Below are 115,268 nucleotides of genomic sequence, written 5' to 3' on the forward strand. Positions count from 1 at the left end.
GAGATCACATTTGTCCTGTGCTAGTTTCTCTTCATTGGCCCATTGGAGTGAAATTCAGCACAGAATTCAAAATCCCTTTTCCTAATGTACAAAGCTCTTAATGGCCATGCTCCATCATATCTCATGGTTCCACTCGAATCTCCAAGAAGAAACTGGGAAGCGCAAACGAACGGCACACAACTTCGACTCGTGTTTCATCGTTCAGTTAAAAGAGTCGTTCAATAAATTCGACTCGTTGTCATACGTCACTTCTCTACTCAGCACTGTGTCCCTGCAGCTCCGTCAGTCAGTGTCGGCAACCTCCACTGACGTAGTAATCGACACGAGAACTCCCGCGGATTAATTGTCACAAACACCGACGATTTTTATTCTACGACGGGAATCGACGCAGTTTCTTCTATCCAACTAATCGCCCTTCTCCCAGGAGATGTGTTGCTGGAAGTAGCAGCTGAAAGTGCTGCAAAGGAAGCCGGGATGAGTGGAAGCTACGGGGCGTCCGGCCCGGCGGCCTGCCACTTCGCTCACTATTTTGTTATTTGTGGGATAGACACAGAAAGTGGACTGGAATCGGACGAGTTGGCAGGTAGGGGCTTTTCATTATTTGGTGTTTAACCCTATCACTAAACGCCGACCCGAACTGAACCACACAGTCCTCTGAAAAAACTATACCAGCACCAACAGATAGCTGCAGCAGTGTATAACACCCCAAAGGCTGCCAGGTCAACTGCTGTCATGTTGCGTGTTACAGAGAAAAGCAGACGGGCCCTGCGATCTGCAGCTCTGAAGCTGAAATCGCTGCAGGTGATATTCTGTGGTGACGTGATTATACAAAACAAGATAAATTAAAAGCAAGCTCCCTCTCAGTGATTGGTCATGTGTTGCATTCAAGGTAGAGTAGATAAAAGTTGGTTACCAGACCACAGACCTTTGGAACCTGTGTATTTGATTAAAAAATACTGTTGTTTCTTCCTCTGTTCTCATCCTCTGTGATGGATTTTTCACTGGTTAAGTTTACTTTGTCTACGACATTTAAGTGCGTGTGTGGTGGTAAAGGGGGGGCGGCAGCGTCCTCTTGTTGCATATCACAGTGATGTTGTGGTGGCTCGTGTGTGCGTGTGAGAGAGAGATAGAGAGCGAGAGTGTGTATAAATGAAGCTCTGGACCAAAGTTCAAAGCAGTAAAGTCCATGTGTCTGTAGAAAGATGAAAATTTACAAAGCTATGACTCTGAAAGATAGTTTTCCCCAGTGTTCCCGCACATAAACAGTTGTGTGTTCCCGTTGTTTTGCATCTTTTCACATGTCACTTGTTGTCTATATTCTCTTTGAATTAGTTTGTATTATCCAGAAATAGCCTTTTCTCAAAATGTCTTAACACCATTAATTCTTCATTATTTCAGTATCAATCCATATTTTTTTTGTATTGAAGATGAAAATAGGATGACATAATCCTGTGTCATCCTATTTTCACATGAAATTAAGGCCCAAGAACAAGCACATGTTCTTGGGCCTTAATTTCTTAATTTCTTAAATAGAGTGAGCCTAGAGGTAAATGATTAAAGGACATAAAGCTTCATAACTAGACAGAGAGGGTGAGAAGAGGCTGAAGATTCATGGCGCAGCTACAGTTGATTAACTGATTATTCTGTTAAAGTGACCCACATTAAATGGTGTTCTATACTTTCTCTTTTTGTTGGCTGAGGTTCCCTCCCTCTGCCTTCCTTTCCCTGAGCCCATTGTTCTCTTGAGAGGGCCAGACTTCCTGTAGACCAGCAAAGCCTTCATCAGGGTTTACAGTGTCTTCTCTTTCTGTGTCTGCTATCAAGAACACTGGCTCCCAACCTGTTTTGAGAGCAAAGGGAGATCTTACCCAGTATTTGATGGAGTTCCTAATGAAGAATAAAGTAGTCACTCAATGTAGTTAATGAGCTCTTTGGTCCAGACTAGAATGCTAATTACACAGTTTAATAACTACCATAAATAGCTGCTTAGTCAGGCAGAAACTTAGTTGTGCACTAAGTTTCTGACTGATGCCACATAGTCTCAGAGATATAAATACTCCCTGGCTCACAGCAGAGCCTGAAATACCACTGGCATTCTAACACCAAATGTATTTTGGGGCAGCATTGTGGGGCTGAAAGATGAGAGGACTGAAGAGCTAATATGGGCAGGGAGATGGTTGACATGTTAGCGATAGATAAAGACATGAGGTCAGTTCAAATAAGGTGTGTAGCACCTGCTACAGAGGTTCAGTCTATGATAGCAACCCAGGCTGAAAAAATTAGCCTGCACAGAGGTGCCAAAACCTGCAGTTGTGTACAATCTGGCTCCACCAGAGTGTTAGCTTGTTGTACTCCAGATCACCGCGCGGGATACTCATTTGTTTAGAGTTTATTAAGGTTCAATTCATGCATTATTGAAGGAGGGGCAACTTTTAGTGATGGTACACAATAGACATGCACCAAAGTCTGTTCCTGTCCTTTTTGCCCAATTTTGATTTTATTGTAAATTACATGTTTGGACTATGGGAACTGCAGTATCTGTGTTTTGGAACCCATGCCAGGGAGTGAAATTCAAGTTGACTTTACTCCTTCTTTTTCTATTGCCCCATCACAAGTTCAACAACATCAAAGGGCAACAATATACAATGTGACAATGCCATGGAGCTACTTCTGCTGAATAACAATTAATCAGAATAACAAAATAGTATAAATACATGAACAGGTGGTGCATGCTCATTAAGGGACAGTCACAGTTACATCTCAGTAATAAATCACACACACTCTTGCACTGCTGTACATATAACTTCACATACCCTGAAACATCAGCTGTCAGATAATCCACTGTGTCAGGTGTTCAACCCTCCAATCTTTATCTGCCAATTAAAATTCATTACATCCAGCAAGCTCCCATGCCAGAATTGGAAGATTCCAATTGTAGTTTTGTGAAGCTCAGAGGTGTGGGAGTGGCCTCAGGCTACAGTAAGACAAGACAAGACAAAGGGATTTGAGCAGGATTGAGTCAATCAACACAAAGACACCATGCTAATACTGCCCAGTGATAACATAGACCCAACAATGCAGACTGAAGCTCTTGTTGACTTGGCTAACACTAATGTGCCTGGGTAATGAGGCCTCCAAGGCTTTTATTGTCAAGTGTGATCTAATAACATCATCTACTATCTATCTGGAAAATATGTGCTCTTATTTTTTGAGATGCTACTTTCTTATTCTTCACTCTTTTCCAGCTCAGCACTCTGACCCCCTCGCAGTGATTTCATGCATCGTTGAACACTGTCCTCTGCTTGTTGCCTGTGAGTCCGACCAGGCTGCTGTTAAACCTGTTAGAGTAATCCATGGCAATAGTTCCGTCAGGCTAGAGTGAACACATCGCTGTGATGGAGCACATCAACAGATCCTATCTTGCGCTTTCTTTGGGAAATGTCTTTATGTCTTCTCTCTCCCCTCACACTAACATCAACCACTGCAGCCGTCATCATCATCTACGTTGTCACTGTTATCTTCTCGTCATCATTTTCTTCCTGGTGTCATTATTGTCTTCTTTGTTGTTATTCATTGACTTCTTCTTGTTATGAGAGTTTGGACAAAGACTAGAGCATGGTGGAACTTTACAAACACTGACACTAAATCCTGTAAATGCCCGAGGCCACATGGTCAGATTAGTTTAAATAGTCCTGGAATGTAAAGATCAAAACTTAATTTTAGTCTTCTTGTCATTCCAAGGCTCATCATCTTCGTACTATTCATCTGGACACACACCTGATTTAGATGAACTAGTCAAACAGTGTTGGTTTGCCACTGACCTTGGCACTTATTTCAGTGCTGAACTAAACCAACTGTGTCACATTTCTTCAGTAAGCTGTGTGTGTGTGTGTGTGTGTGTGTTTAATTGAAATTTGATCTCCCTCTGATTGAGTTCCAGCTCATCCTGACCTCTGATCCGTGTGATAAGTCAAAGTAAATAAAAATCTCCCTGCTCTCACATGAACTAGTCACCAATACGGGATAGAACAGTGTCCTAAACCCTTCTCTTTAACCTTCACTTTCCTTCTTGTTTACCTTCTAGTTTCCTACTCTTTGCTTTTTCTTTACATCCTCCCCATCTCCTCTCTGCACACATACCATGAAATTGAAACCATTCTGAATAGCACAGTGGAGACCAATGAGGCATTTAATGATGGTGTGTAATTGTGAACTCTCACTGCTGCTGACAGTTCCAGCCTTGAGATGTTCTCTAGTCCTGGCCTGGAACAGGGCCATTTTAATAAAAGAGTTGCGGCTTGTTCTTCTGGAATGGTAGAATTAAAATAGTGCTCTCTCTCTTTTATATAACTGGCAAGCAGTTTTCCAGCTTTATATCCTGACTCAAAGTAAGTTTTCCTAGCCCTAAATAAGTTAAATTCAACTTTTTTGGGATAAAGTATTATTATGCTGATATTTTAGTTGAGTCAGTTTCCTTAAGCCATCCTGTATCCTTCGTTGCTTCGTTGTCTTCTCTCCGTTTGAGGTAATAATGAGACAATTCCAAAAAGGTGTGGTCAGAAACTACAATATTCCCTATTTCACATCCCAAAGCAGAGGAAGTGAGTACTTTGGATAATAATAAAAAAAAAAATCTAGCCAACTATAAATTATGTGTAATCTCTTCCTCAGGGGTTCCTGATCCTCTAAATGTCCACCAGACCCAAAGATTTGCAAAATCTAGTGTCATAAAGGACCTTTGCTCCTTAAGTAGTGCTGCGCCACTGTGGTCGAGAACTGGGTCCATTAAGAGATTGAAATCTCCTCCTAAAATGTTTGCATGATTTCCAGCAGTTTGTCGCTTCCGTTCAACGTCTATAAAGAAATTATGATCATCCACATTAGGAACATATATACTGGCCAAAGTTAATTTCTGGGACTGTATTTCAGCCAACACAATAACCCTACCTAAGTTATCTTTAATTTGTTTAAGGCATTTAAATTGTAAGTGTTTGCTACCTAAAATTATAACGCCTTTACTTTTACTGGAGCCCATCCCACCCATCCTCCACAGAGCTTTTTAGACTCCTCTAGTGAAATATGTGTTTTTTGGAGAAAGACATATTTTTTCCTCTTTAGCATAGTCATAACCTTTTTCCACTAGCAAAGATTCCAAGTGGACAGACACGCTAAAATTATTTGTGCCGGCTTACACATTAATGCAACACAGCTACATATTGAGAACATTTCAGTTAATTTATGTTGATGACAAAACCCAAACCACCCCATAACAATGGCAAAATAAAGAGTGTGCAACTGAATCTGAACTTTGTACATATCAACCGCTGAAAAAGTCCCTCTGACAGAAGTCCGGAATGTTGACGGTCCATGTCTGGTCCATGAGGGTACACTCGTGCCCCTCGTGCGCTGCTACCACAGAGATGAGTCAAAACCAGAATCTAAGATTTTCACTTTGGGTGCGTAAAAAAGGATGAAAACCACCACAGCTCACAACAACCGATACATAGCCACTGCCTTGCTAGTTTATTGCATAGCGTCTATAAAAGCCATGCCCTTTTTGGGACAGTCAAATGTCTTCTCATCCTTGGTGGTCTTGAGTCTCCATTTAGCTGGATACAGCAGCCTGAAGCTCACCTCCCGTTCGTGAAATTGTTGCTTACATTTCTTGAATTTGTCATATTTTATCTGGGTGGCTCTAGCATAGTCCAGGAAGAGCATTATGGGTGTTATTTTCACTGCTCAGCCTGCCTTTGATTCAGTATTGGTCTGGGTCTATTACCTGGTGAAGGGTGCTGGCTTGCGACTCTGTGAGCCCGCTCAATCTCGTAACTCCCCTCTATGTTCAGGAGCTCCGACATCAATTCCTCAAAAAAACTTCACCATGCCTCCCTTCTTTGCCCTCGGAAATGCCGACAAAACGAACATTGTTGTGCTGTGAGCGATTCTCCATGCCTCCATATCATTCCCACATCTGTCTTGCTAGCTGGTGGGTTAGCTTGCCATTCCAAGTACTCCACTCATTTTTCCACATCATCCATTCTTGTGATTAGAGAGGTGAGTTTGGCCTCCACCAATGTTGTGGCATGATGTATTTATGCCAGCTTCTCCGTATCTTCAGTGATCTTCGTTAGTGCTGCAAAAATGTTGCTAATATCCTGAGCATTGCCATGCTCCCGTTGCTGCTCAGTATCGGCAGTGCCATCTTGGCTTACCGCTTAAGCATCCGCGGCGGACCTCAGATGTTTTTTAATATTTCCACAGGCCGAGGACTTGGAATGTTTCAACATTTCTGCACCCATTTTAGTTACACAATGAATGGAGTACTAATATTTTTCTCCATAAATATATTTCTAAAGGTGCTAGGACATGAAATTTTCACCAGTTGTCGATAACAACCCATGCAAAGAAATCAAACCTTAGGTTTCCATAAATTATGTGTGATAAAACGGAATAACACATGGAAAAAGTATAGAACACACTCACTTAAATTTATTTAATATGTCATACAAAAGTCTTTGTTGGTAATAACAGCTTCAAGATGCCTCCTGTATGGAGAAACTAGTTGCATGCATTGCTCAGGTGTGATTTTGGCACTTTTGAAAATATATTTTCTGAGAAAAATGGTGACGTGTTTATTTTACCCGCTGTATTTTGTTTTAAAGAATAAACGTAGCAATGCAACTTGGAACTCCCTACTCTGTGGCTCTTTCTCGCATCTTGTCATTCCAGATGATTGTGTCACTGACCGATTATATGGATGCATTGTAGACTGAAGAAATTTATTTAAAATCATTCAAACATTAAGAATTTATACCTGACAGTGGTTAAATCAGTGTCATCAGGCTAAAAAGTTTTTCTCTGCTTCAATTGCAGCACATTTCCTCTCCAGTGGCAACAGCTCACACCGTCATATCATGGGTAAAAATGCTGGATTCAAGGTTCAGCTTAACAGGGAGAAAATGGGTTATTTTTCCTCCAAAGTCCCTTGTGCACAGAGATGATCGTGCCTTTTCACATTTGTCCCTACCCAAAAAAACACTCTGGCTACCTGGTCTTCAAGGCTGATGCCTCTCGTCTTACTGCCTGTATCCACTTCTCTAGTCTTAAATGCTATTTTTTTCTGTTCCGCAGCTTATAAAAACTTAGATCAGGGTTCTTTACCCTGTTAGTAGATCACCCTACCAGACAGCAGCTTTTGGGCATTTGTTTGTGTTTTCTGGCACACAGAGTGACAAGAGACACCTGTAGTCCGGGCAAAATACCATGCTCTGTAAAAATTAAATGATTCCTCGAGGCAGAGGAAATTCCTCAATCATTTTTTGCACTCAAGGTTCTCGAATTACTCGAGGAATTGTTTCAGCCTTAATCTGCTGTAATGGTAACGTGCAGTGATTCAAGGCCTGTCGTCTTGCTATGATGATGATGGGTACAGATGTGAAATATGTGGAGGTTACATGGTGGAGCGACATATTTTGTTGGTGTCTCTTAAGAGAAGTTGCTTGTTTATTCTGAGTTCATATTTTTGTGAGTAAGTGTAATTGTGTTTTCTCTTTTTCTCTGGAATAAATTGACTAAAATTACTGAATGTCCTCAGTAGATACACAGGATGCAAACAGTTCTGACACACAGGACTATACTTAAGGTGAAGCTCAGAAAGCCCGCCTTTGTTTAGCTGCTCAAAGACACACAGTAATGTGAATCTGCAGGGTAGACAAAACTTTTCAGTCAGTCACACTCCCTGTCTGGGTTACACACACATAGAGAGCTTTTAATAACCCAGTGGAGCAGGACAATAGAATCTACATGCATAATGCATCGCTATCTAGGGACAGCATATGGCGAGGCCCTTTTGTGTTTTATTCGCATATCAGCATATGTGTCTTTGTGCATGCTTGTGTTGGGTATTTTCCTCCAGTGTGAAATGATGACCAGCCCCATAGTCAGTCTCCTCATTGTCAATCTATCTCTCTATCTCACTATTTACTTATTTAGTGTGTGCGTATGTATGTATATACTATGGTCACTTATTGGGGGAGGAATGTTTGTACTTCATTTGTCAGTAACTGAAAAATTCATCCATCCATCCGTTTTCAAGGCCAAGCTGGAACCAATCCCAGATAATGTTCTGGCCAAAGACAAGTATAGCCTGGACAGGTTGCCAGTCTATTGAGGAATCTTCATTTATAAATAAAATTGTAATTAAGGATCAATTACAATGTCGAGAGGAGATGTAGGACCATAACCTGTCATGTGGTCTTTGTGTGAAAAACCCTATGGACTTTTCCTGTGATGCAAATGTGCCATCTGTTTGTTGCTAAGCAAACACTCCTGCTTGGTTTGACCGAATCTGTCTTGTCACTAACCCTGAACCCTTAGCTCCTGACAGTTTAACCAAGACTGAAAAAACCTGAACACTGAAATCATTTCACCTCCTTCACTTGTCTGTCCTGAGACATGACCAATCTCAGTGACCAGTAAACTGTTTCAGTGGTCTGCCTCCTGTCTTCCTCTGTCGTATTTTGACATTGTCATGCTTGTGCACAGCTCATCCACTAATTTGTGTTTCTGTGCCTGAGTTTTTAACTTATTGTGTCTGTTCTACTCTGTCTTTCTGCATGCTGTTTGTCTGTAGCTTTGTATCAGTGGCTGGAAGCAGACCGCCAAGGCAAGGATCCAGGGGCTGCAGCCACAGGTAAAGAGAGCAACACCTTACTTTCGCTTTCTGCTTCTATCACTTGCTCCACACACACATCAGAAACCAGTGTAATCTCTAGACTAATATTTCAGCCTTCCACAGTTCAACCGTTTCAACCATAATTTTCTGAATCTTCACATTTAATGGTTATAACTAGTTTTCTTAGTATCTGTGAGCCCAATTCAAACCTCCTAGGCCAAGGATAAGACTTTCAGTTAGGTTAGAGCTACAGCAATTACATTTTAGAAATCTTTCAGACTACAACTTTTCTTAAAGTGAGACCGAAAGGCAACCTATCACCCATGAAGGTCGCTGAGATAATTTCAATAGATAACACATCACTGAATTATTAGCGCTAAAATGAAAACAAAAACACAACTTAAAACAAAGTTGCTCCTCCCATTTTAAGTGATAGTAATCTATGCTTGATGCAGTATTTCACTATGATGTAGCCCATGAGATCAACTGTCTTATTCACTTTTATAAATTTTGATCTCCTGATAAATCTAAATCCTGGATGTAACTATGTAGGGCAGAGCTGTTCAATTAATTTGGAATTTGTCACACCAAAAACACGGTGAAGTGCGTTGCAGGGTGAGGCCCTAATTGCAGGAGCCAGAAACCAGGTAGGTGACAAGAAAAGAGAGAGAGGGGGGGAAAAAAAAAAAAAAAAAAAAAAACTTTAATCTAAACTAAATTTACGACAAACTGAACAAAAAACATGGACAAAACGGCAAGGCATGGACAAATCTAACAGGGCATGGGCAAAACAACAAGACAGCACATGGCCAAGTAACAAGCAACAAGGATCTGATAAGGACTAGACTGAAAACAGGCTTAAATATGCAGTGCTAGACAAGACACAGGTGAGCCACATTAGGGCAGGGAAGGTAATCAACATGGGACACAACCAGGAAGGCTCAGGAGGCGGCGGCCCAGCCAGAACAGGAACACAAGACGGCTGCAGCCCAGCCGGGACAGGAGCAGGGTCAGGAGCGGGAGGTGGCTGCATGGGTGGGTTGGAGGTCCGCTGCAGGTGTCCCTGCAGTTCCCGCAGCAGGGACGACAGCCGACCAACCTCTGCCATCCACGCTTCCTGAATATCCTCCTGGCGGGAGGTCTGGAGACCCACAAAACCGAGTCCCGGGGGCTGGCGAAAAGCAGGCGGAACGGGTAGCCGCACGGTCCCCAGAGCAAGCACAGACTCCGTTGGGTCCATTACTGGTTGGATCCTTCTGTCACGCTGAAAACACGGTGAAGTGCATTGTAGGGTGAGGACCCAATTGCAGGAGCCAGAAACCAGGTAGGTGACGAAAAAAAAAGGATTTTAATCTAAACTAAATTTACAACATAAACTGAACAAGAAAACATGGACAGGGCACAGACAAAACAACAAGGCAGCGCGTGGACAAGCAACAAGGATCCGACAAGGACTAGACTGAAAACAGGACTTAAATATACAGTGCTAGACAAGACACAGGTGATCCACATTAGGGCAGGGAAGGCAATCAACATGGGACACAACCAGGAAGTAAAGTAACGGGGAACACGAAAGAACCAGGACTACAAAATAAAACAGGACAGAATTAACTCAAAACCTGACAGAATTGGGGCCAGTTCATTAAACTGAGGCAAAATAAGGGGCCTGAGAATATGAGTAATTATTGCAACGAATAAAGAAATGACATCAACATACTGAAGGAGTCAATATATTTTATTTTGTAAATGCAGAACAACATATGCACAATGTGATGCACTAAGACACATAGGCCCAAGGCATTGCTAAATTCAAATGGGAATACAAAGTTGAAAAATCAGAGACACAGACAATTAGAGAAATGCAATTAACTAATAGAAACATCCACTTAATTGCACATAACTGTACCAACACAACTTTACAGCTCGTTATCCTCAGTTGACAATGAGAAGATAAATTTCAGTGTTACAAGTAAAAAGGGAAATACTTGACATGAAGTTTCTAATTGTAAATTGAGCTTGGCACACAGGAGGCTTTGGTGGATGAGGCAATCCAGAGATCTCAACTGTGGAGCTGCGGCTGCCATCCTCCCAACCCCTCCATCTGTCACCAACATGTTGATGCGCATTAAATTCAAGTTGTTCTCCTCAAAGAATGAAGCAATTTTGGTGAAAAGAATCTCACCAGTAGTGTGTCCCTCCATGGGAATTAGTCGAAGCAGATCCTCACAAAAACATTCTCCATCAAAAAATCAAACATGGAGACACAGCTGTGCAGCTCAGCTTATCCAAAAGCATCTCGAAAAAGTCAGATGCAAGGGACTCTCCTCATATTCAACGTGTCAAAAATTTGAATTTGCTTGACCTATTCGATAATACTATTTCACATTTTTTCATCTGTTACCACCTCCTTAATGGATGCCAGCATACGCTTCTTGACCGTCTCTGATTCTGTTAACGGCTTTTTCTTTTTGCCCAATATCCATGCCACTCTTAACAATGCTGCGGTTGCTCTCTCTTGATCCATACAGGCCCCGATAGCCCTGTTATCTTCTGCCTCTGAACAGCAGAGCCCAGAGGCAATGTAGCATCGAAGCTAGCATGCGTTGTATTGAAATACCTTCTTAAATGCATCTGCCTCATCTTTGGAGCAGTGCTTGGTCAGTGATTATTTTACCTTCTTATGTAATTTATTTGTTTGGATACAATACCAACAGACACCGTTTATAATTGTAAACTGGGGTGACATATGTCTTCATAACCCATTTATATTGTATTCATTTAAGATGAATATTTATAGATTTTAAATGAGAATCAGCACAAGCTGTTTTCAAAGCCTTATCTAAAAGTGCACATGCAAACTTTCTTTCAGCAGTCAGTGTGGGGGCCGTGTACAAAAATGGTTCACTTGAAAAAAGAGAGAAATTGTCAAAAATTTATCAGTTGAAGCTGTGCAGTCCAGTAGTACCACACTAAATTTGGGCATTTTAGATCTCCCAAATCAAAACGTTAATAGAATAGAGGGAGGCAAAGTCTTGTCCTCTATCATTCCTCAGAGAAACTTACAAATGTTTCGGGTTTTTTTTTTTTTCCATTTTAACCACAAATATGAGGGTGGTTGCAGGGGAATGGCTTGAAAAACATAAAGTTAAAGTTTTGGTATTACATTCAGCCTTAGTGGCACCCCTCAACAATTTTTAATGGTTTGGGAATATTTCTATTATGATTTCAGCTGGACAAATTTTATGTATTACCTGAACAAATTTTTTACCTTAACTCCACACCCAAAACTCTTTAATAATTTAATCAGAACACAAAACAACACAGCGGAATATAATGATGCCAAACACAGGCCAGTAGAAAGACTTTTGACACAACATTTTGCCCTCCTTTCCTTCTGGCCAGCAAATTTCTAAATGCCTGTATTTTTGAAGATGGTTACCTTCAAAAATACAAGTACAAGTCTGTTTTCCATTGAGAGCATGGCCAGTGTGTTCAGTCTTCCCTGGAACAAGGTGTTTCTGAGAAAGGTTTTAACTATTTTTAAGGTTGAAAACACTTTGCAGTTTCTGCTGTGGTGATGGGTGTAGGATCTTTAGGAGAGCGACAGTCCCTGCAAAGGTTTTTCAAGATTGTTTAATAACTGGAACAGGTCCACAGCACCATGACAGGCTTTCAGCTCAACCTTGCTGTAAATTAGACTAAGCTTTGTCCTCAGTTTGTTTTCTCTGAGCATTGAGTAGACCTTTGGTGTTGCAAAGTGCATCTTCAGGAAATGCCATGTTGTACGGTTTATCACGGCCCTAGCTAGAAAAACCACACAAACTGCATTTAAATGCACAACTCATGCACAGGCAATGACTTAAAAGTCTTTACTGGTAAAAGTTTGGTTTCCAAGCAGTCAGTCCAAAACCAGGCCAATGTGGACAGTTGGAGTAAAAAACTCTGGTCAGTAATACAGGAGAACGATACAAGGAAAGAATGCTGGAATGCTTTACATGGAGGACAAAGATGGTGATAAACCAGCACACACACTAAATACTACAGGGAAAGAGGACAATTGAACACAGGTGAGATACATTAGGGGAGGCGTGAAAGAGACAGGACCTATAATGAGATGAGAGGTAGGTCTACAAAATAAAATAGGAAGTTACAAACAAACATGTGCCGCCCAGGCCAATTGCATTTATTCTCAACTGATTTACTGGCCCTCAGAATTACAGTAATAAAACTATTTAATTAGGTGTTGTTTCAAATGAGAGTCAATAAATTAAAGGTTTTGTTGAGCTTCAGTAGGGCTCCTGAAAAGCTGTCTTCTTATGTGACCATGATAACTGGATCGTTCAGAAGCATTTAATACAATTGTGGGAGCCTTTCTATTGTCTGTGGGTTTCAGCTGCCTTCCTTAGTTCAGAGGAGACCTGCAGTCCTGATGCGTGCCAATAAAACAATCACTGTCCCATTTGGGTCGAATAGAAATTTGATTATATTCTCAATAGTGCAATGTCCACAACAAAATAAGCACAATTCGGCCTATACTGTAGTATGTAAAGTCGAAAAAGAGCGGCCCAAAAACAATACAGCCCTCCCCTATCTTATCAGCTGTCTCATTCCCAACACCTGTCCTTCGCTCCTCTACATGTCATTTCCTGGGAGGAGGACCTCATCATATAAACATTTATGATTAAAAAGAAATATTAACTTAGAGACATCAATTACTTTACGTGTCCAAAACACAATATGATTAAAATAACAATAATCAAACAGGATATGTAGAAATGACTCTAATAACAATGATCACACTACAAATTGCTGGACACCCAAACAGGCCATACAACATACTGCCAAAACATGCTAATGTCTAGCATTCAAAAATTTCTGGCCATTTTGCACATTTCAAGAAAAGTCATATATCAGACCAATGATTCATCAAGTAAATAGTCAGCTGCTTAAACAAGAATTATTTTTCACCCTTTGCACTGTATAATGTGGATTTCATTAGAGAAATATGTGTTATATGCTTAAATGCTCTGTCTCATGGTGATGGATCTGTAGGTTTTGTCTTTGTCACCATTAACAGCTCTTCACTCCCCTTCCTCTTCATTATTGTATTAACACAAATTTTTCATCTTCAAATGATGAACACCCTGTGTGACAAGTTAAGGGGTGAAACTGAAAGATTCAAATGTATGTGAAACTGAAAGAGGTAAATAAAATTTCCCTTAGAAGAGAGATGGTAGTGACCAAGTGGGGACTTGGATTCAGTGTGACAAATAATATTTTTGTTTCTGCTCACCTTTATCTTTAAATGTATTTCGTTTCATTGTTGCTCAATCATTTGGTATCAAGACTACGCTTCTATATTTATACATTGTCTACAATAGTGGCACATCCCTGTGGCTGTTTTTGGCTGTTTTTGGAAGTTCTTTGGGAAAAATTGATGTTTAGCAAATACTATATCTCGTCACCATGTTCATTAGGATTAAGGCCAAATAGCACTCACCATGAAGTAAAACTGAGGCAGATTGACATTGTCACTAGTTTTGCAGGTAAAATTAAAATTTTGACATAGATTGATCAGATTGATCAACAGAAGTTGTAATTCATCATGAAGGGAAGCTGTCACTCAGAGGAGGAAGAAAGTGCCTCAGTGCTATGTCCCTAATAAAGTGATCCCAAACAATGGCTGGGTCCTTCACCTGGAAACAGTTGGAACATCTCACAAACACTGCATTTCTCCATTCACCATTCATTCATTCATATCTTGTACCGCTTATCCCTTTCCAGTTCATGGGGCATGGTGGAGCCAATTCCAGCTCACATTGGGCGAGGGCGGGGTACACACTCGACAGGTTGCCAGTCCATGGCAGGGCTAACATACGGAGACAGACAAGAACGAACAACCATTCACAATGACACTCAGGCAATTTAGTAACAGGCAATTTAGTAACCAATTAACCTATACATGTGTGCCTTTGGACGGTGGGAAGAAAACCACGCATGGGGAGAACAGGCCCAGGGACCAAATCTTTGACCCTCTTGTTGTCAGGCAACAGCGCTAACCATTATGTTGCCTGCTGCCTCAGTTCCCCATGTCTTAGATTTTCCATATGCCAAAATTTCCTGACATTCAACTACATATTCAAGCTGCCAATGCCCTGTTCTAAAACGTGCCAAAGGTGGTCTACTGATCCAGGTCTGGGGATTTCAGAAACCACAGGAGTTCACTGAAATCACTGTTTACTTTAGCTTTTTGAAATTAAACATTGTCCTGCAGGAAGCAGCCACAAGAAAACAGTAAGCTGTGGCTGTAAACCAATGAAACAGCAACAATATTCAGATAGATTGTCTTCAGATCGTGATTCATTAGTTGATGAATATATTAATCTGGTTTTCTGTAATGTGCAACACTAATGTACTTTGTATCCAACGCTTCCCTGAAAATCACAAAAACACTCAACCACAGAAATTCATCATCATCACCACCAATCACTGATTCTTGTCTCCCCAGGTGAAAACTTTGAGCAAAGTCCCCTGAAGAGGACATTCAAGTCCAAAGTTCTAGCACATTACCCCGAGAATGTGGAGTGGAATCCCTTTGACCAGGATGCTGTCAACATGGTAGGTGGAGATGGATCCTGGGATTATAGTGGGATTATAAATACAAAGCAAGACCGTAGAACAATTGTCCACCACATTAATAGCTATTTGGCCATCTTGGCCAGAAGAAACCATATTTGGAGGAGAATGTGGAATTGAGAATGAGTGAGAGGACTTGGTCTGTCCTCTATCCTTCTTTTTGGGCAGGTCACCATGTGAAGTACAGTCTTTCAATCACATGGTATGAATGCATATTTTACTGAATTGTCCCTGATGCTTATGAGATAGAATTTGGCTTTAAGGTGTAGATTCAGAACCTAAATCCATTTTTTTATACAGGCTGGGAAAAACCTTACTGCCGCTACCGCTACTACCGCTGTAGAAATCAAGACATCTTAAATTGTAGTTTACAGTGCAAACCCCTAAACAAGCAAAGCAATCAGCCTTTCCCAATACCTGTAAATACCTCAGTGTGAAAGCGAAGAGGTGAATCAGTGCAATTACCTCTAATCACTGTAGTTGGCCTTGGATTAAAACAGAAACTTTCTCAAGAGTTCCTGTGCAAAGAAATTGAAGCGCCTCCAATCTGTCCCAAACTGATTTGAACAAATGAAAATGGTGTTAGGTTGAGCTGTCACATATTTGACATAATCTGTCTTAGAAATGTTGGAATCAGAAACACACATATCAGACACAGACTCTTAACTCAGAGGCATCGACCTGACCCCTACTCCTCCATTATTGGAAAGAATTTAATTAAATTTTTGGAGCTTTATTAACAAGTCATTGAGAGTGGACAGTGTGACAGTGTTTGTTTAAAGTGACTGCTTCTTCCTCTTACTCCTCTTCCTGGTGTCAGCAATGTTTAATTATTCAGTTGGTTCTCAGCTTCCATAAGGATAGAAGCAGACACCTGACGACCGATCCCCTGCAGCTCCTCCACCCACCATCATCCTCTCTCCCCTGGGACACCCATAAACTTGTCCATTCACTGGCTTAGACACCACCACCATCTTGGTGAAAATATAAAATGTGTGACAATTCAGTGATAAATTTAGGGAGTGAGTTTACATTGTGTCTTTCAGGCATTAGGAAACTTTTACTGTGGTCGTGGTGATGACTGATGTCAGATATGTGTTGGTTGTGGACACATGACTCGCATGCGTGTGTGTGTATGTTTTTTCAGTTATTTATTACTATTCAACACAATTAATGTGTGATTCTTATGGAATAACATAATTTTCTGCATCTTTATTATTCAGTTCTCTGATCTTAGAAACATAGAAATATGGTTATGGTTCAAGCATCTCTGACTTTCCTGAAAAGCAGCAACTAAATACAATGTATCATTATTAGTAGTAGTAGTAGTATTACTGTTATTTTTAGGTTGATTGGCGGCACTAAATTGTCCGTAGGTCTGAGTGTGAGTGGGAGTGGTTGTTCATCTCTGTCTGTCTCTATGTGTTGGCCTTGCGATGGACTGGCAACCTGTCCAGTGTATACCCTGCCCTCACCCAATGTGAACTGGGATAGGTTCCAGCACCACCCAAGACCCAGAAGCAGAGAGCACTAGAAAAGGAATGAATTATTGTTATGTGTAGTTTTCTGTTGTACCTGCCCCCTCCAGTCTACAACCCGTAGATCTGAGACAAACATGCTCAATCAAAGAAGAGATAATCGATTAAAAAATAATTTTGTTTTTAATTAGCATAGTAAATTTTCTCTGGCAGTGTCTGATTCTGCTCCTTCCCCCTGCAGCTGTGTATGCCTAAAGGCCTGTCATTCCGGACACAAGCAGACCAGCGTCTTCCTCAGTTCCACTCCTTCATCATTACCAAGGAAGATGGCTCTCGGACCTACGGCTTTGTCCACACCTTCTACGAGGAGGTGACAAGCCCTCAAATCTGCTCGGCCATGCAGACCCTCTACCAGATGCATAACGCAGAGCATGCCACCCCCCAGCCCACTTCCTCCTCCTCCTCCTCCTCCAGCATGGACTCTCTTGCCAGCAGTTTAGATGAGGCTGATCCCTCTTCCTCCTCTGCCTCATTCTCATCCCCTGCAGTTGGTGGCTATGACTTGTCGCGGGACACCCTCTACGTGACCAAAGCCTTATGTCTTATCACTCCTATGCCATTCATGCATGCCTGCCGTCAATTCCTATCACAGCTGCACAGGGCTGTTACTGTAGTCCCTGCCCCGCCGCTACCGCTGGAGAGCTACGTTTACAACATCCTGTATGAGGTGCCTCTTCCTGCCCCAGGCCGCACGCTCAAGTTCCACGGTGTGTTCGAGCCCATTGTGTGCCAGAGGCCTGGGCTGGGTGAGCTGCAGCTGGCTGACTTCCCCTTGTCAGAAGCCTTCAGCCTTTTGGGGGTGGAAAATTTGGTCCAGGTGTTCACCTGCACCCTGCTGGAAATGCAGATTCTCCTGTTCTCACAGGGTAATGCCTCTTTACACAGAACATTAGAGTTAGACTTTTAGTCACTGTTAAATGTTTGTAGTTTATTTGTGCTTATTAGATGCGATGAGACATCTGCATCTACAAAGCTTAATTTGAATGTGATCAAGTTCTCCACCTCATCGATTGCTGTAACTGATCCTCCTCTACACTGTAACTTTCTCTACAGCCTGTTTCCTTCTGATTCACGTTTGTCACACACACAGACCCACAACCAGGTGTCGTGACAAATAATCTTAGAGTTGCTACTCACACTAATCTGAAAACACTGTGTGAAACAGGACCAATACTGTCATCATTAACTGTATAAATGTTTCCCACAGAACAAGGTGTGTGGATATTATCTCATCACACTAACACACTGACTTACACATACACTCCAAGTGAAAACAACAGCAGCAGAGATGTCTTTAATTATAGCCCATCCCAGCAGACTAGGTGAGGGCAGTTTATACACTGAACAGGGCCAACATAAAGATGTAAACAAACTCCTCAAACTAACTTCATATCTACAGGCAAGTTAGCATCACCTACTTATCTAACCTGCATGCCTTTGGCTGTGGGATGAAGGTCGACAACTTGCAAGCGAACCTTCAAAGTCTAAGAGAATGGCACAGAATCTTCTTGTCACTGTATTGCAGTATATTTGGGGTCCACAGTCAAAGTTAATCTTTAAACACATTTCATACCCTCGCTATAGGCTTTGTAAAGTCAAAGGAAACATGTAGAAAGTTCTGCTAGTGTATACACTTCAGAATACTGGGGTCAGTGTTAGAGACATTAAGAACCAGAACCACAATCAGAACCATGGCATAGTTTGACCCTGCATCCAGATTTGAGGTTTTATCAGGTGAGGAGTTGGTCTGTGGGGCTGACCTGAAACTCACATCATCACCTATACCTGTCTGAGTGTATTCAATGAGTTCAAGCCTACACAATGTTGTGTTGTGCTGTGTTGCATTGGTGTCATACTGTATGATCAGAAGTTTACGCACTACATTACTGACAAAGCTTGTTCCTTGTTGCATGATGTGATGAGCTATTTCCTTAAGCCTCATTCTTCCTTTCAGATGTCTTCAAAATCATTATCTGATCTATGATTGCACGGCATCATCATAGTATATTTGCTTGATACTGAAGATCAGCTTCTGTCAGCTGTTCACCACGGGCTGAGTGTGAGCTGCCAGTGTTAATCAGTTCCAGATAAAGTGTTTCATAATGAGTCAACATGTCCTGTCCTGCTGCAGTGTCTTTGAACACTGCCTCTTCTGTGGCTTTCTGTAGCAGCAGGTTTTGTGATATCAGATCAGTTTTTTAAACGTTTGCATGTTTGATCTCTTGTCATGTTTCATGGGAGTTTCTCCGGCAACAGAAAAATGTTGTGAAAGATCAAGATGAATCAGCCATGTATCAGTTTCTATCTATAATGAAACTGATGAATTAGTTTGAAAGAGGATAAAATCATGCACACTTCTCTTGCATACTTGGTTATTACCCATGAGCAGAGAGGCAAGAGGAGCCACTGAGAGGCAGCCTTTTTTAGACCTGGTCATATGTGAACTCAGGTGAGCTTGATGTTCAAAGTGAACAGGTTTGGTGGGATGTGATGCAACATGAAAAAAGAAACAGCAGTGTTTGAGTCAGTCTTTCAGTATGTTTTGCACAGAAGAGTGTTTGGGAGAAACCTCAGCCTGTTCAGACCTGACCTGTCATCTTTAGCTTAATGCCAACATGTGACTAGTCAGTATGTTTCAGTTTATTGTGGTCAACAGACAACTCGTATGCTATGCAGGTATTACATAAAAAATTAGATATGATTGAGGTTTTAGATGTAAAAGTTTTAAAATGTCAAAAATGTTATGTGAAGATCTAATGTTTTAGTTTTTACATTAATAAGGATTTCTGTAAAAAAAAAAAAATATTAAATTAAAAATGAAATAAAATTGAGGCTCATTCACTTTTGATTTAAAAACAACAGAAACTCAGATGTTTAATGTAGCCGTTGTGAAATTTAAATCTGAACCATTTCATCCTGTGACTATGACTATATCTGACTGCTATCTCAGACATCAGGTTCAAATGTCCTGAACCTTGATAAAGAAACCCTGCATCAGTGGCACCTCCAGAAATTTTTCACAGGGGTGGCCAAACAGGGCCACTGAAAATCATGGGATGGCACAGCAAAACCAAAAGCCATACTGAATTTCAGGATAAATGTAACATATAATGTTAGAACCAGAATTTATCATGTAAAAAAGCAAATAGCATGTGGCGTTAGCTAACATTAGCTAAATAATTGGATTTTTCATGACAAAGAGCTTGTTAAATTGCAAATAGCTTCAGTTAATGTTACCAAGATAATTAAATTCGGCACTTAAAAACACATCATTCCAGCCGCTAAAGTTTACCGAATCTATACACTTTCCACTTGGTTAGAAGTTAAGACTTATTCACTCACTGGTAGTCCTCTTTCTTCACTCCCGACCAGCGTTTCTTGACTGATGATATTAACGTTACTGTACTGAGACACATACCAACCTGCTGATTTCTGTAAGCCTCCTGCCAGGGGGCGTGGTCACACTATGTGTGACTGAAGGTAAAGAGCACTTTGCTGACTTCATTTTTTGAAACACAAGGCTGACAAGAAGGGCACAGGGGGGCAGCAAATTTATCAGGGTGGCCATGACCCCCCCCAGCTATGACCTGATGGTGCCACTGCTCTGCATGTTCTTCCTTTTGATGGTTGTTGGATTGTTTTTCTCCTTCAACTTAAGGTGTATATCTTCATCTTTTTTTCTATATCCCTTTCAGACTACCAGCGACTGATGACAGTGGCAGAGGGCATCACCACTCTGCTGTTTCCCTTTCAGTGGCAGCATGTCTATGTTCCCATCCTGCCAGCCTCCCTTTTCCACTTCTTGGATGCTCCTGTTCCCTACCTCATGGGCTTGCAGTCCAAAGAGGACACTGACTGCTCCAAACTGGAGCTTCCTCAGGAGGTATGGAGCAATCTCACCTGTTTTAGACAGTTCAAAATGTCCAGGCATGCTGCACAAATGTCTGTGTGAATAATTTTCCATTTATTTTGATTAGCGATGGTATCTGACCATTAATTTAGTCATGATTCAAACAGCTGTTAACTCCAGTACATTTCAGTTTGGTAAAATCTCTGTATACGGTTATTTATATGACAAGAATGATTTGCATCTTAATGCTAAGCTAATGTAACACATGGGCACTATGCCTGCAGTAAAGGAAGTGACAAATTTTATTTCTTTTTCATCTTATTTATAGTCTTAAATTGTTTGTCTTTAATCTGGGCTGTTGGTGAGCTCTAAGACTCAATACAGTTGTAAAATGAGGAGCTTATATGGGGGGGCTAACTGCCACCCCTAGAGTAGTGATGTTAAACTCGATTCAGTAAAAAAAATCAAGTCAATGAGTTACTCACCAAAGTGGATCAAGTTGATGTCAGTTACCCAGTAGGTCCATACTCCTAAACTTGGGTTGAGTCGTTCATACAGATCAGTGCCAGCAGGCTACATACTACGAGCTGCCGTGATTCAGCTTGCAAGGAGGGATGGGGTGTGTCAGTGAGTGATATGTTCATCTTTATGGCTCAAGTATATCGCGAGCTGCAGCCATTTGTAGCTCACCTGGAGGGAGGGGTGAGTTAACGACTCATGCGTGCTGTCGCTACATACTGTGAGCTTAGTGAGTCTTGTGTTTTGAGTGGAGCTAGGTTGACGTCAGCTTTTTAGTGAGTGTTTTTCTTTCATTAACAGCTCATAGCAGGGAAGGAAATAGTGACGGTTTGCCGGGGGAAATGGGGAGTTCAGTTAAAAAACATGAACTGTTGCTTTCGCCACAATTACAATGATTAGCCTGATATGTTTCTACAAATGCCGATAGAATAGCAGTTACACAGTAATGATATATTGATTGGTGTCCTCAGATAGCTGTGCAACTAATTAGCAGTAGCAGGGATGAGTCAGTGAATGAGTCAGAGGGAACCAAGAATCGTAAAGTAAAGTGATTCTCAAGTATTGAACGATTTGTTCATGACTCGCACAACACTACCCTAGAGTGTCATTCATTCATTGGACAGAAAACTGTGGAGTCTTATCATGAATGAACTCTTGTAGGGCTTTTCACAAATGCAAACAATCTGTTTCGCAAATACACACAAAATGCAAATGTAATTTGTTTGCAAACCTGTAATTTAAATTCGGAAATACATGTGCTCTGCTTCACAAATGTAATTTTGAGGCACAATTATAATATAAATTCATATAAAATTCACGGAGCATACGAATTACTGAATGTGTATTTACGACATCTGTACGTTGAATTTTGAGACTGATCTGACGTTACATGTCAAGCAACGCCAACATTGGCCGATAAAGCTGTCAATCAAATGCATGTTTCTGATTTCATCAAATATATTCGCTTTCGGGCAATCGCATGGAGAGACTTAATCAACCTCAACCTGTCAATAACATTTATCTGACTATCCCCTCATTGTAAATTATGCAATGTCATTTAGCTGAAGTGTCCGGCTTTGCAAAGTTAAATGCAAAGCTTAAAGTATTTTTTTTTTTTTTTTTTATACTTTATTTTTATTTTTTTCCTTCATAACACAAACAGGAGGTCATATACAGACATTCAGACATATTGGGTGATTTACGCGAGTGTTCACCACAGGATAATAAGCTTTTGTTCAAAATCAACAGCAGTTTCAACTGTCACACTCAGCATCAACTAGGTATGTAACCCATTTGGCCCAATAATCTTTCCCCTTTTCCTTCTGTAGCCTCAAAGAGAAAGTTAAGCTTTCCATGTTGTATATGTCATTCATTATATTTTTCCATAGGTGCAGGGTGGGAGGTTCTCTCAGAAGCCAGCGTCTGGTTATTGCTTTCTTACTTGCTACCATAAGTATCTTTAATAAATATCTGTCTCTGTTATGCAGATCCTTTGATACATTCCCCAAATAAAATGAGAGACAAGTAAAGTCAATGTCGAATCCCAGAATCTTCCTTGTTGTTGCTTGAACTTGGGTCCAGAAAGGTTGCAAAGCGGGGCAGGTCCAGAAAATATGAGTATGGTCTGCCATTAGTTGGCCACATTGTCTCCAGCATCGGGCCTGATGGCCTGGTTGTTTTGATTTTATTTTGGGGGTTATGAAAAACCTCACCAGGTTCTTCCAACAAAAAGTTCTCCAACACTGTGAGTTTGTGGTCGACATCTGGGTGTGTATTGTGGCAGTCCATTCCTCTGGGGAGATTGCAATTTCCAACTCTCTTTCCCATTTTTGTTTAATATAGTCTGTTGAGTGAGTCTTCATATGTGAGATACTTGAGTACAGATTCCCAATAATTCGTTGAGAGGACTTTGAGTTATAAGCTCTCATGAACATTTGTGTAACCCCAGATTGTTCCTCTATACCATGACCTTTCACCTCGTTTTGATAGTAGTGACATATTTGTGTATGTCTATACAAATCTTGTCTTCCTAGACCATATTTTCTAGACATAGACTGAAAGTCCATTAATTTCCCATCCTTCACTAATAGAGAGTATGATGTAATTCCATATCTTATCCACTGTCTATATTTTAAATCTAGGGATGCTGGCTTAAAATCTGGGTCGTATGCTGGCCACCTCAATATTTTTACTTCTTTTTGGATCTGATACTTCTTTACAAAGTCTAGCCACACATTCAAAGAAAAACAAACCCATTGATTTTGAAGATCAGGAAGGTCCTTGATAACAGAAGGGCAGCCCAACAAAGATTGCACAGGTCTATTTGATATTGATAATTCGATATCTTTCCAGTTGGCTTCATACTCGGGGTCACACCAAAGAATCAAGGGTCTTAATTGTGCTGCTACATAGAAATCCCTCAGGCATGGTAGGGCCAACCCCCCCTCCTCCCTCGGCAACCGCAATGTATTATATCTTATTCGTGGTTTTTTCCCTTCCCATATGAATCTTGAAATTTGCTTGTCCCATACTTTAAACTGTGAGTCAGGAATTTTGACTGGTAGTGACTGAAATAAATATAACAAGCGAGGTAAGATATTCATTTTGATGGTCATTATTCGGCTGCCTAAGTCGAGAGGGAGTGAGCCCCACCTGTTAAAATCGTCACCTATCTTCTTGTTAACTACTACATAATTCTCATTGTAGAGGTGAGTTGTGTCCTTTGTCAATATCACTCCCAAATATTTTATACTTGTAGCGTTCCATTTAAAATTGTACCTGTTAACAAGATCCTGCGGGGGGATGAAATTAAAAACCAGAGCTTGGGTTTTCTCTATATTGAGGGTATAACCTGAGAAAGTGCCATACATTGTTAAGAGATCCATGAGTAAGGGTACACTTAATGGTGGTGCTTTCAAAGCTACCAGGACATCGTCCGCGTACAAGCATATTTTATGTTCTGAACCTCCTATTGTGATGCCTTCAAGGGCTGTCTCTTGCCTTATGAGTTGGGCTAATGGTTCAATAAACAAGTTAAAGAGTCCTGGGCTAGCAGGACAGCCCTGACGACATCCTCGTTGTAAATGTATGGTCTTCGACATATGGCCATTAATCTTAATTCTAGCGGTTGGTAGCGTATATAGTGTTTTAATGGACTGTATAAATTTTTTACAGAAACCAAATTTCCCCATTACCTGGTAGAGGAACTCCCACCCCACCGAGTCGAACGCCTTTTCAGCATCGAGACTCACCAGGACAGCACTAATCCTTTCGTGTTTTATTTGTTCTATTATATGGAGAGACCTCCTTATGTTATCCTGGGTTCGTCTGTCACTAATAAAGCCGGTTTGGTCTTCATTTATTATTAATGGTAACACCTTCTCCATCCTTTTAGTCAATATGGAAGCATATAATTTGTAATCTTGATTCAGCACGCTGATTGGCCTGTATCCGCTGCATTTTTTCCTGTCTTTGCCTTCTTTTGGGATTACAGAGATAAAGGCTTCCCTCCAAGATGGAGGCAGAACTCCCTCTTTTAGGACATAATTAAAACACTCGCAAAGTAGAGGGGTTATTTGTTCCCTAAAAGACCTATACCACTCACCAGGAAACCCGTCGGTGCCCGGTGATTTCCCTGCTTTCAGACCAGAGATTGCTTTATCAACTTCCTCAGTTGTTATTTCTTTTATGAGATCATCGTTGTGTAACTTCCCTATAGAAGGAAGATCTAGTTGATTTAAGAACCGTTCTACAATATCTGACTCTGGTCTGTCTGGCTGTGTGTACAGGCGTTCATAATATTTCTCAAATGCTTTTTGAATGCCATCCAGTGTGCGGGTTGTTTTATTAGAATTAGGATCTCTTATTTCGTGAATAGTATTTTCAGCTTGTTGTTTTCGCAGTCTCCACGCTAACAGTTTTGTTGCTTTCGAACCTGTCTCATAAAATTTTTGCCTCATAAACCGAAGCTTTTTCTCTAACTCTTCACTGTGAATTTTATCTATTTCCTGCTTAATTGGTCTAATTTGTTGCAGTAGAAGGGGATTTTTGTGTTTACTATGCAACTGCTCTAATTGTAGCAAATTATTTTGCAGATCAATTAGTCTTTGGGCTTTTGTCTTCTTCATAAAGGCAGTAATTGATATAATTTTACCTCTGAGGACAGCTTTTGCGGCGTCCCATAGTGTCACTGCATTTACCTGTCCGTTATTATTATTTTCCAGATATGTTTGTAATTCTCCTTTAATAGTTGTTTTAAATCCTGGGTCATTTAACAAGTTAGTGTTCAACCTCCACAGTGTATTTTTGCGTTTGCTGTCCACGTGCAGTTTTAAGTGTAAACTAGAATGGTCAGACAGGTCTCTTGTGCCCATCCTACATTCCTTTACTCTGTGTTTTTCAGAGTTGTACATAAAAAAGTAATCTATTCTGGAGTGTACATCGTGGCGTGCAGAATAAAAAGTGTATTGTCTATCTTGCTTATGGAAATCTCGCCATATATCTATCAAACCTAAATCCTGTAATCTTTTCTTTACCCATTTTTCTAAGTTATTTATTTTCCTTTTTTGGTTAGTTGTATCTAGTTTGGGGTTAATTATCATGTTTAAGTCCCCCGCACAAATAAGAACACCAAGAGTTTCACAGGAAATTAGATCAAAGATTTTCTTGAAAAGAACCTTATTGCTTCCAGGAGGGGCATATATGTTAAGTAGGGTCACCTCTTTGTGATCCAATTTACCCTTGACCAATATAAATCTTCCCTCCTTGTCCTTAATCTCTGATATAAATTCAAAGTTAACCGAGTTTGAGATCAAAATTGCAACCCCACGTTTGCGACCTCTTTTATAAGAGGAGTAAAATGTATTTCTGAATCCCATCTTTTTTAGCTTTTCATGTTCAGACGACTGTAAGTGTGTTTCTTGCCAGAATACGATTTGTGATTTCTCCTTCTTAGCCTTAGCTATCATCTTTGCCCTCTTAGTAGGGCTACTGAGACCATTTACATTGAGTGTGACAACATGAAATTCTCTTTCACCCATAATCTGCAATTGTAAAGCATCTCAGTTCCTGTGGTGATACCCTCTTAGACCTCAAAACATAATAACAATATAACACGACGGAACAGTATAAACAAACATAACTATAATACAAATAAAATGAGTGGGCTTCCAACTTGGAGGTTCAGGCTAATCCAACCTCTGGGGTGGGGATATGTTCCAGCCACTAGGTGGGGCCCCTGACTAGTTACAACTAGTAGTTCACTGGTGGCTTACTCTATATATGCCGGTATTTTATCAGACTAAGTTTATAACATTAGGGTCCGTTGCTATTACGTCCCGAAAATCAGAACTTAGTGAAGTAAATTCCAGCTGCAAGTGAGCAGCGCAAACGCTGTGATTCAAAGCTTACAAGTCTCCACAGGACCGAGCCTGTATATTACCAACCTGATCAGTCATTTATTTTAAGGCTTTAACTTGGTTTGCAGACAGAGAACAAAAACCAAAGACCGATGTGGGCCAAAGAGGGGATAAAGCAACCAGACTCTCTCTCTCTCAGTCGCCGGCGGGTGTAGTTTCCTCCTCTCCTGTGCGCCGCTGAAATCCCCTCAGTTTCTCGCGTACGCTTCGTTGGAATTTTGCCGGGTCTCTATGGCGGGGGCCTTTGACATTCTCCCACAGTGGCTGAAGGTTGTCCAGCGTCCTCTTAGTCGGGCGGGTGGGGGGCACTGCAACACCCCTGGCACGTAGATCGTCTGCTGCTTGCTCAGCGCTGTGATATGTGACAGGTCCATCTTTGAGGAATACGCGCATCCTTGTTAACGGAGTTTGAAACCGGATGCCCTTTTCTTTAAGTGTCTTCTTTATTATCGTGTATTCCTTTCGTTTTGACAACACTTCAGTTGCGTAGTCGTGGTCAAAGGACAGCCTTTTGCCCTCAAAAGTGATAGGCTTCTTCCAGGCGGCCCGAATAACTTTTTCCTTCGTTGTGAATTTAAGGAATTTTATGACAATGGATCTTGGAGTCGCGTTGTCCGGGGGCCTCGTGCCCAGGGCTCTGTGTGCCCGCTCGATGCCCAGATTCGTGTCGGGGGGGATGTCCTCACCCAGTTCAGTCTTGATAAGTTTCTCCACAAAGTCAGCCACGGAGGTGCCCTCTGCTGTTTCTCTTACGCCGTACAGCCTGATGTTATTCCTGCGCGAGTGCCCTTCTAACTCCGTAACTTTAGCTTGTAGAGCGTGTTGTGTTTTCAGAAGGGAATTCACTGCATCTTTCGCGTCCGTACTCCATGTCTCCATATCCCCGATGCGTTGCTCGGCTTCCTCGAGTCTTTCGTTTGTGAGGGCGATTTTCCCTGTTGCCTCCTCCATTTCTTGATGTACGTCAGCTCTCAGTTCGTTCAGCTGTTTCTTAATATCTGCCTGGAAGCTAGTTTGAAAGTCAGTTAGTCGGTTTGCAATATCAGTTTTGATTTCCGTCATCAGTTCTCTTATGGTGGTCAATATTGCGGACTCTTCTCCTGACATTGGCTTCGTAGCTGATGCTTCCTCGCCGCCATCTTCTACGGTGTTTACGCTTTCAATGGTGTCGTCCTCTCGATCAAAATCGTCCTTCTTAGCTCTTCTTTGTGACTTACCACGGCCCTTTTCCTTCCCCCCTTCCATCTTCAGATATATTTAGGTCGATTTTAGTATCAAAAACTTTTGAATTGGGGGGGGTTTAGCTAACCGGCAGAGAGCAATTTTTTACACGACCATCCTCGAGCTCGCGCCACCGGAAGTCCCAAAGCTTAAAGTATTTTGACACCATGCCGGATCTCCGGCGAATGTTGTTGGACTGCAATTGAAAAAAAGAGAACAACATAAAAAAAAGAAACGTGTTGATGCAGGATATTGTCAGGTTTGCGCAGTCATTTGAGTTCGCCTACCAAAGGAATGAGAGTAACGCAGCTTCCCCTCTCAATCAACCAAACAAACATCACAAGCCAATCAGAAGTAGGGTGGGAGTGGGTCTTGGAAACTTGGTTGAGATCCAGCTGTAGTGTACCTGATCGAACACTCGAACACGCTCGACTGAGTTAGATTGAGGTACTGAGTGTGGTGTTGGTTCTGGAGTCGTAAATGTGGTTGTAGCTTGTTCCGGCACTAAAGAGAGCCCATGGAAATCCAGCCTCCTCCGTGTCTGTTATTCAGTATAACAGTTGAGACCCACGATTCACACAGTACACGGTATAAAACCACAACACCAGCAGCGGTTGATGCTGCATTCCAAACAACTTGGGAAAAATGAACTCTGGGTTGTCAAATTCGGAAATTACTGCTTCCAAAATAAATATAAATGGCTGCTGCACACATTTTATCGTTCAGCAATATGCGAAAATATGCCAATCAAATTAACCTGTAGCGTGAACGCTATGATATCGGAAGTTGGAAATATCCGAGTTGGAATTTCATGAAGGCAGCATCTAGGCAGGCATTTCTTTTTATTGAAGTCACTGTTCAGAAATGATGGAGAGGATGAAGCAAGGCAAAGATATCCTAACAACAGACAAAAGACTTAGAGGATGTGGACAGAAGAAAGGTGCAATGTTTCCTATTTTTTATGTAGAAGCAGAATAAAATAGTTTACTGTTGCACTGAAACTGTTTACAAGTTGTTTTTGCATAAATTGTCCTTCACTGAATGAAAAGGTTGCTAATTGAATAATATCTCAAATTAATTTGCTTTTGCTTGACTGAGTTTCACATTTAAAATTATTCTCTTTAACTTCTAAATATTTTTTCCACCACCCCGGAAATAAGATCAGGCTTGGGATTTTTTCTTACTTTAAGCCCTGTAAATGTTGAATGAAGATAAACTATGTGACCGCATGTTACATGCCGCCTTTGCGAAATGTGTTGTTTATTGTTGCCGTAACGACGATGGTCGCCAACGGTTTAAGTGTGGAGAAATGTAAGCCCATGTTGTGAGGTCCGGAAAGGTGGGGTGGGGGTTGGAGATTCCCATCTCCTACACCCCTCAGGTTTCAAAGAAACTCCAACAGAGATTTAACAGATCGCTGCTAAGTGCAATCCTGGACCTTTATCTGAACCTGGTATCGAAAGACCCTGCTCTCCCAAAACAATAAATTGCAGTCCGTGCATCAAATCAGCATAAACATGCCCAACCCCGCAGAGAGGTACCCCTTCTCTGACCCTCCACTTGGGTTGGCCTGATAACATTATCAGGCAACAGTAAATTGTAAATTGCCGCTCTGGAATGCATCCAGGCCAACAAGGACACAAGGATTGATATAATAAGTAATTGGGTATTCCGATCAAATAAAAGACTGCAAACATGCCGAACTGATTCCCCCGCGACTTCACACCTGGTTGAACCATTTTTCTACAAGATAATTTGGCAGAGATAGAATTTACACCGGACAATGAACTATTCCAATTATGTAACAACAGCGCCACCTGAATGACGAACCGCCGGAACCGATGGCATATTGTCTGAGCACTGTAATCTATGTGCTCGATAGTTGCTTATAACTATTCTGTAAAAAGAAAAAGAAACTTCATACACAGTTTGTAGTCATACATTTCTGACTTTCCACAGCCAGTCAAGATATGCATGAAAATATTATTTTCTTAGTTCATTTGTTTGTGTGCCTCTGTGATGTTAACCAGACCATACCCGTGGGTCAGCCCCCAAATAAAGTAGTCAAAATGAAACTTTTTTTAGTCTTCAATTGGTGGAGTTCTGGGGAAGTTCTGAAGAAGAGAGCTTCCTCAGGAGACCTGATGAAGCAATAACAACAACAACAACAAAAAAAAAGAAACTCAGAAGTTAGCCGTTAAACTACAAGGGCTAAGTTCCAACTTGCAGCCAAGGCTGCTTACAACCGGAACAAGTTTGGCTGCAGGGCACTCAGCCTTCTGCATCTCGAGTTGCTGTGGTAACCAGGGCCGCTTGTGCTGGGCTAGGCGCCAGTCTGTTGTCATCACAAAAGAGGAGAATAATTCGGACATTAACTTAATAACCAAGCCAATCGCACGAAAGACAACACTCCGCTGAAGAAGGACGAGCAAGACCGACAGCCACTTCAGCCGAGGACCAGTCTAGTTTGTGAGGCCGCGACGAAGGACCTCGACGCGGCTGCTCTCGCCGGACATATCCTAGCCCTTTTTGGGGCCAGCTGCATCCAAAGTAAGGTTACGTTTATCTGCTCCCCCAGCTGGCTGCTCTGAGTGATGCGAGGCATGGCTATTAGACAATGCTAACCCACATTTCAGTTACAAAAGCTCTCCTTCTTCAGATAAATCCGCCCTGTATTTCATAAATAACCTTCCGTTCAATCGCCCAAGTTCCCAAATTAGTCATCAGCTGCTGAATCATCGTTATCACATAATGTATTGCATTATTCCATTCACATATATACAAGCTCACCTGTTTGACCTAGTTTATGCTTTGATCTGCACCTGTATATAATGAACACATTTTGATTTACCCCTTTTTAATTATTAAAACTCCCCATAAATTAAGCCATTATTACATTCCTTCCTTCAGCAATTTTTCTTAAATCAATCCACAGTAAAGAACATCCCTTCTAGATTGAGACTTGATAAGAGGCAATAATATATACAATCCGAGGAACAACACCAATAAGAAGTGAACAGGCAACAACCAAAATGATCTGCTCTAGGATGTAATTGCCTGTTTGAAATGTGCTACATCAGAGGTTCCTAAACTCGTCAGACCACATGCCACTTTGTATTGCATAGATGATTTTTTCATAAAATAAAAATTAACTGATATACCCATGCAAATTTATTAATTCTATCATATGTCTCCAATATTTCATATTAGAACTGTACAAATGAAAACCAAAGATGAAACAGAAGCTCTTTCCAGATGCTGTGCATGCTTTCTAATAGCAATGTCAGCTCCTTAGTTTAACTGGCTACAGTAATAACTTTGAGTTTTGAGTCTGCACGCAACAATTTTTTTCCTCCCCCATTCAAATCAGAGACATTTTCGGGGGAACTGGGAACAGGTTGCCCTGAAAGGGTTGACTGTCCCCGAAAATTGATGACGGTCATGCTATCATATCAGGTCTTGTTTTGTCTGTGTTTAAAGACACGTGTCCTGTCCTGTCCAAACTTCCTACTTCCAATAATGTGCAAGGAAGTAGTTTCCAGACTCATGATAGTTTTTTTCCCAACAGATATTTAAAGAGATTAAATTAATATCTTTTCCAGGCTAATCTGTGTTTCGTGGACATTGATAACCGCTACATCGAGCTTCCAGAGGACTTCCCCCAGTTCCCCAATAAGACCGAATTCATCCAGGAGCTAAGTGAAGTCCTGCTCAGTTTTGGAATCTCTTCCAACATGGGGGCCCCACCTAGGACCCACAGGAGTCCCGTCAGCAACCCTTGCACACTGAGCAGGGAGCGTAAGGCCATGGCCCTCCAACAGCTGGAGGACGATGGACGTAACGGCAACCTGGCAGGTGAGGAGCTTGCTGTCCTGGAGCTACTGCAAGGAAATACCACTCTGGAGAGGCTGCAAGCACTCACCAAGCGCACTGGGGTAACCGTGGCCTGTGTGGATGCCCTGAGGGCTCGAGTCAAGTCTCAGCTGACCGATAAGCCAGGGGCCCAGACAGTGGCTGAAGACGAGGAGCTAAGGAATGCCAAGCTAAATGTGCAGCTAAGGGAGGTGTTTGCTAGCCGCTTCATCACCATGTTTGCTGACTATGAGGCCTTTGTGATCCAGAGTGCCCCAGACCTGGAGACCTGGCTCACCAACAGGGAGCAGATGCATAACTTTGACAAGGTGATGAAAGATTACAATCATTATTAGGTTCCAGTGAAAACATGTTCAGTGTGATGTGATTTTCCTGTTTGGTGCAATGAATAAAAAGTAGGGATTGTAAGTATTTAAATGTTCTGTAAAAGTGGGACCAGCTCTTCTTCACCCCCCTTTCTCTCCTCCAGGCCTCATTCCTTTCAGATCAGCCTGAGCCTTACCTGCCCTTCCTCTCACACTTCATCGAGACGCAGATGTTCGCTACCTTCATTGACAATAAAATCATGTCTCAGTGGGAGGAGAAGGAGCCGCTGCTCCGTGTCTTTGATGCCCGCATTGACAAGGCCCATCTTTATAACGTTCGTGCACCCAGCCTCAGATCTTCCAGCTATCAGAGGTGCTCTGTCCTCAAAGAGTCTGGTAAGTCCAATCTTAATGCTAACAGGAAGGCTTTTCCTCAGGAAGGAGGAGCAATCAAATGGTTGTTACTGGCAGCAGGGTCTTGTTGATAAGTATGTCTGACTGAGCTCAATGTGCAGTTGGAAAACACAAATGTGCCTTATCATGGATGCCTTATCATGCTGCACATACACATAAAAACATGGCCCTACTGAATCGTTTGGTCAAGACAATTCTCTTCATCACAGCTGCTGAGGTTTTTGCTCTGTTATTGGTGATGTACATGCAGAGTGAACAGGAAGTAGGACTCGGGGCTAACACCAGAATTCTTGCTCACTCTGCACATTTGGCACCAATTACTGTAGAGAGAAACCTCAGTGACACTCTGCAACTCTGACAGAAAGGTAGCACAGCCATGGATTAATATATTTATATGTATATAATTGGTTTATAATCATGAAGTACTATAACTCTAATCTGACTGGATTTTTTTTCTGACCTTGGAGTTGTTTTCTGAGTGCGCTAAAGTTCTGTTGACTGCAGCTCTGGCCATTGAACAGCGGCTGATGAAGGTTGACCACACGGCCATTCACCCTCACCTGTTGGACATGAAGATTGGTCAGGGCAAATATGAACAGGGTTTCTTCCCCAAACTGCAGGCTGACGTCCTCAACACAGGGACAGCTAACAACAAGTGAGTGGTCTTTCCTCTGCCACCATGTGATGATGCTTCTGTCAAACCATTGACTGATGAATGAATGCAGTACCACCGCAAATCTGACAGTGCTTTGGTCTGCAGGTGGTTTCAAAGGACAGCAACAACTCAACGAAAGCAAGACCAACACAGGCAACAGACAGCGCACCTGAGCCTAGACAATAATCTAAAAGAGGTAGAAGAGCCTGCCATCCCCCCATGTTTCTTTTGTTCTTTGTTCCATGCCTGAACTTTGTTGATTGCTGTTATTTTTCTTTCTACATATGCATGCTGCCTTCTTTGCTTTTCCCCCCTCCATTCTTTTCTTTTATTCTCCTCTTATCTGTGTGTGCACCCTGTTCTGGTCATGCTGGTCATGCCCCTCCTCCTAAAGCAGGTGGAGGGCTGTCTGGTCCTGCAGAACTCCATGGCATTCTGGGAGTGGGACAATGGTTCCCCTCATCTTGTCAAACGACCTAAAAAATCTGCCTCTGCATCTTGTCTGGTATGTGGAGGAGCTATATGCTGTAGGAGCTATAGGATATACAAATCACACATTCATCAGCCACACATCAGATAATGGCAGAGATTCAGTTGAGGTAATCTGAAACTTCACTGAGGCTCATTTCATTTCAGCTGAGAAATAAAAAAACATTAAAAAGAAGTTTTCTCTCTCTCTCTCTATATATATATATATATATATATATATATATATATAAATATTGGGACATCGACACAATTCTCATCTTTTTGGCTCTATACACCAACACAATGGGTTTGAAATGAAACTAACAAGATGTGCTTCTTTCTCTATCTGCTTTGATTTTTCAGCCTAATGATGGCTTTCTTCACTGATAGTGACAGCTCTTTGTTTCTCATATTGAGAGTTGACAGCAACAGATTCCAAATGCAAATAGCACACTTGAAATTAACTCTAGATCTTTTATCTGCTCCTTGTAAATGAGTTAATGAGGGAATGAGGGAATAGCACACACCTGGCCATGGAACAGCTGAGCAGCCAATTGTCCCATTACTTTTTGTCCCTTAAAAAATGGGAGGCACATACAGAAACTGTTGTAATTCCTACACCATTCACCTGATTTGGCTGTAAATACCCTCAAATAAAAGCTGAAAGTCTGCAGTTAAAGCACATCTTGTTTGTTTCATTTCAAATCCATTGTGGTGGTGTGTATATATATATAAATTTCCTAAATGTCCAAAATGGCATAATATATAGCTTCACTGGGAGCCATAATGTCTTGTTAACACACACAGACTCCTGTCACTTCTTGTCTGTATACTGTAGTGAAATCAAATTTATTAACATAACACTAAATCATTAGCATTACATCAAGGCTCTATACAAATAAAGCAGGTCTAGACCAAACAGAGGCCAAAAAAATCCCTCCACGAGCAAGTACTTGGTGACAGTGGAAGGAGACACTTCCTTTAAAAGGAAGAAACCTTGGAGCCACGTCCCTCTGTTGGATGGGAGAGAGACTGGGGATGGGTGCAGAGAAAATGAAAGCAGGAGGAGAGAAAATGCAATAAAAATGCAAATGAAAACATACAGTTGTCGAGAGGGATTAATGTCTGCTTTAATGTCTGCTATCACTACATCGGCATTAGTAAATATTAGCAGTAAGTAAAAATATTAAATGAAATTCTGATAGGAATCATTACTAGTGTTTAATGATAAATAATAGTATTTATTGCAGCAGCAGGTATTGAGCAGAAAATGGAGCAGAGATGATTGAGCACCAGCAGGAGGAGGACAGGAGGGAAAAAAACAGCCTACATAAAGAAACAAAATTAGTGACATATAATGGTGTGATGTATGCAGGTGCATAAATTAGAATATACAAAAGTCAAACAAGTGAAAATGATATATTAGTGTTTATTTATAGTGTAAAAGTTCAATATTGGAGACTATTATTGGCACCTTGCACAAGGAGTGTAAGAAACAACAGGTCTTTTCTGAAGAAGCTAGCTGTTCGCAGTCTTGTAACCAAGCACATTCGTGGAAAGCTGAATGGAAGGAAAAAATAAAGTTGAAAAAGGTGCACATGCAACCCAGATCACCAAAGCCTTAGGAGAATTATGAATTCACTTTTGGAATTGAATTACTTAAATAAATAAACTTTTTGATGATATTGCGTTAAATGCAATAAATTAAATTAATGGTAAAAAATAAATTAAATTAAATTAAATCCATGAACAAAATACGGGCGTATGTATTTGTAGAGCCCAGGTGGTTCAGTGCGTGGTGGATTGCTATTGGTTCTGCGTGTGAATTGGTAGTGATCCATGAAGGGAGAAGTAACATTTTTCAGGTGCTTTAGTTTAATGTGCTCAAATGATTTCTTGGCTGCAGATGTGCAAGGCAATGTGTCTGTAGTCATTTGGGCTGGAGATATTCTTGATTTTGTGAACCAGGATGATAATAGACTCTTAAAAACACTGAGAAAGAAGAATTTGCATTGTGGCACCAGGACCTTCCTGACACACTGTGCTGGTTAGTGGTCGGCGCTGCGTCAGGGCTAGTCGGCGGCTTGCTTCAAAGCAGTGCTGTCATGGAACCATGGCACCAGGACGACTGCATCGCCACTGTGTGAGGTACTCCCTGGACAGCTCACCAGCTGTCCCGGTGCAATTAGTCTTTGTTGACTGGGCTCACCGAGTCCCTACTCCTCTGTTATGTTGTGGAATATCACGCTGTGCCTTTTATTCCACCTCTGGCCAACAACCGTGCCGCCATTGGCCAGCGATATCCACCGCCTCCACCGAGAAAAACCCCTCATCTCCAGCATGCCACTGAAATTCTCTGCTTCACATCTTCTGGTCCTCTACAAACATTCCATCCCATCGCTCTGAACATTCAATCGCTCCGCCCCCGCTGACATCACACGTCATTACAACAACAATCTACACACACACTCTGTCTATGTACGACCGCTCAGCAATGCCCCCCTTCCATCCAATTTCACCCAGCTCTCAAATTTGCCTTTTTCAATACACGGTCACTTAATAAAAAAGGCTCAATACTCAGTGACTTTGTAACGGACAATAACACTTTTTCTGTATAACCAAAACCAGGCAAAAACCACAAGAATACATTTTACTAAATAAAGCTACTCCTCCTGGATACTGCCTACATGGACAAACCACGTGCCGGTCATGCTGGTAGTATAGCCACAATATACCACCAACACTTCAAAGCCACTCCTATAACCATCTCCACCCCCTGGGTGACTCCCTGGCCCCAAACCGCTGGTTACTGCAGTCATCTATCGCCCCCCCAAGCCCAACCCTGCATTCCTTTCCGACCTTTATGAATTCCTCACTCAACTCTGTGCCATATCGCCATTTGTACTATTACTGGGCGACTTCAATCTTCACATCAAAAACTCCTGCAAAAATGCCGCTGAATTCCTGGACATCCTGAACTACTTCAACATCACTCAACACATAGCTTTCCCCACCAAAGAAAAAGGTCACACCCTGGACCTGATCTGCACCACTGTAATAACTATCAATAACCTCACCAGCTTCAACTTCACCAATGCCATCTCTGACCACCTGGCCCTCACCCTGGACATTGACATCTCCACCCCCCTCATCAAGCAACAGCGCTCCATAAATTTCCAGAACATGAAATCCATCCACCCCTCGTCTTTCCCCACCTTACTGAATGACAACATCCCCAATTACACCCCCCCCCTCAGGACCCCTCCCTCACTGAACTGGTAAGCAGCTTCAACTTCACACTATCCTCCTGCATTAACCAGCTTGCCCCCATAAAAACCAAATCCGTCTTCTACACCCACTCTGCCCCCTGCTAAACTGACCACCTCCACCACCTCAAAGCCAAGGGCTGGCCGCTTGAACGGCTCACAAAGAAAACCGGTCTCACTATTCACTCAGATATCTACAAATCACACCAACAACAATACAGAGATGCCCTCAATAGCGCACGCATTGCCCACTACTCCTCCGTCTCTCCTCCCGTTTAGATTACTGCAACAGCTTACTCCGTGGTATCACCTCCAAAACTCTCAGCAAACTCCAATAAAAACTCTGCCATCCGGCTCCTCACCAGCACCCACTCCAGAGACCACATCACCACAGTCCTCCATAACCTCCACTGGCTACCTATCAAACAATGAATCCACTTCAAAATACTCTTCATCACCTACAAAGCACTGCACAACCTGGTGCCCCCCTTACTCTCCGACCTCCTAGGCTGCAAAGGCCAATCGCTGAACCTGGAGTGACACGGCCTTCTCTGTGGCCGCCCCCACCCTCTGGAACAAATTCCCCAAATGCATCAAAGAAGCCCCCTCCCTCCCGACCTTCAAGACATCAATGAAAACCCATCTGTTTACAGTAGTATTTCTTAGCTGACCTTGTATCAATTCTTGTTTTTATTGTTTTTATTGATTTTGTCTTATTGTACTTTTCCATTTTCAATGTTCTCCTAATAAAGTTGTTGCTTTTTCTTACCTTAGACCCCTAGGCCCCCCCCCCACCTGCACCTTTAAAGCGTCTTTAAGTACTCAGAAAAGCACTATATAAATCCCAGATATTATTATTATTAGAGAGTTATGGGAGTCTAGGCCTATAGTAACATAGCTGAAGACTAAATAAGTTTTAACTATAAGCTCTGTCTTAAAGGTTTTAAGCCTGGTCTTGAAAATTGCTAGTGTCCGCTCCCAGGACCAATACTGGAAGTTGGTTCCTTAGAAGAGGAGCCTGATAACTGAAAGATCTGCCTCCTGATTTACTCTTGGAGACTCTAGGAATCACAAGTAAATCCCCATTTAGAGAGCAGAGTGGCCTACTAGGACAGTAAGGAACTATGATCTCTCTGAGATATGATGGAGCTTGGTCATTAAGATCTTCATATGTTAACAGAAGGATTTTTAATTTTATTCAGAATTTTACCTGCAGGATTGGTCAAAGTACCAAACCCTTTGGGACCCCATAATTAGCAATAGTACGTGAGGACGCGCTACTGTACAAACTACTGTACTGTACATGTACAAAATGATATCTATCCGAGAAATGACCACCTATCCTCGTACAGATCCAACTCGCCCAAACAAGTTTCTGAAAAGGCAAGAACACAAGTGTCTTTGATGCCAGGTCTCCCCTTAACCCATGCCTCCAGTTCATCCGTTTTGTGTCTGAGAGACTGGATGGTTGACAGCAGGATAGTAGGAAGGGGTGCAGCCTGCTGCAGTCGTCAAGCCTACAATTTCTACAAAGTCTGCAGTGTGCTCCTCCTGTATAATTGTTACAGCTTTCTTTGTAGTAGTTCAGTAATTCAATTGAGTAGACCATCTGGCATTACTGAGAGCTTTTTTTTTATACAATTTTCATCCTGATGACAACAAACTGTTTCAGTTGAAATATTTCTAATTCTACTCAAAAGGGTTCAATTTAAAGTTTCAGGAGGTGAATGAGGTCTGTAAGGGTTTTGTCATACTCATCACAGTTTAATGACTCAATATCAACGGCAAAACACATCGACAACCAATAGGTCTCTGGCTCAAGGTCAGTGTGTCATATCTTTATCAGTGCAAGGTTCAGGTTCAGGTATCTTTGATGTTAAGGCCTGGTCAAAGTATGTTTTCTCTCTGTCTTTGTTTGTGAAATTCAGAGGTACATGCAGGAGGCCCGCAGCCTGGGGAAGAACCTGAGACAACCTAAACTGTCCGATCTGTCTCCAGCTGTCATTGCACAAACCAACTGGAAGTTTGTTGAGGGCTTGCTCAAGGAGTGTCGCATGAAGGTAAAATAGACATTACTTTTGGCTCTAGTATTAAATTACTATTATATTTACTTGACTGCCTTGTACATATTTGTATATAAACAAAACAGTCCCACTTATGTGTGTGTTTATGTACAGACTAAGCGTATGTTGGTTGAGAAGATGGGCCATGAGGCTGTGGAACTGGGTCATGGGGAAGCCAACATAACTGGCTTAGAAGAGAACACTCTAATTGCCAGTCTGTGTGACCTACTGGAGAGGATCTGGAGCCACGGGCTACAGGTCAAACAGGTCAGTATACACACGCACTCACAGAGTTTCTCCAAATTGCACAAGGTGTCCCTCAAGGCTCTGTCCTTTGTTCCTGTTCCTGATATAGTCACTTCATACAATTTATTACTACAGTGTGTTGTATTTCACTATATACACTGTACTGCCTCATGAAACTCTGTTTTACTCCTTTATATTTACTCAGCATCATTGTAAATGAGTACTTTAACGTCAGCAAATGTCAAGTGTCAATATGTTGATGCTGAGGTCACCACCTAATAACTGATGGCACGCACTCTCATCTTCTGTCAATATTTCTTGTTGTCCTGTGTTCTGTGTATTCTGATCTCCCAGGGGAAGTCAGCCCTGTGGTCCCATCTTCTGCTCTATCAGGCCCGGGAGGAGAAGGCGGAACAGCAGTCGCATGCCGAGTCACCAAGTAATACACACATCCACACTGACACTGTGTTTCTGTCTTACACATATTGCTGAGAATACATGCATCATGTATATTTCCTCAGCAGCACCACATGTTGCTGAGAGAAGGAAGTCTGACTGCTGCTTATCAATGCCAGGCCTCTGTGTCACTCTCATTCAAGATATGAGGTACATACTGTTGTTGACATTGCAAATACACAACTCCCTCTTAGATAATGTGGTATGGTATCCAGTAGCTGGCAGGTAAGGGCCAAAACTGGTCCTCTAGATTGTTTTGATAATCTGGCTCTCTCATTTTATTCCTGAACCATCCAACTGACTTTCCCACATTTAGTCATAATGTCCAAACAGCGAACTCACACAAGTTTATTCCACTTTTACCATGTGACAAAATAGATCTCTGTGATAGGAGCAGTTCCTCTTGTACTTTTGCTTAAAAATGAAAGCATGTTTAAGTTTTTTTTTAGCTATACATTTTCTTCTGACCTTCCAACTGTTTTGTTGCAAGTATGGTAAAATAGCAGCCTAACCCTATGAAGGAAGGACTGATTCAGTATAAAATTTAGAAATTGGCTAATGTTAACAAGGACAATTTGACCTTTTGAGAGAAAACTGCTGTGTACCAGAAGAAAAAAAGAGTAGAAGGGGAAAAAGGTGGTAGCAGGGGGAAGAAATTATATAAGGAAAAAAGAGGAGAGACAGTAGTTCTTTTTCATGTTCACCACTGTGATTGCCCTTTGTTGTACTGTTTTGACCTATGATTATATTGTTTTATAAACAAAATTCTCTGTGAATATATGCATTAAATGTAGAATGTATGTAAATGTAGAAAAAAAAAAATCCTCCTTAAGTCTCAGAAAAAAAACAATGAACAGTGAAGACTGGTGACTGACTGACTTCACTGACTGGTGAAGATGGATGTTTTTGGTGTCTTCAACCAGCCCTGTCTCTTCAGGCATATCCAGAGCATGTCTGAGATCAAAACAGATGTGGGCCGAGCTCGGGCTTGGATCCGTCTGTCCCTGGAGAAGAAGTTACTCTCTCAACACCTCAAACGGCTACTGTCCCAACAAGCCTTAACCAAGTGGGTTACCACATACATACAAAACCAATGTAAACCAATAATAACAGACAGAAACTCAGCATTATATTTTGAAAAGAAAGCGTCAGATTTATATGATTACACTTGATCTACAGCTGACATCAAAGCTCACTTGATCACAGTGGAGGTGACTGTAACTGTTAAATGGCTGTGGCCTCTTTTCTCACTGTTGTTCACCTGCCCAGTGTCGGTGTAGTGGTTGTATTTTACTTGGTCAGGCCCAGGGGCAGCAATGAGCACCTTTAAAATGGATAGACTCCACTTTAGGTGAGAATGGCCAGAGGATGTTCAGCAGTGCCATGGGTGAGGGTCTTGTTCATCTTCCTAATACCAATGAAAAGTACTATGAACTCTTCAATGCAACAAAAATCTTTCCAGCTGAGTTGCTATAGACATAACCTAGTGCTGCATTGAGAGAATTAGAAACTGACTCAGAACATCTCCAGTGTCCTTTTGAACAACTGAGGATGCCTTCAGAACACTTTGAGCTGCTTCAGAATATTTGGAATTGGTAGATTAACCTGTTGGTTTTTCTTATGTTACCAAAGCTGATAGTAATTAAAACATGACTTTACCACCAAAACCAACCCATCCTGACTGACCAGAGTTCCTGCACATGGAACAGGGAGTGTGACAGAATTGAGTGCTATGGATGCAGACTGTGTAGAGAAGGACAAGAGAAGATTAATTTATTGTGCAGTTGAGTCTGAAATTGAAGTCTTGCATCTTAAGTTATCAATGCTGCAACCATATGACCTGGCTGCATTGAAGAGATAATCAACTGATAGAACATTAAATGGCTCTGTTTTTCAACATGGCCTGTACTCCATCCACAGAAATCTGTACAAGCGTTATGCTTTCCTGCGCTGTGAGGAGGAGAAAGAGCAGTTCCTCTTCCACCTGCTATCACTCAATGCCGTTGACTACTTCTGCTTCACTAGTGTCTTCACCACCATCAGTGAGTTTACCTCTGAGTCACACCACACTCTGACGTAACATACTGATGTAAAATTCCAAAAATCACCAGAGGAAAAGTCATCCAGATGTTCATGTTGAAAGACTGCAATAGTTTTTCCATCCACTTTGTCGAACATTATAATCAATCGAGTATATTCTACATAAAAACATCGGTTTTTGCACATAGAACACCTGAGCATCATAAAATGAACACAATTTACAACTGTGTCCTATATACACTTACAAATTTGTCCCTGCAGTGATCCCATACCGAGTTGTCATCATCCCCATCAAGAAGCTGAGCAATGCTATGACCACATCCAACCCCTGGGTGTGTGTGTCAGGAGAGCTGGGAGACTCAGGCATCATGCAGATCCCAAAGAATGTTCTGGAGATGACTTTTGATGTAAGTAGCATGTGTTCATGTAGCTATAATTTGGTGTGGAATTTTGTGTCAGTTGTGTGCTTTTGTGCACCTCACAGCTCACTGTGCAGAATCAAATCGTGATTAATATGATTCAGATGTGCAGAATCATGTCACACGTCATCTGAAAAATTTACAATATTCATATGCATTCATTCATCTTCAACCACTTCCTTCCATTCCATCCATCCATTTCTGGGTTGCGGGGGCTTGCTGCAGCCAATCCCAGCTCATACTGGGCGAGAGCGGGGTACACCTTGGACCGATCCCCTTTCCATCGCAAACAAGACAAAGACAAAGACAAAGAGAAATAGACATTCTGGAGCAACAGCGCTAACCACTATTTTGGCGTGCTGCCCAAAATTTACAATATATAAGATATAAAAATACACCCTCTTATGAAATTTTGAATGGAAAAGAATAGTTATATATAGGGCTGTCATGAACATGAAATATTTGTTGACAATTAATTACCATAAAAATAATTGCAATTAACAATTTAATTCCCTTTGTCTGATCATTATATACCACTGTTATAGTATGAGCCCAGTGGTGGACAAAGTACACAGCTCAAGTATTTGTACAGAGCCCCCTGGTCAAATGTTACTCCCATACAAGTGAAAGTAGCTAAGTTAAACTATGACTTGAGTAAAAGTACAGGAGTGCTTGCTTTTAAAAATAGTTGAGTATTCAATTTACTTTTCATTGCAATGTAAGGTGTCCTGAAACAGTACATTCAAATAATCATCATCGTCATCATCTTCATCTTCATCCGCTTATCCGGGGCCGGGTCACGGGGGTAACAGCTCCAGCAGATAACCCCAAACTTCCTTTTCCCCGGCCACATCAGCCAGCTCTGACGGGGGATCCCAAGGCGCTCCCAGGCCAGTGTGGAGATATAATCTCCCCACCTGGTCCTCGCCCTCCCCCGTGGCCTCCTCCCAGCTGGATATGCCAGAAAAACCTCCCTTGGGAGGCATCCCGGAGGCATTCTTATCAGATGCCCAAACCACCTCAACTGGCTCCTTTCCACGCTAAGGAGCAGCGGCTCTACTCTGAGTCCCTCCTGGATGGCCGAACTTCTCACCCTATCTCTAAGGTAGACTCTAGCCACCCTGCTGAGGAAACCCATTTTGGCCGCTTCTACCCGCGATCTCTTTCTTTCAGTCATGACCCATCGCTCATGACCAAAGGTGAGGGTAGGAACAAAGACTGACCAGTAACTAGAGAGCTTTGCCTTCTGGCTCAGCTCCCTCTTCATCACAACAGTGTGGTAGAGTGAACGCAACACCGCCTCTGCTGCTCCGATTAGCCGGCCAATCTCATGCTCCATCTTACCCTCACTCGTGAACAAGACCCCGAGATACTTAAACTCCTTCACTTAGGGTAAGGACTCATTTCTTACCTGGAGTACGCATGCCACTGGTTTCCTGCTAAGAACCATGGCCTCCGATTTAGGGGTGCTGATCCTCATCCCAGCCGCTTCACACTTGGCTGCAAACCTGTCCAGTGAGCACTGGAAGTCACAGACCGAAGGAGCCAATAGGACCACATCATCCACAAAAAGCAGGGATGTAACCCTCAGCTCCCCGAACTGCAGCCCTCCTCCCCTACGACTACACCTCAATATCCTGTCCATGAAAATCACAAACAGGATTTGTGACAAAGTGCAGTCCTGGCGGAGGCCAACCCCCTCCTGAAACAAGTTCGACTTATTGCTGAGAACCCGGACACAGCTCTCGCTTTAGGAATACAGAGATTGGATGGCCCTCAGCAGAGACCCCTTCACCCCATACTCCTGCAGCACCTCCCACAATATATCCCGGGGAACCCAGTTGTACACCTTCTTCAAGTCCACAAAACATGAGAGTAAAGATCTGGTCCATTCAAAGAGTCTGACTCTAAAATAATGCAGTGAATGAATTGATTAGAACTGAATTGAAATATTCAATGAAAAGCAGCAGGACCAACACTGTAAATCAAATCAAATCAGATTTATTTGCAAAGCGCCAAATCATAACAAAGTTACATCAAGACACTTTACATATAGAGCAGGTCTAGACCAAACCCTTTATAAAATGATTTAAAGAGACCCAAAAGATTCCCCAACTGTAATGATCTTGTTTTTATTAAAAGAAAACCACCCCTGTTCAAAATCAAAATGCTAAATAAAAGAAGTTGCAATAAACTTCTGAGCTCAGTGACAAAACCTCTAAATCCATGATGCAAATGTCAATAGATTCTCATTTAAATGTGGCCATTGAATATATATTTAATAATTAAGCGCCTCAAGATGGTGCTAATTTTCCGCTCATGTGCCATTAAACCATACCAGAAGCACAGGGTGCAATGAGCGAGAATGTGACATTCACATTCGTGTTCCCTGTCTGTCTATTTGCACTGTTGGTGATATTTCGTGTTTCTTTGCATGATGGATGATTTTCTTTAGTTTTGTCATGTTTTTTCTTTGTTTATTTGTTTGTTTTTTTGGTCTATCATTAATGTTTCATCTCCCTCAGTCTGCTCTTAGGCCTCACACACACATATCTGCCTTGTTCAGAGACCCCGCTCAACACCCCTGACTCAATATTACTTTTTGTTTAGCTGTAATGAAGCACACTGCCATGAGCCCTTGTGCAGTTCATCCTGCTATAGAATTTTTGAAAAGGAGCTCGTTGAACTTTGTCTCATGTCTGTTTCCATTAAATCAACAGGATAATAAAATCTAAATAATAAAATTAGACAAAACCTACTGAAATGTCTAAAAACTTTAGTCATTTTAGTATCGACAGGTTTAGGCAAACTTTTTATATCGTCACAGTCTATAAAGTTAATACTATAACTTGTATTTGTAAGGTCTTTACAATCAAATCAAATCAAATCAGATTTATTTGTATAGGGCCAAATCATAACAAAGTTAGCACTTTACCCCGATGAGTAAGCACTTGGCAACAGTGGCAAGGAAAAACTTCCTTTAAGAGGCAGAAACCTCAGGCTGGGGGGGGGGGTTTAGGCAAGAACATGTTGCTGCATGAAGTTCATGGAGTTGAGCTGTAGTACAGAATTCATGAAATATAGGACCAGCAGGTGTTGCAGGAACATGGGATGGCGATGAGTCACCACCTGCAGGATGAGGACAGGGAGAGAGAGAAGAGGAACTGGGAGAGACAGAGACTTTGGCAGAACATGGTTAGTAAATACAGTATAAATACGTAGAACTGGGTGAAACTGTTTTTTAAGAAGGATGGTTCTTATCAGCGCATGCAAGGGGGGAGGAAGGGAGAGCGAGCAAGAGGGAGGGAGAGAGAAAGAGGGAGAGGGGGAGAGAGGGTGACACGGAGAGACAGACAGAGAGAGAGAGAGAGAGAGAGAGAGAGAAGCTCAGTCCTTCCCCCAGTAGCCTAGGCCGAAAGCAGCATAGCTAAAGAGTAGAGGACTTTAACTTTTTAACTATAAACTCTGTCATACAGGAAAGTTTTAAGCCTGGTCTTGAAAATTGCTAAAGAGTCCACCCCCCGGACCGATACTGGAAGTTGGTTCCATAGAAGAGGAGCCTGATAACTGAAAGATCTGCCTCCAGATTTATTCTTGGAGACGCTAGGAACCACAAGTAAACCTCCATCTAGAGAGCGGAGTGGCCTGCTAGGACAGTAAGGAACTATGAGCTCTCTGTGATATGATGGAGCTTGGCCATTGAGAACTTTATATGTTAACAGAAGGATTTTAAATTCTACTCTATATTTTACTGGCAGCCAATGAAGAGCAGCTAACACAGGAGAGATATGATCTCTTTTCCTAGTTCCTGTTAATATTCGTGCAGCAGTGTTCTGAATTAACTGAAGGCCTTTTAGAGATTTGTTTGGACATCCAGATAGTAATGAGTTACAGTAGTCCAGCCTAGAAGTTACAAATGCATGGAGCAGTTTTTCTGCATCATCCTGAGAAAGGATGTTTCTGATTTCCCTCATGTTTCTCAGGTGGAAGAAAGCTGCCCGACTAACTTGTTTTATGTGAGGGACAAAGGACATGTCCTGGTCAAAAATTGCTCCAAGGTTTCTTACAGTGGAGCTGGAAGCCAAAGTAATGCCGTCCAGACTGATGAGATGATTTGATAGTATTTTTCTGAGGTGCTTAGGGCCGAGTACAATAACTTCTGTTTTGCCAGAGTTGAGAAGTAAAATCTTTTCAGTCATCCAGACTTTTATGTCTTCAAGACATGTCCACAGTGTGACTATCTGAGTGACTTCATTTGGCTTCATTGATAGGTACAACCAAGTGTTGTCTGCATAGCTGTAATGTTGCCTAGAGGAAACAGATAAAGCGTAAAGAAGATTGGTCCAAGTACCAAACTCCATGACTGACTACAGTACATGAGGAGGAGCTGTTGTTAACATGAACAAACTGATGTCTATCTGATAAGTAGGATTTGAACCACCTTAGTGCAGTTCCTTTAATTCCAATTTCATGTTCCAGTCTCTGTAGTAAAATATTATGATCTATGGTGTTGAATGCAGCACTAAGATCTAGAAGGAGAAGTATGGAGGCTGATCCATTGTCTGAGGCCATTAGAATGTCATTGGAGACTTTAACCAGCGCTGTTTCAGTATGTAGAGTTAACAGTGTGCACTGTCTTGCCAAAATATACATTCATGCAGTCGATATAATTTATATAACTACACCATCTAGGCATTCTGTATTCCTAAAGTTTATGTAATTAGTGCATCCATACAGTCTATAAAGTATTTACAGTTTTTATACACTATGGTCTTTACATTCATTACATCCATACAGTCTAAAATTTATACAGTCTGTAGTCTTTACAGTCTACAATCTATGCATTTATGGAAAGCATTAATTTCCAGAGTGTAATAGTAGTGTAATAGACTGCAATAGTAAAACAGCGTGAGCAGTAGAAGTGCTGTAAAGGAGCTGTTTGGAGCAGGATTTAATATTGCTGTTGGAATTTTGTTTAAAATACCTTTCTCTCCCCTGTGTGTGTTTTTTTTTTTTTTCTGTTTTTTGTGTAGTGTCAGAACCTAGGGAAGCTGACCACAGTGCAGCTGGGTCACGATAATGCTGGTCTCCTGGCTAAATGGCTGGTGGACTGTGTCATGGTGCGTAATGAAATCACAGGACATACATACAGGTGAGTGGAGGCCATAGGTTTTCAGTCCACAGTTTCTCACCTGTAATCACTCTTTACAATGACTGACGTTAGTGTGAAGTCTTTCAACAGGACAAGAAGAACAACACAACATACTTTCTTTTTTCTCCAGGTTCCCATGCGGTCGGTGGCTTGGGAAGGGTGTGGATGATGGCAGCCTGGAGAGGGTACTTATTGGTGAGCTGGTGGTGCCCTGTGGAGAGGAGGATCCTCGGAGAGGCTGCTATACACCCCCACTGCAGCGTTCACCATCTCAAATCAGACGCATCAGTATCACATCCATGTCTGGGCGAGGATCCAGTCAGTATCTGGCTCTCATCAGATTAAGGGGGAACTCTTGGGGAGAAATGTAACTTAAGCATTTGATGCAGGCCTGAAAGTGTCACCACTGTATTTTAATAATAAAAAAAGTATTATTATTGAATCATTTCATACATTTAAGAAGAAACTATAAGAAAATAATTAAATTCTGCTGTAATTAATTAAAATGGCCACAAATGCACTGAAATTATGGGGCAGAATTAAATAATTAAATAAAACTTAAATCAGACTATAAAACACTGTTTAACCTGCCCAAAATCCTCTTAAAACCTGGTTAAAACCCTGCTATCTAAATATTAAACAACTATCCAGTGAAAAGTTGTTGTAGTGAAAATCATGCAATTTTGTGTTTCTCTCCCCAGAACCAAATTCGGCCCAAATTCAGGAGGCTGTTGGGGAGGCAGTGAGCAACATCATCAAACACTTCCACAAGCCAGAGAAAGAGGTCAGTGAACTATCCGATTCACTTGAAGAATCGCTGAGGCTTGGTTCCAATCCTAAGACTGACTGCTCATTGCGGTTCAGTTCATGGCTGCTCCACTGCCGCAGATGCAGAAACAGATGTTTAAGTAATGGCTGAGGCTACTTCAATTGGGAACATTTCAAAGTCTTGTGTGCTGGAGGAGGCTTTTAACTAGACTACAATGAATTCACACTGCAGTTTTTTTCCGCTCACATTTAATGTGAGGTTCAATACTGACGCTCTCCAAAAATTATGTGCTAAATTGCCTCCACCATGGTTGCCCCAGTTTAATAGCAGTGCATCAATCTCAGAGCTGCTGAAATAAAATTATCTGATGAATTGTGAGTCACATGTTGTCCCTTTGTCATCCAATAATAGTGCTATCAAAACCTCTTCTAACAATGCGATTAGCAGCACACAGGCAATCACACTTTTGCTCCTACACCACTACTGAACACACATCTCTTTGCTGCTATACTTGTTTCCATCTTCACTGAAGAGGTGATGGCCCTTGCCCACTAATTTTTGAGCTTGGGCTGTACTTGGGGTTGTCCTCCATCTTTTGTTCAGTCATGTATAGACTGCATTTATTTCAGTATTTTGGACGCTTTTTTGGAAAGAATTATGAGTCATCTCTAATCCCACCCTCTTTTATTTGTCTGTTTGACGTGATTATATTTCACTTCAGCCTTGTCTGATGTTAAACATGCTGATGTGTGTCCCCTGATTTTGTCGGTGCAGAGGGGTAGCCTAACAGTGCTATTGTGTGGAGAAAACAGTTTGGTAGCGGCACTGGAGCAATTCTTTCATCACGGTTTCAAGTCTGCTCGCCTCTTCCAGAAGACAATGTTCATTTGGGACTTTGTGGGTGAGTGTGGCGTTTCAGCACAAAACTTAACTATTTGATTTGGTTCTTGATGAGTGTAACAGGATTCAAAAACCATGGTCTAAGGCTTTCTGTATTTCTGTCTCCTCTATAAAACACTCTCCTCCTTATGTAGAGAAGGCTGGTGCCTCCATGGAGTCTGCTGACCAGATGGGGGACTTCCAGGGGCCTCTTGGGATGACCTGTCAGTCACTGTGTCACTACATCAATGCCATAAACTCTACCTCCAGGAGTATTGGCAAAGATGGGAAGTTCCAGCTGTTGGTCTGCCTTGGAACCAGGTCAGCTGGCTTTTTCATATATTTTTGTGGTGGCTTATAGGTGCATTACTCCCACCGTCTGGAGGAAGAGGCATGTGACCTATATTAGTTGCTAGTGAAACAGAGAGGAACACACACATATCAGGCAAAAACGTATGACCACTGACAGGTAAAAATATATAACATTGATTATCTGGATGAGCACCTCTTAGTTTCACATTGGCAGCAAGTGAACATCTTGTCCCGATGTGGATGTGGCAAAGCTGATAAAATGGTGTGATATGAGTGATCAATACCTATCAAAAAAGATCCAAGGAAGGACTGATGAATCAAGGCTGGGGCCATGGGTGGCCAAGGGTCATTGAAAGTTGTGGTGAAAAAAGGCTGGCTTGTGAGACAAAATCCAACACTAGATCTGTAGTAACTCAAACTGCTGAATAAGCGCATGCTGATTCCAAGAGAAAGGTCTCAGAACACAAGGAGCATTATAGTTTGTTGTGTAAGGGGTTGTGTAGCTTCAGACCAGTTAGGTTGTCCATGGTAACTCCTGTTGTGCACTAGTATGGGCAATTTGGTTATTGGTGATCAATATTAATAATTAAGGGGACTAATTATTAATAATCAGAAATATCTACTACAAATAGTACATCTCAGGACACCAGCCTGTCATCAGGGACCAATTACCAAATCAGCAAACTGAAAGGAGAGCGTCCCTTGAGTTTTACGTGTTACCAAGGCAACCTCTGTGTATTGCCTGGTTGATGGTCATGTGTTAAATCAACACTGTGCCTACATTGTAGGGTAGGGAGGCTCGCTGTAGCCTCCAGCAGAACCTGATGTGCGCAACTTCAGGCAGAACCAGGCTCAAGGGGGGCGGCCATCTGCCTTGACCGGTTGGGATGAGAGTGAGAGAGAGAGAGAGAGAGAGAGAGAGCGAGAGAGAGAGAGGGAGAGAGGGGCACAGGGGAGTGAAGTGTAGGGTGAGAATGAGAGCAGGAGAGGGGGATATTCAAACAGGTGTAGGCAGGAACATGATGCTGCAGGAAGTTCATGGAGATGATGCTGTCATACAGAATTCATGAATTAATGATTGAAACAATATTGTATAATGGCAGTGGTCTCTTTCAGCAGGAAAATGCAACTGGTCCGAGGAATGGTTTGCGGAACAACACTGAGATGTTGACTTAATGTGCAGGTGTTGGCAGTATGTGCTGGACAAACATGTCCGATTCACTGAACGCCCCCCTCCCTCCCACACACACACACACACACACACACACACACACACACACACACACACACACACACACATACGCGCACACCTTTGAGGACTTTAAGGATCTTGTGCTGTCATCCTAGTGTCAGATACCATAGCTCACCTTCAGAATCTAAAAGACCTAGACCTAGTCTGGAGGAATAAAGGGGGACCATAGGCCAGTGATCATAATGGTATAGGTGGTCTGTGTATTTTTCTTTAGACAAGATAATTGATAAATAAAAGCTTGTCCAGTAGATTTCATGTACACATATGTGCATATTGTTCTATATATTGTTATTGTTAATATATTGTTATTTTCAAAACATAGCTTTTCGTATTTATCTTTTTTATATTTCCTATTGTGGTCAGTGACAGTGAAGATGAATCAAAATTTTAATCATAGTTCAAAGATCATCCACTGTTTTTTTTTTTTTTGTTTTTTTGTTTTTTTTGTGTAGGGACTACCTCCTGCCTAAGTGGCTCCCTCTGCTGGTGGAGTGCCCAGTAGTACAACAGATGTATGAAGACACTGCACTCCTCAGAGACAGCAGCACTGTCAGTGCCCTCATCAGAAACCTGGAAACACTGCGCGACTTCCCCATCACACTGGAATCTTCACTGGTCAAAGGCATTGACCTTTAATCCGAGGGTGGGTGGGGGTTCACCTCCACCTGCTGCATATTTCCAATCTAATCTAATATTTATTAATGAACAACCAAAGAAAAATGTTTCACTGTTTCATGTGAAAATTCAGGATCACCCTGCAACTATGGCTCTGAAAGACTGTTCAATTTCTATTTCACAATTTCATTATAAACCCCAGACACTTTACACTGGTCTCTCCAATTTTCCAATCATATCAACAGTTGTCAGATTGCCTTCCCAATTTCCAGGTCAACTGGTTTTATATCACACTGTCTGATTTCTGAATATTTTGAAAGATAACTCTGAAAGCTCAACCTGTTTCTTTTTTCTCCAAATATATAATTGCTGCTGCTCTTTTCAAACAAACAGGAAGGAGTAGGGTTAGTATATCTGTGTGTGTGTGTGGAGAGGTCAGAAGGATCAGATCTGTCCTGCTTTGAAAGAGATACACCTGTCAGAATGAGCTGAGCAGCAAAAAGACAGAAAAATTAATTAATACAAATGTTTGGTTTTTTTTCTAGTATGCTTATATTCTGGGTGGCATTAACATACAATAGCACTGTGATTTCCAAACAACACATTGACTTTGATAATGTTCATATGAACTGCCAAGGATGGAGGTAAAAAGATATGAAAAGTTCTTTAAACATGCTGTGAAACCTTTTTCCTGGTGCGATGTCTTTGGCCCCACAGACATAAATCAACTATTGCCATGCAAATTAGGATTTTAATTTGTGTCCATGCGCATGTGATGGGGACTAGAAAAAAATTAACCACAGGAAGAAAGTGAGTGATCACTGACCTGATACGATGATATTAAAGGTTATGTTGGTGGAGTTCTGGACCATACCTGGCTCCTTGCAGAAAATTATAAAGGTGACTGTGGAGATGATGAATCTCTGCTACTCAAGGCAGTGGAGCCTTCATCTTTCTAATCCTCCAGACTTGGGCTTCAGCTTGCAGCCTGTGGATTAACATTCATTCATTCATCTTCGACAGTTTATGTATTTCCAGGTCGCAGGGGATGCTGGAGCCAATCCCTGCTCACACTAGTTGAGGACAGGTCCATTGCAGGGTGAGAGAGAGAAAGAGACAAACAACCACTCAGAATCAGAACTGCGGGCAATTTAGATTCACCAATCAACCTAAACGTGCATATCTTTGGACAATGGGAGGAAACCGGAGTGCCCAGAGGAAATCCTCGAAGACACAGGAACAACATGCAACCTCCGCACATAAAGGCCTCTTAGTGTGAGGAAACAGCGTTAATCACTATGCCACTATGCCGCCTCTGGATAAACAGAAACACTGAATTAGTTAGTAGGTCAACCTGTGGAAGCACAGACTGTGTGTGTCCGTAGGGTGTTTGCAGAGCTTTCAACATATCTCATGTTCTTCATTGGGATACTAAATTTGCTGCTTTCACATGACTTCAGGAATCTAGTGGTTTAAAACACTGGGACAAGCAGTAAATTAATTTAGCTAAGATTTTATTCTCATTTATTCATATTATGGTGAAATATTTACTTTGATGTAAACACATTTAGAAATGATCAGTGTGGTGAATGAGCTAACAGAAGTTTAAATTGCACTGAGTGAATTAGTGCTGTAATTGGGACATAAAAACAAACTGGCACAAGAAGTCTCAATTTATGGATTAGCTGCTTCACCAGAACAATGGCATCAGTTGTCCCTTTAAATTGGGATTCTGTAAACTCCATCCTTTGTGTGTGACCATGTGACATCAGGATAAACAAATGTATAAAGCCTACCCAACTTCTTCTGAACAATATTCTGTCATACACTTCATTTTATGTTCAGGGTGAACAATTAAATCCAAACAGAGCAGCGTTGCTGTTATTGGTTGGGTTTTTGTCTATTTTACAGGGGATATACAGGGGAATTTCTAGGGCACTGTTTTCCAAAAGTAATTAATCGGCAGGTAATCAAAACATTTACTGACATTTAATGCACTAAGCACCTATCATTGTTTGTGGGATCAATACATTGTTGGTCTGTGTTGTGGACAAAAAAGGTTTTTATGAATATTTTTTGTGATGTTTCAAAAAAGCTGCTAGTTTGCACATGAATGAATGGAGCATGGCCTCAGGATGGAATAGGGTCTTTTTTTCCTTATCAGCTGCACTGGAATAGTTCCTGTACAAACTGAGGAATTGTGCTATGGACTTCTGAGAGTTTTCCTTGGGCCGAATCTGGGTGGCTTTAACTATGAACATATAGGGCATGGAGTGTGTGGAGTGGTGTTAACCCTGAGTGGAGATGCCCCAGCACGAAATGTCAGCATCAGCATCAGGCAGACAGTTTCATGTCTATGTTGGAATGACAACTCTTTTCTGATATTTATTTTAAGTGTTTCAATAAAAGCACACAGTGTAGAAGGTGTTTGTGAGTGTCTACACTGTAAATGGTTGCTGTTATTTTACAGCAGGATTTCAACAGTATTTTTAAATACAACCCTTTCTGGTAATACAAACAAAACTCAGTCAATTTATTGCTTTGTTTTTGTTGATGTTGTTTTGAACTTCGCCAGTCGGAAGTTACAAAAATTAATGTGGAATCGGTGTGTACTTTTGCTAAAATGAAGTCGGACACTGTACAGCCGCATGTCGTCATTTAACCGCTGGCTGATCCCCATCCATCCCACTGTGGACGGGGCCGCTCTCATTTCTAGGAATATGGCCGATTTTATTAGAAATCCAAAACCCTGACAATCCCGGGTCGAGACCAGGAGGCAGAGCCGCAGTTTAACACGCTCCTCTGCGCCTCAGTCAGAGCGGTCAACTGCCGAGAATAGAATAGAGTCTCTGTCTATGTTTAGGTCTATAGAAACTGTGTCTGTCCCCCGACCACCTAAATTTAGAAAAGTTAAAAAACCCAAATTAAACAGAACAGGAGCTAAAAACAAAAACCTAACTGTAATTAAAACAGCCACAAATTTAGTCTCAAATAACACTGCGATCAAATGTGGACTGTTGAACATTCGATCATTATCATCAAAATCTCTACTAGTTAACGATCTCATAGCTGATCACCATATTGATTTATTTTGTATAACGGAAACGTGGCTGCAGCAGGATGAGTATGTTAGCATTAATGAAGCTACACCCCCAACTCATGTTAACTTTCATATCCCTCGTACCACAGGTCGAGGAGGTGGGGTGGCTGCAATATTTCAGTCAAGCCTATTAATCAACCCCAGACCAAAATCTGGCTGCAGGTCTTTTGAAAGCCTCACTCTTAGTCTCTCCCACTCGGACTGGAAAGGTGAAAAACCAGTTCTGTTAGTTACAGTATACCGTCCACCTGGTCCGTACTCAGAATTCCTATCAGAGTTTTCTGAGTTTATATCAGAGTTAGTACTTAGTACAGATAAAATCATTATTCTGTGAGATTTCAATATACATGTTGATGTAGAAAGCGACAGCCTTAGTTCTGGGTTTCTTTCCCTACTAGACTCAATTGGCTTTTCCCAGCATGTGAATGAACCCACTCACTTTTACAATCATATCCTTGATCTTGTTCTAACTTATGGCATTGAAATTGACAAGCTAACAATTCTTCCCCAAAATTCTCTCCTGTCTGACCATTACCTTATTACATTTGAGTTTACTTTAATGGGCTCCACAGCATTGAGGAATAAATTCAGCTATAGAAGATGTTTATCTGAAGCTGCTGTGGCTAAATTTAAAGAGAACATTTGGTCATCATTCCCAACAATGCCATATCTAAATCTAAATTTAAATGAGGATTTCTCCCATACGCAGGTTGATGACCTTGTGACTAGCACTATGGCCACACTGCGTTCGAATCTTGATAATGCTGCCCCTCTCAAAAAGAAAGTATTCAATCTGAGGAGGATGGCTCCCTGGTATAGTTACCAAATCCGTACCTTGAAGCAGACATCAAGGAAATTAGAAAGAAACTGGCGTTCCAGTAAGTCAGAAGAGTCTCACAGAGCCTGGAAAGACAGCCTAAAAACGTATAAAAAAGCTCTCCGCAGTGCTAGAAGTTCATATTACTCAGCACTCATAGAAGAAAACAAGAACAACCCCAGGTTTCTCTTCAGCACTGTAGCCAGGCTGACAGAGAGCCATAGCTCAGTTGAACCAGTGATCCCCTTAGCTCTAAGCAGTAATGATTTTATTAGTTTTTTTTCAGACAAAATTCTCACGATCAGAGAAATAATTTATCAGCTCTTGCCTACGTTAGATAAAAATCCCCTTCTGAAGACGGCAACTGCTGAATCAGCTGCGGCGCCTCTTTTACATCTGGAATCATTCTCACCTCTAAATCTCTCAGAGCTAGCTTCTATAGTTTCATCATCCAGACCGTCAACCTGTCTATTAGACCCAGTACCAACTAGCCTCTTTAAAGAGATCTTTTATGTAATTGAGCCGTTCATTCTAGATTTGGTTAATCTGACTTTATTTCTGGGTTATGTACCTCAGGCACTTAAGACTGCGGTCATCAAACCCCAGCTTAAAAAGCCTAATCTTGATCCAGATGTTTTGGCAAACTATAGACCCATATCGAACCTTCCATTTATTTCTAAAATCATTGAGAAAGCTGTAGCAAAACAACTACACGAGCATCTGGAGGGGAACAGTTTGTTTGAAGAGTTTCAGTCAGGATTTAGAGCCCATCATAGCACAGAAACAGCGCTGGTTAAAGTCTCCAATGACATTCTAATGGCCTCAGACAATGGATCAGCCTCCATACCTCTCCTTCTAGATCTTAGTGCTGCATTCGACACCATAGATCATAATATTTTACTACAGAGACTGGAACATGAAATTGGAATTAAAGGAACTGCACTAAAGTGGTTCAAATCCTACTTATCAGATAGACATCAGTTTGTTCATGTAAACAACAGCTCCTCCTCATGTACTGTAGTCAGTCATGGAGTCCCGCAGGGTTCGGTACTTGGACCAATCCTCTTTACGCTTTATCTGCTTCCTCTAGGCAACATTATCAGGAAACACAGCATCAATTTCCACTGCTACGCAGACGATACTCAGCTGTACCTATCAATGAAGCCAAATGAAGTCAGTCAGATAGTCAGACTGCAGGCATGTCTTGAAGACATAAAAGTCTGGATGACTGGAAATTTTTTACTTCTCAACTCTGACAAAACAGAAGTTACTGTACTCGGTCCTAAGCACCTCAGAAAAATACTAATTAATCATCTCATCAGTTTGGACGGCATTACTTTGGCCTCCAGCTCCACTGTAAGAAACCTTGGAGTAATTTTTGACCAGGACATGTCCTTTGTCCCTCACATAAAACAAGTTAGTCGGGCAGCTTTCTTCCACCTGAGAAACATTAGGAAAATCAGAAACATCCTCTCTCAGGATGATGCAGAAAAACTAGTCCATGCATTTGTAACTTCTAGGCTGGACTACTGTAACTCATTACTATCTGCATGTCCAAACAAATCTCTAAAAGGCCTTCAGTTAATTCAGAACGCTGCTGCACGAATATTAACAGGAACTAGGAAAAGAGATCACATCTCTCCCGTGTTAGCTGCTCTTCATTGGCTGCCAGTAAAATATAGAGTAGAATTCAAAATCCTTCTTTTAACGTATAAAGCTCTTAATGGCCAAGCTCCATCGTATCTCAGAGAGCTCATAGTTCCTTACTGTCCTAGCAGGCCACTCCGCTCTCTAGATGGAGGTTTACTTGTGGTTCCTAGAGTCTCCAAGAGTAAATCTGGAGGCAGATCGTTCAGTTATCAGGCTCCTCTTCTATGGAACCAACTCCCAGCATCGGTCCGGGGGGCGGACTCTTTAGTAACTTTCAAGACCAGGCTTAAAACTTTCCTGTATGACAGAGCGTACAGTTAAAAAGTCCTCTACTCTTTAGGTATGCTGCTATAGGCCTAGGCTGCTGGGGGAATTTCACCCAGTTCTAAGCATTTATACTGCATTTACTAACCATGTTCTGCCAAAGTCTCTGTCTCTCCCAGTTCCTCTCCTCTCTCTCCCTGTCCTCATCCTGCAGGTGGTGACTCATCTCCATCCCATGTTCCTGCAACACCTGCTGGTCCCATATAGCATGAATTCTGTATTACAGCTCAACTCCATGAACTTCATGCAACAACATGTTCCTGCCTACACCCCCCCCCCTCCAATGCCTGCCTGCCTGTCTCTCTCTCTCTCTCTCTCTCTCTCTCTCTCTCTCAACCCAACCGGTCGAGGCAGATGGCCGCCCCCACTCAGCCTGGTTCTGCTCGAGGTTTCTGCCTCTTAAAGGAAGTTTTTCCTTGCCACTGTTGCCAAGTGCTTGCTCATCGGGGGATCTGTTGGGTCTCTTTAAATAAATTTATAAAGAGTTTGGTCTAGACCTGCTCTATATGTAAAGTGCCTTGATGTAACTTTGTTATGATTTGGCGCTATACAAATAAATCTGATTTTATTTGAATCTGATTTGACTGAAATATTGCAGCCACCCCCATCCTCGACCTGTGGTACAAGGGATGTGAAAATTAACATGAGTGGGGGGTGTAGCTTAATTAATACTGACATACATCCTGCTGCAGCCAGATTTCACTTATGCAAAATAAATCAATATGATGATCAGTTTCGAGATCATTAACTAGTAGAGATTTTGATGATAGTGATCAAATATTCAACAGTCCACATTTAATTGTAGTGTTATTTGAGATCGAATTTGTGGCTGTTTTGATTTCACTGAAGCTTTTGTTTTTAGCTCCTCTTCTGTTTAATTTGGGTTTCATAACTCTTCTAAATTTAGGTGGTCAGGGGACAACATCTCTCCTAATCAGACAGGTCTCCCCCAGAAAGCCTTCCACATTGTTTTCGGGACACCACCTTGACAGCCAGCGGTTAAATGACGACATGCGAGGTACATGTCATCACTGGTCTGATTTTGGAGGGGGTCAGAGAAAACTACAGTGTCCAACATCGTTTTAGCAAAAGTACAGACTGATTTGAAATTAATTTTCTGACTTCCGACTGACAAAGTCAGGTGTCGTTACTGCCAACGTGAATTACAATATTAGCATATTTACATTTACCCTTAGCCAGCAGTTTCCGATAAGACTGGATGTCGCCTGCTCTGGCCCTGGGATACACCTAACTATGGCCACCGTTGTCACTAACTTCACGTTCCTCAGAACAGAATCAGCAATCACTGGTGTCGGCTTTTCAGCGGGTGTGTCTTTGAGTGGGGAGAACCTGCTGGAGATGTGAACTGGGGGCTGCTGCCTACGACTATGCGTCTTGTCCCGGACAGTCATCCAGCTGCCCTGGCTGGATCCCGGCTGCTCGGGAGCCACTGGTGGGGAGGAAACACTCTCGGCTGCTGTAGGAACTGTACTAGGTCATCCTGTACTTGCTACATTAGCATAAGCTGGGCTAGCTAAGGTGTGGAACCATGACTCTAACTCGCTAATTTTCACCTACATTTCTACCATCATCCTGCATTAATGACAAGAGGTGCTATCATAAAAGGAGGCAGAAGAATAGTTACACATGAAACACACAGAACAAGAGAGGAGAGGAAGGGGAGAAGGAGGAAGAGAGAGCGTTAGAGGACATTGCTGGTTGCCGCCTTGTTTGATTAGCGGATTAGCAGAATCAGCTATAAGTGTAGGAAAGTGGAGAGATATTGTTGTGGCAGAAAGAGATGGAAAGAGGAAATCAGGTTGTCCGGACACAGATGTCAGATGGGGAATCTCTTTATTCACATCAGCCCTACTAACAACGTAGTCAGAGAAAGAACCCACGAGCAAAGTATGTGACATACTTCTTATACCTAGGACTGGTTATGTGTGTGTTGTGTGGCTAGCCTTCAACCTTATCTTGACCTTCAACCATAGTCACTGTGCAGTTCATGTGTGTGGTGTAATTCTCTTCCCTGGCACCCAGATGTCTTCTACTTAGGCGCCAGAGTAGGTCCTAATGACCTGATTCCCATATTGACGCACAAACAGAGACAAGGCCTCTGAACCTTGTCCTTCTCCCACAATATTGAGTTTTATACCAATGTTAGTGTGACAACAATTTGCTGTCAGATTAATCGAGTGAATAGCAGAAGAATAGTAGAGACAACACACAAAATGACACAGAACACAACCAACAGTGACCGGAAATAATATAACATGCTTACCGCAACCAGCAACCAATTGCAATGATCCTCCTCCCAGGTGGGCCAGCAGGTCTGGCCTTCGTCCTGAGACCTTCCCCTCCAAAGTGATTCACAGAAGTTGGCTCCCAGGAACAGTTGGTACTAGTTTAATTTGGTTGGATTCACACATTATTCTCATGTGAGTCATGCATCTTTTTACTGGAGGAGTTATTGTGTATTCATCAGAAGCTGCAATGTGTCCAAACAACCGCCAGGGGGTGTCTGTGAGCAGGAGGACGCCACTATAGGACAACATCAGGGAGCAGTGAACATGAGCGCAGGGGGACAGAGTTGCTCCAGAATAAGCGGCAAAGGAATTGTGTTTCCGTTTCATTGGTAACCGTGTTAAAAGGTTACTTTCACTCAAACTCTCTTGAAAGAATTTAGTAGGCTGATTTTATCCTTTTTAGATACATACTCGACTGTGTTAAGTTATGCCAAAGTTAAATTGTGTTCAGAAGACTCATTCGTCTCTTGTAAGGTATATTGTAATGTCACCATTTATAGTCAACATAGTAATCAAAGTCAACAGTTAAACTGAAACACTAGGTTGACTGATGCTGTGGTGTGAGCTCGAGAATGAATGGGGAGAGGAAGCCGTGAATCAGATCAATAAAACGTTATTTTCTGATTGTTTCACAGCGGTTATGTTCAACAGCACAAATAAACTTCCACACACTCCCACTCAACCCTGGCATGCTTTTACAGGGTTAACAGCACACTGCAGCAACATCATGCTGGTTTTGTCGGTTCAGTGTAAAAAAACAAAGGCTGCCTTCTTTATTTCCTTCTGTTCAATAAATCAACTCTGATCCTGATCCACTCTGAAGTCATCATGAAATCAAGTCTTTCATTGATAGGCAAAGACAGATAAGTAATTTGAAGAAAAACAATGTAGAAAAAGATGTGTATACTGTATTTTATTATATAGTAGGCTATTGTACTGTATTTTTACTTTGTAATTTTTTTATGTAATAAAAAATTTACAACTACTAAATGTAAAATAAATGAAACATCACAAAAATTTAATTATAAATCTCAGATAAAAAGGAGCAAAGGCAGCAAAGAATGTTTTCAGCGGTTTTAGGCTCCTTAAAACCGTGATCATGTTTTGTTTGTTTTTCATCTATTAATAATAATTCAAATTGTACAGACATAAGAAATTTCCTTAAAAATCGCATCTAGGAACTGAACGAAGCCTGTCAGTGTCTGGGTAAATTATAACACATTAATGAAATCAAATTAAAACGGTGAAAGTAAATAAATAAAGCTAAAAAAGAAAGGATGTAAGGATGTAAACAAATAAAATAAAAAATAAATACAGGAAAGGTAAGTAAATCTATACAAGACTGGACAAATAAGAACATAAAATCACCATACAAAAGTCAATTTAGATTTCTGGGGTCTGATGAAGAGAAAGCTCTATTAAATGTTGATAAAGGCATAGTGCATTGTTAGACTTTATAATTCTAAAAGAAAAACAGAAAGCTCTTTCAAGAAACGAGGGAAATATTGGGTAACATTGTGGATGAAGTATTTTGCCAGTATTATTAAGTTATTTAAGAGAAATTCCAACTTTGAGTCCTTTAAAATTACACCAAACTTGATATTACTGTAAGTTCATTTTGACAGAGACAAATTATTCAGTAGTTGTGAACAAAATGCATCCCAAAATGAAGCTGAAACATGAAATAAAGAGGTGTTCTTGTGTTTCAATTTCCTTTTTACAAAATGTACATTAATTTAATTCAATAAATTTAAGGTGCATTAGTTGGTATATCTCATTTATTGTTTTAAAGTGCAGTTCTTACGCTTTTGGTGAAATAGAGACTCTCATAAAATTACATCTGATTTTCTTAACGGTGGAAGGGTCAGTACAATGTTTTTCCAACATATTGGATATGTGGTGAAGGGAAACATTCATTAGTTTGTGCAGATCGTAAAAAAGCGATTTTTGTTACATTCCTCATCTGAGAAAAGACATTCACTAATAAATAAGGGATATAATTGAGATACACCATCATCATGGTTGACAGTTGTTGTGCACCATTGTGCACAAATAGCTGTGCTAAAAACAAAGGTAAATAATTTTACTGCATCCCTAATGATCCAGAGAGAAGAAATAAGTGGCTCAGCATGATAGAAAGAGCCCAGAGTAAGACAAAAAAGACTGTAAGATGAGACACCCTAGCCAATGGAATTCACCTGTGCAGTGACCACATCAGGTAAGTTATTTTAGCTAACATCACAGAATTCACGCCAGTATCTTGCTTATTTAATGCTATAATTACGACTTTTGACCAGTAAATAGCACACTGAATTAGCGTGCCTAACAAAGTCTGCCGTTTGTTATTAAGCTAACAAGCTAAGCTAGCTAGTTAATAAGCCCGATTGTGCTGTTGTTGGTTACTAAAATGCTGGAGCATTTTCTGCTTGTAGGGAGAAAGAGTGACAATTCCCTCCACTGGACTTCCATCTTCCACTACCTGACATCTCCGGAGAAGAGCAAAAGAATAATGATTTCAGCATTTACTCGTGGAAAGAAACATTTAGATCCAGTTGACTTGGAGAACACCACATGCCTAGTCTCGCTTAGGATACATATTGAAAGAGTAATTGGAGTTCTTTGTCAAAAGTATACAGTCTTGCAAATCACTGTCCCACAGTTTTGACTGACATAGACAGAAAATGATGACCAACCTTGACAAAATGGTGAGCGTATGTTATGTGTCTGAATCTGTGGTACCCTTTCAGTGACAGCAATGTAAATGAAGAGATGTAACTGACTACAGATGGGCATGTGTGCAAACAGCAGAACCATTAGAGAGCTAAAGGTGGTAGTCATAACAGCAGTTTACGTTCCACCCAATGCTAATGCTCGCATAGTCCTCTTGGCCCTGCATGATCATTCATGTTGTCAGCAATGGAAGACTACAAGAAGATCAGCAAAGCTTTACTTATCAGTCAGAATACTGCAGCAAAAGTGGTACAAAAATATAAAAAAGATGGAACTGTAACCATCTCACAGATGGAGACATCCAGGTCGTCCACGGAAATTAACACCTTGACAGGTGCGTCTTCTGATGATAAGGGTTAAAGAAAATCAGCATGCTAGTTCACTGCAGTTATCTAAAGAAATAGAAAGACAAACTGGGGTGACTATTTCCTGTGACACAATACGCCATGCACTGCAGAGGAATGGCATGCATGGGTGCCGCCCACCAAAGAAGCCTCTCCTAAAGCCCAGGCACAAAAAACCCCGCCTACAGTTTGCCAGGGCCCGTGCTGACAAAGATGAAGACTACTGGCACTCTATACTCTGGAGTGATGAGAAAATGATTAATGTTTTTGGAACTGATGGCTTCAAAACTGTATGGTGTGGCAAAGGTGAGGAATACAGAGAAAAATGCATGGTACCTACAGTGAAACATAGTGGTGGCAGTGTCCTTATGTGGGGTTGCATGAGTTCTCCTGGTGTTGGAGAGTGCTATTGCTCTATACTGAATATCCATCCAGCATCCAGTCTCTACAAAAGGTCATTCTTGAAGAATGGAAAAAGATTTATGTTGTAAAATGTCACCAACTTGTTTATTCCATGCCTAGATGACTTGGTGCTATCATTAAAAATCATGGAGGCCATACAAAGTACTACACGCACAGCTTTTGTTGTGGGGTGCATTTCTGCATCGCCCTAATTTGAGAAAAATGTGTAATCTAAGTTACATTATTAGCCATTCTTTCATATTATAAGTTAAACAGATGTTATATTAAACCTATTCTTGTCAACATTTTGGAAATACTTTTGTGTTCATTGAGGTATTGTTTAAAATGTTACTTTTTGAAGGGGGTGTACATAGTTATGATGAGCACAGTTATTAATCCGGTTGCCTTTTGTCATTTGAGTCATTTGAGATTCAGAAAAGTAATTTTTGCATTAATTTTAGACATTGACTTCAGAGGGCCCATTACGTCAAAGTCACAGTTCTAATATTTTTTTTCCTGTTTCTTCCTCCAACTCAACATGTTGCCATAAGAAATGTAGCAGACATGAGAGGGACATACAGTGGTTTACCTTAATGTCTGTAGTTAATGTGAAGTTGCTTTGGGAATGCACCCCACATAATCACAGTGGCCCAGGTTTGATCCAGCCTTCACCCTTTGCTGCATGTTATCCCTGTATCTCCCCATTCCTCCATTCTATCGACACTGTCCCTGTCCACTACAGCAGAAATGCCAAAAGCAGTGGCATCTATTTCTCCCTCTTGTGTCTTTTGATTGCTCGCTTGGCTTTAGTTGGGGGCGTGTCCTCAAACTCAGTGATAAGACGGATGCTGTCAAATCAAATCAGATGTATTTGTATAGCGCCAAATCATAACAAAGTTACATCAAGGCACTTTACATATAGAGCAGGTCTAGACCAAACTCTTTATAAATTTATTTAAAGAGACCCAACAGATCCCCCGATGAGCAAGCACTTGGCAACAGTGGCAAGGAAAAACTTCCTTTAAGAGGCAGAAACCTCGAGCAGAACCAGGCTGAGGGGGGGCGGCCATCTGCCTCGACCGGTTGGGTTGAGAGAGAGAGAGAGAGAGAGAGAGAGAGAGAGACAGGCAGGCAGGCATTTGAGGGGGGGGGGTGTAGGCAGGAACATGTTGTTGCATGAAGTTCATGGAGTTGAGCTGTAATACAGAATTCATGCTATATGGGACCAGCAGGTGTTGCAGGAACATGGGATGGAGATGAGTCACCACCTGCAGGATGAGGACAGGGAGAGAGAGGAGAGGAACTGGGAGAGACAGAGACTTTGGCAGAACATGGTTAGTAAATGCAGTATAAATGCTTAGAACTGGGTGAAACTGTTTTTTTTTTTTTTTTTAAGAAGGATGGTTTTTATCAGCGCATGCAAGGAGGGAGTTTGAGAGAAAGAGGGAGAGAGGGTGACAGGGAGAGACAGAGAGCGAGAGAGAGAGAGAGAGAGAGAGAAGCTCAGTCCTTCCCCCAGCAGCCTAGGCCTATAGCAGCATACCTAAAGAGTAGAGGACTTTTTAACTGTATGCTCTGTCATACAGGAAAGTTTTAAGCCTGGTCTTGAAAGTTACTAAAGAGTCCGCCCCCCGGACCGATGCTGGGAGTTGGTTCCATAGAAGAGAAGCCTGATAACTGAACGATCTGCCTCCAGATTTACTCTTGGAGACTCTAGGAACCACAAGTAAACCTCCATCTAGAGAGCGGAGTGGCCTGCTAGGACAGTAAGGAACTATGAGCTCTCTGAGATACGATGGAGCTTGGCCATTAAGAGCTTTATACGTTAAAAGAAGGATTTTGAATTCTACTCTATATTTTACTGGCAGCCAATGAAGAGCAGCTAACACGGGAGAGATGTGATCTCTTTTCCTAGTTCCTGTTAATATTCGTGCAGCAGCGTTCTGAATTAACTGAAGGCCTTTTAGAGATTTGTTTGGACATGCAGATAGTAATGAGTTACAGTAGTCCAGCCTAGAAGTTACAAATGCATGGACTAGTTTTTCTGCGTCATCCTGAGAGAGGATGTTTCTGATTTTCCTAATGTTTCTCAGGTGGAAGAAAGCTGCCCGACTAACTTGTTTTATGTGAGGGACAAAGGACATGTCCTGGTCAAAAATTACTCCAAGGTTTCTTACAGTGGAGCTGGAGGCCAAAGTAATGCCGTCCAAACTGATGAGATGATTAATTAGTATTTTTCTGAGGTGCTTAGGACCGAGTACAGTAACTTCTGTTTTGTCAGAGTTGAGAAGTAAAAAATTTCCAGTCATCCAGACTTTTATGTCTTCAAGACATGCCTGCAGTCTGACTATCTGACTGACTTCATTTGGCTTCATTGATAGGTACAGCTGAGTATCGTCTGCGTAGCAGTGGAAATTGATGCTGTGTTTCCTGATAATGTTGCCTAGAGGAAGCAGATAAAGCGTAAAGAGGATTGGTCCAAGTACCGAACCCTGCGGGACTCCATGACTGACTACAGTACATGAGGAGGAGCTGTTGTTTACATGAACAAACTGATGTCTATCTGATAAGTAGGATTTGAACCACTTTAGTGCAGTTCCTTTAATTCCAATTTCATGTTCCAGTCTCTGTAGTAAAATATTATGATCTATGGTGTCGAATGCAGCACTAAGATCTAGAAGGAGAGGTATGGAGGCTGATCCATTGTCTGAGGCCATTAGAATGTCATTGGAGACTTTAACCAGCGCTGTTTCTGTGCTATGATGGGCTCTAAATCCTGACTGAAACTCTTCAAACAAACTGTTCCCCTCCAGATGCTCGTGTAGTTGTTTTGCTACAGCTTTCTCAATGATTTTAGAAATAAATGGAAGGTTCGATATGGGTCTATAGTTTGCCAAAACATCTGGATCAAGATTAGGCTTTTTAAGCTGGGGTTTGATGACCGCAGTCTTAAGTGCCTGAGGTACATAACCCAGAAATAAAGTCAGATTAACCAAATCTAGAATGAACGGCTCAATTACATAAAAGATCTCTTTAAAGAGGCTAGTTGGTACTGGGTCTAATAGACAGGTTGACGGTCTGGATGATGAAACTATAGAAGCTAGCTCTGAGAGATTTAGAGGTGAGAATGATTCCAGATGTAAAAGAGGCGCCGCAGCTGATTCAGCAGTTGCCGTCTTCAGAAGGGGATTTTTATCTAACGTAGGCAAGAGCTGATAAATTATTTCTCTGATCGTGAGAATTTTGTCTGAAAAAAAACTAATAAAATCATTACTGCTTAGAGCTAAGGGGATCACTGGTTCAACTGAGCTATGGCTCTCTGTCAGCCTGGCTACAGTGCTGAAGAGAAACCTGGGGTTGTTCTTGTTTTCTTCTATGAGTGCTGAGTAATATGAACTTCTAGCACTGCGGAGAGCTTTTTTATACGTTTTTAGGCTGTCTTTCCAGGCTCTGTGAGACTCTTCTGACTTACTGGAACGCCAGTTTCTTTCTAATTTCCTTGATGTCTGCTTCAAGGTACGGATTTGGTAACTATACCAGGGAGCCATCCTCCTCAGATTGAATACTTTCTTTTTGAGAGGGGCAGCATTATCAAGATTCGAACGCAGTGTGGCCATAGTGCTAGTCACAAGGTCATCAACCTGCGTATGGGAGAAATCCTCATTTAAATTTAGATTTAGATATGGCATTGTTGGGAATGATGACCAAATGTTCTCTTTAAATTTAGCCACAGCAGCTTCAGATAAACATCTTCTATAGCTGAATTTATTCCTCAATGCTGTGGAGCCCATTAAAGTAAACTCAAATGTAATAAGGTAATGGTCAGACAGGAGAGAATTTTGGGGAAGAATTGTTAGCTTGTCAATTTCAATGCCATAAGTTAGAACAAGATCAAGGATATGATTGTAAAAGTGAGTGGGTTCATTCACATGCTGGGAAAAGCCAATTGAGTCTAGTAGGGAAAGAAACCCAGAACTAAGGCTGTCGCTTTCTACATCAACATGTATATTGAAATCTCACAGAATAATGATTTTATCTGTACTAAGTACTAACTCTGATATAAACTCAGAAAACTCTGATAGGAATTCTGAGTACGGACCAGGTGGACGGTATACTGTAACTAACAGAACTGGTTTTTCACCTTTCCAGTCCGAGTGGGAGAGACTAAGAGTGAGGCTTTCAAAAGACCTGCAGCCAGATTTTGGTCTGGGGTTGATTAATAGGCTTGACTGAAATATTGCAGCCACCCCACCTCCTCGACCTGTGGTACGAGGGATATGAAAGTTAACATGAGTTGGGGGTGTAGCTTCATTAATGCTAACATACTCATCCTGCTGCAGCCACGTTTCCGTTATACAAAATAAATCAATATGGTGATCAGCTATGAGATCGTTAACTAGTAGAGATTTTGATGATAATGATCGAATGTTCAACAGTCCACATTTGATCGCAGTGTTATTTGAGACTAAGTTTGTGGCTGTTTTAATTACAGTTAGGTTTTTGTTTTTAGCTCCTCTTTTGTTCAATTTGAGTTTATTAACTTTTCTAAATTTAGGTGGTCGGGGGACAGACACAGTTTCTATAGACCTAAACATAGACAGAGACTCTATTCTATTCTCGGCAGGTGACCGCTCTGACTGAGGCGCAGAGGAGCGTGTTAAACTGCGGCTCTGCCTCCTGGTCTCGACCCGGGATTGTCAGGGTTTTGGGTTTCTAATAAAATATTTCTAGAAATGAGAGCGGCCCCGTCCACGGTGGGATGGACACCATCTCTCCTAATTAGACCAGGTCTCCCCCAGAAAGACTTCCAGTTATCTATGTAGCCCACGTTGTTTTCGGGACACCACCTCGACAGCCAGCGGTTAAATGACGACGTGCGGCTGTACATGTCATCACTGGTCCGATTGGGGAGGGGGCCGGAGAAAACGACAGCGTCCGACATAGTTTTAGCAAAAGTACACACCGATTCCACATTCATTTTTGTGACTTCCGACTGGCGAAGTCGGGCGTCGTTACTGCCGACGTGAACTACAATATTAGCATATTTACGTTTACCCTTAGCCAGCAGTTTCAGATAAGACTGGATGTCGCCTGCTCTGGCCCCCGGGATACACTTCACTATGGCCGCCGGTGTCGCTAACTTCACGTTCCTCAGAATAGAATCGCCAATCACTAGAGTCGGCTTTTCAGCGGGTGTGTCGCTGAGAGGGGAGAACCTGTCGGAAACGTGAACTGGTCGGTGGTGAACCGGGGGCTGCTGCCTACGACTATGCCTCTTGTCTCGGACAGTCACCCAGCCGCCCTGACTAGATCCCGGCTGCTCGGGAGCCACTGGGGGGGAGGAAACTATCTTAGCTGCCGTATGAGCTCGTCTAGGTTGGTCCGCACCGGCTACAGGGGGGGGCTAACTACACTAGCATAAGTTGGGCTAGCTAAAGTGCGGAGCCGGGATTCTAACTCATTAATCTTCGCCTCCATTTCTACCATCATCCTACATCTATGACAAGAGGTGCTATCATAAAAGGAGGCAGAAGAATAACTACACATGAGGCACAGAGAACAGGAGAGGAGAGGAGGAGGAGAAGGAGGAACAGAGAGTGGAGAAAGAGAGCTAGAGGACATTGCTAATCGGGTAGTTTGATTAGCGGAGGAACAGAAACGGTTATAAACTATGGAGAAAGGGGAGATACTGACTTCTAAAACCTAGTGTTGGTGTGAAAATAATTTTCTGCCTGATTACTCGAGTGAATTAGGAAATAATAGCAGAAGAACAGTGGAAACAACACAAGCACAATAGAGAGCACAACCGCCAGTGACCGGAAATGACGCAACACGCTGTTACCACAATAAAGGACGTCAACGTCAACTGCCCTCTCCAACTCCCTGGCCAGTTTTTTCAACTGGGCTGGCAAAGGAAATAAGCTGCCATTCAGCCAAACGCTGATGAAAGACTGCATTTTTGGTGAGTTTGGTGGTGGGCTGTCATAAATGAATGGGAAACCCAGTCATTATTTTCATTTACAATTCATTTTTGGTCAGTAAATATCCAAATATTTTGAATGAAAATTAGGGTAGCCCTCCACACTCCAATGGATTATTTAGTAGTTCTGTAATTCAATTCAGCTGTTACTGTTGTTTCACAGGTTTTCCAAATAAATGTGAAGATCAAAAGAATGGGATCTGGTATTTTTTGTAGTAATTAAAATGTTAAAATTTTGCATTTCATGGTTCAAATTAAAGCACACAAAGGTCATATAGAACTAAAATAATACAGTATAATAATAGTTTTTACAGTGGGTAAATTAAATCTTTAACACCTCACCATTTTTCTCAGTAAATATATTTCTAAAGGTGTTACTGACATGAAATTTTCACCAGATGTGGGTAACAACCCATGCAACCCACACATGGTTAGATGACCATAACGCGTATTAAAATGGAATGGCACAGGGAAAAAAAAATATTACATTTATTTAATATGTCGTACAAAAGCCTTTGTTGTTAATAACAGCTTCAAGACGCCTCCTAGCTGGAGAAACGCCTTTTGTGATTTTGTGATTCTTGAAGGTTCCACGGTCCATTTCTATGAACTCTAATCTGTAATTCTTTCCAATTGGAAATTCAAGTCAGGTAATCACCTGAGTGCCGTATGCTGAAAAACACCCCCACACCATGATCTTCCCACCTCCAAACTTCATTGTTGGTATGCTATTTTGGGGATATCAGCTGAATCAACTGATATTATTTGCACTGACAGGATGCAGGATTACTTTCTGATTAATGATTGATTTCAGCTGCTGTCTTGGCTTTTTGTGCCTTTTTGCACCTCCATTTCTTCATGTGCTTTACTTTTTCCTGTCTCATTCCATTTTATCACACTTAATTTATGGCCATATGAGGTTTGATTTCCTTGCATGTGTGGGTTGCATGGGTGGTTAACCACATCTGGTGAAAATTTCACGTCAGTAGCACCTTTGGAAATATATTTACTGAGAAAAATGGTGACGTGTTCGATACTTATTATACCTGCTGTATATCCGTTTGAAATTTCCATGTAGAACACCATTTAGATGAGTCACGTTGATTCAACATTGATCATAATGAGCACATTCAATTCCGTTTCAGTGTCAGGTTTCAACATTGATTCAGTGTGATTTTGTTATCTGGTAAGTGCCCAACTGAAGCTCAAGTGGTTGGAAGAAGAGCTGGCTATGGGCTGATAGTGTGTTTATGATTTCAGTTTTTGCACTTACTGTTTTATAATTCTATATTACAAATTGAGTCGAATTATTACCACAAAGGTAATAATTTTCACTATAGCATTTTATAATTAAAAGTAGGGTGAAAAGGGTTAGGGTAAGTAGAATAGATTTTTTTTTTTTTTTTTTTTAAACAGATTTTCCTGACAAAGTCAAAGTCTTGATGTAATGCAGAATAATATGCAACAGTTACAAAGATTTACTCTAGTAGAGAGATGGTGATGTTGTTCTCCAATATTAATTTTCACATTTTGATACATCTCTGAGGTTGAATGGGACTTACTCCAGCACTTCTCATGGTCTATGATCAATGACCTGGTCTTAATGTCATCTCATATGTGTCTATCTACTCACGAGTGTTTTGTTCTGGTCCTGGTTCTCTTTTTGATTCCATGTTTCATTTTCTCAGAAGCACTCATGAGGTCTATATGCATTAAAGCTCAGACTGGTTATTGTGCGTTTGTCTCCCTACAGAAGTATATGCTGCCACAATGTGGACATAAATTTTCAGTCAGTGAATCATTACACAGCACAATGATGTACACAGACAAACCAGGCAACAGTTTTCATGCACTTCTTTAATATATCAGTTTTTCATATTCACAACAAATACATTAAGCTTTTTCTTCTTATGATACAGCCTTAAATATTTTTTACACTCACCATTTTCCTTGAAAGTCTGCCTATCAAAATGTCTTCATCTTTATTTGAACTTTTAGAATTTGTTACATTTGTGATCTCCATGCCTCCTAGCAAACTGACAATATTTCCTTTGTACAATTATTTACATGTGAAACCAAATAAAACGAAACAGATCTCTATGTTCGCCATGACATGATAGTTCTCAGTGAAGAGGAATTGTCTGGTTTAAATTGCAGGCAAGGAAATGGGGAGGGGGTATTACAGAGGAAAACTAAAGGAAAGTGACTATAGGGCAATGCTAAAGAGAAAGTTGTGCGTTTTGTTTGTTTTAGCAGAGGGTGTGTGGTGAGATCAGCAGGGTAGGTGACAGAGCTCAGTGTTTCCTACTGTGTCCTCCCTCTGAAAAACATACTGTATATCAGAGATAGTATTCTCATAAAACACAAAGCAGGAAAATAAATACAACATACACCACTTAAAGACTGCCATTTCCTTCCTCAGGTCCAGCCATGTTGACAAACAGCAAATTACCTCTGCAGCAAACAACAAACTGGTGGAGGACCAAGGATGTGTCATTCAAGTTCAATACTTTTTTTTAAAGGACAATTCTTGATCCAGGACAATAGGAGTTCCCAATTCAAAAGTGCACTTACTGCTCCTTCAGGACATATCATAGGGTTTTCATCATCATTTGAGCTCCTAAGACTTTAGGTCTGCACAGGCTCAGTTCACCTTTACAAGAAATTCTCAGCAAATAAAAAAAGCTCTAGAAAAAGCAAATAAATAAACCTTGAGCAGTGTTTTGACAATTGCTCTACTAAAAGGTCACACATGAGCTGCCATGCCCTATTATAGTAACAAGAAGTGTGAGATCCACATGCAGAAGAACACCACAATATGGTCAAACCCACAAACATCTCTTATTATTATGTAAATAGGATCAGGTCAGTGGTCAGTGGTCAGCTCCAGCCTTCATCTCCTAGTTCAGACTCTTCCCACTTGTGCCATTCCTGTTTGGACACATGCAATACTAAACTCTGCTGGTCAAAGGATTACACAAGTGGTGCACTGAAACTGGTGGACTTCTCCTGAGAATAAAGTCAATAATATGAGAAAGATATGGTAGCATGACCTTGGACAAAGTAAGTGAAGACGCCACAACAAACATGAAGAAGTTTGTTGTATGCATGGATTCTGCAGCTGTACACCTAACCTTCAAAATTATCCATTTATCAAGGGAGCTATTCCCAGTGCCCACAGTATGGCACTGTATGGTACGGTGTGTACTGTGTGACACTAGCTTCTGAAGGGTGCCGATCAAAACTTCCTTCATAGCAACATATTAACAGTGCAGCCCCTGCAGGTGAATCATGCATTAGGTAGATGTTCGGTCATCAGAGTTCAATAAAAAAGTCAAGGCATGTCTGTCGACTGTCTCTACAAAGTGCAAGTACATGAGTCACAAAGACTAAAACAAGCATCAAAATAAAGACTCAGAGTGGCTCTGAAAATGAATTCACGAAACAATAAGATTCACATAAATAAGTAAATATCTGCAGGCCTGCCTGTACAGAAAAAGGCAAACAATGACTAACAAAATAAAATTAACCTATGACACCAAAAACCCCTAACACATTGGAATAAAAAAAGGACAGGTGTATGCATGTAGAAAAGGTCAAAGATGTGACTGACAGAACATAATCAGAGGGAATCTCTAAGAGATCACTGGTGATTTCAGCAGATTACATTGCAGTTGCAGTAACAGACTCCCATTTTTACCTGAGTGCAATATTAAAGCCACGTGATTAAACCAAAACAATCACAGGATATGCACTCTGCACAATGGATTTGAGGTGGGGATCAGAAGAAGCAGCTTTGGTTCAAAGATGGGGGGTAGTATTTTTGAAGTTTAGAGAAGTCGCAAGTACACCCTCATAAGCAGGGCAGCGGCTTGGCTTTGACTGTGTTCTGTAAAGTGCCTCACTCTGAAGCACTTCTGCGGTCAAACCAAGTCTTTAACTACAAACCTAGAACCACAACCATCTCCACCTACTTTCACACAAACATGGAATAACTAGTCATTTTAGACTATGTTCTTCATAGGGAACCAGAAATCTCTCATGTACCTTCATCAACCAAAAAAATGCATCTTTCCTTCCAAAGAATAGCATAACTTATGGACCTTATCCTACTCTCACATGCAAATCTCACAACTGTTCCATTACCAAAGGTGTCCAAATATGTTAGAGGTAAACAAGGCAGAATACAGTCTCTCAAAATTGGGCACCATTAAGCACAAAGAGATAAAAACAGAGCGAAGGCCTGTGCTGCGAAACTGGAGGGAGGCTACCCTCCTATCAAAGGAAACAAAAGACAAAAAGCTCAATCTTACCAACTGCTAGCAAAAAATTTGAAACATGAGAAACAAATGAAAAAGTAAAAACAGATATATATTCAAGTCACCTTCCTTTGGGATTAACCCTTGTTGGGTGACCTCTGCTCTTCTCTTGAACAGGCTATGTGTCTGAGCATCCACATCAGCTGTTAGATAGGAGGCTGCTCTCTCCCTGCCCTCACTCCAGTGCAGGTCAAGAATCAGCTGAAAACCAGTGTCCCTCCTTTCCACACAGGGAATTGTTAGTTGAGCGTCACCCAGAACCCTGTATTCTCATAAGAGTTTTCATCCCTCTCTCCTTCCTCTCACCTTCTTTTCCTTCCAGCAGGCTAGAAAACTGTTTGGGTATGGATATTTTTTCCTTTTTGTGTCATTCAAGTTGCTTTTTTTCTTCCCTAATTCAGTTTAGTGTGTGGCTGTTTGCCTGCTCCACAGCTTTTTGTTGCCTCAGGTAAGGTTGCCTTCTTCAGCGTGATGGAAGAAGAAAACAGCCGTTCTTTGAGACAAGTTTTTCTTTTTTTTTCCAGTGATAAATGAATCCACCGCAGGGAGACAAGAGTTTAGAGAAGTGACGAGGGACAAGCTGCTGAGATCTGCAGCACTTATTTGAATGCTGAAAACTCCCCTGAAAAATAAGACAGAAGTTGAATTAGTAAGCACTTAGCCATCAGCTGTTTGCCCAACTGAAGCCAGTGAAATGTATTCTCCTTTCAAAAACCTTAAAGATTCAGTGATATCAGTGGGAAGAACAGATTATAGGACAGGTACATAAATGGCAGTATGTCTGCCTATTTTCTATGAAAAATTAAAAAACAGTTTCAAATAAAACTGATTTTGTACTGATTTTTATTAATTCTACAGAGCAGCCACTATAGTGGGGTGTATAAAAATAGGCCAGGTGGAAATAAAAAGGAAATTTTAAACGTGCAACCGCAACCTTTAAAGACACCAATACTTTATTTACCATGCTGACATTTTAACAAGTACTTTAGATCACTTGAGATTGTTTTTTTTTTTTTTTTAGGAAGAACATTTAATCCACCTATGCATTTATGTCTATCATGCTGTCATTCTGTTCGCTGGTTTTGAAAACCCCAAATGAATGAATAGGGAGATGAAAAAGCAACGAAATAAGATGCAACTGTCTGTGGGATGCTCATCCCCACTGGTTCACTACATTCCAACACTTCATTTCACTTTCATATTCCTCTCTCTCTCAGAGCAAAAAAAAAAAAAAAAAAAATCATAGAAACCGCTGGATGTGAAATTAAGTCTAAGATATACTTCTGTCTTTTTATACCTTCCAAATTCATGCTAATCATTTAAACTTTAAAAGTTTTAAATTTAAAGTGAAAGACTTGGTCACAAACATTCACATTAAAAGTCATCCAGCAGCTAATAGGACAGGGGTCGGCATCCCGAGGCTCTTTCATCCCTCTGCTGTGGCTGTGACCCTGCGGCTTAGAAAAAATGATGTCTATTTAATTTAACATTGAAATAAAACGCCATTGTCCCCCCCCCCAAAATCAAAATTTACATCCTGCATTGTTTGCACCACCTGTTGCTGACAGGTTGGTGACTACTTTATTAATTCTTTTATTTCATAAATGCAACGAACTACAGTTCTTATGTAGATAGCATAATTGTCAAACTATCTTCTTTATAGCAGTCAAATAGGTTTTGTGACTCCAGGTGGGTTTTATTTGGTGGGAACCGTGCCCAAATGGCTCTTTTTATGCTGAAGGTGGCTGACCCCTGTCCTAGGACATTAGCATAAGGGATTCTGTGCAGGATTCTTCAGTTATTCCTTCAGGGTGAGTTCTTCCACATTCAGTCAGCAGGAAATAGAGTTCACGGTGAAGCACATTTGAATCAATCAGGATTGACGCGGATTAAGACAACAATGTGGTCTGATATGTGCAGCATTTCTACCTCTGTATTTTTAGTTATTTCTACACATGTTCATTGTTCCCATTACTTTCTTCTTCCATAGTTTCATTTATTCACCTCAAGTGTACCTAAGCAGTGCTGGTGTGACAGAGACGTATATGTGTGGACTCACCATAGCCACCAGCCTGGATGGGGGTTTTGGGTGAGGCGCAGGCATACAAGCTGAAGTCCTCTGTCTGAAAGCCGGCTCGGTTTAATGAAGGTTCCGAGGCGCTGCGGTGGATTTTGGGTAATGAGCGAGCAAGCAGCTCAATGGATGCCAATATCTGACAGAAACACACAACAGGTATAGATTCAGGATCAGTGTAGTGACCCGCACCAGAACCAACATGACAACAGGATGTTTATGGAAACTCTTTGCAAACCTCAACAAGTTGATCTACTAATGGCATTCCTCACTAGATTTAATCACTGACATCTTGCTTCTCCCCTTTCACAAAAACAAACTTTCTCACAGAATAAACATTTAAGATGATTTCAGACAGTAAGAGTCAAAGTATCACCCCAGGAACCTATAGCTTCAAAAACTCAAAAAGCCACATGAAACAGACTATGCTTTTCCTGATACCCTGATTTTCTACGATACAATTCTACGAGATTCTACGATACACTGAACTGCTGTTTCTTAATGTATGAAAACTGTGTTATTCATGTATTCATGAATTTAATTAATTTAACCACGACTACATGACCTGTTAGAATAGACTGCATGACTACTTAAAATTTTTGCTATATTAATAGTGAATTGTTCTTAGTTTATATTTTTCATGGTGGTATTGCCTTTTTTCCGTTTTCATTGTTCTATTGCTTACTTTATGATCTTCGTTGCTCAAATGTATTTGAATGTTGGCTATTGTACTGACTAATGTAGACTATTCATGAATGTTTCATTCCAACATTAGTTAGCTAGTCCAGATGAGTTAGGGTTAGGGTTCACCTATCTAGCCAGAGACTTTCCAGAAAATGTCACACTGCGGGAGCGTTGCTTGCCAATTTACAGAAAGAGACATCACCACCAGAGGGTTGCCTGAACTGAAGCTGCTTGTGTCTACACCAGCCAGCGGCGCGACTGAGAGACAGCTGAAAAGGAAGACGTAAACGTTTCTTTCTCACTGCTGCATCAGTTGGTGTGGCATTAATCATAGGACACGCTACCTCAAATATCCACTATCAAAATTTATTGCTAATCATATCAGTTTTCACCGAGATCAAATCCATCACTTATTGTTATAAAGTTGACTCATAAATAAAACCTATGTAGCTTCATTAAGCTGACCTGGTCGTGTATTTATTACTGCATTTTGTTAAATAAATGAACATTTATTCTTATACCATTCAGTCTAAATTTGTTAAAAAGTGGTTTTATCCATGGTTATCCAAAAGAACGCCTTTAAATTGTATGAGACTGATGTTTCTTGCTTTTCATTAAATGCAAGTGACACCCCGTTTATTAAATATTATGACTAAATGTATTGAGGTGTATTACTATCACAACAATCAATGTAATAAATAAATGCTTTCCATCAGAATCAAAGCCAGTTACATTCGTTGGACACAGGGGGTCAATGGAAGTACAGGTGTTTGCAAAAGAGAGGCGCCCCGCAGAGACACTGGCTTCTGTGTTTCTGTCTAAAACTAAAAGGAAAGAATTATGTTCTCAAACCCTTCCTGGAAGAGCTGACAGTGCTTTTCTTCTTTAGTCAACTGCTGCATTATTGCGCTGAAGTGTGCATATAACGAAGTTATATGTAGGAGTGTAGAAATAGAAGAATTTAGTTGCTGTTCAGTTGAGAATGGAGATCCATGGAAGAGAAAAGCTGTAAAATATTATATACTAACAATATTAACTTTGTGGCCTCACATACAGCAGCTCATTAAACCGTGTGTCTCATTAATCTACATTTCTGTCAGATGTTGTTTGGACTCCTCAAGTCAGAAGTTGGGGGAATGAGCAAAATGTTAAATCAAAGTGAGGACATCAGAAATGAAGAATAAATACCTCATTCTCTCTGCTTTTGAGGTTGAGAAAAACCATTTTTATTGAATTTATTCAGCTGCAGTGGCCTGTCTTTAATGGAACCAATGTGGCCTTCCCAATGAAATCTATGATTATTTCTCACCTGTGGGAAGAGAGGTCGCTCCTCTCGCTTTTTCTTCAGGCAGTCAGCCATCAATCTCTTCATTGCCTTGGGACAGTTGCTGCGCACCTTACTGAGGTCAGGAGAAAGGTAACCTCGACCCACCATGAATATGATCTGTGGAGAGAATAATTTAACTATTATCAGAGATAAATGGCATTCTGTAAAGCTGTCGTTGCACTAGACAAATGTGAGTGGGCTGTGTCACTATGATAGTCTATACTCTCATTGTTGATTGATTGTGGACTGGCGACTTGTCGAGCCCACCTCACCCCACCCTCACCCCATGTGAGCTAGGAACGGTTCCAGCATCCCCCGCGACCCAGAAACAGATAAGCGGAAGAAGATGACTGAATTAATTTTTATCTTTTTCTTAATAATAATAATAATAATAATAATAATCAAAATGATTCATTAATTAAATTAGATGAGAAGATTATAATTAAGTGCCTTTGGATGTTGCGTGGCTAAATAGAGTTTCTTAATTGTTTCATTATAAAATATTTTTAAAAATTTTATTAGAAAATGTATTTATAAAAGAAAATCAATCCTTTCACTGAGAATTCAGAGATGTGTCTGAGCAGTCCTCTCACCTGGTCCCTGTTGTTAATGTTTGAGTAGGGCAATGCTCCTGACATGAGCTCGTACAGCACAATGCCAAAAGCGTAGACATCTGACTGGAAGCTGTAGGGGTTCTTGTCCTGCAGCCTGATCACCTCTGGAGCCTGAGAGAGCATGAATTAGAAGCTGTTACTTGACAAAGTAAAGTTTTTCTAGACAATTCTACTGCTGACCAGACAAAAGTGAATGTACATCAACTTGTACATCAAGTCGTTCCCCTAACGATCCTACTCTTCTCAAAATATTTGTAAAGATTCTATTAAAAATTGATCACTGATCACAATCTGAGGTTAAAACTGAGGGTCACTGACCATCCACAATATAGAGCCAGAGAGTTGTTCAAACTGATGGGAGCCACTCCAGCGGGACTTCACTGTAGCCAGGCCAAAGTCACCGATCTTTACTGTCAGATCCTCGTGGAGGAAAATATCTGGAGGAGAGCAAGTCATGGAAACAGCATGTAGCAGTACTGTTTCTAAGGTCATAGTACTTAAATCTTGCTTGACTCTTATGTCACAAACAGATGAAATGGTTCAGCAGTAAAAAGCTTAAGGATACTGTTGCTCTTCAGATCTCTGTGGATGATGGACTTGGCATGCAGGTAACTGAGGAGGAAAAAAGAGGTAGTTAGACGACTCCACATTTACTGAAATCTTCTTTTGTATCTGTGAGGGACTCACTCCATGCCCTGAGCTGTCTGCCGAGCAATGTCAATAAGCTTGATCATCTCAAACTTGGTTTCAATGATGTGCAGGTGGTGGTACAGACTAGAACCTTCACACCACTGAGTCACTATGGCCAGTTGAGGCTTGGTGGTGTAGCCCATGAACAGCAAGATGTTCACATGACGCGTTTTCCTTGGTGGATACACACAGGGTAAAGAAAACTGATGTCACATTAATGAAGTGTCTTGTACAGGGCATCTGTACTCATCTGTTTGTGGTGCAGTACAAAAGAAAAAGATGGCAGAAGTTACCTGAGGACCCCCACTTCATTCTTGAAAGCCTGGAGCTGTTGTGGTGTAGGAGCAGTAACATTTAACATCTTCACTGCCACATCACCTGAGAGGGGAAAAGAGGCAAGGAAAGCAGAAAAGAAGAGACATGTTATGTTTCACCATTGCAAAATGCTATCTGACTGACTGGCTATCTGAATCACTGATTGACTGTCTCATGGACTGTTTGGCTAGATTACTGACTGAAAGATCTTCACTTGTTAGCCGTGCCTGGTGCAGTTGTAGTTTTGGATTCAAACAGCATCTGTCCGAGGGTTCTACCAGACTGCAGTGAAACCAGGTCTACAGATCAAACACAGGAGGTAGAATATAAAGACCTGTGTCTACCAAAAGTCTGTTACCTTCTGGAGATGACGTAAATAAAGACTAAATGACCGAGGCTGTGAGGCGTGTGACAGAAAATAAGAACACTATCTGTTCTATTCTTCTCTCTGATCCATCATTCATCAGTGAACAGAACTGAAGTCACAGTTCTTTTTGACACAAAGTTAAGGCCATTTTGTCATTCTAAAATCAGTATTAAATCACCCTGCCCTGCATCTGGTACCTGTCTTGCAGTCAACTAATCCTGCAAAAGAGGAAAAGAATGCCATGTTAGTTTTGTATTAGTCCATATCCATATACCGCTCAAAACCCAGTGGTTGTACTGAAAATATATATATAAAAAAAAAAAAAACACAACAACAAAAAACAAAGACAGAATATATAGTGTTTTCAGAAGGGTTATTACAGTGGGATTTTTTCTATATTTTTTCAAGGCTGGACTCAATCACACAGAGTGGTCTACTGCTGAGTTGCCTTGAGGCAAACAAACATAGTGGTGAGTCAATTATCTCCCAGTCTTTAATAAAATGTGATGAATGTACTTGCTTATTTAACAGAGTTGTGATTTGATGCCCAATCTTCAGGTTGGAGCGGTGTACTGTGGTCTTACCATGCCACTTTCCCTTGAAGACAGTTCCAAAAGATCCAGAGCCTATCCTCTGGCCCAAAGTGATCTGACCCTCGGGGATTTCCCAGTCATCACTGGAGTCCCTTCTCCCAAGGGTTTTCTGTTGTGCAAGACACAAAAAGTGAGCACGCACGCACACACCTTCAGATGAAATGGAATACCCTGCATCAATCTCTCACCATCTTATTGCGATCCTCAGATGAGGACGAGGACTTGCGCTCCCTCTGTTGACAGGGCGACTTCTGTGGAACTTTGACATTGGTCAGAGAGCCAGGTAAAGAAGCAGGGGGTGTGGCTGACAGCCCTGTGGTGGAGCCTAAAGGGGGATCATAGTTGAAGGGAAGAGAAACAAAGAGAATGAGAGACAGGTCAAAAGAAAATGAGATGAAGCAGAGGACTAAATAGGGGAAGGTTTAAGTAAGGACTATCGGTTGTGTTTGCATTTGGTTACATGCACGGGGGAGAGGTGAAGGGGTGCTCTTGTTGAATGGCAGTTTATTGTTTTAATCTATAAATCACAGTCACATCACTGTTATGAACTTCATCTGTCTCAAATTACAAAGGATATGATGTCATCTAAGAGTAAGTCAGCTGATTTAACCTGCTGTCTGTTTACTATTTACAACAAAATCACAGATAGAACTGATCCACGAAGAATGAAAATACACAGCTCAGTATCAGCACTTTGAAGATTTGTCATAAGTTACCTTCATTATGAGCGCCGACCCCAGTCATCTGGACAGAACACACTGAGCTTGACAACAGTAAAATTTATAGAACTTTTGGAATTTTGATTGAAAAAACTTCCAATGTGGTTTTAAACTTTCTGTTTAAAATAAAGATCAAGATTTATTAAGAAAGACATGGCTGCCATCCATAAAAGTCTTTAAGAAGGAGTCACAGGGTTTGTCTTAGGTTTACTCATTAACTTTTAGAGTGGTTAGGGTAAAGCATCTTGGGTGATTTCCTTAGGCTAAGACAGCAAATATGTTTACCAAGAGACTTTGACCCTTACCCATAGGCCTCTGTGGTGATGAAGGCCACTATGATGGAGATTGTAAGTTTGACATTTGGGCTTTTAAATCACACAAAAACTCAATTGCCATATAGAGGCTGTAAAGAAATGCGGTAGTTTTGTTTAAAAGTACCACTACTATTTTCCATTGTTACTTCTGCTAAAAAAATAATTTTCTCCTTATTCTAATATTTACTAGTGCTTGCATTTTTTTCCCCCATGGCATCTCCTCTCCTCCTGCCCCCGCCCCCCCTTTAACTACTCCATAAAAATTACTCTAGACCTGTTCTAGATGTAAAGTCAGCCTTGATGTAATTGTGTTATAATTTGGCACTTTATAAATAAATTTGATTTAATATTACGCAGTACTGCTTGTGATGTTGCTGTATAAAAATCTGATGTTTTGTGTCTGCTTTCACATTGGAATTTCACATTGAATTCATTTTGGAAGAGGCTAAAGCTCCCCTGATGCTCAGTGATAACTATTTTATACAATTGTGCCAGTTTGAAATTGATCTGAACAACCTTTTGATTTCATTCCTCAGAGTTAAATAGTTCAAGGAGGGGATCAAAGCACCATTCACAGAATAAGAAGAGTCACATCAGAGTTGTGCTGAGACCAGTGTGTAGTCTGTGTGCTGTCTGGTGTGGCACAGTGAACATGTGAGGGCATAGGGACATAGAGGGGAGAGAAACATGTACACAGTGGATGTGACATAGGTGAGGGGAGTTGGGTATGGCGGTGGTGATGGGGAGGGAAGGGGGGGGGGTTGCAGGTTGAAAGACACAGGACCACACGGAAGCCTAACTACCTCGGAAAACAGGTTCAGGCTCAAAATCAAACACTATGTCATTGGGGTAGGAGTATAGGAGGGGACTTGAGGTCCGTGTTCGGTGCTTCCTCAAGCAGCGGACGGGGTGGGTCGGGGGGGCTGCAGGGCAAAGAGAGACAGACATACCATCACTGCTTCTCACCCTGCCCCTCTCACCTCTAACTGTCCAAGGACAAAGCTTAGCTCATGAATAAAGAGCCCTCCTACCACACTACAGTTATCATGTTAGCTTGGTTCTATTTCCATATAGCCAACTGTAAATTTCTCATTTAGGTGTTCAGATGATACCAGTCTCATCTGAGTGCAGTACATTAAGCAGGGAATCACCTGGTACCATCACAACCATAGTATCCCTCTAACAACTTCCTTGTAGTTTCATTTTCAATTAACTCCTTCATGAATTTGAGGAAAAAAAAACCCACAGTAGCCAGGTGTGTTCCTAGAGATCTTGCCTGGCAGCTCTGGCTCTAAGTAAAACCTTTGGCTTTTAAAAAAAAAAAAAAAAAAAACGGACCCATAGATCTGAGAAAACTTGTCACCTGAGCTCCTGCTCAACTGACTCAAGTCCTCGGGTGTGAATTTACACACACACAAAAGACCAAGACCACGCAGACGGAGGATGGTGGGAATAAAGGCAATAAATTAACCTGAGGTTTGATATTGTGATCCTTACCTCCATCTGACCTTGGCAGGCCCTGATCTCGAATTAGGTCCTGAAATTAAAGAAGGAAGAAAATGATAACATTATAAATAAAATAAAAGCAGTCTCAAAAACCATATTCACTGCAGCAGCTTATTGAAGAATGGTCATTGAAGCAGCTTCATAGCTTTTCGGGTGATGTGACAGCAGTTTCAACAGGAATATAATAGTGCAGTAACTATTGATACCTACAAGTAACAACGTAACATCTGGATTTACACAGAATGGACACGTGGGCTTCACTGTAAATAATAATAGCCCAAAATGTAGTTAACAGCAATTTTCAAAAGATTCAGGATGCAACAATGGCAGTTTAGGACTTGTTACAACACATTGCCAATGGTCCAAGGGAATGGGTATTTAAAGGGCCATGATGATGACTGGCCTACCAGTCCTACTCCTACTAGCACTGACCATAGCCCAACAATATTGCAGCTTTTTAATTTGTGGAATAAGTGAAACTTACTCCGGCCAATCCTACTTCAGAAGGTTTGGAAGTACATGTAGCTGTCAATCCAAGGAGGACAGACTCACATCAATGTTGACAGGCTCAATGGTGTTAATATGGACATTGGGAGCAGAGGAAGAACGGTCCCGCTGGCCAAACTGGTTGCGGTGGTCTTCCTCGCTGGAGCGGAAACTGGGAGGGATTGGTATGGACTTGGACGGTGACACAGTGGCATGAGATATAGACCTAGAAAGGGGAAATCTGTTAAAAAAAAAAACAACCCACCACACACGACATATCGAATGCACAACTACAAAGATGAGGCCAAAAACATCACTGTAATGTCTTTGGTGGAAACCATGTAAGAATAATTTTAAAAAAAGCATTTAAATTGAATGATTTTTCTTATTCCACTGAGAAGAGTGAAGACAAAGGACTCACCCAGTCGAGTCAGATGGGGGAAGCGATGGACAGGCCTCAGACACCGGGGTAGTTCCCTCTGAGGAGACCTCCTCCTGGGTGAACGGGTGATGCTCAAAGAACTTGGACACAAGCAACAAACTGCAGAACACATACAAATTATTCAACTTCAGCATTAAAACACACGATGGACCAAAATACTATGGTCATGTGAAAGACAAAAGCACAGCACAGATGCTGGTCAAAGGGATGATACAGTGTAACCAGAGTTTGAGCCTTTGGGGCAATGACCAATTAAAACTAAATGTCCTTTGACAACACCTTCCACCTAGTTAACATTAGTTCATTTTAGATATTTATAGAGATTGCTTCAGCTTTGATCTCTTCAATCAGTCCCAAAAAGACTGCTGAACCAGTACTATTCAATTAGCTTCAGTAGTATACAGCTGCAAATAAAGACATTTACTGGTGCAGGCTCTTGTCCAGCACCTGTCTCACCTAATTAAAATGGTTACATAAATGGCGTCTTATTAAATTAATAAAAGGCCTGTTTTGTTTGATGTGAATTATGTTTTCATCGTGTACCTGCAGTTGGAGAATGTGGTACTGAAGGAAGAGCAACAGGAAAGGTCCAAATCACAGTCTGCTATCATAAGTTCTTTGCCCTACTTGCTGAATTTTGTCACTTACTCAAGCTGATCATAGTTGACACACATGAGCGGAACCTCAGTACTGCAGCGCTGGTGGAACTTGTACCCACAGGTTTGACAACGGAAACCCTGGAACAGCAGCTTTCTACAGAAGTCACAAAAGGCCAGAGTGAAGAAGGTCTTCCTCACCTGTCAAAGAAAGAAACAGTCAGACCCAGGTAAGGCCAGTCCACCATACCATATTACCTGAATCTTTGTCTGATGTGACTTACAAAGTTGTGTGTGGTGAGTGGCACATTCTCCAGTACTTCCACATGTAATTCCTCTCCTGTCAGCCAAGAGATGTCTGTGTCCCAACCAATTGGCTTCTTCTCCCTGACACGGGAAGTAAATGGTATAGTCTGGTTATATCTTCATGCATCAGTCTACATTCAATGAAACAGCAAAATGTAACGTTAGAAAGGTTGGCAGATGTATAATAAGATTTCACATTGATTATTGAGTATTTAGTTTGTTTGCGATGACACTTGATATGCAGCTCAGGTGCCCCCACCTGTAACATATAATAACTGTACCTTTGAAAGAGTAACCTGATCTAGTTTACTTGGACGATGGATGACTCCATGAGGACAGCGTGGACATCAGATTTGATGTTTATACAGTGCTAATGGCAGACAGCAATTACACATGGTCAATCAAAAAATATCTAAGGGGGCGTGGTTCCCCTGGAAGGGACATGATCCCTCCTGAATGCTTTTCTTAAGACGTTCAGGGGAAATTGTCAGTTTTTGTGTTATAGATTATATTTCTTCTGCTAATAAAGGTTCATGACACATAAAACTAATTTGTCAATGTTACATTCTATATGTGCATGAAGTGTGCACTCAAATTCATACATTTACATAATTACCTCAATGCACCACTGTTGTTGAGGAAAAACAACCAAAACTAAAACAATTTGGGTTCACCAAACAAACAAAAACAAGCTTAGAGTGCAATGGCTACAATTACGAAGGGAAATAGGGCTGCCCAAAAGCCACTGTGTACATCAAACCCTGTATAAAACAACATCTCTCAAATCCATCATTGGTTGTCTGCAGAATCCTATTCAAGACTATATGGGCCACTCAATTGAAAGTGTAAAAATAGTTTAGAAAGAGTTTGGTCTAGACCTGCACTGTATAAAGCGCCTTAATGTAACTGTGTTTTGACTTGGTACTATGCAAATAAATTTGATTTGATCTCCCAACACAAGACCCATACTAGAGTTAATAACTCACTTTCCAGAGCAAATAAGTGTGGGTGGAAGGGGGTGGGGGTGGAAATGCATCAATTCATTGTTACTTAATTATTATAAAATAAGAATGCAAGAGGCATTGTGCATGATTCTTGCCACTTCTGGTTTTCTGAATTCCCTCAATGTATTTAAACATGCTGTGGAAAAACCGCAGGAAATATTAAAAATTCCAAGCCCCCCAAAAATATGTGGAGTTTGCTTGAATTTGCATTAATTATTGAAATTCCAAGCATGTGATATACAGGTGAGACTAATTTACTATACAAGTATAGATATGTTAGAACTTACCCATCCTGTATCCTGTAAACAGCACAGCACTCTGGAATAAGGCCTCGCATCATCAATGCTTTCTTCAGCGAGTCTCTAACAGTCATCCCACAGCGGGCTGGCACCTGAATACAGCACACCTCACTCACTGCCATGACACATGAAGCTAACAACAGAGGCCAAACAGCTGAGCCTAGAAGGATTGTAGGATCTGAGTGAGAGGTTCCCTACCACATTGTGCATTTGTGATCATTGTTTTAGATGTGGTGTGTGTGTGTGTGTGTGTGTGTGTGTGTGTGTGTGTGTGTGTGTGGGCGGGGGGGAGCATCCAAGTTCCAAATATGATGAAAGGGTGAGGTCTCAGAGTCACATCAACAAACATATTTTCTTTCAACACATTTGTGTCACACGTGTAAACTTCCTTCTGGGATGGCCCAGTATAAAGAGATCTGAAATGTGCTTGAAGTATATCTGCCTCAAACAACAAGGTACACTGTCACATGACATCTGAGAGCCAGGTGTTCAACAATGGTCCATTTTATGACAGCCACCAGTTTGCCACATAGTGTAAATGTCAGCAGAGATACTTGAAGTTACTTAGAAACTAAGCTTAAAAGAAATAACATATGTCTGTATCAGACAGACTTTGGTCTCCCTGTAAATACAGTTTTGGTTTGTATAGTCTTTGATCTAAATAAAGAGTTTTCAGATTCTAACAGTTTTGTATTTTTGTTAGGGATGCACCAGTACCAGTATTGGGTATTGGACCAATAGGAGTACTCGTACACTTGCTCATAAAATGGCCACCAATACCACTTTATGGCAGTGCACGGTTTACAACACTTGGCTATAAGAATGAGGAGTCATGTCAGCAGTGTGGAGCTATTTTCAGGAAAATGAGAGTAACAAAATCAAAGCAGAATGAAAATTATGTCCAGCAGAACTCTCGAGAGGAGGGCCAAAATCATGTTAAAAGCACTTTTGTTAAATGTCAGTACTCAGTTTTTACTGAGTATCTTAGTAAGTGTTCAATGTTGAATATCAGTATATGAGAATTTTGTTAAATTTGTGTTTGTCACAATTTTCGCTGCAGTACAGTATCATACTGAGAAATATTTTTCAAATAACAGATCAACAATAACAGAACAGAATATCTGTGGTTAAAAAAACAAAAAACAAAAAACTATGTGTAACTTTATGTGTAATGGCGGAATTAGTATCGGTATTGGTGAGTACTCGGATACAAGTACTCATAACACTACTCGTTTTGTAAAAAAGTGGTATCGGTGCATCCCTAATTTTGGTTTTACACGACTTGGTGTTCCAAGATTCACACATAAGCATGTCAACATGCCTGTTTCTGTCTTCTTCCGATTTCAAAGGATTCTTTATAGCATTTATCAGTCTGAAAGTGCATAATTTCACTACTTCTTCTGTTCTACAAGCTATAAATCTGTTTTTAGTTACTTAGATCAGATATCAGACTTACCACTGTCCTTTGTTTGTTGGGCAGGAAGACCCTAACAATAGGTTTCTGTGGGGAGCGAGGGTTAGCTCGGCTGGCATCACTTGGGGTCTGCAGGACAGCCAAGGTGTTGGGGGCTGAGGGAAAGGTCTGAGCCCCACCTCCACCACCACATCCTCCCACCTTGACCTCCAGAAGGGCTGGCATGGGAGAAGGTGAGCAGGAGAAGTCCGTACCATTCCCCATGGCTTCCAGCAGCTGCTGCTCCCTCTGTTGCAGGGCATCAAGTTTACTAGTGTACTCCTCATAGGCCTGATTAGACAATACACCAGAGAGATGTCACTTAAGCAAGTCATGATGACAAATGCCCTTCTCTGCAAAATTTGTCCCTGAAGCCACAGCATTCTTACTTCCAGATAAATGGAGGGAGGATTGTGTTCTCCTCCAAACTTGTCCAGAAGAGCCTCTAAGTGTTCTTGTGTCAGTTTTATCATCTGTTTGATATTCCATATCTGTGAAGAGACATATCAAACAGTATTAGACAAGCAGTTCACATGGTTTAGTCTGTGGTCGAGAAATATATGCTTTCACACACACACACACACACACACACACACACACACACACCAATGCTAATTTCGACACACAACCAATGAAAATACAAAATAAAAATCATACAATAATTTTGAAGTGAACCAACCCAGCGCTGGTTCACTTTATCAGTTTCAAGGTGCTTGGTTATTAAGAAGTCGTATACCTTGTTGTGAAAAAGCTGTTGCACATTCTGGCTGTCTTAGCTTTGATGATGAAATATCTTATATCAACATCATCAATATCAACAACAGGAATAGTCCATTGGGAGAGAAGTAGGAGCCCCTGAAAATGCAGACTTTCTTCTTACATCTCCCCTCATAGATGTCTAACTTGGAAGGGAGTGAGACCACAATGATCTTAGCAATCCTCACTACTTGCTGGGTCAGACTATATCTCTCGGCTGGCCTGGAGATGCCCGGACATTCCCTTGCTAAAGGATATGTCCAGGGAGAGGGATAACTGGAGTTCTGTTAGACTGCTGCCCATGCAATTCAGCCCCAAATAAATTGGTTGAACATAGATTGATGGATGGACAGATCATTGCCTGTGATGAGAGCCACCACAGTTGTATCACTGGCGGAGAAAAAAAAGTGGATTAAAGATGCATCCCTGGGGGTCCAATTGCTCATTGTAATGGTACATCTCTTATCATCTGCTGGGAGAAGATAGTGTAAAAGGGTACCCAAAAAAAAAAAAAAAAAAAAAAAAAAAATCAAAATGTTCCTTCTGTCCAAGTGAGTCAGAATTCTGTGTAAGGTGGCAGTGAGTGGGGAGAGACTACTATTGGAATTAATATAAAGTTAATTACTCGCGAGAACAAGATCTTGAAAGCAACAGCATCACTGATGAACTGCTCAGAGTCAGACTGAATTTCATTGTGAAGAATAGGCCAGGGAATTTAAGAAATAGGTTTGCACACATTTCAGTATAAACAAACAAACAAAATATTGCTCAATTTGAAGAATCTCAGTGGACTAATCAAATAAAATTTATTTATATAGCACTAAATCATAAAATGCTCATGGATCTCTGACAGATGATTTGACTTGTCAACTTTCAGGGACAGCCCTAGCTAAATAACTATGGTTTAATCGGAGTTCAATTTCAATCTTTTAACCTTATTTACAAAGCCAGTTGAGTATTGAGTATGCAAAGTGTTACCCACCAGCGGTAATAAGATGGTACCTGTAAGTTTGACAATGCTATGATGCTGATGAAGGGCCTGTGGGTGGTGTCTTCTTTTTGTAGCCAGTACTGGGTTATCCTACAGACTACAATAGCTGCATTCTGACTGCAAGAACATTCAGAGGAACTAGGAACCTTTCGAACCAGGGTTAAAAAAAAAAAAAAGAAGCCTCTGAACTATTGATTTGCATAAGTGATGATGATTGGCTAAGGTAGAGTAAGATTTCATGGTAAGCCAACCAGAGGCAGTGTTCAGGTGGGCAGGTGTTTACACACAAATACACGCACACAGCAGCCTCTCACAAAATATCAGCGATAGCCTGCAGCAATGGAATGGAATGGAATAAAGTTGTTGTTTTCAAGGTAGAAGGTTTTTCTGCTTCTGTGTGTGTGAGCTGCAATGGCTCCAGCTGCAACAGTGTGACAGGTTAGTCACTGTGAGCGAGCGGAGGCACAACAATGATTGGACAATAACTCGTGAGGGAGGGCTTTTGCCTAGACAGTCAGGCACGCACACACACGCGCACCCATGCAGGGCGTACCGAATGGTGAGTAGTGTTGCATCCCGAGAGGTAAAACATCTTTCTTAGACAAATCCAAGTCCAGTTGCTTTCGATTCAATTTGTTGCCCGAATCTGAACTTTGGAGGCACAGCCTGCAGTGCTGCACATATCAGATTGGTTGAGGCGATGTTTTTTCCCCACTGTGCGAGACATCAAGAATAAAGTTGTAATTTTACAAGAAGGGGGCGTTCTAGTTAAGTTGGTCCCTATTTATAGAATATGTAGAAGCTAAATTAAAAAAAAAAACAAAACAAAACAAAACAAAAACATGACAAATCTTTCCAACGATCTGAGGGGCCATGGAATTAAACAAAACGCCGACAGTCCAGGCACCTCTCCTGAAGAAACATTGGTTGAACTGGTATTTTTATGCTCAAAAAAACAGCAGAAGTAGCAGATAAACATACTGTTAATTCAACCTGAAGAAATGTTGGTTACACTTCATTGTGTACTACTTATGTTGAAAATGAGAGCAGAAGGTTACTTCTGGTTGCACTAAATTCAAATAAAAGGTTAATGTATTTAAGCAAACAACATTTAATGCCATTAAATGTTGTTGGTGACAGTGGCAAGCGAATTAAATGACTATTCTAAATAAACGCATGACTTAATGAGAAAAATAAAAAAAATTTCACCATTACTATGACCCTCATACTTGTGATGCACAAAAGAGCCAGTTCTAATAGCCGATGCTTTATGGTGAATCAGAAGAGCCAACTCCCATTGACTGACAGCCAGGTCTCCAGTTCTTTCCTTTTGCTGCTCAGCTCACTCTCAGTGGCTCAGCTCTGCTCATATGAGAACAGGGTAGAACTTAAATGCAAACAGGTACAATTAGAGAATAGTTTTTTCTCTACTACTATTTATTCATTATTATATATTGCACATATATACAGCACATATAATAGACAAAACCAAACTGTGAAAAAGCAATATGTCACGCCTGAGATGGCCTGGTGACCTTTCCAGGGTGTACCCCACCCTCACTCATTGCATTGGCTCCAGCCATCCCCACAACCGGAAATTGAAAGTGGGAGAAGATGGGAGAAAGAGACAGCAAGCGCAATATGCTACATTAAAAAAAAAGCATGATTATAAAAGTTTTTGTTCTCTCTCTCCATCAGCAATGTCACAGCCTCCAAAAATTGTCTTGCTTTGCAAAGGTCTGCAGCAAGTGACAGCCCACCATCAACAAACTTCAGTGCAGAAAACGGAGGAGGAGCCACAAACTTCTGCTATCTGGAGGCTCTTTGATGAAAGCAGTACAGGAGATGCTCCAAAGGGATCCTGCCGCTAATGCTGTGATGGAGGTGAGACTATATCTTTATGAGCCCTTCATCCATCAAGCAGAAGACCCACTGAGCTGGTGGGAGGCCTCAGGCTTCCCATGCCTGGTGAAGGTGATGACTGAATTGTGGCAACATGTGTTCCTTCCAAAAAAAGTTTTCTCGAAGAAAAGCGCAGATATGCACAGAAAGAAGGAATCACATCTGCCCATCCAAGCTGAGGCAGCAGATTTTTCTCAATGCCACCTTGCACTGAAGATTGCGTTTCGTTCTGTTTTTGGTAGAGTGGATTTGTTTGCAGTGCTTTGTAAAGTAGTTTTTTTTTTTTTATTTATTAAAAGTATGAAGCAAAAGTAAGAATGCTTTTTTTACAAAAAAATAAAATAAAATAAAAAAATTAAAATAAATAAATATATATATATATATATATATATATATATAAATAAATAAATATAAATTTGACAATTATAAGGCTTCTCAAAAAAAAAAAAAAAAAAAAAAAAAAAAAAAGCAAAAAACCCTTGATGCAAATGGGCTTATCAACACACAAACCTTTCATATTTGCTAAATTTGGCTAAAATATGAAGCTAAAATTATACTAAATTCGGAACTGTTAAGTACCTTCTCTTCTTTGGGAGCCAAACCAAAAGAGCCAAACTTCCCATCACTACCGAATACTTGGTTGTTGATCTGCCGCTGCATGCTCACTCCTTTTAAATTGTGGTTTATTTGTTTTCAAGAATTTTGGCTTCAAGATGCAAAAGGATAAGAAAACATGATCGTTCGACTGATGACAATGGCAAACCACTCCAGCATTGTCTCGGCTACATTTTTCCAATTTTCTATATGGTTCTCTGTGTGTTTGATTCCAATTACTTGCTTTATTAAATTCATCATTAAATATTACTGCGTAAAGTTGTTTCATTGTGAATGCTTTGATTAGAGAGCAAATTTTTTCTGTGCTGTGACATTTTTCAGACACTGACACTGTAAAGAATAGGGGTGTGCCAAAAAATCTATCCAAAAAGGGTCGCAACTCTCATTTACTATGATTCAGAATTTATTTAAAATGTCCTAAAATTGATAAAAAAAACAAAAAAACAAAAAAAACAAATCCGCTGGCTGGCTGCCTCCATTTTGTATGTGGGATGTCCTGATGTCACAATGGAGCCGGTTCTGGAACATATGCATGCACGGTAAACACCAAAACAAAGAAAAAACTATAACAATGGAGGAAAGAGAGATTTAACCGGCCCCTTCAGCATTGAAGGCAACGATTTGGACTCATTTTGTTTTTACCTGGAGCCCTATAGAAAGCCCTATAAGGCCTCTGGTTTCTGTTCTGGTCCCGTCTAGTCCGGGGTCTGGTGTCTCATCTAGTCTCATTGACCAGTCTACATGTTCAGGTGCCGCACCAGGCATCGACCCGTACCTTTCTTATTGCGGGGTGACATCACTAACGACTATGCCAACACATACATTTACATCAAGTCACCAATTAACCTAGACATGATCAGGAATCAAACCACACCCACTACGCTCAAGTCGCCACACTTATTTATTCATTCATGGGAAGGGGGCGTGCATTATTCGTAAACCCCACGGAGAATTTTCCCGACAGACACATTTCTTTTTATTTAAAAAAAAAAAAAAAAAAACGTGTAAAACTATATAAAATGTTGGCCAGTTCTGTTTTTCCATCTTTATAATGAATTTCGTTTTTTGTGATTTCCGTGATTCCAGGCATGGATAAATTTTTAAAACTTAATAAATGTGAAAAAAGACACTTTAATGTCTCCATTTGTCATTCTGTCTTGCAAAGCAGACTTGAGTAGATCATGTGGATCCTTTGTACACCTATAGATTGAGGCAGAAATCATTATAAATCAAATCATTTTGAATCAAAATCCAAAAATCGGAATCTAATCAAATCGTGAGACAGTAAAAGATTCCCACCCCGAGTAAACAAGCTGTCCACCACAGACCTGTTAAACCTTAGAAACACACCAGCTACTACTGATCAGTTTGAGAGCATCTATAAGTTCAACATTAAACAAGCCTTTACATACAACTGCATCTTTTTGGTTTGGTGTGTTCACAGTTTTAATCAAGAATCTGAAGTGCTGTTGAGTCCATGAAACACAACTATGCAAGTATTATAAAAAGGTAGGCCTGGAACAATTATGCCATAAATGTCTAACCGCGATTTTTTTTTTTTTTTTAAACATAATCGCATTTGCTTTGTTTAACTGCAATTAAGGGAATTTTTTTTGGGGGGGTGCAGTTTATTTTCATGAGATGGGTCAAACGATGCCTCAAGCGCATTGATTTACAGTTGCAAAGTCAAATTGGCTTTCTAACATTAACAATCCAAAGAGAATTGGGTAGTTTTGTGAGAGGTATTGAATAATGCCCACGCTTGGTTTTCACTGGATTTCGTTTAGTGTTGTTAATAAAAGAAGAAAGAAAAAGTGTCACTTGACACTGTCCTGCTGGTCCTGTCATAATGTAGGGAGCCTGCAAGCCCAACTTGTTTCAGCTACATTATGTTTGGATGATCAGTTATTTGGGGAGGGACTTCTAGCCAAATCAGAGGGCAGAGCCCGCAAATCTGGAAGAGGTGATTTGCCGGCTATGGAAGAAAATGGTCACTGTAAAAAAAAAAAAAAAAAAAAAGCTAGCACAACCAAAAGATGAACTGCATCTTTTTACTTTTGAACTCAGACAAAATTGTTGTTTGGCCTTAAGTAGAGAATCTGATCATGTAACCACTCTGTGTGGCATTAATTTGTCCTCCACTTCCAATGTTTTGAATCTTAATTTTTGATAAGGACATGTCCTTTAACTCTCAAATAAAAACAGCATCTCAAAAATCACCATCCCTCCCTTTGCACAATTAAACAAATCGATCAGAACCTCTGCATCAGTGGATGGCCCCTCCCGCAGCTGGGCATAGAAGAGCCGTTCAGCCGGTGTGACAACATGAGTAACCCTCTCAAAACAACAATGCCCTTTTTTTCCCCATAGCAATATACATTTGCATTATTATTTAAATTGTTAGCACTTGTCCGTATACATGGTCATATCAACTAAAATGACAAATGAGATACAGTTGCGAAAAAATGCAAGAAGCAGTGATGACTATTGGACTTGGATAGAGAAAAAAGTATATTAGAAATTGGACTGATAGAGGCAATTATATTGTTAATTATTGTCAATTATTTCTGAGACAGTTGTGTAACAACATTTGGAAATGTTACAGCACTATAAAAAAAGGGTACAAACCATCAACATATGAATCAAATATTTAAGTAGCTCTACAAAAATTTGCTCACTCAGTAATCACGTTTACATGACACATATAAAAAAATAATAATAATAAACATAAAAGTAGACTTAAAGTACATGTAAACACACTAGCTTGGCTGAAATTGAACTGAAAATTGTCGGACTAACACACGCATATGATGTGATCGAAGGCTGATCTACTGCTGCATGTATACGGACAATCAGACTGGAACCGATTGTCTGGCATGTTAAGTACAAATTTACAAAGTGGTTGTCCATTGTCGTGCCAGTTTACCTCTGAATCGCTAACTTGCTAGCTTACCAGTCTTTGTTTCTTTCCACCTATGTTGTGATCTGTGACATCATAGGTCAATTGGAAATGACCCATTACCCACAAGTCGAAGGCGTGCACATCGCCACCTATCGTAGCGGAGGCGACATGATTTCAACAAATGAATCGATTTCAGGATATGACTGGTTCAACTGCTGCAGGATGAAGGCTGTCTGGCCCAATTTTAGCTCAGCCAGGCATCTCCAGCAGCACTGGGATCAAATTGGTCTACTGAAGACCCTTATTGAGCCACCTCTTTTCTTCAGTTGGACACTAAGAGCCTCTAGATGTGTGAAAAAAAAAGAGCTTTTTCGCCTTTTCACTGATGAGTGGATCTCATGACATGCCTTGACACTTTTATTCACACCAGGAGTGGGACCTGGAGGATTATATTACATAGTATGGACAAGAGTTGCCTGTCCACTTTTTAGTTACCTCTAGGTATCCCATACACACTACTGCTTATCCACCTAGGAAGAGAGAGACTGATGCATGTTTTAGGTGCATCAGTCTCTCACTGACACACTCTCTCACACACATCCTCACCTTAAAACTCTCATTATCTGCTATGTGCTTTTAACTAACAGCTCAAAAATACAGCAGTGCAGTGTTCTAGACTGAACATCCCTCAGTTATGTGCAGTAGAATGTTAAGTGACTACCTTATTTATCTGAATAATAGGTTTAATAATAATAATAATAATAATAATAGGTTTTAAAAAATGTTTATATATACATGCACGCGCGCGCACACACACGTTGGCTCCCTTAAATTCATTAAACAGTTCACACACTTTTGGTTAGTTGCAGATAAAATGCTGTTCTCCTTCTGAAGCTCTGTCAGGATGACACTTACCTAAACAAGGCCTTTTGTACTTAGTCAGCCTTGTTGACTAACTAAGCACAAAAACAAAGCTATATAGATGCTTTGATACACAGGCCCTGATCTGCAATCTCACAAAATGGCCCAGAATACCGTGAAAGGACTGGCATCAGTGTTGATGCGTTATCTGTGTCATCTACCAGCTGCTAAAGTTGACAGGCACCCAGACCCACTATGCACAAGTCTGACTGACATAGTCTCAACTATTTTGGTGAATTTCTCTTTTTTCCTTTTTTTAATGAAATTTGAGTCAGAGCCCACATCAGTGTGAAGAAGAGGTCACCCAAAGACACCTCTGATACTGAAGACACGTTAAAGAATACATAATTGTTTGAATGCAGAGGCAACATATACGACTTTAGGGGTGGCATGACACATGATGCACTTCTAAAATTCTGCTAACTGACGGGCACTGTAATGTGGTTGAAAGTGCTATCATGGTCAAGCAGTGAGGCCTCTGATCTGCAGCCCAAGGACTGATCCCCTGCTTTGGCGTTCAGTGATGAGGACACAGTCTGGCTGCTAGTTCCGCCTTTGTGTATGTATACGGAGATGGAGGCAGTGATTATATAGCCTGTAACATAAACAAAAACAGCCTATGTAACCTAGTTGCAGCCACAGAAAGACAGGCACGACTCGATTTGGCTTCCACCTCCGCCATCAAAGGCTGATGAAGCTCCGTTTCAGTGCAAATAAAACTCTGGACACATCAGACTACCGAAGAATGCTATGAAAAGTGGTATTGTATCGCTCTTCTGTCAACAGCGGTGTGTGTGCGTGTGCTATTGGCGCACCAGGTTATAGCTAGCCTCGAAGATGAACCCAGGAGCGAAAAGAATAAAGCAGGCCCGAAATAAACATAAACTCAGCGGTATAAACGCTTCCCCTCTCGCTCGTGTTGGCGTGTCGTATTTTTCTGTTAACCAGGGGATGTGGACACCTGAATGGACATTAAGCCCATTGTCTTGTCGCCTGCAATGCAGCCCCCGCGATCCATGTTACAGCCGGCGTTTCCTGAAGATTTACATCCAATTACTTCCACTCGGAGCCCATATCCCCTTCTCAGCCCAGACACGCTACCCGCCGCCGCAGCGCTTACCTCCTCATGCTGCGGACCTCCCGGTATCCCGGACGTGCAGGAGGCGCCGAGTTCTTCTATACCCCTTTCCCTAACCTGCTCCCGCTCCGCGGCGTCTCCGTTAAAGACAGGCGGTGGGGACTCGGCGTTACTCAACGCCGCCATTTTAAACTGTGAGAAAATGAGTGGAAAATAATAGAGGAAAACGCAGGGTAATGTTGAGGACAGGAGGGGGAGACAGAGACGAAGCACGCCAAGACTCATCTGGACTAGAGGGGCGGCATGGTGCCGCTACCATCAAATTTATAATTTGAGAGTTGATCATCGGTGTTGGAAGATTTGGTTTAGACATGTCTTCTCCACTTGCTACAATTTCAAGTAGACTTTTAAACTGACAACAACACACAACAACAAACTCAATTACACAGTAATAAACAGCCAAATACAGGACAGAACTTTACAAAAGGGATCAGTGATCCAAGTGATGTGTCATCTTTAACTACGATCCCATGTATCTGTTTGAGACCCCAGCAAGCTTTTGTTCCAATACACCTACAGCTCTCTTCAATTTTCTATTAAACAAACAATATTGTTTAGTTGAGAAATAGTGAATATATAATATACTAACTTTGGTAAAATCATATCAACTCTGAACAAGTTATTTCAGAACCACTGCATTTTTCCTGCGCCTCCAGGACAGTTGGTCATCCTGACATGAAGCCATATTTGTAACACCCAGTTTGCAGCAGAAACAGCCAAGTTTTCTCTCTGCATTTATTAATTTTCAGCCCTGATTATGTAGACTTTTATGTATATTTTTATAGTGATCCCATATGAAATATTTAGCTTGTCACCATGGTTTTATTATATCTATCAGACAGCAGGCTAATAAGCTTCACAAAGCTACACATTAGACATTTATTTTATTCTTGAGCTGATTAATGTGAGTTTATCTCTTGCTATGTACCGCACAAGATTGCTGTTATTTAACCTCTCCTCAAAAGACCCATATTGATCCAGATGTTCTGGCTAATTATAGTATAGTATCTAACCACTCTTTAATTTCCAAAATTCTTGAAAAGCCAATTGTATGAACAACTGCATAGGAATGGTCAGGTTTTAGAGTACATCATAGCACAGAAACAGCACTGGTAAAAGTTACTAACGACATTCTAATGGCTTCAGACAGCAGATTGACCTCCATACCTGTCCTGTTAGATTTGTGCTACTTTTGACACAATTGATCACAATTTTCTACTACAGAAGCTGAAACTTAAAATTGGGATCAAAGGAGCCACAGTAAGCTGGTTCAAATCATACTTATCACATAGATATCACTTTATTCATGTTAACAATGAGTCTTCCTCACGCACTTTAGTTAATCATAGAGTTCCATAGGGTTTGTTTTTCGACAAATCCTTTTCACCCTGTATATGTTTCCCTTGGCCAATATTATCTGGGAACACACAATTTTCATTGTTATGCAGATTATACTCCATTATACTTGTCAATGAAACTGACTGAAACCATTCATATAACCAGATTTCATGCATGTCCTACAGACATAAAGACCTGGATGAACTGCATCTTTTTACTTTTGAACGCAGACAAAACTGAAGTCATTGTATTTGGCCTTAAGCTCCTTCGAGAATCTGATCATGTAACCGTTCTTGATAGCATTAATTTGGCCTACGCTTCCAATGTTTTGAATCTTAATTTTTGATCAGGACATGTCCTTTGTCTCTCAAATAAAATAGGTGTCTCAGACAGCCTACTTTCACCTATGCAATATTGCAAAGATCAGAAATATCCTGTCTCAAGAAGATGCAGAAAAACTAGTCCATGAATTTGTTTCCTCTAGACTGGATTATTGTAACTCATTACTATCAGGACGCACCAACAATTCTCCGAAAAGCTGTTTTACCGGTGTCCTTCACTTCAGGAAGTGAATGAAATAAAAACCATTTTAGAACCAAATAAATATTTTAACAACATATAATTACTTTTGGCAGTCACCCACAGACTGAAATAACACAATCTTTTAATAACTGTTTGCATCTTACAGCATATTTGTTTTTTCTTTTGATTTTCATCTCTTGATTTGATGGGGTGGCACCCTAGCACCCTCCACTGGTTATCAGGCTCCTCTTAATTGGAACCAACTCCCAATATCAGTCAAGGGGGCAGACTCTGTCGCATCTCTCAAGATCAGGCTTCAAACCTTCTTTTTGACATAGCCTTGAGTTAAAAATCTAGTTTAATTACTTTTTCTTTTAGTTGGGCTGCTATAGGCCTAGACCGTAGGGATTGCACTGAGCAACTCTCTCTCACCCATGGATGTACATGACAACATTGAAATGCTGCAATGTGTTTTGTCCCTCCTGTCCTCTCTTCCTGTGCTGAATGATCTCTGCTCCATGTTCCTGCTATTGTCAGTTGTCATTACACACTGCAACTCATTTTGCATCTTCTTTGTAACCTCTTATTCTCTTCTACTACTAATATTTGCTAGTGCACATTTAGAACCCAACCATTCAAGGCAGACGGCAGTCCTTGCTGAGCCCGGTTCCGCCTGAGGTTTCTTCCTTCCAAGATTTTCCTTGCCACTGTTGCTAAGTGCTTGCTCTTGGTGACTTGGCAAATCGTGAAAAGACATGATCACAGTATGTTGGGTCTCTTTAACAACCCCATAAAGAGTTTGGTCTAAACCTGATCTATGCGTAAAGTGCCTTGACGTTGACATAGTGGAGAGCCACAAATATCTCTGACTCACCCTGGACAATAAACTAAGCTTTGAACAACACACTACTGACATCCAGAAAAGCTGCCAGAAAAGACTCTCTGCCATTCGCACACTCTTAGCACAATTAGTTGCCCCTGACCTCCTGTTGCTACTCTACAAAAGCATCATTCAACCCATAGTCCTCTACTGTTCCCCCTGCTTCTTCAACATGTTGTCACCACACAACAGAAAAAAAACCTGACATATATTGCACTTAAAATTTCCTAGATCATCGGGCTCCCCACCCCAAACTTCTCTGATCTCAACAGCACAGCCACCGCACGCAGAGCACATCACATAGCACTCGATCCCAGTCATTCACTCAACATATACTTCTCACTCCTTCCATCTGGTCAACGATACAGGTTGCTGGTTTGGAAGAAAATAAAGTTAAAGAAAAATTTCATCCCAAATGCAAAAACAGAACTAAACAACAAAAAAGAAAAGACTGTAAATGTGGTGGAATGTCTACACGCATGGTTAGGGATTAGATATGTATGTTGGCATACTGTCTGTGCTGTATGTTTATGTGGCTGTCTGATGTTTCCAATGCACTGATGTCTTTGTTTGCGTAATCTCTTATTGTGGTTGTACAGAAGGTGGAGACACATATCCTGAAAAGGACAATTAATATCTATCTATGTAACTTTGTTATGATTTGGCAAGTAAATTAAAATCAAATCAAGTAAGTTAAATTTATAAAAACATGAAAGATGTTTGCATTACTTTCGGCTGTCCTTTTGACATATACACCAGCACCACTGAAAAACTATGAGGTTGAGCTACCATGACAGTACTATAGTGTGTTCATCCATGAATCGAGAAAAGACATGATCACAGGCTTGCCGGTGTTTTGCATGTACTCAAATGATCACAGTAATCAGTATACTTTTGTGGTATTCAAGAGTCATATTCTTTGTCCATACTGGTTCCCTTAAAAATCAGACAATTGTGAACAGATTGGAATTCTACTGAATACAACCGACATCAATGAGAAGGTTTCATACTGATCAAGAGTATTATTCATGCCAACAAAGTGAAGCTTCAAATCACTGGATATCTTGGACAAGACTGATTGACTTGTTTCAGGTTTAGCTGCCAAACAACAATAACATATACACTTCACTGCTGCCTGTCAGCATGAAAAGATATGACATATCATGTCCTGTGTAATGTTGAATTAGCAGTAATATCACAGCTCATTTCTTCTTGCTAGCTCTCTTGCCCTCTCCTTTCTTTGGCTTCCCTTTTCCTCTTAATTTCCTCATGCGACACATTTCGTCTTTGAAGTCTTCATGCTCATCTCTGAGGAGGAAGAGAAAGCAGGTAATTAAAACCATCATTGTACTGACTGAAGGTTATATCATCACAATATCATCACAAATAGATTTTCTATTTTTGACTTAAATATTACTTTCACTGAGTATGCCATTTGCTGTCATTTTTCCCACCTTCTGCATACCCTTACTTACATTATTATCATTCCATCGGGTCAACCACCAAAATGCTTCTCATTGAGGTGAGTTTTACGGCAAAATATTTGCACCAAATACAGGGTACCACAGAAAGGCACCAAGCAGCGATCAAAAAAATTGTGTCAAAGTAGATGAAATTAATCATTGGCAGAAAAATTTAACAACATTAACATCAACTAATTAATATACTTCAGACTTCAAATGTACAATCGTTAGTTACTACAGTATACAGCAACTGAATAGAGTAAAAAAACGTAAACTTTCACAACAAGTAACAATCTGCTTCAGCATTAGGAGCTAGGTCTACCTGAACAGTCCCATGAACCTGAGCTTCTGGGTCATGGCATAGTAAATCTTGTGCTGAGGGTACCAGTCATACACCTCCTTTCTCTTGGCCATTGGGAGCTTCTTGAACATCTCGACCACCTTCATTGATCTGGAATCTGTCGGACGCACCACCTCTCCAAAGATCTGTGCACTAAGTCTGGCCATGCGCATAGCATAGCTGGACAGACCAGCCATGACTAGTGACTAGAACAGAGAAAAGATTTGATACATAGAAGCCAGAAGAACATAAATTCAATATGACATGAGTGACACTGACTGAGCACGATAACAGTGGCATACACAATCAAATCTCATTAGTTGAGTTACTGAGGGTATTATAGTGCAGGACCTTATTAAAGTAAAATCAAACATGCAGTGAACAGAACAGGATAATAACACACATGACAGTGTTGTGTGCTGGAAAAACTATGATGGCAAAACTATCTCAATGACCACAGACCTTTCACTACCTTAGATTTTTTTTCCCATACTGCAGTGACTCCTTGCTTATTGATCAACACACACATTGTCCGTTCAATGTATTGATCAAAAGGTGAACTAATTGACAATTTTGACCCAGCTGATCTGCTGCTAAGAGGACATGTAGCCATGCTTGCCTCTAAAAGGACAAACAATTAGGCAATAAATAGTGATATTTACAAATTTCAATTTCAAGTGGCCTTTGTAGTGTGTAGCTGTATAGTTAAGACACTACATTTGGGAGTAATATAACATATTATTTCAGCAATAAGATATAATGCACATAAATATATAACAAACCCACTTAACAACTCATCATTGTGATGAATGAACTTTCTTAATCTGTTGTATTTATGATTTAACCAAAGACTACACATTAGTCAGAAATATAGCAAGAGGACACATTTCTAATTAAACGAGCAGTACTATTCACACTACAGAAGGCGTTTAATTAAGGTCTTTAAACTAAAGCATGATGAGTAAGAACCTTTTAACTGTTCAGTTCCCTTAAATCAAAGTGTCTTACCTCAGTCTGCGGTCACCGAGGAAACACGCAACTTTGTTAAAATATAGAACAGCGTTAACTCCCAGTTGAGCGACCACAGTGGTTGAAACACATGTAGTAACCCTTGAGCTAACGTTCACCTTCGTACAACATACTGCCATTACGGTCTCTGATGCGCATGGCACGTTTGAGCCGATTGGTTACTTGTTTTCACTTCCTGGTTTCTGACATTTTATCTGTAAGAATACACTTTGAACAGACGATTAAAATGTATTCGACCCAAATCAAAACTACTTAATATTCGTGTGGGCCGGTAATTATTAATGTAATTTAAAATGTTTCTGAAGCAATCAAAGGCTGGCAGGATGTGCGTCGCTCTGAAGATTCCCGTGAGTAGTTTGTCTGACTGCACACAGTTCCGCCTCTCGAGAATGCGAGTAAATTGAATTTATATCCAGTTTTGGAATTCGTAAATTTCTTTCTTTTATTTATTTATTTTTTAAAATATCTGTAGTTTGGCGAAAAAAATTAGGCATGAAAGAAGTGTAACATAAACGCTCACCGCTCAACAGACCTTTCTCTTAACTGTTTCAGGGCCACATAAGTCAGTAAGTCATCATTAATATATATTCTTTTCTCATAAATACTCCATACATCCATTACCTCTTCTCAGCAGACATTCAGACAGGGTATACCCTGGACAGACATAGAAAAAAACAAAAATTCAAGCTTGCATGTCTTGGACATGCACAAAGACACAGGAAGTACATACAAACTTTACACAGCAACAACTCAGGCCCCAGGCTCCAACCCAAGACCTTTTTGGTGTGAGGGGATAGATCTTATGATTGTACCACTATGGTGCCCCAAAAATGGAAATATACATTATATCTACTTTAAATATTAAAAGTCTAATGTTTTGATTTAAATTACTTTTACCCTCTGCTATATGAGCTTTTGCCAGTGAATCATTATGTTCAAAACACATATGTTCATAGAGTAACATACATTTTTTGTGTTAAAGATCTTTAAAGTTAAGTCAGTGCTGATGTATTTTATATGTATTCTGCCTGATGACCATCAGCAGGGCTCCTTCACTTTAAAATTATCGTCACACATTGAGGAAATTATTCTATAAAGCAGGGTAAACATTAGGGAATGTGACAGTCTGTCCAACTCGGCCTGACCTGTTTCACCTTAGTAAAGGGAGCAGAACAGTTCAGATCCACCCCTTACTTGTAAATAAAGAGTCTACAGTTTTAGAATATCCCCATTTGGCCTGCGCCTGACACCACTGAACTAGCATATCAAAAAATTAGCTGAGGATTCCTGGTTCCCAGCATTTCAGCTCCACCAGAGTAGCTGCTGTGGGAATAAGTGTCCATTTGTAATTTCATTTTTAACCATAAGGAAACACAAAAAAACATAAATGCAAGAGACTTGTTTTGTTGCTACTGCAGCCACACTTGCAAGTCATTTGCAAGACAAATAAAGGAATATCTTATCTTAATTGATATTGTCTCAATGATGATACAATTATTTTGCTCTTTTTAGACAGTAGATGGTGCCATAGGAGAGGCATCGTCAGAACTCCACCCTACATCAGTGGAGCAGGTAGGAAACCCAACACTAATTGAACACCATTTAATGAAGCAGGGTTTCATTATTTTTCAGTCCAAGGACTGCTCAAGGCACTTACAGAACAACTTACTCAGCCATCATCCCCAAAATATTGTTGAACTTGAGATGTACTATGGTAAGTGTGCTGTGGAAAAGTTTATCCTTCATTTATTAGGCATTTTAACCTCTATACTGGATATGCATTGGATAGATATTGTATGGTTACCAGACATCGGATTAAGGTGAAATGTGGCACAGTCCCAGGGAAGACTAACAGATAGTTTCATCCAAATTTCCTTCTTACAGTTTTGCTCCCATTGTTCACCTGAGATCCCAGTATTTTCCACTCACCCCTCCTCTGTTTGAAGCTTGTCCTCAAACAGGAGAGAACTACAGCAGGAAAGACAACACAAGCAAAATGTACAAATGAATATTAATGACTGATATGACTAGAATTACATTTGTAAATATTGGCGGTTAGTTCTGTTTTGTACTCTGACAAAACAGAATTTATTGTACTCGGCCCTAAGCACCTCAGAAAAATACAATCTAATCATCTCATCAGCTTGGACCGCATCACTTTGGCTTCCAGCTCCACTGTAAGAAACCTTGGAGTCATTTTTGACCAGAACATGTCCTTTGTCCCTCACATAAAACAAGTTAGTCGGGCAGCTTTCTTCCACCTGAGAAACATTAGGAAAATTAGAAACATCCTTTCTCAGGATGATGCTGAAAAACTGCTCCATGCATTTGTAACTTCTAGGCTGGACTACTGTAACTGCTGTCCAGACTGATGAGATGATTAGTTTAACCCATAGAAACGATTTCTTCAGCATTTGTGTGATGCAATCTTCTAAACTGCAACTTGTTTTCCTTTTTTTACATGGAGGACTACGTGTGCAAGAATCCATACAACATGTGGATCCACAGGGAATTCTTATCTGCACACTATAACTACACATTGTCAGGCACAGAGGATATTCTGTGCCATCTCCCAATAGCCTTTGGCATATAGATGGCAACCATAAACTCATAAGCTCTATGTTGAGGAACTAGGAAGTACATACAGGTACATGTCAAAAATTAGCATATCATGAAAAAGTTCAATATTTTTTGTCACTTGTTTCAGAAAGATAAACCCATATATTAGACTAATTAAACATAGTGAAATATTTCAAGCTTTTATTTCTTGAAATGTTCATTATGGTTTGCAGATAAGAAAACCCAAAATTCAGTGTCTCAGAAAAAACGCAAAACATAAATTTTCCTAGGGTCTGCCACACATCAGGCGTTATAGAAATTTGTATTGTTGCCTCAGTGGTGAGAAAATTTGTAAATGAGATTTTTCAAGTTGATCTTAACTACATTAGTTAACATCTAAATTCATTATTTCAGTGTAACACTATGGACAATTGTTACTAGATATCAGAAATGAGATACTATCAACAGAAATATAAATAGCAGGTGCGGATTTTCAATTAACCTCTAGATGAAAAACATTAGACATCTTCATGTTAAGGTGAAGATAAAAAGTTTAAAGCCAGTCATATATACAGGCAAAATGTACAGTAAATACAGTCATATCCTGTGAATGCAAATTGAAAATATATTCACATTCTTAAATTGTATGTTTTTGCAGCGGCCATTAATGATGTTAATTTTCTCTTTTTACTGCACATTGCGCCTCAAGGCGTCCCAAGTGATTCCTGCTTCTTTCACTGTATTGACAGATGGAGAGTTGTGGTCCATGGTGGAATTGATGGCTTTAGTTGTCCAATTGTCTACCTTTGTGCTGCTATCAACAACCGTGCCAAACAGCTTCATGCAGGCCGTCCAAACCATGTCGTGTTAGGTCTGATAAAGGAGGTGAAAAGGTACACACAACCAAAGGTATTAAAACTTTCTATAAATAAGCACCAACCTTGACAGCATTTCATAATCTTTGGTGATTTCAAACGCTTACTGTGTTTTTTTGCATTTTGTTTAAATCCAAGGACAGAGAGGTTATGGCATGATGTCTTCAGGGGAGTATTAGACCTCTTCTACACTTCTGCAATATGGAAAGTGCAGGCCGACTCAACCCAGTTGAACTCCAGATATATACACTGCGCTGGAGTTTTCTGCCACACATATAGTCACCTTGAGTTCTTCAAGGATGGGTGGAATCACCCCACACTGCGCACTGAAAGAAATTGGTCACCTCTTCAGTTATGGACTCTAAACCAGCGTAAGGTTTGTTTTGCAGACAGAAATAGAGACCTTTAAGATTGCATGTTGAAGTATAATATTTCACAAAAAGTAACACGAGTGTATTCATAAGAGTAGTCACACCTTCCATGGTGCAGGCTTGTGCTAAAAAACATTCTTCTTCCTTATAATCAACACTTTCACAATCCAAGCACATGCAGGTTACGCAAATCTCTAAATTAGCCATGTATGTGTACATGTTTAGTTATACTTAGGTGTAGCTGGTGCAAACTTGTTTACATAACTCTTTAGTGGTTTATGTGACAACTGCTTTAAGAAACAATATTTTATTATTATTTTTTTTAATACTACTTTTACACTTCAGACAGAATACATAATTGACTGGGAGGGTCCGTATGGTCATCACCATGTAGGTGTCAGTCCCTGAAATGCAGCTGCCACAGGCCTTGACTCCCGAAGAAATTCAGCAGCTGCCAGTTCCCCGTGTGCCCTTTTCTAATGTGCTGAATGTGCACAGTGAGACAGTTGCCATCATACGTTAAATAACTCAGTTGTGGTTTATGTGACAGTACTTTTACTGATACTGAAGAAATTTTAAAAACAGGGACCTACAGGGTCAGGGACCAGGGACTTACCAGTCTATCTCTGTAACTTTAAAGTGGGCTTACAAGAATGCATTCACAGTGGACATCTGAGTTAACGATACCTACAGTGGTAAGTAATAATAAAAGTGTGCATCATCGCTACATTGAGGTTTGACTGAATTGTGAAGTGTGTTCAAAGTTGGCATTGGGTTCAACATCTGAAATATTGGGATATGATCATAGTAATTTCTCCAGACTATTTAATTTCTGAACAGAGCCAAAGAGAAAACATTAACATTAGGCCTTGGGATATTTTCTATTTTTTAATGCTTGCTAGTGCTATTTTTTTTTCCTTTGATGGAAAAAAGAAAACTTGAAAAGGAAATAAAAAAAAAACAAAACAAAAAAAACATTAGGCTATGGATATACAAATAAAGGTAACTTCCAGCTCAACAAACACTTTCCTCTGTGCAAAAAAAGTATAATGAACAGTGGGTAAGCCAATTATGGCCCGATTAAAACTTTTTTCTAATACTGGCTGAAACCAGCATATGAACTTGAGATGTCCGCCATGAACTTTCAGCAAAATGCATCTAAATTGTCTGTCTTTGGGGAGCTTTAGAGTTAATAAATAAATAAATAAATAAAAGCAGGTAGACAACTGATCTCTTCCATTTCTACATCAAGGTGTTTAAGCTCCTTGGAAGTACCTAGAAAAAAAAAAAAAAAAAAAAAAATAGACGACAAGATAAATCTTAAGTTGACACATCAATGTTAGAAAAATCTCAAAATACTCTTACCTGCCTTCATTCCCATGTCAGGCCAGTTTGATTCAACTCAGAGTAATATAAGCCAGATGTTTTATTGTGCAGTTATCTTATATCAATAAAAGCTTTATATTTATAAAAGTAGCTATTCATTTAATATGACTAAAAACTGGCAATAGCATCTGGCCTGGAGCTTAGAAATTCCCAGAATCCTATCTCTTTCAATCCCCGTTTGAGCTGCTTGATCTGCACGGTGGTCCTTCCAAGAACTTTAAAGCAGGCGGAATAATTCATTTTTACCTCTGCAGGTGTGAAAGACCAACTTCAGTTAAAAAGAAGTACACAATGTCATACTGTTCATGTGCATTCATGTTTTTACATCTCAGCATTTGGAAGACACTTGTAGCATGCATAAGGATTCTGTCCCTTAGCCACCACCTGTTTTCAGTAGTGACACCAGGCAGGTCCCAGGGCAGGCTCATGACAAGCACCTTTGAGGATCTCAGTTCCTTCCAGCTGATGAAAGGCAATCATAATGTACTAAATTTAGGGATCAGTCTAGCCAATATTTAAAATTGTGCTCACATGAAACAAGTTTAAATTTAAAAGGCCAACCGTTGCCATGACTTTGTACTTATTTAACACACTGGAAATTATTCACATGGTAAATAGGTTCACATGCAATCATATGCATAAAAATCCCTGGTAACAACTTTAATGACTTCTGAAAATTCAGTCAATGTGATTAATTTACAATTGCAGACAAATGTCAGTGTACAAGAACTAGAGAAAAAAAATGGACATGTGATTATCTAAACACATAAATAGCACAACTTAAAATGTACAAACCAAGCTGACAACCTTGCGGACTTTGTGATCAACAGGCCTCAATGGTTGCCGTCTCTGGCAATCCCCCAAACAGGACATGGATTCACAGCGTGGCTTAGGTCATATAGACGTGGGCCATCATTTAGAAAGCAATGAGCCAATACGAGCTGCCACCACAAACATGCCACTCTCTTGTAGTTCCTAGGAGGTGGACAGCACTAGGTGATCCTGCTCACCCTCAAAGAGCAGAGTCCACACGCCTGAGATTAAATCCATCCACTTAAACAAGCTCTGACGAGATCCTTGATGAGAAGGGACAATGATGGAGGGGGTGGGGGGGCTGCCAATAAGGTAGAGCGAGACGGAGAGATAGAGCGGGAAATCCAAATAGAGGTAGAATTTTGCAGGATAGACAATTTACTTTTTTTCTTTTTTAAAGACATGACAGAAAGCAGCCCGTACATGGCAGCGTTGCCAGGCAAAAGTCTGGGATCTCTCATGGGATGTCATATGTTGAACCACTTGTTTGGTGCTTAGTACGTTTTTGACAAAGTGGTTTCATGAAATTTAAGTGTTTGATCTCCTGATTAAGGCATGTTTAGTGTCCATCTATGATCCACTATTAACTGAAACTGAACTGAAAATGGTTAGTATATTTTCTGATGAGTTGAAGCATTAAGCTTTTTGACAATCATATTACATGAATGTTATTTTATTGTTTTAAAGTAAGTTGTTATAAGTGGAGACATGCATATTAATGATAAAACGCAGGGTCACTGTGGTACAACCCTGTTTTACCAATGTCAGCATCACCTTGCAAAATTTGTGAGTGAGATAAAACAAGCCATGGTTATATACTCAGTAATGAACAATATATAAAGAAAAAGACAGTAGAATAATGATGACATTCCACATTCTGAGGAGTAATTTACATCTTGTGCAACTAAATTAATTCTGTTTCATCTGCTTTGTCTGATCATGCCTGTACAACAATTAGATTAACTGTGGTTGCTTTTGAACTGTGGTTGCCTCTTATAAAAAGATATAATGGCCCTGACCCTTTCCTCCACTGAATCCTGCAGACTTAGAACAAATAACGTGAGGTCCACAGAGAGGGCGACCACCTCAGTGCTTTGTAAAAAGTTGTGCTGCCCTGATGACATCCAGCTCCATAATCCAAATTTAACAGCTCTTTGTCAATGCAAGCATGAGCATATTAAGGAATAAGATAAAATGAGTACATAAAGAATGTGAGAACTGTACAATAAAGGCAAATAATGAATTGACTGAGCAAGATCTCCAGTACAGTGCATTCAAATAGTATGTGGCTATCATTTTATTCACATTTTGTAATTCTGCAGCAAGATGCCGACATTGGAAATGATATTCTCAAACATTCCTTTCTAACATTAAGTGCAACATGAATGTTCTGTAACCTTCTCCAGATATGCACCTCAACTTTAAATGTATGTCTTGTATGTCTGATCTTCACTGTCATCTGCAAAGCTTTATATAGACAGGTATGTTTCTGTCAACATCACATTGTATATGTTAAATTTGCCACAGGTTGACTCCAGTTAATGTGTAGATGCCTTTTCTCGAACATCTCAGATGTTCGAGAAAAGGCATCTGGCAAAATTGTAAGTCACAGTAAAGCGTCTGGATATTAATGTTAATTTGATATTTGAATTTTTCTTGCTTAATTAATTCAACTAAAAAAATAAAAACTTTGGTGTTTCATTTGTCAGTATGGGATATTTAGTCCAGACTGATTGATGAGATTAATGCTGCATCATTACCAAATTAAATAAAAGAAAGGTTGTTCAGACTTTATGGATGCCCTTTAAATGTTAATACTTCATTGCTTCTACAGAGATAATGACAAGTTGGTGACAGCTGTGAATTTGAATAGAGTGATTAGTGCGATTTTGGTGGCTTGATTTGTGATAGGCTTTAATAGGTGCAAAACATAAACCATCCAAATCAGCCATGTTCAGCTTACCAACAACTGGATGGACGGTACCTCCTGACGGTGTGATGAGCTTGCTGCTGATGGGAATATAGAAAAATATTAGAATATAGTACTAGATGTTATGTATGTTGAAAGTTATCTGAAAAGGGGTATTGCGTTGTGTCCACAAATTAAAGTTTTAATCAGCACAACAGGAAATTAAAGCATATTTTGTTATTAGAAGTGTTGCCAAAGGTGAAACTTCGTCATTCATCCACAAAACTTATCTGGAAAGAACACCGAATACAAACCCTGAGCTGAACCTGTGTCAAGGCTATCTTCAACCAAGAGCCCAACCTCTTGTGAGGTCAGCACACCTGTCCCACTGGATCCAGTACATATATATATATATATATACATATACATATATATATATATATACACATACATATACATATACATACATATATACATATATACATATATATACACACACACACACATATATATATATATATATATATATACATATATCAAACCAATACAGGCCAACTCACCTGGACTAACCGCATGGTCTCGAAGAGGCTCAAACAGCCCACACCCTCCACTTAAATACACTTCCTCTTCCTGGATTTCTTCCTCTGCTCCTCCCAAGAGTCTGTCTGTCTTAAGAGCTCCTCCTGCTGGCCCCCCAGCTACTATTACTTCTTCTAATATAAATCCACTGACTGGATCTTATTGCCTCATCCAACATTTCCTTCGCTATTTTCCTCACCCTCTGTCCCCTTTCTTCTAACTCCCTCAACAAAGCAAAAATAGATCTTGCTACAAACACTCTACATCCTACTTCCACTGGACAAATCCTAACCTTCCATCCTCGCTGCTCAGCATTCTTACCTAGATCTGCATACCTGAGTTTTTTACTTTCATATGCTTCTTCAACTGAATCTTCCCACGGCACAGTCAGCTCTATGAAATATACTCTTTTTCTACTCCTAGACCACAAAATTATATCAGGCCTTAGCTTTGTACAGGCTATTTCCTGGGGAACAACAAACTTTCCTCCTAAATCCACCTGCATTTCCCCCTTGCCTCCTTGTTTTCCTATTAACTTTCCCTCCTTCTTGAACAAACTGAATTGCCACTATCTTTGTCTTAGACCTGCCTCCGTATTTCCTCAATGCCTGCAGATAAGCTTTTTAAAACTTGGTCATGTTGCTACGCAGACCGTCCTTGTGACAGACTAACCTTACAACCTGACAAGATGTGCTTTAGAGTTGCAGCACCTGAGCACAACGAACATAGCGGGTCTCTATTTACCCAAAGTTTTAGGTTTTGGGGAGTTGACAATACATCATATGTTGCCCCTATCAAATATCTAATACTACTTTCCTCCATACTCCACAACTCTTTCCAACTAAGCTTCTTCCCAGTTCAATCACTGTCCCTGCTTAGCCTGAGCCACTGCCCTCGCACTCCTTCATATTTCTTCCTGTCTGCGAACCTGCTCTACAACTAGCTTCCTCTTCTCTTTGGGACCTGCTCTACTCCACACCAGTTTGCCTGGGCCAAGCCCCAAGCCTCCCTGGCCTATTTGTACATTACCCACAACCTCTGTATGCCTAAGAGTGGCTTTCGCTTCCCACACTGCCATTCTTGGATTCCATTTTCTCCTTTTGGCTGGGTTTGGAACCACCTTACTAACTATCACATCTTTACTCCCAGATAACAGGAGCTCTGTCCTAACCTTAGTAAATTTAAACTCCTCCACTAGACAAGAAACTGGAAGCTGAAGTATGCCTTTCCCATACAGTGCCACAGTCCTTAAACATCTCGGAACACCTAGCCACTTCCTAAAATAAAAGCTTACTAGTCTTTCCATTTTCTCTGCAGCAGATATTGGGATCTCATATACTGACAGTAGTCACATTAACCTGGGAAATAATCCAAACACCACAGCTTCAACTTTCCTGGAAGTCCTGATTTGTCTATTCTATCCAGTCCCTCAGCAACATCATTCTGAAACTGCACTACTTGTTCTCGCTCATGCAAATCTGCCATGTACTTACCTAGACTCTTCACAGTTTTTTCCCTAATTATTGGAATTTCCTCTTCATCTATTACAAACTTTCAATCACTTAATCTCCCTCTGCTTATTGAGATACTTCTAGACTTACTAGGCTTGATTTTTATGGTTTATGGTTTTTATTAAGTCTCACAAGTACTCCTTTCATACATGGCACCATTCTAGTCCAACATCATATCATCCATGTATGCCCTAATTGGTGTAAGGCGCATCCCGTCCTGCTGCCTCTCTCCACCTACAACCCACCTAGAAGCTCTAATAATTACCTCCATTACCATTGTGAATGCTAATGGAGAAATTGTACATCCTGCCATAATACCTATTTCTAGCCTCTGCTAACCTGATGTATTAGGACTCAGAACAGAGGAAACCAAAAGCACCAACACAGAGACAGTAGTAAATCCGACAGGCTTTAATCAGAATCTAACAGGCAGGGGCCAAAAACCAGCCGGAGAGGCTTCAACCGGAGAGACAGGCAGGAGTCAGGAAACCAGGCAGGCAGGCAGACCAGGTAGAATAATCCAGGGGCTAGGCAAAAACTCTCAAACCAGGTAGGCAGGCAGGGTTCAGGGATCAGACAGGCAAGTAGGTGAAGAATGCTGGAATGCTAGGTAGGAAAACATACTAGACAATCTGGGAGACAGCAGGTGAAAGTGGAATGGTATAAGTATAGGAGACTGATGGGGGAATGGGCCTCAGGTGGGAAGAAGGGTGGAGCAAACCAGGTGAATGAAGGTGATTGCCAGGCAGCTGAGTGTGTCAGGAACTGCAAAGACAGGCGAGAGAGATCGATCGGCGAGATAACATCAAGTGGATGTCGCCGTGACAGTTGTAAAGCCTGCTGTACTTAAGCATAGTCTGATATCCTGGAAGTATGCTCTTACCAAGTTAACAACTACTCCAGCCACTCTAAAATAATCAAATGCCTCCCAAATAAGGTTTATGTGGCACTGACCCAAATACATCTGCTAAGTCCAAAAATATCACATGCAAGTCTCTTTTCTCACTCTTGGCTGCCTGAATCTGATGCCAAATCATGCTAGTGTGCACTAAACACCCTGCAAAAGTTGTTATTCCTGCCTTCTGTACTGAAGTATCTATTAAGCCATTCCTTTCTAAATAACTTGCTAGTCTCTGTGCAACTACACTAAAGAAAATCTTCCCCTCTACATTCAGGAGAGAGATCATACGGAACTGACTCAGATCTAAGGACTCCATATCCTTTGGAATAAGAACAGCTCCTGCCTGTGCCATGCTCTAGGAATTTCTTCCAAACTATTCTTAATTGCCTTCACAAAAACTTTAGGATAATAATAATATCATAAGTACTGTTTAATTAAATGTTTCCATATTATGAGAACCAGAAATAAATTGAACACAAGAACCTATCCTGCATTCTGTTCATTCCAACACTGTATAATCTGTTCAAAAATGGTTAAGTTATGAGACAGTAGTCAGGCAATGGCGGGTCAGTTGAAGGACTAACTCAACTCGTCCACCAGTAAGAAAAAAATAACACCATTGGTAAACTCTGAAATAATTAAAGCTTTTGCAAGTTTTTTTTTTTTTATTTTAAAAGTGGAGTGTTTTGTGGTCAACTATTCTTTTACATTATAAGAATAAAGCTACATTTAACAAAGCACTTTCTGGTGATATACAACTGGACGTACTATAAACTTTTTTGACATGTCTGCCCTTAAAAGGTTATTATCAGTAACTGTTAAGTAAGTAAAATTTGACAGCTGACAAAGAATCATCATCATTTGGACCATATAATAATTTTGGTCAATACCTGGCACAAGCCATGTTGTGTTGCCTTACTTCTGAAAATGGAAACTTCTCTCCACACAAAATGCATGCAGTCTGTGGTCCAAGGTCAGTCCTCACATCACTCACTTCCTATGTACAAAGAAATAAAGCACACTTTAGAATGTAAAATATTCCCTTGAAAAATTATTTCCAAACTGTTTCCATTAAGGTTTCCGACAGGTTTCATATTGCCAACAGCCTGTAAATTACAAGGGTTGGTTTTTAGAATTTTGCAAACTGTTTATCCATCTTGCCAACTTTGTTTAGTGCTCTATAGTCAAAAATGTATGTATTTATTGATATTTAATTCTATTTATACATTTATTTTTGTTTTTATTTTCATTTTTGTTTATTTATTTATTTTTAATTTTGGCAGTTTTGGTCCTCCATACAAATAGTGTAATTTGTCTACAAGATTGTTATAAGTACATCTCTGCATAACACTGTATTCTTATTATCATTAAAGAAAACAAACATAAAAAAAAAAGAAAAAAGAAAAAAATATAGATCACACTGTATTCTAGTGTGGCAAAAAAAGTATGTTCCGCAGGCATCGCACCGTGCCCCACTATTTGAGAAGCACTGTTGTAAGGTCACCTGTGGTGAATATGGAAGAGCAAGGGAAAGGGTTAAGTGATATATAAAGTCATAGAATCCATGCTCAGAGAAGCTGACAGAGCATTTCTATGGGACTGTTCAGGTACTGTTTGTGCTTGACAGTCATTACGTTTCATTTAATCATTTGGGATTATTACTGTAATCATGATAAGCATATAATTGCTTACACCCTAGAGGTATTTTTAAAAATCAAAATCGGGACATTTCTTTTCTGGGCTGGAGTACCTCAGCGGGTTGGGACCTGGGTTGGGAACCAGTTCATGTCCCAGAACAGAAAAAGAAAAAGTGTGAAGTGTGGACTGGTGGTCAAGGGCACTGCTGAGGTGCCCTTGAGCAAGGTACCATCCCCCCAACTGTTCCAGGTGCGCTGAGCAATAGCGGCACCTTCACTCTGAAAACAGGGTCACCTCTTTGCATGTTTGCATGATATAGTGTGTGTGTAGTTGTCTGGGGCCTATACATATCTCTCTGAGAGTGTGAATGTAATTTTGTTGTGTGTGCATTGATCTCAGTGTGTGTACAATGACACTAAAACCTTTTTCTTCTTCTTCTTCTTCTACTTAACATAAGAACATTTTTAAGTGGGTAATTTTCATTAAAGACTGATGTCTGTACTATATTTAAGTACAATTTAAAACGGATGAAAATAAAACTGTCAGGAATCTATCTTAGCTCAGGGTCTGTGGATGGATAATGATGCAGCAATTTTATTATCCATCCCATCATTTCATCTTAACATGTGCAGCAACGTGTGCTTGCAGGAGAAGCAACATTTAAATAAATACATTGATAAATTTTCTTATGATGAACCTAGAGACTTGGTGGTCTAACTTTAATTGCGGTTAGCCATAATACTGTGCTTAATACGAATAAATGTCACGGTGGTCACTTGCCAGTGATCAGAGACTTCCGATGCAAAATTAAGATGTAGCAATACGATAGCAACTGCAGGCAATAGGATGTATACTGTAGCAAACTATGGCCATTGTTGATATAATATATCTAGTAAGCTAACGCTCCAGACAGGCTGCTGATTGGTCCACGGACCGGCCTGCTCAGCAGATGCCATCATTCCTTCATACTGAAGGAATGCTGGCTATTCCTTCACGATCCTGCTACTGATGCATTGCGGTCTGCATGGGCTCGGTTCGGGATGTACAGGTATATTATTTTATATCAAATGTAGCACAGGCTTGGCCAACGATGCATGTTCTCATATGTACCGTGTGTTGCGGTGTC

General features: G+C 40.7%; 3 protein-coding genes and 1 long non-coding RNA gene across 14 annotated transcripts; 2 read left to right on the forward strand and 2 right to left on the reverse strand.

Moving 5' to 3' along the window:
• Window positions 1-290: 290 nt before the first annotated feature.
• LOC115036785 (DENN domain-containing protein 5B-like) lies at window positions 291-53,466 on the forward strand. 10 transcript variants are annotated; one of them, XM_029495130.1, is made up of 23 exons: window positions 291-583; window positions 8,633-8,692; window positions 15,183-15,292; window positions 17,030-17,714; window positions 20,544-20,731; window positions 31,458-32,036; window positions 32,198-32,429; window positions 32,952-33,102; window positions 33,208-33,298; window positions 38,765-38,896; window positions 39,014-39,166; window positions 39,500-39,584; window positions 39,670-39,751; window positions 40,539-40,667; window positions 41,522-41,643; window positions 41,903-42,048; window positions 44,586-44,625; window positions 47,092-47,212; window positions 47,343-47,530; window positions 47,914-47,996; window positions 48,756-48,882; window positions 49,016-49,181; window positions 50,877-53,466. In XM_029495130.1, exons 1-23 carry the CDS (start codon window positions 475-477, stop codon window positions 51,058-51,060), a joined length of 3,963 nt encoding a protein of 1,320 aa, XP_029350990.1. In that variant the 5' UTR covers window positions 291-474; the 3' UTR covers window positions 51,061-53,466. The 10 variants fall into 10 exon arrangements, 8 of the variants coding, with proteins under 8 accessions (XP_029350990.1, XP_029350989.1, XP_029350991.1 ...); XM_029495129.1 differs by lacking the exon at window positions 44,586-44,625 and having other exon boundaries at window positions 39,667-39,751; window positions 47,094-47,212; XM_029495131.1 differs by lacking the exon at window positions 44,586-44,625 and having other exon boundaries at window positions 47,094-47,212.
• A 17,066-nt stretch (window positions 53,467-70,532) lies between these two features.
• braf (B-Raf proto-oncogene, serine/threonine kinase) lies at window positions 70,533-96,155 on the reverse strand. Of its 2 annotated transcripts, XM_029494793.1 has the most exons (20): window positions 96,011-96,155; window positions 87,193-87,294; window positions 86,807-87,094; window positions 85,339-85,442; window positions 84,026-84,128; window positions 83,794-83,942; window positions 83,125-83,244; window positions 82,770-82,929; window positions 82,209-82,248; window positions 81,515-81,634; window positions 79,867-80,003; window positions 79,670-79,787; window positions 78,697-78,781; window positions 78,401-78,577; window positions 78,279-78,325; window positions 78,032-78,150; window positions 77,693-77,824; window positions 77,082-77,216; window positions 75,074-75,227; window positions 70,533-73,636 (listed from the first exon to the last, which is right to left on the reverse strand). In XM_029494793.1, the coding sequence occupies exons 1-20, from the start codon at window positions 96,152-96,154 to the stop codon at window positions 73,614-73,616; spliced, it is 2,457 nt and encodes an 818-aa protein (XP_029350653.1). In that variant the 5' UTR covers window position 96,155; the 3' UTR covers window positions 70,533-73,613. The 2 variants fall into 2 exon arrangements, with proteins under 2 accessions (XP_029350653.1, XP_029350654.1); XM_029494794.1 differs by lacking the exon at window positions 81,515-81,634.
• Window positions 96,156-97,436: 1,281 nt separating this feature from the next.
• On the reverse strand, window positions 97,437-101,915 carry mrps33 (mitochondrial ribosomal protein S33). The gene is made up of 3 exons (XM_029495586.1): window positions 101,580-101,915; window positions 100,554-100,777; window positions 97,437-100,076 (listed from the first exon to the last, which is right to left on the reverse strand). Exons 2-3 carry the CDS (start codon window positions 100,766-100,768, stop codon window positions 99,971-99,973), a joined length of 321 nt encoding a protein of 106 aa, XP_029351446.1. The 5' UTR covers window positions 100,769-100,777; window positions 101,580-101,915; the 3' UTR covers window positions 97,437-99,970.
• Window positions 101,794-106,707, forward strand: LOC115037104 (uncharacterized). The gene is made up of 4 exons (XR_003840448.1): window positions 101,794-101,947; window positions 103,113-103,172; window positions 104,909-105,068; window positions 105,173-106,707. It is a non-coding gene; the product is annotated as an uncharacterized LOC115037104 (long non-coding RNA).
• The last annotated feature ends 8,561 nt before the right edge of the window (window positions 106,708-115,268 follow it).

This window comes from Echeneis naucrates, chromosome 23, assembly GCF_900963305.1.
Source record: "Echeneis naucrates chromosome 23, fEcheNa1.1, whole genome shotgun sequence".
Taxonomy (NCBI): Eukaryota; Metazoa; Chordata; class Actinopteri; order Carangiformes; family Echeneidae; genus Echeneis; species Echeneis naucrates.

Bases quoted from the DNA above. Each gene is read 5' to 3' on its own strand.
- LOC115036785 (XM_029495130.1), top strand. From the start codon at position 475: ATGAGTGGAAGCTACGGGGCGTCCGGCCCGGCGGCCTGCCACTTCGCT. The intron at 15,293-17,029 runs GTAGGTGGAGAT...TTCCCCCTGCAG, and splicing joins ACCAGGATGCTGTCAACATG to CTGTGTATGCCTAAAGGCCT. The intron at 39,585-39,669 runs GTAATACACACA...TTTCCTCAGCAG, and splicing joins GTCGCATGCCGAGTCACCAA to CACCACATGTTGCTGAGAGA.
- braf (XM_029494793.1), bottom strand. From the start codon at position 96,154: ATGGCGGCGTTGAGTAACGCCGAGTCCCCACCGCCTGTCTTTAACGGA. The intron at 85,443-86,806 runs GTAAGTCTGATA...TGCTGTATTCAG, and splicing joins CCAACAAACAAAGGACAGTG to GTGCCAGCCCGCTGTGGGAT. The intron at 78,578-78,696 runs GTAACTTCTGCC...GTATCCACCAAG, and splicing joins AATGAAGTGGGGGTCCTCAG to GAAAACGCGTCATGTGAACA.
- mrps33 (XM_029495586.1), bottom strand. From the start codon at position 100,768: ATGGCTGGTCTGTCCAGCTATGCTATGCGCATGGCCAGACTTAGTGCA. The intron at 100,077-100,553 runs GTAGACCTAGCT...CTTCCTCCTCAG, and splicing joins AGGTTCATGGGACTGTTCAG to AGATGAGCATGAAGACTTCA.